General features: G+C 40.5%; 3 protein-coding genes and 1 pseudogene across 3 annotated transcripts; 2 read left to right on the forward strand and 2 right to left on the reverse strand.

The window, feature by feature from the left end:
- The first annotated feature begins 565 nt into the window (after window positions 1-565).
- LOC114551271 (methyltransferase N6AMT1-like) lies at window positions 566-3,583 on the forward strand (annotated as a pseudogene).
- Window positions 3,584-7,128: 3,545 nt separating this feature from the next.
- Window positions 7,129-85,359, reverse strand: mgat5 (alpha-1,6-mannosylglycoprotein 6-beta-N-acetylglucosaminyltransferase). The gene is given in 18 exon segments (XM_028572245.1): window positions 7,129-7,807; window positions 8,200-8,357; window positions 9,322-9,396; window positions 10,351-10,467; window positions 10,599-10,706; window positions 10,708-10,746; window positions 16,184-16,333; window positions 27,902-28,035; window positions 34,839-34,972; window positions 40,467-40,601; window positions 41,796-41,965; window positions 43,514-43,675; window positions 46,183-46,254; window positions 49,789-49,878; window positions 51,710-51,786; window positions 65,555-65,719; window positions 70,592-71,070; window positions 85,214-85,359. Coding segments are annotated over 17 exon segments (2,226 nt in total). The 5' UTR covers window positions 70,833-71,070; window positions 85,214-85,359; the 3' UTR covers window positions 7,129-7,608.
- A 3,784-nt stretch (window positions 85,360-89,143) lies between these two features.
- clic5a (chloride intracellular channel 5a) lies at window positions 89,144-93,803 on the reverse strand. The gene is made up of 6 exons (XM_028571960.1): window positions 93,551-93,803; window positions 91,459-91,568; window positions 90,864-90,989; window positions 90,673-90,779; window positions 90,381-90,562; window positions 89,144-90,293 (listed from the first exon to the last, which is right to left on the reverse strand). Exons 1-6 carry the CDS (start codon window positions 93,605-93,607, stop codon window positions 90,129-90,131), a joined length of 747 nt encoding a protein of 248 aa, XP_028427761.1. The 5' UTR covers window positions 93,608-93,803; the 3' UTR covers window positions 89,144-90,128.
- Window positions 93,804-99,018: 5,215 nt separating this feature from the next.
- enpp4 (ectonucleotide pyrophosphatase/phosphodiesterase 4) lies at window positions 99,019-108,948 on the forward strand. The gene is made up of 8 exons (XM_028572386.1): window positions 99,019-99,165; window positions 101,139-101,376; window positions 101,669-101,968; window positions 102,193-102,297; window positions 106,082-106,280; window positions 106,434-106,604; window positions 106,721-106,990; window positions 108,138-108,948. The coding sequence occupies exons 1-8, from the start codon at window positions 99,050-99,052 to the stop codon at window positions 108,242-108,244; spliced, it is 1,506 nt and encodes a 501-aa protein (XP_028428187.1). The 5' UTR covers window positions 99,019-99,049; the 3' UTR covers window positions 108,245-108,948.
- Window positions 108,949-115,159: the final 6,211 nt, after the last annotated feature.

The following is a 115,159-nucleotide window of genomic DNA, read 5'->3' on the forward strand; positions in this document are numbered from 1 at the left end:
AACACTTAGATAGGACACACATAGGAATAGACAAATACAAAGTGTGAACAACAAATAACAGTACCAACAGCTGATATGTCAGCTTCAGGAATAGCTCACTGAGATAAGCTATGGACTTCAACTCTGAAATATGAACAATAAATACAACTTCCAACCAGAATAGAGTATCAGATCAGATAGCTCAGTGTGATAGAATGCTGCTTGGAAGAACACAGTGGTTGTGGGTTCAATACTTGTGAGGAGCACACCTTATGATGAGGTTTAACACCCAGGAATATGAGGTCCTTCACCCAGGAGACTGGGGTTTGTGTCCCATGTGTCATGGAAAAGTACTTTCCAAAACCCAACTGTCTGAGGCTCCATAAAGAGGCTGAGGACAGTTGGGATTAGGAAAGTACTTAACTGTGACATGTGGGACACAAACCCTGGTTTCCTGGGTGAAAGGCCAGAGATGTCCTTATGACACTTAGAGAAAAAAATTCATTGTTCCAGTTGGCAAAAGGTAAGGTGCGTTGCAACCCCTTCGGGGTTGCAACGCACCGTTTATGACAGTTGGGAAGCCCCAATGCCGCCCCTTCGGGGCGGCATTGGGGCTTCCCCCTCTGGGGTGGTATTGGGGTTGTTGGTGGGCACTGCCCCCTTGGGCACCACCCTCTTTGGTAGGCACCACCCCAGGGGGGTGGTGCCTACCTAGCTTTGTGTGCATCCCGCTGGGGCATGCCAGGTGTGAACCTGGGTCTCCTGGGTGAAGGGCTGATGCACATTCGACTCTGCCACCACCTCTGCCACCACCTCCAGTGGTTACAGTGCACAGTTAAGACGAACTCTTGGGTTTAGGAAAGAAAGAAATTTTCTGTGAAATACAGGATACAAACCCAGGTCTGTCAGGGTGATTGAACCCAAGACCCACATGTCCTCTAGCCAGTGTCCTATCACACTGAGCTATCTGATCTGATACTTTACACTGGTTGGAAGTTGTATTTATTGTTCACATTTCAGAGGAGAGAAGTTGAAAAGCTGTGAGGACAAATGTGGGATTTGATCCTTCAACCTCAGATGGTGGAGTCAGTAGCTTATCTCAGTGAGCTATTCCTGAAAGTAACATCTCTAATTTCCATTCTATTATTTGTTGTTCACACTTTGTCCTTTGTACTAATTGATTTCATGTGACAAATAAAATTGATTGATTAATTGGTTGATTGATTGATCTGCTAATTGAGCTGTTAATTGGTTGATTAATGTATTAATTGATTGGTTAATTTGTTGATTACTGAATTGATTAACTAGGAATAGCTCACTGAGATAAATTACTGACTCAACAATCTGAGATTGAAGGATTCAATCCCACTTAGAAGAACACAATGGCTTTTTTCACTTTTTTTCGACATACTATACTATGACCAGGGTTTGTGTCCTATGTATCACAAAATGCAATAATAGTCGTTGTCAGGTTCAAGACCTGCTCGCTGCCAGCGTATTTGCAAACACTTAGATAGGACACTTAGAATAGGAAAGAGGTTAGGAAAGGTAGTGCAGAGTAGAAGAGATTAGTAGAGTAATATGACAGGTGAAGTTCAGAGAAAAGTAGAAACTAGAGTAGACGAAAAAAATGTTTTAAATCCACTTTTATGGCATGCACAGTGTAGAGAGTACATAATACATACTACCACTATTACTTTTTTATTTAAAAAAAATCATGACATACAATACTCTGCACTCTGCACTCATCTGGGGAGAAAAAGAGTTTATTGGCTTATTCTGGTTCAGTAAATTTCTTTTTCTTAAGGAGGAATAAAAGACCAGCTGACACAAAGTGCATAACAAATGACATGTGTGATACATATTAATATTAGGGTGATACATATTAATATTAGGTTGAAAGAAGGCTGGTGTGCTGCGATACTGTGGATTGGTTACTCTGCTTAGAAAAGTGCTTTAAAAAAGCGTAAAGCTCTTATAAATATAATATGGTACAATAAACATACACATTCTGCCTGCATGACTACTTTTACTACTGTACATTTAGCAGCATATAAAACATCTTAAAAAGCAGTCAAATATAATGTTTGAAGAAGATTATGCATAGACTATTATAGTTACTATGAGTTATTGTAATCTAATAATATATAATAAAATAACTGATGTGGGCCATTCTACTGCATAATCAGTACTTGTACCTTTGATGGTTCCTCCTTCTTTTATTAGTTTGACTGATTAAATTAATTTACATTTTTCTGCATTTAATTTGAATACGTCAAATACCTTTTCCTGATTGTACATACTTTTATTGAGGTAACATTTCCAATGCCAGACCTTTATCTGTAACTGAGTATTTCTACAGTATGGTATTATAGTTTTGCTAAATAAAGGATCTGAATACTTCTTCCACCTCTGGTTTTAGTCTTTATTTCACTATGTAGCCAAATATGTGTAACTTATATTAATTAAGTCATCTTCTTTTCAACAGCAGAGGAAACTGATGTGGTTTTGTTTCATTTCACACCAACAAGGCAGGTTGAACAGTATTAAAATCCCTCTGTGTCCGAGTAGTTCAAAATAAAATATATAAAATGATACAATAACAGATATAACAAAACAAATGTTAAATAATCAAATTAACAATATAATATAAATGGACTTCAATTAAAATTATATTCAAACAATTAATTAATTTGTATTTAACAGTATTTACCGGCTCAAGCGTTTAAACGGCAACACCATGTAAAAGTCTAACTTTACCAACAACAAGTTTACTCCCATCCAGGAAGAGGAGACCTCCCAGAAGTTTACGAGCCGGCGGAGGCCTCTTTCCTATTGGTTGACCCCCTGGAGAAAGACGCCGACAGGCTGCAGCTGATGACGTCAGGCACAGCTGACAGCGTCGTACATCTCCTTTAGTTCACCTGAACATCACTTCTAGATGTTTAAATGTGCTCTGCTGTTTGTAGCCCGTGTGTGTGTGTGTCTGGAGAAGGCCAGCGGCTCAGGAAGGAGTGGTGTCAGCTTTTCTGGCATCAGTGGTTGGACCTTCAGCTCTATATCTGCGAGTTTGAAGAAAATTGTCACGCCCAGCCAATACAACTTACAGCTTACTTGTTGTAAATGCATGGGAGGAAACAAATCTTAAATAGAAGCATGATTGTCTCTCTCAGTTGCAGTGATGTGAGTCCTGCAGCAGCACAGCAAAGACAGCTCCCTGCAACAATGTTTCACTGCAGCCTGTCAACACATCACTGCTGAGACTTTTACATTCACACGTCAGGTATTCACATGCTTCGAGGTCAAGTTTCTGAATGGAATGGGTTGTTTTCCTTTCCTTCGTTGTTTTCTTTTCCTTTGAGTGTCTCCTGTCCCGCTTAAGTGGAAAAGTGGATGTCCTTCTCTTCAACCCTCCCTATGTGGTCAGACCTTCAGATGAGGGGGCACCATCTTCAGTTCAGAGACGAGGAGCATTTGATCAATGTGTGCTTTTCTTTCAGGTGGGCAGCACGGGTATAGAGGCCGCCTGGGCCGAGGGCGAGAGGTGACCGACAGGTTTCTGCCTGTGGTAGCACAGTTGCAAGTGTTCATGCCCAAAACTTGAAATCAAATCAAATAAATACAAATATAAAATAAAAAGACATAAAATAAATGTACGCGATGCCTGGTGGTTGTTACCACTGAACACCGTGTTGGCTCCACATCAGTGAAACTGGTTCCAACACACACACTGCAGTGATGGTTTTGGACAACAGACAAGTCAACATTGATCTTGATATTGTGTCAAAAGTCAATATGTGTCCTCTCTTATCTTGACCTTTGTTTGTTTTGGAATTTATAAGGGAACTCTATTTTTCTGGTGAATTAAGTTTGTTGACTTGTGGAGTAATAACAGTAGTAATGCTGGTTGATGGTAATCATTTACTAAACATTGGATGACTTGTTAGACGTGTATCTGCTCACAGTGGGGCTCAAGCTGCCCCCTTGGCCTGCGCTGCTGTACTTTCTCGTGCCGATGAAAATACTGAATCTGTATCGCTGTGATGTAAAACAAATATTAAACCAGAGTCTGAGCCTTTTGTCACAGAAAAAAAGTTTATTTAAAAATAAAGTTATATCCCTCTTACTCGTCAAGGACTGTGAAAACAAAACAAAAATGTTGTCATTGCGTTTTTCACCTATCGCCGCTTGGACCATAATCATCACCACTCTAGTGATTCAAACACAGGATGCTAACTGACAGATTAAAACACAAAGATTGATACATGTTTGCATGACTAAGTAGCTGGTCTAGTTTTCTTTTCTTTTTTTTACAATGGAGACATTCAATGCTGAGGTTAACAAAAACAGATATGGTGAAGAAACCATTTTATTCTTTTGAAACCAAACAGTTGATAATCTGATGGGCAGCATGCTCAGAATAAGCCTGACTAACAGAAGGTTACATTATGCAACAGAACAGGTTTGAGTTTCACTGCTGTACACATGTTTGACGTGTACAAGGATAAGAGGTAATATTCTATATTTTTGTTATTGTCAGCAAATCCCACAGACAGGTAGGGAAGTTAAAGTATTGAGAGACGGCCTAACACATTGTTGGTTTTGGTCCAAACATGGGGCGTTTTGAAAATAACACCACTATAAAATATCATAAGCCTTATGATGTAAATGAAAGGATAACACCACTGTTTCTTTCTTACTATATCACTGCTGCGTAGAGTCAGAACTCATCGCAGGAAGTCACTGCTGTGAGTAATCAGTTTAAGGTAATAAAATCAGTTGCATTAATCGGATTACTCACCAGTTTATTCATGGTTTTAGTCATGTAGAAAACTCACTTCTAATTGATTAACTGGGGAAAAAAAGGTTCCCAAATGAAGTGTTTACATGGATGTTTCTGAAATCAAATTACTGCTGGAAGGTAATGGTAATCCAATTACTATAAACATGTACATCCACTGATAGGCTACTGGCATTTTCAAAAATGTAAGGTAAACATTCGCTGAAGTCAACAAACACTGGTATCATCCTTTCTTATAGTTCTGTGAATGGCCAATCAGTTTACTTTTCCAGACCTAAGCAACTCAACCAAATGGAACAAATCACAAGGTTTGGAGCAATTCAATGAACCGATTTTAATTGTAATAAATTAAAGATAGATACATAATTAAAATTAAGATTTCATTTTAAGCAAAAGATAAATCTGATTCAGAAAAGAAAATGGTTAAATTTGGGAGTGAAAGCTGTATCATGAGTGCTAAGCTGCGTTTGATCAGGTCCCAAGTGATGCTGACCTGAAGCTGATCTCTGACACACCACAGCCGACTGTCAGGCTCAAACAGCTCGCCCATAATTAAACACACGCAGAACCCAAAGTTGAACCATGAAAAAGGCACATCATGTTTTTTGAAAAGCTAAATTGGCAGCAGATCACTGGACCTGTTTACAAAAGTAAAATAAAAACATAAAAACAGTCTGAGGCGACACTGACAAAGTACAGGTGGTGTACTGTAGCTGGACGGTGCCGTTCAGTCTGAATTTACACGAGTGCAAACAGAAAAACTGAGATTGGAAATAAAAGCAGAGTGTATGAGGCTCCTGCTGGCTTTCACAATGAAATGAGGCATGTTGGTCCACTGCTGTCCATCTTTAACCACACAGTGATGATGAAAAGATTTAGACAAGTCTTATTCTACAGTTAAAGTTTAAAAAAAAACATCTAAAGATATCAACCAATCCTGATGCAAGTTTTTAGCTTTTTAAAGAAATGAAATTCTATAAAAATGCTAAGTCAATGATGAAATAACCAGCGAGACTCAAATCTATGAGGTCTTTTCACATCACTGCTGAGAGCTGAACAGAGCCAGACAACACCTCCCTCCTCCCGGTCATACACTCACAGACAAACAAGCTTATTTTTTTATTTTTTATAAATTACTATCCATAAATAAAAATCTATAAAAAGGAGAGACAAAAAAAGAGACAGCCCTCCTATAAATTAAAAACAAAGATTTCCAGCAAACACAGAGATAAAGATCTGTATAGTAAATAAATACAAAAGAAAACCTTTAAAACCCATATGAACAATATACAGTGTTACTAATATCTTGTTAAACCTCTGCAAATGGATTACCGTAGTGCATTTCTTTTCACCAAAAGAACTACGAATTTTACTTTTATCTTGATTTTTTTTCTTCGCAAATCTGCAGGCAAATTAAGATCCTAATAATTATCGAAATAAATGAGGAGATGCGAGGTTTTGCGTTGCAGGAACGCTTCGTTGGCATGTTTTTGTTGCTTACAGTTAGCTTGAAAGGATTTACAGCTTTTGTCTGGCAAGATGTTAGAGGAGTGTGGATCTGTGTTTCTGTATTGTAAAAGTTTGTGTAGACACAGACAAACCAAGCGTGTTGTAGAGGCTTCCTCGCCTGGCCTGCGGTGTATCTAGGTGTTGCTACTGACGACGGTTTATCATCTACGACGAAAATGTCACAACATCCTACGACGCGGCCACTCCCTACACGACAGCTTTAGCCCCTCCCTGATCCGCGCCTCTCAATGTGTGCGTAGTATCGGATGGCATGCTGCTGCAACAGTCGGAACGAGAAAAATATGTAAGCTCCCCTACTGGCCTTTAGTAGAAACACACACACCTTTTTGATAAAAGTCATTTAAAACAAAGTGTGCAATTTAAAAGTGAATGTATGAAAATCAAGAGGCGGACCATGCCGGTGACTGATCCACAACTGGACTTTTCAGTCTTTTAAGAGGGAATGAGGACTGCCTTTAAGTCTGGGGTACGTGTCTGGAAATGCTAAAACTTCCAGAATAAAAATCTAGATCTCTACGTTACATACGTCCGCTCTCATCGTGCTGGTCCAGAAGAGAGGAACGAGTTGGTTACAGTGTAAAACTGGGTTCTTCTTTAGCCGCCATCTGTTAGCCTGTGTGTGTGTGTGTGTGTGTGTGTGTGTGTGTGTGTGTGTGTGTGTGTGTGTGTGTGTGTGTGTGTGTGTGTGTGTGTGTGTGTGTGTGTGTGTGTGTGTGTGCGTCTCTCTGCCTTCAGGCATGTCAGTCCAGTGCAAACCTACCTAAAGAATGAATAAACAGCTTCAGATTTGACCAGGGGTGGTGGATGGAGGGGTTGGAGTGGAGGGGGGGGGGGGGGGGAGGTGGCTGTCAGTAAGGGTGGTTGAGTCTCCTTGGTGCCTTGCTGCCGTGATGAACCTGAAGACAAACAGGCAGGCAGTCACTGATGTGCAGTCCACCAAGGAGGCTGCAGTTTTAAAGACGACTCCCTTTGTTGATTCAAGTAATTTTACACCGCTTCCGGGACTTGCAGCGCCGCCGCTGGTGAACCAGAGGGTTGACGGATGCTCAGGTTGGGCTGCTTTACCTCCAGCAGCCGGGGAAAACAATAAATATGATGAACATACGCAGTCCTGTGAATGTTTTTCTGCGCAGACAGCTTCCCACAAAAGTCTGGTGTGTGTGTTTGATTGACGGCTGCATGTCTCTCAAACACGCTCATCGAGCTGCTCCGACTTCGTTAAACGGCATCCAGCCACGCCTGAACACCGCCCTATCTCTCTGTCAGCCCCCCCCCTCCCTTCAGCCTGGGTGTTGGTGCTATAGGCAGTCTTTGCACAGCGCCACTTGGCCCTTCATGTAGTCGCGGCAGGGGCAGATGCGTCGCAGCGACTGGTGGGCGCCCGCGCAGCTGAACAGCAGCAGGTCAGACTGGAAGATGCAGTGGTGGCGAGCCTCGCTGTACGCCGGGACCAGCGTGTCTGCGCTCGACTCCACCGTCTGACAGTCCACGCCAAACCTGAATCACATGAAAGAGAGATTTCCTTCAGCTGTTATGCTTAATGACTATTTATTTCTGTTTGAATTAGAGTGAGAAGGGGAGGGGGAGAGAGAGAGGAGATGCTGAACACACACTCAACTAAAGTAATGTTCTTCAGCATCAGTTACGAGCATTGACCCATGTATTCCAGGAAATAAACGGGGCTCTCCAGTGGTTTTAACCTAAAGTCACCCCTGTGTGACATACTGTACACATGAATAACCTGAAGTGTGCTGCCACCTAGAGGACACTGTTAAAATAACAACTAGGACAGGGAGAAAGTGTGTTCCATCTTTCGATGTATATAATATATATTATTTGTGTGTGTGTGTGTGTGTGTGTGTGTGTGTGTGTGTGTGTGTGTGTCCCACCTGGCCAGGTCCTTGTCCTTGTTGAGGTGTTGGAAGAAGGAGGGCTCACAGATGAGCTGCTCCTCCTGACACACCTGCTTACAGGAGTGGCCCGGCTCGGCCAGTTTCACCTGCAGAGCGCTGAGAGGGGGCCACATCACCTGACCGTGGCAGAAGTCCTGGCAACACAACATCACGTCACACAACGGAAATACAACACACACTGCAACACAGGCCAGCTTTGAAACAAAAACGTGGAATTTCTGTCTGAGTAAAGCCATTCCATCCGGTATGACACAGATAATTAAACAACATTGATGTGATACCTATTAACAATTAAGGGCATTGAAATTACCAGTCTTGAGTGTACTAACAATATAAATATGAAATTGTGTTACTGACTGCTGTTGATTGAAATCCTCCAGAACCAAAATACATGATCCTACTAGTTATTACTAAACATAATTGTACTACTACTACTACTACTACTACTACTACTACTACTAATAATAATAATAATAATAATAATAATAGGCAAATTCCTCCCACAAATTTACTTTTAAATATTTACTTTTTTTAAATTATATTTACATTTGGCTATTATCTAGTATTCTTAATGATAATTTTATTTCAATAATATAGTTTCTGGTATTTATTGTATATATTTTGAAAATTGTTCTATATAATTTCCCTATCTCTTATTAATGCTGTGATGTCTTGATTGTTGCACGTTGGTTGCACTCTTGTCCTACAAAAAGTATCTGGAATCTTCATTTTGTTAAGCTATGCAAGTGACTCAACAACAGCTGAAATGTTTGGCTTTCACATCTTTGTGGCCCCTAGTAAACCCCCCCTCCTCCCTTTAAGAACTTTCTGAAAACATGTAAACACACACACACACACATCACATTTTCAACAGTGATGACGATGATGGCAGCAGCAGCGTTACGAGTGAACAGAGAAGAGCTGGAGAGCTGTTGTCAGCAGAGATAAAAGTCATCATTTGCGCTTGTCTTTTGGAAGAGATTTGGATTTTCATTCAGCTATAATCAAGTCTCAGTAGACCAAGATTCGGATATGCTTGTATCCTAAATATGAACATGTAAAAAGAACATGAGGAGGGAATCCATCTAGAGGCAGTACCTGGTTCTCAATGAAGGCGTTGACTCTCTGCAGCATACCCTCGCAGGTGAACTCGTAGGGCAGGTAGGGCTCAATCTGATCACATAAACACAAAACACAGACTGGTCACAGAAGTGCCAGGAGAGGATACTCTGGTCGCACACTTTACAGCACACCTCCAGAGCCAGGCATGAGCTCGTTTCACTGTATGTGTGTGAGCTAAGCCTGGTGAAACGTTAGCCAGCTGTCTGCCCTTTGCACCACTATCAACCTCCACAGACCTGGATTTTGAGGACCAACAACTGAAGCCTTTGTTGTAGCACTAAGTCACTAGCTGCTTTCTCCCGAGCCCAGCCGGAGCCTGGTAGGCTGCAGCTCGCCACGGATCACAAAGCATATGAGGCTCCGCAGGCTCGTCCAGTGAACAAAACCATTGTTCCAACTCGCTCGGCGGAGCACAACACAACACGAGGTCCCTAACCCGACCTTTAAATATGCATGGGCCTGGACGCCAAGACGGAACAGGATCTCACTTTCTTTCTCCCGTGCTTTCACTTATCCTTTGGACAAGTTTCAATCCAAGCATTTCTGTCAATATGGTGTTCAATTTTGATAGTTTATATTTGGATAATTTGTATAGTTGTCCTGCGTATTTGCACTGCATGTTTGTACCGGTTTATGTATCTTGTACTTGCACCGGGGACCATGACAAACACAATTTTGTTCCTCTATGTACTGAACTGTACTGTATAGATCTCTTACCTTATCTCTTAATATTTTGATAATCGATTCATCATTTACCTAACATTTTCTGGTTCCAGCATCTCAACTGGGATGATCTGTTTTTTTTCTTTGTCCTATGGAATTGTTCAAGCTATTTTTCAAGCATGAATGAAAATTATCATTATAATGAATCTATCTATCTATCTATCTATCTATCTATCTATCTATCTATCTATCTATCATGAGACAGTCGTCTCATACGTTTTAAAATCATTTCTGTATCAACGCAGACCTTTCATGAGGAAAATCTATCAAAATGTTCCTTACCTTCTGACTGAGAATGGAGCGAATGGCCTTCTCCACCTCGGCAGAGTTTTCGATATCCACCGTCCACACATGGGGTTGACCGATGTACACCTCAGCATACGGATGTTGAGAGGTCAGCTGCAGACAACAACGAGAGAGTAGAGGTCAGGGAAAACAAACACACCTTTTAAAAGTCGTATCTTGAGCAGAAACGTCTGCGGGGTTAAACCTTTGTGTGGATCCCCACAGACCGGCCCCCCTCCTCTCACCTCTCTCAGCGTGGGTTTGCCTTTGAAGAAGTCGGTGTTCTTGCTGCTCTTTGGAGGGTTGAATTTGGGGTTGAGGAAAGCGCAGCCGTTGGCGATGGCCTCCAGGGGGGGCAGGACCCTCGTAGGGGAAGGACAGACCCACAAACAACTGCAGTGGATAGAAAATATAAAAATATTGAGAAACTGATTAGCCACACATGGATGTTTTATTATTATTTTTTTTTTCTGTAGATGAGGATAGTCATGATTTAAAGTATAACCTTTGCACATATGTGATAACACTGCTGCTAATGTAAGCCAATCAAGAGTCACCAACTTAGTCTGTGCTCACACGTTTTTTAAAGCACGTGTTGAACACTGAAGGCAGGGGGAAGGTGGCATGTGGGAGCTACTGAAATAACCAGAATAACAAGAGGCATGGAGAGGTGCAGAAAGGTTCACTGGCTGTGTTGAGGAGTTTCTGTTGTCTGCTGATAGCAGTAGTTAGCCCTTGTTAAAGCAACCCTCCCATGTTACAGCACTAAATACAGCCGAGGCAGCACATTTTCTCTATGAAACAAGGGAGGAAAAACAACCCGAATAATATGAAGACACTCTAATGTTTATTGCTCCCAAAGGCCACTAGACGTTTGGTGAAGAGGAAGGATATTTTGCAGATGGAAACACACTGTATCTGAGTAGCCTGATGAGCATTTGGAAAACAATTACAGTAAATCACACATATGAATATAAATAGGCATACAAACAACCATTTTACAAAACAAAATACTAATATAAATATTAATACACCACCTGAGATATATCACTCACGCGTGATCTGACCCATTTTAGCTTACTAAGTTTTCTAACAATGACTGAAATCAATGCTTTTCCAAACTTTGTGGCTTGTGACCACTAAAAGCGATGTCTACTTGCAACCCCTTATCGCCAGTTGCACAAGACTTGTGAGCAGTTTAACCAAAAGAGTGATTTTCCTCATTGGACTTGAATAATTGTTAGAATACATAAAACTGAAATGATCCAGTTAGAAAAAAGTGAAAAAAAGAATCATAATGTTGAGTAGAAGAAAGTCTACCTGTCTTACTGTATGATTTAAGAAGCCATCAGTGAGGCCTTCACATCGCATTACAACTGAGTCTACTCCTACTACATATTGTAAGGTAAGTTTATTTGTAGAGCACACATTTTAAATACTTAAAAGGAAATAAAGCATAAGCATTAAAGGATTAACTAAGGATTACTAAAAAGGACTAACTGTGGAGGATACTCTCTTGATTCGATAAACAGACTGCTGAAGCCTTGAAGTGGCTCATATTATAATCCTGCTGTGGATTTGGTCCCCCATCACATACACTAGAAGCATTTTAAGAAGGGATACTTTAATGGCCAGTATGAATGGGATATATAAAAGATCAACAGGGGGCTCTCGCTCTTGGATGGGAATATTTGCAAGGTAGCAGCAGCAGCTTATCCACATGAGCGTGATACAAGTATGCAGAAACAGAGAGAGGAGGGTGGAGGTGGTGGCAATGGGCTAGTGGCTCTTTTACTGGAGAGCCGGAGCTGGCTGGCTACAATGGCTGTCTGTGTATATGTGTGTGTGTGTGTGTGTGTGTGTGTGAGATTGATGACACACTTTCTATAACGCACAATTCAGGGCTGTACCATGTATGTCTGTATAAACATGAATACTCAGACTTAAGCTGAGGCTGAATTATGCTTTAGTTCATGTGTGAACATAACTCAAATGTTTCTTGTCAACACCTACAGCCTTGTTAACAACTGACTTCTGCCAACAGGTGGCAGCAAAGCACACTCCTTTCTGTGTGTGTGTGTGTGTGTGTGTGTGTGTGTGTGTGTGTGTGTGTGTGTGTGTATGCTGTGTGCGCATGAGAGCTCCTTAATGCCGAGAAACAGTCGCCCACTTTTTATAGGGAGCGAGGAGGGGAGGGGATGAAAAGGGGGGGACACAGGGAGAAAGAGAGACAGATTCTATGGTTAAGTGGAGAAGCAGCGATGTAGTACAAATTAATGAATGATGCCTGCATCTCTTATGTGAATCAATAAGAATTTTTGCTTGTACCTGAAAGCTCCTTATTAGTGTGCATTCAACCGGTTTGTGTGTTCATGTGCACTGCAAAGTTCATGCTGTACATGAAGGACATCCTGCTTATAAGATCCAACGCTCCATATCAGAACTGTTGTTCTATTGATTTGTCCTCCTCTGTTCAAACACCCTTGCATGAGTATACAACACCTACAATGAAGATGCTTTAATTTGACAGGCATCACACTGATGGCAATAATACTCCTATGCAGGTGTGGCTCCTTTGTTAGGAGGCTCGTTTAACTTTGAATAAGATCTCTGCGTAGATCTTCCATTAGCCTGAATAAATTTGGAAAAAAAAAGTGTTTTTCATTTTATATTACTTACATCTTACAATTGTCCTATCGTCACACACCATCAGTACTTCAATTCTCAGATACAGTAGCAGCTCACACAAACTTTTGCATTTATGGTTCGGTCAGCTGTGTTCCTGAGGATGAACACGGCAGTCGCTGAGTTTAATGACCCAGAGAGTTAATTCCAGCATCTGCCATGGGATGTGTTTGAATATGGTGACAATAATGATGTGTAAGACAATAGGAAGTCTTGTCTTACATACAAATCTATGGTTCAAATGTAGTGGATGTGTGGAGATGTGCGAAAGAGAAAGAAAATAGGAAACATATCTAAGACTACCAGAGGCAATTAAACCGGTAGTGTTAGACAGACATACAATATAGAGGAGAAGCAACATCAGAAAAACTAAAACCTTTGACTCCATCAGCGTGCAACATGACGCACTAAGGCTTTGCCACACTTCAGCGGTTTGATCATTGACATCATGACACTATTCCCCTGATACAGAACAGCACGTCAGTTTATTTCAGGAAATTTAGTTTGAGAGAAAATGAAATGTCAGACGCCAAAAGCAACACGCTCTTCTTTTCACAGGAGCGCCTCCACACACTCTTTTTTACAGTCCACTCAATAGTTAAAACCCACGAGGCCAATTAGCTCAGGCAGTCTGATTGCAGGTAACAGTAAATTTGTTGTTTAAGAAACACGAGGAAAACTGTGCCGACAACCCCTCCTGTTTTCCTTGCAAGCTCTTAAACAACTATGTGGCTAAAATGTTGGAGTTTTGTGGGATTTAATTGGCCAGTCCCTAAGGGTGTTCCATGCAGAACCACAATGTAATAAGAGGATAATGAAGTATATACTGTATCTCATCACTTGTGAGAGTAGGCTACATGAATTCAGCAAATCTAAATTCACTACATTCTTTGTGCAGCCCTCTCTGGCACCAACGTACAGAGTGTTGCTTCCCTTTAGTCTTTAGCGAGTTCTTTTCAATACTTCAACAATCTGCTCCACTGCTGAATACACCTTTGCTTTTCTCTGTCAGTGCTTCAAACATCCCTGTGTCCTTGGTTTTAGGTGCTCAGTACAGAGCGGGATTTGGCAGCCAAGAATCGTTTTTTTTGGCTGAAGCAATGTCCGGAATCTTTTCAGTACAAAAGGGGTTTAAATCTCAATCCATCTTTTTATTTTCTATAACCGTCTGAATCATGGCCTATGGCTCTTTTGCACTTTGTATCCCTGCCCCAGCTCCTGTCTGATGTCTCTCTCCTCTCTCGGTCGGCCTTTCCTCCCTCTCTTGCTCTGATGGGAAGGCATCTGGTTTCAGAGGCTACAGAAATCGAAGCCCTCTCCCACCTTATCCTTCTGAAAAGGATGCTGACTGGAGCCAAAAAACAGACTCCATCTTTCAATGCCGGCACTAATGATGTGTTTTACCTTCAGCAGACAGGTTTTTTCGAGGACCATGTCAATTTAATTCCAATCCCCCTCTGGCAATGGGCAGCTCCAGAAAATGTAGTGAAAATTCACTCCCTACAGTAGTAACCCAGAGCTACTTCCAAGGCCAAGGCCATATCATAAACTAACTATATTAGTTTGTAGCACTACAGGTCAGGTTCAAAAGGCCCTGTTCATAACTAACACATCCACTGTGCAGTATTTCCTCACTATTTTAAAGCTGGTCTTGGATGCTATCAGAGTTTAAGCTAAAGTTAGCAGCTGTGTCTTACTCTTAATGGGATTTGAGGAACCCCAGCTAATTGTACCCAAGATAGACTTACGTTAGCCAAACACATTGGTTAGTCCTCATCCTAAATGCCTGTTCTCTTGTAACATTAAAAAGTGAAAACTAACCAGCCAGACAGGGTTATTTTGGAACAAAAAAATGTTCTGTTCTCACGGTTTGTTATCTTGTCATACTTATAATACCGGGAGTAACTAGTTCTACACTGCAATACAACAACAATGTTTCTTTATTTCCATGTCTTCACATGGATGGTGAGAATATAGATTTTTTGCCTGGGGCATGCAGCTTTAGCCTCAGTGTTTTTTGCACCGTATCATGTACAGTAGCCATCAAGTTCCCTACAACAGGGTTCTAGTTTTAAAACAAGACAGTGTAAAACATTAAAAAGTCAGCTAGAGACAGCCTTTTCAACCATCTTAAGGAGCTAACTCTGAATTTTGAGTGGTAAATCTGGCACTTTTATTATTGTTAACTGTCAACTGTATGTCCAGAGATACATCTGAATGAAGAGAAGGCTGATCTGCTTCAGGCATTATTAATAACTAAATCTGATTGCGTTTCTTGTTTTTGCTCTGACAGCTTTTACTTTTGTATATAATGCATTTTAATTGAAATTTGAAGTAAAGGATGTCCTACATCAGTTCGAGGTACAGTAACATCCTCTCCACTTCACAGCTTTGAGTACTACCACAAAACAAAGCCATTTGTGTTAAACAGCTCAACACGTTCTGTGAACGTGTGTGTGTGTGTGTGTGTGTGTGTGTGTGTGTGTGTGTGTGTGTGTGTGTGTGTGTGTGTGTGTGTATCGCTTGCTCCACCCGGTACAATCCAGCCTGGCTGCAGTCTCTGTGGCTGTGTCCTTGTCTTTGTGGATGAGAGTGGTTTGAGAAGTGAGAAGAAGAGACAAGTGATGACGTGAATGGAGAAGTGCTTCTGTGTGGATGGCCGGCCGAGGACAGACTCAGACAAACTACAGCCACTCGGGTCAAGGCTATTTCAGAAGAGAGCCTGTGTTAAAACAAAGACTCTTTTCTCCAAACCTTTCACTTCTTTTTTTTTTTAACTCTTTCTTGTCTTTTGAGTTACATTTCAGCACTAAAATGTGATTTATTTTAGGAAACTTCATTCAAAAAAAGCTTTTAAAGTAAGTGTTACACACCAATTTCTATCACAGGAATGTTCACAGCAGGTTTCACACCCTCTGCACATAAAAAAGGCCTTGGTTTGTGAAAAAGACACAATGTGTCCTCAATATTCTGCAGGTTAGCAGGGCCACCTTTTTCTTGGTTATTTAAACAATATGAAAGGGAAAACCGTGGGAGTTGGTTTCTGGCTTTCATAGCCGTCTAATAAGCACCGTACCCTCACACTTTTATTTACCTGAAGGGTCATTTTTTTCATGTGAGATCATTTACAGCTGGGGAGACTCACCCTGGTTTCCCGGAGGAGGAATTGCAAGTCTCGGCCACTCAGGATGCCGTGGTTCTTCACGTAGCTCGGAAGGTGCACAGTGCTGGTACCGTGCACGGTGCCGTGGACGTCCATGTAGCTGTGGATGGTGTCAAGGTATTTCTTTTTGTCCTAGAACAAACAGGGAGATACAATTTAAATTTTTCACTGTTAACTTTTCAATAAAAGAGGTCCACAAACCTTCTGGAAAACAGTGTTTCCAAAGTCAGAAACACTGGTAAAAAAACACCACCTACTCACACAAATTGAAATTAATTTAGTTAGGAAAAATATTTAGGTTATTTAGGTTCAGCTGGCCCAATCCAGAAACAAACATCCTGGAATGAACAATTCTGAATTACATGTTTATGAGAGTGGACCAGGATCATTACTTTGTTATGTGACCTGATGAACTTTTGTCCGAGCTACCTGAGTGCCCATCTGGCCACAAAGGCAGGCAGAGCTAAAAATAGCACTGTATGAGGAGCATCAGTGCGCACAATATCCTGCTATTGTTATTAAGGTCTACCTGATTTGTGATGCCCTTGATCAAAGACACAAAAAAGCATGCCACAAAGCCTGCTTCCTTTATACCAAAAGTCATGTCCAGTCCACTTCCATCACACAGGAATGCTACCCGACTGATTTTATAGTGGACAAGGTCAAACTAAATACATATTCTATTTTCATGTTTTAAAGGGGCACTTCACCAATGTTTAGCTATATTTACTTGTCAAACTAGGGAATGACAATCAGGATATCAAAGCCTTTGCTGACCTTGACCATTCTTTTTTTAATGCAACTTTTGTGAATTTGACAACTTTATTTAAGTATAATACTAAATTGCAGGAGTAACCCTTAACAATTGTATATCCTATCTGAATCAAATCATGATGTGATATAATAATGTTTGTTATAACAGGTGCAATTAATCTGTTTTTATTATATCCACCCAGACGAAGACCTTGTGAGGTCAAAACTGATCATATTTTTAAACCAATTATATGTCCCCAAAATAGACATTTGTATTATTTTTTTCTCTGCCTAAGAGTGGGCTTTTATCTTCAAGGGCACTTTTAATGTTCCCCAGAATGCACTTTGCCTCTGCATTATTTCATGTGTTTGGAGGATTAGGAATTCAGTCCACGTGATAACAGTCCAGCGTGTACTAAAGCAGAATTACATTATATAAATGATGTCATACTAAAAGTAGTCTAGTATAAGAAGTTTCACTTCCGGGATTGTTCAGATGCCGCGGGATATTCCGCCACATGTCCCTCATTCAGCCGGATGTCCGTTTCCTTCCCGCTTTCTTTGTGTTGGAATTTTAAACTCTGGTGGATTTCTGAGGACTATGGTTAACTGCTCCTCAGATGTCTGCAGGGTAAATCCAGACAGCTAGCTAGACTATCTGTCCAATCAGAGTTTTCTCTTGCACGACTAAAACAACCTTTGAACGTACACATGTTCCACCAAAACAAGTTCCCTCCCGAGGCTATTTAGCAGCAGCGCCGTGGCTCCATCCAGTGCTTAGATTGTGATTGGTTTAAAGACATGCCAACAAACCAGAGAATATTTTGCTCCCATCCCTGGAGTGCTGTGTGGACTAGACCTTTCTCCACAGCGTTGTGGCAAATGCGAGACTATACTAAAAGTGATTCAAGGCTATGTGTGAGTTGGGGTTAAGCAGACCGTGCAGCAAAATGTGATATCATAAAATTTCATAATAATGTCTGTTGATGAACTTAAAATATTATTAACAGTTTCTATGATGGGTTTACTTTGAACATTGTTTTATTTTCTTGGCAATCACTGTCAAGTTGGTCATAAAAGACACACAAGAGATAAAAAAATAAATAAAATGAGTCAAGTTAATCAGTTTGGATGGAAACATTACTTCTATAATAATAAGGCCTTTGATGGTCCCCACACTAAAATTTTCACAGCAGGTCTATGATTTTCAAAAACAAGGACTGCCGTATAACCCTGCCAAATGTGCACACAAAATGTCCCTATGTTTCCTGTTGAACTGCAGTGTAAAATGTGTCTTTTTCACCTAGTCCTGCACCATATGGAAGACGAGTACAGTACAGTGGAATGCTCTTAAAGCCCAGCCCTTCAGGGAGGCAGTAAGATGAAAGCCTGCCATTTTTGTAATAATGACAGGATGCCTCAAAGGCACATTCACCAGTAGGTTCACACACACACACACACACACACACACACACACACACACACACACACACACACACACACACTGGAATATTATTGATTACCAATAGTTTCAACACTCATGGGGCAGGAAGGCCATTACTGTTAAAAGCTACCTGTTTCAAATTCACACACAAGCCCTACACATGAGCCTGCCTTTGAAACGGTTCTGCCTCCAGGTCATGTCCCTGCTCTCACTCTCTCTGTGTGTGTGTGTGTGTGTGTGTGTGTGTGTGTGTGTGTGTGTGTGTGTGTGTGTACTTCAGTGCTTCTTTTTTGGGGCTTAAGTTTCAGGTAGCCGCTCGTCAGGGTCCCTGGAGGCAAGGCTATCAGATGCCTCCAGCTAGCCTGCTGTAACTAAAGCAGCCTTGTGTGTGTGTGTGTGTGTGTGTGTGTGTGTGTGTGTGTGTGTGTGTGTGTGTGTGTAGAAGTTCTAATTAGAAGGTGAAATCACAACCCTGTAATCTTTACACTCAGGAGAGCTGAGCTGGGATTTATGTGCGTGGTTGTGTGTGTGAGGGGATTTAAAAATGAACATTGCTGGTAGGCACCTGAAGAAGACACACACACACACACACACACACACACACACACACACACACACACACTTCTATAGAAGTACAAATCTATAGAAGGTGGTGCATGAGGTCAGAAAGAGCCAATGAAAGAAGAAGAGCAGATACATCCACACTTTGTAACAGAAAGAAATGAGTCAAGAAATACTATTAACATTGATACTTTTTTTACATGTTTACCTGTCTAAAAACACAGTAATTCCTATGCAGTCTGGTGGTTCATGTAAATATGCGGAATGGTTAAACTTTAAGATATGCGTTGCACTTTTACATCAGCTAATGGCGCTTTAAATACAAAAGTTGACAGAATCTTAAGGGCATACATACATTTTAGACAAATGTTCTGATTGGGAATGGCTTCTGTGCAGAGTTTTGGAGCCAAAGCAATTGTAAAACACTCTAATGACATAGAAGATTAAACATACAGTTAGTTAGAACATGGATTATAATGAACATTTTAGATGAACATTGTTGGATTTACTGTACATGAGACATGACAGCATGGAGCGGAAAGATGAAGAAAAAAACACTACTGAAGGAAAAACATCACAAAGTTTCTTAAGGCAGGATGTGTGTGATGTGTTTATGGTGACCGCTTGAGTGGCTGTGTGTGTGTGTGTGTGTGTGTGTGTGTGTGTGTGTGTGTGTGTGTGTGTGTGTGTGTGTGTGTGTGTGTGTGGAAGAGGAACATAGATTGCCATGACGCTTCGAGGCAGTCACCACACAAAGCTTCACGGTCAGAGGACATCACTGGCCAGATGCTCTCTGGAGCATGGCTGGACTCTCTCTCACACACAGACACACTTGGCTGGAATAAAGGGAGGGAGCGTGTTCAAAAAGAACAAACGGGTTGAAAGATGTAAAAAAAATAAAAATCCCATCCCTGGCAAAGCGCGACAGGACAACAGAAGTTGGACAACATGGAAGAGAAGCATGTGGTGCATTGCCATTTTTCAGCTCCATTGTGGAATTTCTTTGCTTTCCCTTCATGTAATGATAATATGCCAATTTCAGTTCATAAACCTGTCTTGGCTGTCAGCACATGGTTAAGCAGAAAAACGTTATGACTTTATAACACTAACAGGCGTGAAGACACATCACAAGATAGTTTTTTCCCTCCATGTCCTCAGAAAAGCCCTGGTGGATTTGTGTGCACTGTATGTGGATGTATATATGTCTCCAACCACATGCAATGTGCAATCTGAAACCAGGTAGCAGATCGATTGTGGCAGCCGTGTACGGGAGCATGTGCTTAGGGAGTTATAAAATAACTGCTTTAGCTGGAGAGGTTGATTGAAGCAGGAGAGGAGGAGGCGAGTTTTATGACCTTGTAAATCAGAGGAAATTTGTAAAGCCTGGCTCGGAGAGGAAACAGGAGAGGCGGCGGCTGCTGCTTTCTGTCGGCAGTCTAAGGGGAGTGAGGAAGTAAAGGTAAAAAGGTTTCAGATCCACAGCTAACTTACTATTGTCATTGATCTGTGTTTGTGACGGCTAGCATTACAGCACTCACCAGTTTATAAGTAAGAAATAAGAGAAATTAGACTATTAAAGCTGTCACAGACTTAAAGTGGCCTTAATGAAATTAATTATTTTTAAATTTTCTATTTAGATTTTATTCTATTTAATTGTTTTCTCTTAGGCAATTTTATAGTGGCTGCTAAGTGACACATCCTGGCATCACTTATTATTTCCTGTTAAATGATTTCAAAATGTACCGTTAGGTATGTTTATCAGCTGTTCTACAGAAATGCGGAATCAGCTCTCTGATCTGAGGTTTAGATGGAAATCAAAACACTGGTTATGTGAGTGCACGGCCCTTTTTTTACCATTTATTATTAAACTTCTCCTCCTCCTCCTATATGTTGGTATAGGGGCCGAGCTGCAGGGCTGAGAGCAGATTTTGATGTTTCAGCGCTTTCTCTCATCAGGTACTAGTGTCAAGACAGAAGGGTGGGAGCAGATTAATCTTGCTTTTCAGCACATTTCAACCTAAACAATCAACTTCTGCTTTCACCTGAGACACTGCATTCAATACAAATTCTGTCTTCCTTGTGTTCATTCCTCATGTTCTCAAAAAAAAAAAAAAAAGACAGTGCAAAGAGTTGTTGGCTCTTCAGAATGCAGACAGGTGCACTTGGTTCGACTTACTCGACCCTCAAACTGCCTTCGACATCAAACGCACCTCTGATCGTCTTCCCATCTGAAATAATCTCCTCTCTGGAGGCCCAAAAAATGGAAGCTTGTCAGTCACAACAAAAAAGTCACTCCACCTATTCTTCAGAGAACACCACATAACACACACTCTCTGACAAGCAGAGCCTATTATACACACATCTCTGCAATGATGTCATAATGTTGAGTCAGTCAGAAGTAACAGTGGCAGTAGCAGTGGTTCATTTCAAGTGTGGGGATTTGCACAAGGGTATAAAAGCCTTTATACCTGGGCTATGATTTTTGTTATTGTTCACTGTTGTACTTTTAGTTATTATCAATTCCGTAGACATTAATTGTATTTATATCTCAGCCAGTTCTTTCTGAACACAGATATTTCAAAATGCTCAGTCTTGCATATTGATCAAGTGTACATACATGTATTATACTGAAATGTACAGTTTATGAATGACTGTTACTGTTATACATTACAATGCCCAGTTTATTTATTTATACCCAGCAACTGTAGCAACTGCAACTACAGAAGAACTGCCATTCTGATTTCAAAAAGCTCAGTATTGCAATAAAAAATTATGCCAATCAGCATAAATGCTCACAGCAATCACACACACATTTTCTTCAGAATGTGCAATTGGCATCATTCGAACTGCATGACTTAATGTGTGGTTCTTTTACGTCAAATGGGCTAAAAGAAGACCCACCACTACAGATTACAAAAAAGAACAACAGACAAATGTATGACAAATGTAATTGTAAATAAACATCTTAAAGTGCTCATATTATTCTGTTTGGCTTTTCCCCTTTCCTTTATTGTGTCATATACCTTTTTTTCCCCCAGAGAAAACACTGTTCACAAACTGCTCCAAACAGCCACGGGAACATGGGTGGTAAATAGTATCCAGAAGTGCTTGGAGTGCAGTCAGGAGACGTTATTTACATTAATGCCCTCCCACACCCCATTAGACACAACAGTGTGTAACATATTGGAGTTTGGTGGCTGGCCAGAGCATGTTTTTGAGTCAGATAGTAGAGGAGGTGATAACTGAAAAGTTGAGTCCCTGCTTTGTATATGTGGGCTGCGTTATCATCCAAGTGTCCCAGGCTGAGCCCATGTGTGTTGTATTCCCAGTTCAAGAGAAATAAATAAAAAACCCATGCAGCATCTATATTATTCCTGCAGCGATTGAAACACCTGTAGCGCCGCATGCATCATTGTGTGCAATTAAAAGCTTTGCACCTTGTAAATAGAAGCTAATGGCACCAGGGGAGGATCTTAACACCATTTCCATACATTCAAACTACTACTTAGTGAAGCATGCAGTGAACAATACGTGCCATCAGAAGGTGTCCATATTATTTCAAGTCTAATTATCAATGTGGTATAAGCAGAGTTAGGCTGCCAGCTCAATTTAAACATTTCTATTCTTATATTATTTATTATTGTACTTAGTGTTGCCCTACTGTAGCTATTCAATTTTATGTCACTGTTAAATATATTATTTTTTGTTTTACTCATTTGTTGGTTGCATTCCCCTCATAAATCTGGATTAGCCATTTACGGCTTCTGTGAATGATCACAGAAGCAAACAGTGTCGACAGTTCAATACATTTGTCAGTTTGCTCAATAAAATCAAAAGTAGATTGAACACAACACATTTCAGGTCATTCCGAAAGAGGCAAGGTCAATGTGTTCCCCATGCCAAGAAAAGACACTAATCATGATTAATCATGTCTAGAAATGTAACTACATTTCTAAATGTTCAGCTCATTTGAGATATCTGTGTCTCTCTGATATTGATTTTTAAATATTAAACTTTTTTTGCTGCTTTCAAGTGTTACTCTTTAACTGACATCTCGTATTCTTAAGTGATAAACTGCTTTCAGCGCTTATACATATGTCAATTGACAGTTTCACTGCTTTTATCTTTTATTCCTTAACGGAGTTCATCTGCCTCCAATGACTACACTTTAACGGACACTTTTCTTGCAGTTTATACACATAAAGTGGCTAATTTCTTTTAGGACTTACACTACAACTGACCCATCCTGTTCAATTTACCACCTAAACACCTGGCATTTCAACTCCTTTCAGTGATTGAAGTTCAACTAAATCTTCACCTTCTTTCAGCACTTTTGCTTCAACTAATACTTATGTCAGCACTTACACTTAAATTGACACTTCAACTAAATTCAGCCCTTCCATATTAACTGCCATTTCAACTTATTTTGGTCATCGTATTTCAACTGCCACTTTACCTTCCTTCAGTATTTCAACCAATTCAAATGTGCAAGTTTTCAGCAGTGAGCACAAGTAAATCAGAAAGTGTACAGTTCTTGTTGTAATATACTAAAGATTGAAGTAAAACATAATATTTGACACGACAGATCTGAGTTACAAGGTAAAACAGCAGCAAACAGCACCTTCTGGAAATGGCTTGAGCCTAATTCAATAAAACATCTGTGACAGAAGCGGTCTGTTCAATAACCGCAATAACATTTCCCGCGCCGACCCAGCTCTTTCATAAACGTCAAATTCAGGTTTCCGCCCAGGCACTCACGCCAGTTTAATGGCACAAGAGATTGCTTCATTAGATCGGACAAGCAGTGAAACTAAAGACGGTTTAATGTTGAACTCAACTTGGTTATCCATCATGAAAGGGGGATGAAACACATATAGACTGTGTATAAGGCTGCAAGGCTAAGAGTGTGGGATGGTTGCCCTTCCTGCTCTGCATATGCCAGCTCTGTCTGTGTGTGTGTGTGTGTGTGTGTGTGTGTGTGTGTGTGTGTGTGTGTGTGTGTGTGTGTGTGTGTGTGTCCCTGCCAGCTTAGTGTGATTTGTCTTTCTTCAACATGTCCTCTGATCTGCTGCCAAGGGCCTGCAGCTTTCCCTCTCTGTACATCCTACTCATTCTCACCTTGCTCCATGCTCCCTTCTGCCTCATCAAATGCTTTCTTACACACTGAACGCTAAAAGATAGGGACACTGACCGATTTAGTGGAGACTAGTGCAGTGCCCGTTAAAAACATGCCTGCTCGGAACAGGCTAATTGCTTGGCCTCCTGTATTGTTGCTTGCAGTTTTTTCCATAACAATCGTACCCCGAAATAACTTACAGAGGCACTGTATAATACTGACTTACTACTACTGAAAACAATTTACCTGACAGAGAAATGTTGCTGGTTAAGTTGCAGATTCACATTTTACTCACAAAATATTACAAATAAAATTTCTATACCAGAAGATTAAGATATAAAGAAATGGTGATAATATGAGTGATATATTCCAAATAATGAATACTTAAATATCTAATAGCTAGTAGCTAGTAATAGTTTGTATAGTGTGTGTGTGTGTGTGTGTGTGTGTGTGTGTGTGTGTGTGTGTGTATGGGGGGGGGGAGAGAGAGAGAGAGAGAGAGAGAGAGAGAGAGAGAGAGAGAGAGGACAGTCACTCTTAGCTACCTTGCTCTGCTTTTCTAACTGGGTTGCTATGGAAACAGCTCCCTCAGAGGTGGTCTGGCCATTTTATTTCAGGTCATAGTAATTTATTTCATTTTTCAGCTGCCACTTTTTCTGTATGTTCTCAGCATGTGATATGTTTTTACTACTACACACAGGGTTGACTCCATTAAGTTTTTTTTTTTTTTTTAAAGATAATCCGCCCCAATTTTACATTTTGAAAAATAAGAAGCACAGTATTTTGTTTCAGAAAAGGTAATCCAATGATCAGAAACCCTCTGCAGATGGTTAGACTATTGTTCCTGATAGTATGAGGTTTGAGGTTTAGTCCCATACAACTATATAACATGCTAAGAATATACAAAGCCCCTAAATAGATGATCCAAAAAAAGAAGAAGAAGAAAAAAAAAATGAACTTTGCCCAAATTTCTCATTGGCAAATGAAACTGTTTTGTGCTCGCGGAAATGAGAAACTCATGTGCACTACAAAGCATCTGTCGTGCATCAGAAACAACACTTTGTTCCCCTTTTTTCCTTCCAGTTGTGCTGGTGTTGATAAAAACTTGCAATGAAGACTAGTGAAAAATGTGTGAGAGAATGTGTGTGTGTCTGGGTGATTATTACTCAGTGAGCTTCACACATTGGTTCACTTTGTACACCGGTGGGATGAGTGTGACCTGAGCACCTCTGCATACTGATCAGGCTGAGAGAGTGCCTTTCAATAGGCTGGGTTTTACGTGGACACTATTACTCGCCTAACCTACATTAACCCCTCCAAATTAAGGCCGAGGAAGGAGACAGCATTCAGCTGGAGAATACATCTGCAACAATGCTGGCTCAGGGACTCTAATGTGTCCTGTTTGGTCCACACATTTCCAGTTTCAATGACCAGAGTTTTTCCACATTATTTGGGTTTTATAGCTCAATAAAGCAAATAAATAATAAACAGTCTCAAAAACCTTTCCTGGAAATATTGGAAATACAGTTTCCTGTAAAGTCTTATCTAGCCTAAATGTATTTGTATTTGTTTTATGATGCCTGTAGAGCAGACATTTTAGTTTTATTAAGATGATTTTTTTTTGGCATTTTAGGCCTTTATTTGTATAGGACAGCTTAGACTTGAAAGGGGAGAGAGAGGGAGTATGACATGCAGCAAAGGGCCGCAGGTCGGAGTCGAATCGGAGTTAAACTTGCATTAGCTAAAAGTTACATTAAAATGGAAATCATCTGATCCCCAGATAAACGTAGGGGAAAAGAGTGGAAATGAGGGGCAGGTATAGTAATTAAGGCAAGAGAGAGATTTGATGAGCAACACTGAAGTTTGCCAACGTTATCAGGGCTGAAAAGAGATTTAATTAGATTGCTACATATTAAAAAGATGACCGTACCTCCCTCAAGTATTAGTTGGTGAGTCTTCAGATCATTAATCCCATAACCTGAATATAATTCCATTGTAAATTTTACATTTGTGCAAGAAATAGAATTCTTAAAGTGGGTCCTACTTTCTATTACAAATGGGGGATATATAATTTTGAAATAAAACCTCTCAAGTGTGGAGAAAAAGATCGAAGGACAGCTCGATTTAAAATGAAGAGGGAGGGAAATGGAGTAAGCTAGTCAGCTCGTTATCAGTCGGCTCCAAAATGGCCCTTTAATTAAAAGCAGGAGGTAATGAACACACTTGGGAGTCTGATTGGCAACTAATGCCGCTTGCTGTGAGCTGATGGGCTCCCCCTGTCTGCCCTTTTAAAGCTAGACTGAAAAGCACACTGCTGTGTGAGCTCTGACTCAGTACTAGAAGCCATAAAGCACAGCAGCACGTCTGCTACCTCTGGATTCAAAAACTATAAACACCTTGGGATTTAGAGCCTTACATTGGGGCTTTGAAATTCAAACTGAACAAGTTTTGTTAATAAATACCTTTTAGATTAGGTTTTTAAGTTTGTAAGTTTGTTTTGTTGCTGTTAATATTTTCCCACATGACTTGTATTTTCCAAACACAACTCTTCCTTGTGCCGTTTCAGAGGCCACTGGTCGGATTTTGCTCATTACTCTCTTAGGACAAATCACATCTTTATGTGATCAGATTGCAATAATCCTGGAGGTGACGTTCTCATCCAAACCCTGAAACATACTGTTCAACTGCCTTAACTCCCATCTGCTTCAACAGAAATCCTGTAGTGTGCGGCTCCAAGCGTGAATGTTCTAGGAACTATGGAACCACAGAAATGTATCAATGGATGAACTATTATTACCAGTCAGCTGTATTGACATAAATATAAAGCCAATGAGTTGGTAAAGGTAGGTAAAGCCAAGTGGAACAAACCATGACCGGCTGATGCAACAGTATTTGCAGATCATTAGTCAGTTATGTTCAGCTTATTATTCAATTCTACACATCTTCACCACACAGCCTCCTGATGTGAGAAGGCATTTGCACTACAAGGCATGTTACATGAAGACGATTCTCTCTTGCAGCTTCTATTATCATGCCACCGAGCGACTCTGTCAGACAACTAAAGAGTCAGTAGGATCTGGAGCGACCCACTCTGAAACATACATGGTGTTGGCTGAAAGCTCATCAAGGCGTGGGCAGTAATCCAACCATCCATGGCATGCCAAACAATGTGCAAATCTCTCCAAGTCTCTAAGTCGTTTTTGTCTGGGATACAGTAATCCCTTGGTCCCTGTGCCGCAGTGTGAGCATGTATTTGAATATATTAAACATTTCACGGAGAGAGCGATAAGCTGAATTTGAGCTTCGACTGTTATTAACTTTTCTGTGAAAGTTTTACTCAAGGTTTTTCAAAGAGTTTCACTGCAGAGCTCTCAGGGGTCTGGAAATGGGTTATTCTTGGTCCACTGGCGTTCTTGGCATGCCTAGTCCATCCCTTTCATCTTCAGAAGGCATACGTAGGTATTTATCTACGTGTACGTCTGTGTATGTCAGAGTGTAAGTATTTGAAAAGGTGTGTCTATGTGAATGTGTCTGTAGGTTTATGTGTACAGTATATGGGTTTTTGCTTTGCATCTATTATTTATAGAGACTTTTGAAAAGTCAAAACTACTTCTTTTCTCTGTAGCATGGTTGTGTCAGTCTATAACTATAAACACTTTTGATTTCAGACCTGATCAGACAAACTGTACAAACCACTTCTTTTCTAGTAGAACCCGGCCCTATAGGTGTCCAATTTACATGTTCCAGTAAAGGCGTAAGAAATGTGTACATGGTTTTAGTAATATCGTAAATGTCTCATGCACGAGTGCATAAAAGATTATAATACCTTCCAGAAGTTGTCAACCTTGCCGTAGACTAGTGACTGGTTCTGTCTCTTGATGTCATCGATGTGTCTGATGTCGCTGGCGTTGAGGTGCTGCTCCACGACGAAGCCCAGGAAACTGTTGTCTGGGGTGTGCGCTGCAGCAAAATAAAAATAAAATATAAATACATACAAACACACAAATGAATATCAGTGCTTGCCTATAAAGGATTAAAAGCTCTAAAAAGGCGTCATTTAACCTTTGCTGTGATGCATTTAAGGCATTTTTTTCTCTCCTTAATTTATACATCACTGAGGCAAAAACAAAAATGCCTCAAATAAATCTTACACAAGTGTCTGCATACTATTTAGTTAACTATGACCATTTCAATCCCAGCAATTAGCACTGATCTAAAGAGAGAGACGGAAACAGTTGCACAGAACAACTCGACAAGCACTCTGGGTTTTTGTTCCCTCCGTTCCTTATTGCCTGGTGATGACAAGTTACTATGGGAACAACGAGATGAGCAGGTCAAGTGTGGAGCCCGAATCTGGCAGCGCTTTACCTCACTGCCATCTGCCTTGTAAAACAAATGTGAAGACAAAGGTTTTGAAGTGTGGGCAGATAAGGTTCAGTCAAAAATGAATATGCTTACTAATCTAATTGAGGAATAGTACAACACAGATCTCATCACCCATGGAAGTGAATGAAACCGGCTGTAAGGTGTTTTGGTGCGGAGTTATAGTTTGTGCCAGAGCCCCGGGGAACTACTGTACTGTGGTCAGAGCTCTTTTTTTTTATTACCACAATGCTTTTACTACAGAGGCAAATTAAGGTTAGTCAGTCAGAGGGAGATGGAATCGGCTTCAGTATAGCAGTGTTTCCCCTTGGCATGTGGAAGACTTAGATGCACGTATTTGGCATGGGGTTTAGGGGTCGGCCCTCAAGAAAAAAAGAAATGCAATTTCACATCATGTTGGACAATTATTATTACCATATCTGTGTTTAAAATGCAAAGCTAGCACAGATAATAAACAACTACAATCATTAAATCTGAGAAAAGTAATTTGGTAACATTCATTTGACCTAGATGCCCAAAATAGCATAGGTGCTGTGCCTAATGGTAGGGAAAACCCTTGTATAGAAAATTAAAGGAGGATTGATTGAGAAAATCTCTGCAAAGAATCTTGACACCGCAGGTGCAAACACAGGTATCCTCTGGACTAATCAGGCCTCATGTAATAAGAGGGGATGAATCATCATAAATGATGACATTTAACACATGATGGCAGGGTTACAGCTGCTGTATCCTGATTCAACTGCAGCAGATGACAGCAGAAACAATGACGTACTGTAAAAGTTTGACTATGCTACAGCAGTTTCACAAATACTGTTGACGTGTTTTTATCAGGGTGTTGGCTGGAATGTGACATTTTCTCCCACTTGACAAAAAGCCAATGTTTGTTCACTCGATCTCTTCAGGCAGTTCACATATTGGCTCCGGCTAAATATCTTTGGGCAAACATAAAAAAGAAACAGAGCACTGGATGCAGAGTAAATGAGCCTAGCATCAGACCAAGTAATTATTGAACATCAAACCGACACACTTTCCTCCCAGTGTCCTGACTGGACAGGTTAAGTAAGATGTATGCTGATATAGTGTGCAGTACTTCCTCTGGGCAAAGAGCCAGACAATCAGTGTTAACACTTTCACGGGGAAAACTCTTCTTCACAGGGCATGAGATCACATGTCTCAGGTTTGTAAATTCTATCCAATCCCTTATCTACTTTATTCAAATCCTGCTCCTTTTCTGCACTTCCCAGCATGACAGTGCACAGATGGACCCTTTCACCCGCTGAGAACTGTTAGTTCATGTTGCGTGTGTGTAGGAGAGCACATAAATGTTACGAAGATACCACCAGCTCTGTGAGGTGTCAGTGTGGCACAATGGAGGCGGAGTTGAGCTGGTGTTAACGGTAGAAAAGCAAAAGCACTTTTGAACAACTACACGCCAAAACCTCAGAAGGTCAATAATAACTGAAAGTATTTCTGATGGCGAAGAGGCAGAGATTGTCCTCTGCACTGGGAGGATGCAGCACTAACACTCCTGTACCAAACTAACTGTGTAAACAGGACAGGCTGTTAATTAGTGTTAGGCCCTCTTGATGCATTTGGCAACAGATGCCTCCTCTCCCACTAGAGCCGCCACTCAAAATGTCACTCAACTTGCCACAGCTTCATTTGCTATTAGCTAACAAACAGCCTGGGAGGACAGCGTTGCTGGAGAAGCAGCTGCTTTTGTCGCTCTTGACAAACTTGTGAACGTGAAGTTGCTAAATAAGGAAGCCTGGGTTCACTCTGTTAGATTAGGAGTCAATATTGGTACAACATGGCCGAGCTGGGTGGAGAAACCGGGTGAAAAAATGCCGGTAATACTCTTAAGGGCAGGATATCGTCTCTGACAGGGTGAGAGGGACTGTTCAGGGGCTTCCTTTGTGTCCTTTAAAAAGGAGCAGGAAAGTGTCACTGCATCAGTGTTAGAGGCAGACTACACTACATCATCACACAGTGGTACCTGCACAAGAAAATACACCAGGGAAAAAGTAATCCCAAATCACAGACTAAGGATTATGTGATTAATATTAGCCCAACATTTGAGAATGCAGACTCATTTTTTTTTTTTTTTTAACAGGAAACTAACTTCTATTTTGCTGGCCACACAGAAAAAAAAAAGATTTTCAACTGCAAAGATGCATCATCAGCACTAAAATCTCCAGCACTCTGAAAACTCAACATCAAAGACTTTTTTGGTTAGACAACTTCTGAATGGGCCTGAAGGGTGAGAATAAAATAAAAATGCACATGTAACGCTTTCACACAAGCAACTTTGAGATTGAGTGACTGCCAGGCAGTCCTACAGTGCTGCAAACATCATAAGAATGAAAATGAAATGTTTTTAATCTGAAAGTAATTCACGGTTAGTTTGGAATATCACAACACAAGTCTGAAAAATGATCCACAAGACCAATGAATAACTCATTCAACAGATGTTTTGTAATCATTAGTACGTTATTGATGTTCATTAATTTATGCTAATGTTGGCCATATTTCATACAGTCTGAGGACAAACAATGAAATGCACTTGGCCCTATTCTGTGCACCCACACAACCATGGTACTGTATGTGCAATTCGTAGGTCCAATATATTTACCTTGGTTTGCAAGCTATTAAGCTATCACCAGACCAAGCTCTATCTTTTAAGATTGAACATTAGTCTGGGGAGTCTGCTCTGTATTTTCTACTGCACAAGAGGCGTGATCAGCGCGCATAGTTCAAATGACTCTGTACGCAATTGGATAGTCCTTCAACCAATCAGACCAACGATCCGGGTGACGTAGCAGTGACAGCAGCATCAACGGGTTTCTGTCATGGAGTGCTGCGCTTTGGTGGCCGGCTTGTTCGTGGCCTGCTTGGTCGCTTCTCTATCGTCATCGTGTTAAACCCACCAATAGCGCGCCAAGTGGATAAGCCAGTTTCTGATTGGTTCCCGCAAAATTGTAACGGAAGCAGGATAGAAAGATGTACAGGTTTCCAGCCTGAGCTGCTGGGCGAAATCAAACTGCCGGCAGATCGGGCTGGGTTTACCCAGTCTACGGTAAATCAGCTTTGGAAAGCGTGTGACTGTCTCTATGTTATCTAATGCTAATTGGTGTCTATGTGTCTCTATAGTATTTCTGGACTTCAGTGTTGGAACTTTCCATTATGCTAATCCACTGCAATCAATCAAAGAAAGCATCTAAAAAGGTTTAAAATGTAAAGAAACAGTGACAGTAACAGCCCCTGTTCTTGTCTTGCACCAATGTTTCATTAGAAAACTCTGTAAATCCAATAACCAGATACGTAGAGTACAGGCAGGGCGACATCTTGAAAGCCTGCATTTAATTACGTTTTGATTGAATGAAATAAAAATGATCTCATTCTCAACAAATGTGTTCTTTCTGTCCGTTTTTCTAATGCTATGGATTACAAGAACACATTTCTTTCTTATTTAAGGTGTTGTAAAAAGTTTATTTGTGCTCTGGACAGTGAGTAAGGCGTATGAGAGACAACAGCCTATTGATCCCACACGAATAAAGAACAAAAACAGATAACCTTTTGTGAGTGGGTGTGCCAGCGACATTATCAATCAAAGCTTTACAGGCACTATCAGCTTGGCAGATCTCAGGGTCAGTTACGTAGTTGACAGTGCCTCAAAGATAAATACTATCTGCTGCCATGTTCGACCTATGACCAGTATTAATCATCATTTCCGGGAAGGGATTAAGCATTCAGCTGCACGGATACACACAGGAAAACTGTGGCAAGGGTTTAAGAGAAACCTGGTTGACAAAGCTGATTTCTTGGGCCATGTGCATGCTTCAAGTTTCTAAATGTTTTTTTATAAGAGTGCATGTGCATGACAAAGACGTTTGACAGGGAAAGTATCTCTGTGACAGTAGTGCAGAGAGATTAAAGGAAGGATCATTATTCATAGTCATTCTTGTTTCCAAAATAAATAGATAAAAAGTATATCTGTTTGTAGTCCGGTTTATATCCCACACCAAAGTCTTTGTAACAAACCTGTCTTTTAACCTGATAGTGTATAGTAAATAAATTTACAGGACTTCAATCCTTACGTGTCGTCCTGACCTACAGGAAAGGTTAATTTTATTTGCAAGTATTCAGCTCCCCTGATTGTTAATGACTATGAAACACAGCCAACTTAACTAAGACGTGCAGCCCATTCTAACACAAACTGTACAGCAGAAAACACTCCCTGCTATCCTGACTCTGAACCAGATTAATGGGGTCAATTTGGCCTTGTCTTGTCTTATTGGCCAGAGGCCACAAACTCCCAATTCCCCCAACCAATGATTTATAGAGCACAGAGCCTAATCGTAACAAATAGACCAATCCAAATCTAGGATAGATTACCTACTAGCACCTGATTTTTCCATTGTTAGATCTCCATTCAATAGGTGAATTTTAATACAAATGAATGACCGAGGAATCCAAATATAACATTTAATGTATGGTTTAAGAAAGTAAATATAAAGTTTTTATTGTATTTACTTTCTATCTGGAACTACACTGTACACAGTATTTGCAAATAGTTTTTAAAATGCTTTTATATTTCTTTGACAGCGTGCTTGCGGGACCAGATTGATGGGGTAAATATGAGACAACTAAATTTATTTCTGCAGATCCTGACACCAAGTAAAATGTTCTCAAGAAGAAAACACCACCCAAGGTAAATCCAAGCTGACAGAAGCACCTGCTCAGAAATACACACTACCCCGTACAATTTCATGTGATTCAGTCAGGAACACTCTCTCGTCATAGATTCAACCATTTATTGCAATTAATGGAAAAACAGTTATGCTTGGCGCTGATGGCTGCGCTCTTGATAATGCTCCCAGGGACCAGCCAAGCAGCATGCTAAGCTGAAACAGGGAGCACCTTGCAGAAACCACCCTGGGTAATAAAAGAGCGAGCCAAAAGGAAGATATTGAAATCCATTTTAAACTTTGAGTCATGTTAAGACTCTGAACTAGGAAGGTGGAGGCTGGGGTGGTGGAGGCAAAGCGTTGCCAGCAGCAGCAGGGAGTGAAGCAGCGTCAGTGTAGCAGGGACCAGTGAGGAAGGAGTCATATACAGTATAAAAGGACCACCTTGATGTGAGAATGGCTGTGATTGGTATGTCTGATAGGAATGACTATTCATTCAGCAGGCATATGACTTCCGTGTCCTGCATGATCTAACGGCAAGCTTAACCAAATAGCAATGATCGATTGATGTGCAAATATTATTTGTGGACGGCCTGATAACAATACCATACCTGAGATATCTACTTCATCATCCTTGGAGGTGTTAATGTAATACTGTTTACATGGTACGCATGTTATTCTTTAGCCTGGACCTAAGGTGTTGTGCGGCACAATGCAGAGATGAATGCCTGGGAGTGATGCCATTTTGTGGTTTTAACACGCTACCAAACCACTGTGCACTTGTTTCACCAGCGATATCATCTAACCTAGTGACTCTTAACTGGATTTTGTGCAAAGGCCCCAGTGTGTTATGAGAAAGACATACCCTGTTCAGGGGACAAAGGGCCTATTCAGGTGCAGTGGCATTCTGGATAGCTCCAGGCCTCACCTCGCAAACGGGGACTGCAGGGGTAACATTTCACTTTCTCTTAGCCATGGGGAAAAGGTCAATAACCCAGGGGGCTGGCTCCCCTCTCTCTTCTGCTGCAACGCCACCACTCATCCACCTCAGCAAATGTGGTTGACTCCAGTTACAGACTGAGCTCACAGTGATGTACACACACAGAGCAATAAAACCCCTACGTCCTACATTATAATCACAATAAAATGGAGTGTGTCTGACCTTTTATTTTCCTTTAATCTGCTTGATGATATTAACAATGTGCTGGATTTTCTTTTATGCCTCTTTTCCAAGCAAAACATCTCATTCACGCTCAACTTAAACTGTGGACATAGGAGACAGCCTAGGGTGTAATGATCACAAAAACTGATTCATACTGCAAGTAGCCATGTTTGGCAACTTGGCCTTATTTAAACAGAGTGGGGAACGTTAACTCTGTGAGAGTCATGTGGAGAAGAAGGCCAGTGTCCAGCATGACATGCTTTTGTACTTTGGACGGATCAGGGATCTTTTTGCATTCTTAACTTGTTGAGTCAGAGGATGAATCAACCAGCTAAGTTCTCTGTTATGTTTTTCATTTCATAAACTGTGGTGAACAGATTTAACATCCTGCACTCACGCCATAATTGAGCCAAATGGTCTGTTTTTGTTGTTGTTTATTTGAAACTACCAGAGCTAAAGCTTACTGATGGTTGACAAATGCACTTTCGGTAAGAGAGTGTTTTGTGTGTGTTGGCGTCCTGCCGACTTACGGAACATGGTGTTGAACTGCTGCGGGTTGAGATTCCACTTCCCCCAGGGCGTCTTGTGACCCTTGGACTGGGCGTAGTGGGCGTGGTTGAACTCTGGTTCCGTCCCGAACGAATCCAGCACCCGCAACATGCACCTATGACATCACACAAGGACAAGAGTGTTAAGGGCTGCTCCGTGCCAGAAGCACATGCTTGTATGATGAGTTGCTTAACATTAACATCATGCTGTATATTTCAATTAAGTTTGCTTTGAATCGTGTTGAATCCATGAAACCTACAAACCCTATTATAAATCATCTCTGCACACATCTCTGCTCAGTGTTGTTATTATATGCTAGAAGAAAAACTCTTCACACCTTGTGCACCCAATTACAGTGTAGCTGAAGTGAACCACCACACAATGCTTTTTCCCCAGTAATCTCCCAATTACCTTCACAGTAGTACAAGAAAAAAGCCTTAGGTTACTTAATTTTATACCCATTTAAACCCAACTAGTAAGCCTGGAGATCTAGAAAATGAACTAACCTGTTCATAGTTGGATAGTACTTTATGGCAGCTCCAAGCTACATTAACATTGAGGTGTTTTATCTAAACCGTTGGATGCCGTTGGATTGGAACCGTTGGAACAGCTAAAGATGACATACACATGTATTTTAAAGCTGCAGCATATGTGCTATTTGTGTTATCAACTACTGGAATTCTTTATTTATATGAGGTATTATGTGTCATGAATTCCCATGTGGAATGGAGCTTTTTAATGGTATGAAACAAAAACAACATTAACTAATTTATATTTAGCATTTTTGTAGTATTAACTTTGAAGAAATGTATTCTAAGATATGACTAAATGTATTTAATAATGTTTTTCATAATGTATGCAGTGACACAAAAAATGACACACAAAATAAAAACAACTCGATACGGGATGATGAAACCACAACAACGATGGCTTCACTCTCAGACAGAGAGACGGTGAAATTCTGTCCTGTGGAGGTGTGAGACCGTGAATGAACATCACGGCTGACTCAAAGGTCACAGCACAGGATTAATTAAACCACAACCAGGAGAGGGACTGGTGTATATGCAGAGAACAGCTGACCTTAAACTCCATGCTCTGCATTCACTAACTCGCTTATTGTTACTCACTTCTCTTTTCTAGATTCTGTTTTGATTACGTCTGGTCTGCCCTGTCCTTCGCTATCAACAATTAGGAAGGCAAAGACCCAATGAGCGAAAGGAAAGCCAATATCGATCTGTCAACTTGGCCACAAATTACGATCTCTCCCTCTCATGCTATTAATCAAAACTTTTTCACTGATAGGTTTCTTCTACAACATCCTAAAATGAAACTTTTATTTGCAATCATTAGCCCAAAAACGGTTATTTTTTTTACAATTAAGTGACTCCCACTTTAAAGTAAAATACTCAGCATTATTTATGAAGTGATAGGAAGAAGCCAGGGGCAAACAGACATGCATGCATCTACACACTCAGGGCCAGATGTACTAACGCTTTTGCGCCCATTTCAGGCGTATTGGTTTCGCAACGTGCGCGTAAAAGCATGGCGAGGTATGTACAAACAGGCCGCACTGAGGTAAAAGCGCAGACTGCCTGTCGGGGAACGGAAAATGGCAAATTGCACTTTTCCGTGTCATGCATATGCATTCACGAGAGGGTCAAGGGGAAAGTGGGAGTTTCCCATAAAGAGATGGGAGGGGAAGCGTAAAGTACTTTTTGTCACAAGGATCGCACTTTTTCAGTTGAGTGAACACAAAATCATTAAGTGTTACAGATTAAGCAGCCATGCAATATTACTGGAAGAAATCAAAGATGACACTGAATCTCTGACTCAGCATTCACATTCCATTCCAGCAATTGTTAAACTCCTCGCTACATTACAAATATTGGCATCAGGATCATTTCAAACAGTCATAGCATCAGCAGTGGGAATATCGCAGTCGGCACTCAGCCATATCATAGAAAAAGTACTTAACGCACTGCTACAGCGCAATTTACGGTATCGTGGGCGGAGAGAAAGGCGCTGATTACCAGATGAACTGCAGGTTTGGTAACTACGACGTAAGCTGAAGTATCACAGCGTGCGCTTTCTGCGGGTTGGACATGGCGCTGTAACGCTACATTTGCAAATGTACGTACATCTCTCTCTCTCTCTCTCTCTCTCTCTCACTCTCTCTCTCTTTCTCTCTCATCGTTTTTCCGCCCAGGCAGATGCTGTGCAGCTGGCTGTGTGAACAGTGAAAGGCCCTGGGAGAGTAGAGAGCTGGGAAACATTCACCATGAGGAAACTTGAGACTGAAAGCAGAACAACAAAAACAATAACACGGCCACATGTCATCTCCACTTGCTCCAGAGAAAAACAACCCTCATCTGTCCCCAGTAGATCCATCCTCAACAGATGGGGAAGTGCTGCTGGAACCATAGCATGATGGAGATATGGGCTGCAGTGAGGCTTTCAGCACATATTCAGAGTCCAGTGAGTTGACAGTGGGCGTCGTAATGTGGCAGGAGTTGAGGCTGTTCAGCTCAACAAGTATGCACTTAGTAACACTTGCTGCAATATCACAATCGAGGTGGATTGAGTGAGGATGTTGATGCCAAAGTAGATATGCAATTTCACAATAATGCAATCCACCTAAAGTAATCCCAAATGGATATTGTATAACAAAAGCTGTTGTAAAAGATAGCTTTATGTCCTGCCATGATTATCGCTCATAAAATAAGCCATAAATTAATTGGTCCCATATGGGTCATTAGGAAACAGGAGATATCAAATGGGAATTTCTGCTTTATATGAATCTACCTAAGGGCTTGTTAAATGTCTTAACAACCCTGAGGCTAAACACAACAGCTGCATGATAAACAGACATATGAGTTAATAATGTGTCTTATAAAAAACTGCCCAACGTCAGGGTTTAGTTAAAAAAAAACAGGCACCATTGAGCTTGGAAAGATATACTGTAATTTGTTACTTATTATCTTACCCTGATTGTCATCCAGCTATATAATAAATAATAAAATCTACTCATATTATTATCATCATCATCATCATCATCATTATTATTATTATTATTATTATTATTTATTATTATTATTATTATTATTATTATTATTATTATTATTATTATGTGGTGGGACAGGTTGTTAGAAAAAGTCCTTTCAGGATTAAAACATTTACTGAGTTAGTTAGTTAGCTAGCTAGCTAAAGCTAATAAAATCTACGCGGGACAGTTGTCATTTCAGCCGGAAAGGAATTCACCGTGGCCGACTAGAAGTGAGAAGTTTGCTTTTTTCTACTTCTGTTTTCACTTTAAGACCAACTGTTTTAATAATTAACACACATTATGAGGGGTTAATCTGCCACATATCATTATAACCTGCATATGTGCCGTGCTAGAATGGGAAACTTGACAGCCGTAGCAAAAGTAACTACGGGCAGCCAGGCTTAGTGAAGGATCAATTAAAACAATTTTTAATTTTCTCCAAAACTTTCTAAAAACATTGTCTTTTACGTGTTACCACTATATGATTTGCGACTTACCCAATCTCCAAAGCAAGTTATTGTTTTGACAGAACTACAGACACTTCAACAACTGACACTGTGGATGAGCGGGAGACAGTGGCATGAAATCACGCCCCTGCAATACATGTGTTGTGTCAAAACAAAGTTTCTGGAAAAAGAATGTGAGGAAGTATCAAATGGAAATAGGAGCCAGACGAAAAATGATGAAATCAAACTTGTGGACACGCGCAGCTAACGCCTCACTTGTCATTTGTCCAGTTTCATTTCTGCATTGTTTCCTTCAACATCAAATGTAGAACTGGTATACACTGGCACATGTTCTGCAGCCTCGCTGATGCAGATGAAAGCGCATTGCCCGATTCAGTTATTGGATGAAAGGATTAAATGAAACAGAACAATAGGGCAACCTTGGCTCTAGTATATACCCAGAAAACAATAGCTCTGAGCATTCCCATTCCTCCGGAGTAGTATGAAACACAGTGATACAGCACTGTAAGGCAGATAGCCAGAAGACTGGGGCAGTAACAAAACACATTAATCACAAACAGGCCTGACAGACATGGTTGCTTTGTCCCCAAACACAAAGAATAAACCAGAAAAAAAGGGAACAATAATGACACAGTTTATTGCTCGGGGTCTGATATGCAAAGAAATCTGGCATGTTCTGTGCTTAGGATATCCTTCTCCCTGCCTTCCTGTATGAGAAATACAGTCAAGGGAAAATGGTTTCACAAAGGGATTCTCAGGCCACAAAGGCAAAGAATATAATTCACTAACAGGAGACGGCAAAGTAAAAGACACTTTGGCAGAAAGGTGATGCAGGGAAACTGACTAGGTTACTTATTTAGTGAGAGAGTACAGAAAAATGTCTCCAACCTGCAGTGTATGTCCTCTTTCACAAAGCACAGTGACACTAAGTGCTTTGCGATAAGTGTTCAATTATGGTAGGACTAATAATGCAGAAAACAGCATCCGGACCTTACATGACGCCTGAGGCTGAATCAATTTCCTCAGGGCACAAAGGGAGCGGATGTGGTATAAGGTGTTATGTCGCAGACTAAAAAAACCTGGTGACAAGCAGGAGGAACCAGCGGGGCCATTAGTGCCCCCAGACTCATTGTTTCTTCTCTTTTCCTGTCAGTCGGCAAGGATGAGAGCTTTTTCAAAACAAACCAGGAAGGCCTCGTCTACAGTCCTCAGCGGAGCAATCGGAGAGAGAATAGACTTGAAACATCGCAAACAACAGACGCTACTGCGGCCTTTTGGGAAATTGTGGTAATGTTTGAGCAGAAAATAGACTCATTGTCCAAGCAAGTTCCAGACAAGCCTCAACCCAATGCCCTTTGCATATGTGAGAGAAGCTGTTAAACCACAGTTGGCAGTTGACAACAAGATAAATGTACAAATTGCAGAAGTCATCAAAACAGGGGAAACAAACAGTTACAGTTCAATATAATTTACCGTCAACGGCTCAATCAGAGCCACGCAAAAGCCACCTGTAGAAAACTGGTGGTACTGGAAAGCTGGCCAGTGCAAAAGTGTTTGAAACAGACAATGCATGCTCAGCAAAACTACTCCCTAGATACAATTAAAGATAAACATTAAATACAATGATAGCAGCCACCAATCTGCAATTGTGTTGATGCGACAGGGCCTACAGCCGTCTCTTAAGTTTCTATAACATTAAAAAGTCACAACTAAATACGCAACAATTACATTTAAAGTTAAAGTCGATATTGTTTTTTAAGAGTTTAACACTAAAAAACGAAGCTAAAAAGGCTTCCTCAGGACTGTGTGGGTGTGATTTGATCAGATTTCATTGACAGTGTTGGTAACTTAAGCAATCAATCACACAACTGTCATCATATTGTGGTTCAAATGTTGCTAAATCCTGATTGGTGCTTGGAAGATTGTGACATCACATTTTCCGCCCACTCCAAACCAGTGAGAATGCAGACAAGAACACAAATACAGCAATCTCTTATGTTCAATACCCCAAACTGTTCAAACTGCAGAGAACTGTGTGGCCATGTAGGGAACGCATCACTCATAGTCAGAAGCTGGTTGGTGGATGTAAATGGACTTACTGGTAGTGGACCCAGGAAGGTCCCAGCGTCTTCTTAAACTGGGTGAGGCCCACGATGTCAATGTAGATGAGCTCGACCACCTTGTCACCCTGCGTCGGGCAACTGGACTTGTTCCCCATGACCTTGCGCATGATCCTGTGGAGAAAAGTTTGAAATTAACTTTCTCATAGCCAGATACATAAAAACATTAAACATGCAAGCCTGCTGCTGCTGGTTATTTGTTTCTACATTCTATTCCATGGTATTAACATGGTCAGATTTAACAGTAACAGATACCTTTTACTTATCTACCCCTCTGGTAATAAACCTGGGAGAGACGCTTTGGAAAGATACTTTTATTCACTCCAGTAATGCATGAAAATTGTAGACTTTTGGATATAAATATTTAAAAACTAAACAATGCATTCAGATAAAAATCCCAAGTTCAGTGGTATCTTTTTTGTCTAATGCACTAACATCGGCATATTTGATAGAGGTACCTACATCTAAACCATACAATCTACAAAGCTAAAAAGCTGTGGAAAAATATTGTTACAGAAGATTATTTAATAGCATTTGTATTTATAATTTCTGTTGATAATAAAACTAAACCATGGCCTCTGAACATAAAAATGTATTAACTAGGTACTTACTAATGTATTTTTTTCTTAACATGGAGCAAACAACAAAAATCATCCCTGACATGGTGAGGATGGGAGGCTAGACGGCCAGATTACTTTTAGGCAGCACAGCAGCTCACACTATACTATGTCCATGTCAAATAGTACGCACCCACTACACAAGTTACGTCAGGGTGCCAGTTTCAATTTAAACAAAGTGGCCCAACAGTCCTTTTTCTACCTGGAAAAACCAACAAATATTTCACAAATAACACGGTAGCTACATTTGTTTAACCTCAGTCAATTAACAAATATACAATAATATATAACTAAATACTAAGAGCTAATTGGTTAACCTAAATGTAAAAAAAAAAAAAAGCTGATAAATAAAATGTGCTTTGAATTTAGGCCTTGTTCACCAGGGGTTGCATTGAAGGTATACCGCACCAATGCAGTAAAAATTATGCAAACCTATTGTTTGGAATCTAGCGTTTCTTCCCTCTCAAACAATTTCTATACCTGACCTAAAGCATCAGGATACACAACAATCATTATTTTTATTGGCTCAGGGCTGTTTGGCTTAAAGTCTACTCTGACTAAAGCAAACACTAAAGAAAGTTGGATCTTTTCTCTTGTTGGATCTCCTGAAGTCTAACTCAGAATAAGTATCTTCTTACAATACTGTATTCACTAAAGGAATATCATAGTACTTAGTGTGTTTGGTACTGACTCTTTGAGCTCCGCCAGGGAGGCTGAGATGCGAACATCATGGCCCAGCAGGTACAGCGTGGTTATGAGATCACTCCATTGGACCAACTCTCCCAATGGGCCACCGCTGAAGGCGTTTTCTGCTATTTTAAAGCCTGACTCTTTGGTCAACAGGCCCAAGTGCACCAGGATCTAATGAAAGGGAAAAAGGTATGGAATGTAATAAGTGACACTCTAAATCATGTAGTGTAGAATTTAATTTAGCATTCAAAAGAGATTTTTTTGGGGGGTCTTTTTGGTTTGTTTTTAGGAATATCCACAATTTACAGTCAGTCCTTCTGTAGACTGCTGCAAGTGCAATAGTGCAATAATGCCATCAGTGTGATGCCTGTCAAATTAAAGAATCTTCATTGTAGGTGTTGTATACTCATGCAAGGGTGTTTGAACAGAGGAGGACAAATCAATAGAACAACAGTTCTGATATGGAGCGTTGGATCTTATAAGCAGGATGTCCTTCATGTACAGCATGAACTTTGCAGTGCACATGAACACACAAACCGGTTGAATGCACACTAATAAGGAGCTTTCAGGTACAAGCAAAAATTCTTATTGATTCACATAAGAGATGCAGGCATCATTCAATAATTTGTACTACATCACTGCTTCTCCACTTAACCATAGAATCTGTCTCTCTTTCTCCCTGTGTCCCCCCCTTTTCATCCCCTCCCCTCCTCGCTCCCTATAAAAAGTGGGCGACTGTTTCTCGGCATTAAGGAGCTCTCATGCTCACACAGCACACACACACAGCACACACACAGCACACACACAGCACACACAGCACACACAGCACACAGCACACACACACACACACACACACACACACACACACACACACACACACACACACACACACACACACACACACACACACACACACACACACACACACGGGGAACACAGTGTTCCACAGCAGGAGTAGGAAGTAATAGCAGCCAACCCCAGTCCCAGAGCACACTAGTCAAGGATTAATATGTGTGGATTAATATCCAAAAGAGATTAGCGGCTGAAATAAAGACCTGGCTTTGAAAGTATCTGGAGAGAACAACACTCTTTGTTTAATTATAGATTAAATGGATTAAACTGACACACAGAACAGTAAGGTAGGATAGGTGAGATACCATAGATAGATGGATAGATCTCTTTTCTTGAACTCTACGCTTTGTTAAGGGGATGCTGCTTTGCATCAGCACTAAGGTATCACGGGAATGTGATGTGAATTATTTACAAGGCCAGTGGAAAGTGTGGAGTACATTATTCAGTGTTAGGAGCTGCCACCAACTTTGGACACAATGGAATATCCTTGTCAGTCCGCTCCCACCACCATTTCTTCCCTAAACAAAAGTGGGGCGGTTTACAAGTGTCACCTTATTTTACCAGTTGTGATATCTTTTTGTGAGAGTAGGAGATCACCCAAATAAGTAATCTAAATTTGGAATTACACTCATTATATCTGCTTGCACCTGTTTCTGTGGGTGTCTGGTGGCTGTGACAATTGTATACGGTATTCTGTCTCCAACTGATGCGTTAATTACATCTAGAGTATATCCAGCTCACAAAATCTTTTCAGTCAAAATTGTAAACACTGTTTCTAATAGGTCTTTGCTTTGCCTGCTTATCCCTTTACCCGACTGAGCGCAAATCTCACTTCTCCAGTGTACTACGACGCCCTGTACGTCATACCTTCTTCCTCCGACGCCTGGCCAAGTTCTGCTTGGCAGCCAGCGAGCGGATGGCGCTGACCCACGGCTCAGCCATGCGTTTGATCCTCAGCATCATCCAGCGGAACTCCTCGCGTTGTGACATCACGCGGTAAAGCTCCTCGAAACTGGTCCGGACCTCCGCCTGCACATGGAGACACGTGAAAACGTGAAACAGTGTATGTATGTATGTATGTATGTATGCTACTACTGTACTGTACTGTTCCTCCACCTGAACACCAGATAATGTTACTGATAATGGAGTAAGCTATTCATTTCAAAGCTGTAAATCTAATCTAATCTAAAAACACTGTAACTCTAAGTATGTTCAATTTGTTATCCTGTTGCTTGCTTTGTTATCTGAAATTGTTTCAAGTGCTTTCATCCTTCTTCTGCTGCTGCCATGATGTAACCCAATGGGGGATCTTTAAAAATGTATATAATCAAATTTATAATTGCAATATTGACAACTGCACTTTCCAAATGGCTAAAGGGAACTTTTTCTTGGAGGGAGACCCTTCTAGAATGAAACTAAGAGCCCCAGCTCAAAGGCAAACACTGCATGTTAAAGGATAAAAGGTTTGTACAAACTGCCTAAATCTTAAATTATACCACCTTAGATTGGCAGATGGAAGCATGGATGGTTTATAGATAAATGGGTGGATGAGTGAATGTTGAATATGTTGCATTTGCCTAACTGTGCCCTATTTGTCCAAGAAACCTCTATAATCACTGAAGCTAGTAATTCTGTTGAGGTGATAATAACCATCATAAACTGTCAGAGAGACATCTGCAGAGGAAATCATTTATTGGGGGCACACAAAATGTGCTTACGCGAGCTCTGGCTGTGTAGTCCGAAAGAAGTGAATACATCAGTCACACCTTTTATAGCTCAGTTGTACGAAGGCTTTAGAGAGGAGAGGAGAGGAGAGGAGAGGAGAGGAGAGGAGAGGAGAGGAGAGGAGAGGACTTCTTATCAGCAACAGTAGGATACATTCATGGACATTATGTCCAAAAACAAATCCAGCTGTAAAACACCTAACAGTGTGTTGCACCAAGCGCATCCTGTGTTTTAGGAGTGGTGACTGAAACTGCGGCTACTGAATCACACTACATTGTATTATAACTCATCTGAATGCCACACAGAGCATTATACAGGGGAAAATATGAAGACATGGAAATCAAAGAACAGCCTGAAAAGAAGGAAGAAAAGCAGTGAATGAGACAGGGGGAACAAACCTCAAACCACAGTGCCATTACCAGCTGCTAAGGTGGCTGAAACAAGGCTGTTGCAGGGCATTAGCATCCCTCATCACGACAGGAAATCACTTCCGCGGACTGAACCTATTAAAAAACCTGGGCCTGAATTAAAATCTCCAAAGCCTGTCAAATGACATCTCCCCACCACAGAGGGCTCTGTTGATGCATCCAGAGAGGGGATAAAGAGTGCTTATAATATTGATTCACCCACAGCAGAGGGAAGGGGTGGAGGGATGTTTTTCGAGGAGCGTTGATACTGTGGACTGTGGACTGTGCACAAGGCTGACGGCCCGGAGAGGCGCTCTAAGTGGGATTTGAGTGAGCTGGTGCATTGGCAGGGATAGAAGATCATTATTCCAGATTTGTCCCAAGGTCCCGTCACTCCGGATTTGGTCTATGAAAGCTGCTCGACTCCTTTATGCCATCGAGGCATGTTGATGCTGTGGATCAGCTTCAGCCTGCTTGTTCATTTGCTGCCTTGTTTAAAAATATGATCATGATACACACTGCAGTACAAATGACCTCTCACACTTTACTGCCATTTTGGGACATTTAAAACAATTATATATTTTGTTGTATAGCGTTTCTTTTTTTGAAGATTCTTTTTCGGGGCTTTTCCCTTTATTCGATAGTGACAGTGGATGGACAGGAAAGGGGGAGAGAAAGAGAGGGGATGACACGCAGCGCAGGTTGGATTCGAACCCGGGCCGCTACCAAGGACTCAGCCTACATGGGGCGCACGCTCTTACTGGGTGAGCAACAGCCACCCTGAGCAAGTGTTTCTTAAAATTAAACAGCCCATTAAATGGTGTCGAATGTCATTTTCTTCTGTAGTGTCAGGATGAGGGAGTGGGACTTAATGTCGAGAAAGACTCGGTTTAAAAATGTATGCTAATGGAAAAACTCGCTGTCACAAAGTCTGGAGTTGTCACACACACGTGCAAGCCTCTTTAAAATAAATACATTCAAGCCATTTGGACCACAACCCGGACACTGAAATGTGACGCCCAAATATAGTACATCCCCATTTTTTTCTAGTTAGTTAGTTAGTTAGTTATATTTCATTTCTGTGTCATGCCAAACATCTTGGCCCATCCCACATGGGATTACAGGACACCACAAATTCACTTATTCAAGAAACATCTTCCCGTTGCATATACAAATCCTTCGAACAAATACATGAATACAAATATATAGACATACACATACATACATGTATATACACGTACACACATACCACACACAAACAACTAGTTCTCATCTACACTTGAGTCTTGCGATGAGAGCCCTCAAAAGGCTCATCTCCAAAGAGCAGAAGCAGTAGTTGAAGTGTCCTTTTTTTGTTTGTTTTTTGTTTTACAGTGAACAGGAGCTGTTTGCTGTGTTTCTCACCTGTCCCCTCCGGTCTAAATCTTCGTTCAGGTTCTTTATCCTCCAAGGCAGGCGAGGACACCAGTTCTCCACCTATCAAATCAAAAACACTGTTTTACTTTACTGGAACATTTTCAGTTTCTGAAAAGTTTCTCACTGTTAACCGGACACAAACACAACTAAGAGGTGTGCACTTAAGAAAACATACCAGACATTTAGTGACACAGAAGCGTACGCACACATAAGTCAGCTAATCCATGTTTAGGAACTGATATAGGGGGATATTAACTAAATATTATGTTTTAATGAAGTTTTACAATTTAGCAGGGTATCTTCTAAGACTACATATGTGTAAATGAGCAGCACTTCCCCTGATTTGCATAAAGAGCAGCTAAATTAGATCTGATTCCATGTTGCACATGTCTGGAGAGCAATTGAGCGCAAACTAATTTGTTTTCTGCTGCTGAACTTGGAATATGGGTTCGAAAAAAACTCCTGGAACTGCAAATGTGTATTCATCCTGCAATGAAAAGCTATATGTGAGGAAATATTAGTTATATAGCACAATGCTCAACAGAAGTCTCACTTTCTACAGTGTGTGTGTGTGTGTGTGTGTGTGTGTGGTGCCGTTGTAAATGCCCATACGAGACAAAAAAGTGGGATATTGGCCCATCTTAGTAGGATTATATCTGAGGTTAGTTACGTGTCCCTTTGTCCCCCTGGAGTATGTGTGTGTCTTGCCTATCTCAGCAACAGCAGTCTAAATACTGCTCTGTAAACGCTACAGCTTAAAGATAAGGTAGGTGTGTTTATCCTCCTTCTCAAACAACACACACACACACACACACACACACACACAAACAAACAAACACACAAACATACACACACAGTTGAGCCCTGACCTTCTGCAATCGACATCCATCATATGTTGCCTTCTCTGATTTGACTCTTCGCAAGGTTAATGTGGTGGTTGACTGATATGAATTATACATGGTAAAGGGCGTGTATTTGTGTGTCTGTGTGTGTTTATAACAGACGAGACCCACACATGGCAGATTCTAAATGAAAATACATGCAAATTGTCATGGCAACTGTGAGTGGAAGCTGAGGGCTGTTCGATTAGCAGGATCGAGACTTGCAGAGAGAAGATGCATCCGTTTCCAATCTTTGCAGGTATTAATAGCAAATATGTTTCCTGTAAAGCATCCCTGTTTCATAAACACTGAATGAATATGAACAGAGAGCAAGCAAGAAAAAGTTCCTCTCCCCTAATGGATTCTGCTGTTGTCCATCTAACTTCTATTTCCATACAGAGCAGGCCGGGCTTTCTGTGTGCCTTCTTAGTTTCATTGCCATGCTTTCAGCTTACATACAATATTCATAACAGGCTACTGACCTTCCCGGAGCTGAAGCTATGACTAAAACTTTACTTTTTAGAAAATAAAATATCCTGCCATTAGACAAGGAGAATCATGATTCTCACTTGAATCAGCGCTTGATCAAACAACTTATTAACATGAACACTTTCCCCAGTAGAGAAGAGGGAGAGACACACTTAAAGAATTTAAATCAAACAGAATGGTAATCATGGCTATGATCTATGAAGGATCTTTGAAATGATGAATCACGTATCATGGGAAGCAGAGCTGCTTTCTGGATCTGATAGTATGAGTGTTTAAAGAGTGTCAAACAGTTTATCATGAGCACATGATTTGGATTCACATGGTGATGGGGAACATGTTAAAAATGAAATCATTATCGGAACGAATTTGAGCTTGGTTTCAGGGGTGAATGACAGAGTTTAATTAGAATCAACGACAATAAATGAATGAATTCTAGCCATGTTGACTGGTCTGGCAAAGGCGAGTCATGCAAAATTAAGAGTCTCCAAGTGTCCCTTGAAGGAACACAGTCTTCTATACGTTAGTGCTCGTCAATAATGCATGACTCGTCCATGCCGGTCTGATGTCTTTTTCCTGTTTGCCAAGGATATGTAGACTATGCAGGGTAGCAAAGTCATTCCACGTCTTCCCTCGGAGGCTGAAAACTCATCTCTTCAAGAAGTACCTCGCACCACTCCTCCTCTCCCTCCTTTCCCACTGAATCACCTCCTCTTTCTCCCACACCGTCCTTTTTAACACACTGTAATTTGCTCTCATTAAAAATAAAATCCCGTCAGCCTCTCTCCTTTGCTCTTATTTTTTGCGCTTCATTGTTATATGATCGTTCTCAGGTGACAGAGTGTTCTCAGGGCTCTGAACCTCCCATTATGTGCTAGTGTGTTGCAGCAATCCCAGCTTACTCTGCTCTTGTCTCACTGTATGTTACTAAGACTAACAGGAAGCTAAATTATTAAAATGTTATATGCAAATGTTCCCATCACAGTTCCAGCAATATGGCATTCATGAAAGTTGGTAGAGACATCTTAGACTGAAGTTTGAGGATAATGTTTTTCTTTCTGTCAACAAATCTCATGAAAAGACCCAAACCAGCACACACTGCATGTATCCTACTGTGTATTAAAGCCTGATATATCTTAATCCTCTGTGCCATAGGGCTCCACTGATGCAAAAAATATTGGATGTCATTCATGCCTGTGGCCATCAAACTATATAACTCCTCCCTCTGAGTGTCACACGCTTAGATTTAAAACTGGTCTCACAGCACGCATCCCCACATCACATCTCAATATTCTTGGACAATTATGTAGAATAATTCCTGCAATAGTTATCAGCTACATGAACAAAAGTGTATTTATTCACTGCTACTACTTGTATTCATACTGTACACTGCACTACAATAGAATTTGTACAATCCATTGAAACTATCTTTTTAACCTAATCTGACTTGTAACCTAATCTCACTTCAATTTAACGTTTTTATTTATGTCTGTAAATACTTAACATTTAGATATGTTACTTATTTACTCTGTACACTTATTGACTTGCTCTTTTCCCTTATTTTCCCTTGAATGTGACTGTGAGCAACTTCAACTAAATCATTTCCCTGGGGAGCAATAAAGTATTCGGATTCTGATTCAAACTGTTGGTTTTGGTCTTTTCATTGGATTTATTGACAATACGCAAAAATATACAATATCGCCAGGCTTATCATTTAGGTTTAACAGATTGTTTTTATGTCAGAAAATATTTATTTTTTTCTGTTTCCCTTTGAATTTTAGTTTTTAAAACCTTTTGAGTGTTTGGCATTAGTGCATTCATTTGCATTTCCTTTTGCGTATCTTATGGAAATTCTGTTGCATTTTGCATTACATTTGAATAGAAACTTGACTGGTCTTCTTTGACCATTCCTCTCTTGCATTATGTCAAAAAAAAACAACCCTGAAAAGTCCATATAATGATATAGCTAGACCAATTTAATAATGTAATGGTCACATGCACAATACACGCGTGTTACTATTACACACATGTATGCAGTCCATGTTGATTTTGTTCTGTGTACGAGGTGCGTATTGATGCTGTGATTAGTCAAAAATGTCCCCAGCCCAGTGGGAGAAAAAAATGAAAAAATGTGAGAAACACAGACACTTTAGTATTTAGACACCTAGTTAGACTTCTTCATCAATTTCAAATACACGCACACACACACACCTCACACATGGCTCACCTCGCTGAGGTAGATGAAGAAGGAGCATGTGGATCCATCCACACCGTAGTTGCCATAGCAGGAGTCTGAGCGCCACATCTCCTTCATCCACTGAGGAAGAGGAGGAAAAGGAAGGATTAAATCTGAACCCCACATGCATTCTCACCCAAATCATCCTCTCCACAGACTACTTTAATATCTGTAAAATATATGAGCCTATGCGAGCTAATAGCAGTCAAATGTATTTTATCAGCGGCTGTTAAGTAACCCTTCTCTGCCATTCACATTGACAGCCAAACAGCTGTCATGTGGAGCTTTTTTCATTCTAATAAAGCTCTTTAGATGGATATAAAAAAGTCAGGTTGATGTTTACCAGTGACTGTGGTGTGTGGGCGGGTTGTGATGCTCACAGAATACATAATGCACAGTTGCAAAATCTATAGCACCAGCTGCTAGTTATCACTATCCTCATGGAAATAGTCTAGGCTGTCTTTTAAGGCTCTGAGGTTAGAGAAGCAGGATTGAGACCTAAAAGTCACTGGCTTTAATCCCTGGAATCGTATGGAAAATCTGGGGTTTGAAAATAAAAGAGACACTATTTCCCTTTCATCAAATACATGTGCAAGTCATCCAGCGGAACTGCTCAGCTGCCAACATGAAAAGAGGGAGGTTGATCTGGGGTAGCTCTCATGTGTGAATGTGTGGAAAATAAATCAATGTGAAAATGTTTTAACAAAGACGGAAGAACATGCTTTTTATAAGTCTTCCAAAAATAAATAATACTAAAACAATAAAAGGCAGAGGTAGAAGGTGCTGCAGTATTTCCCCCCTTCCCTCTCCTGATTTGAACCCTAGCAGGCAGTTTTTTTGGCATTGTTGTGAATGACATGCTGGGATACATGCGAAGTGGAAGGGCTGTTGAGCCTAGATGTGGACTGAGCTATCCTGCTTAGTTCATAGGCTGGAGTGCATCATGCATGCTGACTAACAGTAACCTAAGGGAGAAGCTCACAGGGTGATATAAAATCAAGTTTTGAAAGCTGTTCACAGAGGGGAGACCTGGCAGATGGGCTTGGATCAGAGTTGCTTGGATTGTGAAGGGAGGCATGAAGATTGTACTAGATTTGTTTAAAAGGCAACCTAAGGGCTCTGTAAAGTGGTCAAAAATGGATTTGTCAGATGTTACTAACTGTGTGCTGATACTGTTGTAAAACTGCTGTGGAATAACAGTTCAGTGAATTTTGATGCCTTTCTGAAATGCTGCAAAGCATTGTGTACAATGTATGTGTACATGCGTGTGCGTGCGTACGTGCATGTGTGTTTACAGCAGGCTTTGGCATCGCCTGGTGCCCAGTTGGAAATGCTGACAGTATCGGTGGAGGATTGGGACTGGTGGAGCAGATGGTGTGTATGATAGGGCCATATCAGCTCCAGGGAGACCAGCACACACACACACACACACACACACACACACACACACACACACACACACACACACACACACACACACACACACACACACACACACACACACACACACACACACACACACACACACACACACACAAAATTGTTATTTGTGTGTAGGCACCTGTGTCAGTGTGTGGGCTCGCTCGGCCTCATTGCCTCTAAAAGTGAAATGAAACCTGTCTGAAGTGTAATATTCCCGCACATGGACTGTTGGTGGGAATACAATTTGATTATTGTTGTTGTGGTGTTTTTGCTCTGCTCTTCCCAGAAGAGCTTTTGTCATCAACAAAGTGTGGGCATGTGAGTCTGATGCCATCTTTTCGGTTTATGTAGCTGACATTTCTGTAGCTGGTGCTCTCTGTTTTTCTAGCTACCCATTTCTTCTTGTACTGATTTCAGAATGACCTATTCATAGACATAAACAGACACAGGGAGTTGGGTGGAAAGTCCATCTGTGTGATGTGTGATTTACCTTAACCTTGTCCTCACAGTGAGGGAAACCCTCCAAAGGCGGCAGATCGCACCTCTCCTGGGCTCCGTTTAGGAGGTCTGGAGGAAGAGAGAGGGAGGGAGGGAGAGAGAAAATCAATAAGGTCAAGTCCGTCACTGTCTGTAGCTTTAGCAGGATGTATGATCCTCACACTGGAGACAATGCAGATGTAAACTTTAAAGCTTTACAAACACACTTCTAGTCTGCAGTTCACAATACTTTTCCCTTCAGAGGCAAACTTGTTTATTTTTGTTGTCATTTTCAAGATATATCGTTAAACACGGTGGTCCAAACTGTATGACATTTCTGCTGTACTTATTTTTAGTACTAGGTTGCTTTGCTAGCGTGTTTGTTAAACCAAATCTAGTGTTACAAAGAACAACGCTGCACTACCGGTCAAACAAACTGCTAGTTTGGGTGGTGTCATTTTCTTTAGTCTGTGGCCCAACAAGTGAATTAGGTCACCACCCCAATGTTGGTGAAAGTGTTGAAATATGAAAGCATCAAACATAAATGAGATGAGAGTATATCCAGTTCCCTGTTTGCTCAGTGCTGTTAAATTGTATGTACGGGTCGCAGGGGTTATTGTGAACAAACATTGTGATTGGGTGACATAGATGACATGGCATTTTAAAGTTGTTTTTGTAAGTGATAGCATCTGCTCGATGACAATACATACAAACACATGACATAGAAAAGGAGAAGAAACCCATGGCTATGTGCTCCAAGGGGCGGCTTCTCTCTCTCGCTCTCTCAGGAGATTCGTGCCAAGGAGTCGAGGAAGAGACTCGAGGAGAGAGGAGTCGAGGCAACAGGCATGTAACAAACATAAGACATCTTTGCCTCGGAGCAGTCGTTTAAAAGCAACATCAATTAAATATGACATGCGGAACAACTGCATCAGCTGCTCATTGTTTTGTCATACGCTGTATTTTATGATCTCTGTCAGAGGAGCAGAACAGTGTTCATGACAACTTCTATATTTACTTTGAATTCAATTCACAGCGTGGCGTAATGTGATAAGACTGTACGAATGCCGTACATTTTATTTGTTGTATTTAACAGACATATATTTCTATATGTATAATATACATACACAGTATGTACAGTATATAGGCTATATTTTGCCTTATAGGCTATTTTGGTGTAAAACACTACAAATGTTTGTATGAAGAACAATGCAAGTATATACAGTATATTATGTACACGAGAATGGAGTTGGAGTTGAGAGACTGTGTCTGAATAAACAGATATCTGTATATGAATGCAGATAAGTTCTTCAAAAAAAAGAAAAGAAAAGAAAAAGGCTAGTAAAACGATAAATCGTCGTCAGATTATAAAACACTTCCGATACCAAAAACTTGTCTCGTTTATAGTGATTACAGTCTGTGGTACATTCCCAGCACTTCAGACCAGTTGCATCTTAGAATGACAGCTGGAGACTGCCCATTACTCTGTGGTCAGAGATGACTGTCAGCCAACTGGATCACCTTTGCCTTAGGAATCTCAACTCCACAACAACAGAAACCACTAAGAGCTGAGAGCGGGGCCAGTCGAGCCTACAATGATGCAAACCGGTCGAGAGGCATTTAAGACATTTGTTTGACAACAGTTTGCTTCCTGCAATAAACAAAATGAATGCAACTGCAGTGGGGGAGGGAGTCACTATGATATTTTTCCTGCATTGCTCTTAATATCCCAGCAAGACAATATCATCGTAGGATTAACATTCACGCAGGCTTCCCTCCTATATAATCACCTTTTTGATATCCCCATTTAGAGACGTACACGTCATCGCCACTGACCTTTACAGCCAGAGTATAAATAATGCATTATGATAGGCTGTGCGGTGAATAGATAAAAGCTTGGAAGCCAACAGCAGACTGATGTAATGAGTTTGTGGGTGGTGTTTTCGGAGAAGGACGTGTGCGTTTATGGAAATTTGTGTATGAAGCTAATCAGCGGCCCCAGCACTGGGTCAAGCTTCAGTCGTGGAGCAGAGGCCCCCACATCATGTTCATCGTTGATTCAGTTTATTTACACTGACAAGTTACTACAGTAAACAGATATTCTTGCGAAAATTTGTTCTCTCTCCCCCTCTTTCAGTGCTGCTCTATCGCCTACATTAGTGTTAGAAACATGTTTCGCTGACACTCTTTGGCTCGCTCCCTCAGTGGTGTATATCACGAAGAATGAGGGATAAAAGAGAGGTGATGACATGCCACACAGTATGTACAGTACTACGACTAAAAACATCACCGGTTAGATGGGAAGCCATGGGCATGAGTTCCCATTCACTGCTCTAGTCACCATCTAGGGAAGGAGAAGGGGGGATATTGAGTCTATGTGTGGTTGTATTAGCATCTGAACCATATTGCATTCATTACAGGAATGAGCCCTTGAACATGGCCTCTCTGCGTCCATACAATCTAGGACAGGATCAATGCTGCTTGCAAGCTTGTCATGTTTAGATTTTATCATCTGTAATCAATTAACGTGTTTTTTTTTTCATGAGTTAGCTAGTCTGTATCCACGACATTCCACATCCGGGATTGGTCCGTTGCCTTCGGAAATTCTGCCGATTTCACTCATTTAAGGCCTTGGACTTTCTTTGAGTTGGCATTTTAAACTCTGGTCGATTTATGAGGACTATGGTTAACCTTTTCTCAGATCTCTGCAGGGTAAATCCAGACAGCTAGCTAGACTATCTGTCCAATCTGACAGATAGTCAAAAACAACAGAACATTACGTTGCAACATAGTCACCACTAAATATACTTTTGAATGTAGTGATTTATTCTGAGAATAATAATAATAATAATAATAATAATAATAAGTAAGATTGCACTTAACCGGTATACATTTTTCACAGTATTGTGTTTTGCCCTCCTTGGATGCATCTCTACTCCCCTAATGGGCTCATTGGACTCCTTTGCAGACAATCCTGGCTCAAACACTTTAATATGCTGTGTATTATAATAAGTGTCTAAGGTAACAATCAATTGTGTATATAAATCTTTATTCTTGGTTACTGTAGTATGTGCATTCCTGGCTGTAAGAAAGAGGAAATGGCAGGAAAGTGGAAGTACTCCCACTCCTTTGATTTTTATCAAAAAGATGACAAGTATATTGGACGTCAACACTGCTTGGCTTCTATTACTGTCCACAATAAAGGGAAATGAGTTAACCCCATTAGCCAAGTTTAGCCAAATGGACCCAGCTCTCAGCAAAAAGCTGTAATAAGCCAACTAATAACATAAATCTAATATTGTGAAGTACCAGACCAAACACTCCTTGTGATAAATGTGAGGAAAGAGGTGCGAGGCCAGTGAGCCCTTCCTGGTGGAGTCAGTCGGTCACAAGATTAACACAACACACAATAAAGGCTTCTTATTGTTTCCAAGAGTTGCAGGAGTCCAGCAACAACCGGGGAGGATTAAAGCTTTTTTCTAGAGAGGTCTTGAGCAGCGTTTCTGTAGTCACTCCAGCAGAGTGACACCTCATCTCATCCGCGGATCGCGGGAGTGTCAGTAGTTTTATTTTATTCATATCAATAATTTAAGCCGGCTTAATATTTTTTGAACCAGGACGATCAGTGTTTGGATCAAGTAGCTCGTGAAAAATTAGGTTGGGAGAATTTAGAAAGCTACAGCTGTTATTTCAATGTGTCAGATACATATTTAATCATTTAGGTAAATATATGTATCACATTGGACTCTGTATGGTAGATGCCCAATGATAGAGGACTTGGCTAAGAGAGACATTTCAAGCGTGTATCATACTTGTGTCCTTGACTGTGTCCCTTCTTGTTGCTTTTTTCATCCTTTGTTTATATTGCCTTTGTGTCCTCGATTTCCGAAACTGAAAGTGCCACCTTAAGAAACCTGATTTGTGATTTGTTGTTTGGTAAAGTGGCTGTCTTGTGCAGCATTCAAGAGCCAACAGTGCAGAGTGAGTTCCTGTTATCTCATCTTTCAGATGCCCAGTCATCTAGTCAGTCTGCCAAACAACCAACCAACCAACCAACCAACCAAACAGGCAGCCTGTCATTCATTCTGTCGTTCAGCCAGTCAGCCAGCGCGCGCCAAAGCCACCAGGCAAATCTTCTCCTAGCTTTAATCAAGCAGAAGAAGCCGCTGCCAAGGAGCAGCTAAATATAGCCCCCTTCATAATCAAACACAGCAGAGGTGGTGCTGTTTCAAAGGGAGCCCATTCCTTGTCGTTCATCTCAACAAGGGTGGATATCAATCCAGCCAAACCCTATACCTGCCTTTTCCACTTCATATCCATTTATGTCCAATTCACTTTAGGCACAGTCCAATCACTAGCTGCTATGCATTAAAGCTGAGGAGAATGCGGTTTAAATAACACATCCTGGCAGAGCGTCATGGAGCTTTAGCAAATCTTTTACTGACCAGGAAAATTCACAGGGAGGCGTGGGCACACTGAAGCAGCTACGTATTTGCTGTCAAACATACAGTGTGGCAACGAGGCAGCGATGATGTGGGGCGATGAGCCAAGCACCAAACCACACCTCTGTTGTGCAAGCAGTAACAAAGAAACCAAGGCAGAGGGACACAAACAGTAAAGTTACAATGCCAAACCTTCTTTAAATAATATTCTAACAGCAGTTCAAGCAAAGTTCTTTGACAATCAAATAAAGGCAAACACGAACAGTTCATTTTTAACCAAGATACCACCACAAGGTAAAATGATATAGAGGCATATTAAAAGTAAAAAATAATGGAGGTAAAAAAGACGCATTAAGAAGTGTTCTGAAATGTAATGTTCAGAGAAAAACAGATGAGATCATTCAAAGGGCCTCTCGCAGCACTGAGGTCACCATTAGCCAGTTCCTAGCACACAGTGTTGGCCATCCGATAGCCCTTAAATATAGTATCATCTCTGAACAATAAGTGATATTACACACAAGGTTATTTTCCCTCTCCCTCCCTGAGTGTGTATGTCCAAGTCTATGAGGTAATGTGAAATTTGACAACTCCAGAATTGGATTGAGGACATCTGGTTTATGTTATTCTTTCTCTCGTGTACTTCTCTCGCTCTCTTTTTCCTCATCTCTCTCACACTCATTGATTTCGTTCTCAGGCACACTTAACTAAAAACATTCCCTCAAATAACAGGAAATCTGCCAAGGCTAAGCTTCAATGACACAGTTTGGTTAGTGGACACCGAAAAGGTATGACACTAACTAAATCTATTGGCATACAAGAGAAAGGTTATCACAGTTTTGTGACAATTATGTAAGTACTCTACAGTACGGTTTTCTAAAGACACCTCAGCAATGAACCAACGTGGTTTTAAAGTAAATTATGTGTTAAGTGTCACCATGACGATTCTGTGAAGTTGAAAGCTTGAAAAATATAAATAAAAAGGGGTGAAAAGTGCAGCTTTCCTCATCTCTGTGTTCTCTGATCCACTGGCTTAGAAGCACTAATTTTAGATGCACTTTTGTAAGAAGAAGCAGAAGCATCAGTGTGTGAGTTTGTGTGTGTTTAGTTTGTGTGTGAATCTCTGCAGCAGCTCATCAATTAGACAGTAGGCAGGCTGGCTGATGGACGGTGTCCTCTTCGCCACAGAGCATCAACAGCTGTGCAGGTGGAGAGAAGTTAGGCCTGTATCACAAAGAAAGTTCTACTAATTCTGAGTCTCTTGGGTTGAACCGCCTTAACGAGTCCAACACTGGCAATCCTGCATAACTGGTATCACAAAGCTGTGATTTTCCTATCCTATAAGTTCATGTGAACATATTCAGTATTATTTTCCATAGTGACATTTTGGTGCTTTTTATTACATAATTATTCTGAATAAAAGCAGTTAAAAGTAAGTTTGTTCCTGCTAACAAAGCAGAAAGGAATGTAGAGTTTGAATTACTGTAGAATCCATTAGTAATATTTTATAACTACAGGGGGGATGTAAACAGGAAATGTGTCACCATGTAGTCAGTGAGTTATGCTATGGGCTGTAACTTGAGCCAGTTATATTTAGCCTATATTTGTTTTGGCAGCATTAAAAGTTTGCTGAGTTCACTAACAAAACGTGCTGTTTGCAGTGTATCCATGGATGTACAGTGAACTATCACTGGATTACTTTGATAATGAAGAAAACCTAAAAACCTGATGATTATAAGGAAAGTTCTGGAGTTATACGGAGCGTCTTATTTCTATGATTTCTAAACCACACAGTTTGAAACCCTCTGCTCTGAGCTGAACCTGCTCCGGAGCAGGTTATAGCCGGAAACTGAGTTAATTCCACAGATACGATACAATACGATAGTTAAGACCAACTATTCTCACTTTGTCATACAGACCCCAGGTGCAGAGATTGTTTCTGTTTATCCCATGCCCTTTAGAAACATTCTCAATAACTTCCTTGTCACTTTTAGCAGCTCATCTGAGGGGAGTAGAGGTGAAGAACATAAAAATAGCTCATGAAAAGAAGAGGAAATTGTATGTCATCATATTGGAGAAGTCAGGAGATAAAATGACACATGGTCAAATGTAAACTCAGCAAAAATTAACAAACAATACATGCAATATTCCAGTCCAACTGTTTCTCTTATACTACATGAGTGTGTGTGTGTTGTGAGATTTTACTGTACATTTGTCTAGGCCCTGCCACCTGAAGGCACACAGCAGGGTAACGCACACCAAAGGGGCTTCCCAGTGCGAGGGGCACGTGTTTGAGGCTGGTCAAAACACATGCCTCGCACTGTCTCTGGTCTACACAAGCGTTCCACAGTGAAGTCCTTCAGGCAAAAAAACAAATCCAAATTTCCCCCATGTAACCCCGCTCTCCAGCTCACGTCGAGTTTCCTCTCTCTCTCCCTTCCTCTGCTGCAAAGAGCACAGCGTCTGGCTATAATCAGTCCCTCTTTTGTGCTTGGGCAATCTGATCGGCCCACTGTTCTCTCCGAAAATATCCAAGAGGAAGATTCAGATTTTGCAGCAAGGACAAAAGGCAGCCAGAAAACCTTGAGTAGCTTCCATCCATGCAGAGCTATGACTATCGTTCCACTGTTGACTTGGACAAATGGTGGAAATCTACAGCTTTAGGCTGTTGTTGTGATGAGAGGGACTTTAAATGAAACCGAGAATTGTCGACATTGTCTCTAAACTAAAAACAGCTACATACAGGTTTAATGAAAATGTTCCATTTCCTCTGAAAGAAAACTTCAGAAACAGACATATGTATATCCTGTCAACAGCGAAGTGAGAAAATGTGCTTTAGTTTGAATCATGGGCACGGCGGTGGTGTGTTGTCATGAGCGAAGCAGCTTGAGAACCAAAGAGCTGCAACAATTAAAATGTTTAGCTCCATGTAAAGTGTGAATGCATGGGAGATTAGAATACATGTATGAACATGTATGTAAGATTATACACTTGTGAGTCACTGTGTGCATGTGCATCTTTGCATCTCTACTCTCAGTTCAAGTGTGCCTGCATCTGCTGCTCTTTCCTCAGATGTGGATCCTGCTACTCTTGCCTGAAGAAAAATTAGCTGAATGAAAGTAAGATGCAGGAGGATGTTTGTGTATATTATATGCACAGTGTGTGTGCATGTGGATTCCAAAAAAAAGCCTGGGGAAACGGCTGATATTTGGTAGAAGCAGGCAATGCAGAATATACAGGGCCAGGGCTGTGGCTTTAATCAGCACAACAACAATGCTGGCACAGAGGAAGAGGAGACAATGGAGGATATAGGATTCAGAGGGAAATGGAGTGCAGCATACAAAGAGAAGCCATACAGTATGCAGAGACGCAGAAAACCTGCAAGAGGGAAAGGATAGCATATATTCTTATTTCCTTTGCTTTGGCAACACTGTGGATTTAATTGCTGGGCTCCCGACCATAGCTCTAATGTATAACCCTTACGTTCATGTTCAAAGCACACCCAAGAATTGGATCTTAGAAATTCCATGATCAGCGGAGTCCCTGCAAAACAGCCACTGAATCGAACTAAAGGAGGGAGGGAAAACAAAAGACGGATAGAGTCTCTGAAAAAGTGGGGTGCATGTGTCCCAGCCAATGGTGTGTTAGACCCAGATGTTCCTCCCAACCCACCCCTACCTCCTCAAGGCATAGGCTTCAACTCACTTCTGATTTGACCGATTCAAATTGATTTACAGATGATTGGCAAAACGCTTTCATTTAATTGTTGTTATGCTGCAGCTAGCTCTAACCCTTTGTTTCAGTGAAGAAACACTGCAGTATCAATTGTGATAATTGTTATTTCATACACCACGGAAGAACGGAGGAGTTTAGACCAATGATCGACGAAAAAGACACCTTCAAAAATCACTCCCTTTTAAAAGACAGAAGGGCCAGTGTCACTTTTTACAGACTACAACCTTTGGACCTTAAACATTATAGCTATTGAATAATTAATTCTAAAGAAAGAAATTACTTGGAAAATGCTCTTCCACCCGACTCTCCTTGGAACAGACAATGACTATGTTGATGTATTATTTTACTGCAAGATAAAATAGAATTCCTTAACTGTCATTGCACAACATTTTAAAATGATATTAAATAGCAAGATGCATTCCTTTCCATTTTTTAATGTACATTTTTGGTTTCCCCATGTAAAAAAAGAAACGAGGCAGCAATTAAATGAACTACATTTTTAGATTTTCAAACAATAAAATAAATAAGCAATAAACTGAAATAACTATATTAAAAATGCACAGAAACAACACAACACAAACCTAGTTCAAGACATTCAACAATTGAACTTGATTGTACATTCCTTCCTCAGTAACCACTAAAATGCCTTAAATCCAAAAATCTGCTAAATTTTTAAATTTAACATGTAAAATCACACTGCTTCTCTTTTAATGATTTTTGAATCTCCGAGGCAGCATTTGGAACTCAGTTCATCTCTAAATATAAACAATAAACTGAAATAACTATATTAAAAATGCACAGAAACAACACAACACAAACCTAGTTCAAGACATTCAACAAATGATTGATTGAACAACATACTTCCTCAGTAACCACTAAAATGATATTGCTCTTAGTGTCTTAAAGCTGTTTTGTTTTGTTTTGTTTGCTAACACTGGTATGAACTGTATGATGCAAAGAACTCCATATGGGAGGGATCTGCTACACACACAGGTTCTCAGTTGTTGTCTGTTGGTAAGAAAACAACAGTCCTCTCTACATGGCTATGGAGTTACATTTAAAATATGTTGTACAAGTTTTATCTTGCCAAGAATTCTGGGGGATTTGAGGGAAGATACAGAAAGGTGGAATGATTTGCCGTGCTTCAAACATGATAATGTTTTGAAATAACTAAATTAAAACTCACTGTGTCACAGTACTGTAGTTCAATTCAACAATTGAACACAAACCCTGGTTGGAGGCATTTGAATGGTTTCAGGAAGCATTCCCAACATATCCCACACAATGATTAGGCAGAAAGTTTAATGAAAGTCAAAGTGTCTTTTGTTTTGTTTTTCTAAAATCAAACACTATTTTTATTCATTTAGATCTGTGATAACCTTTTAATGTAGTTTTTTATTGTTGGGAGGGCTAAGACACACACACACACAGAAATTCATGAGTAATTCTGTCAATTCTATCTACTTGGTGACAGGGAGGCTCAGTCCTTTACACTTTGTCAAGCCACCTCTAAATGCAAAGGTAACATTTTAAAAATGCTTTAAATTAAAAACTTGACTCCATCCAGATCCACATTAAAAGGCATCAACAGGAAGGGCATGTATATTTGCCTGTGCTTCAAACATGATGTTTTCATTTTTTATCTCTGTAAATTTTAACTCACTGTGTCACAGTACTGTCATTTACATTAACACAAACCCTGGTTGGAGGCATTTGAATGGTTTCAAACTGCATCAAGCAACATATCCAACACAATGATTACTGTAGCAAGTTAGACATGAACATTGAAGTCAAACTGCTTAACAAAATGCTTTTCTAAAATCAAACCCTATTTTTATTCATTTACATTCAGTGATAACCTTTTATATAGTAGTTTTTATTGTTAGAGAGGGTGGAGTCCACTTTATTAGTATTGATCACACACAGGGGATTCACAGGAAAAGAACATGTATGTAATTCAGACTACAGAGTCTATCTAAATCTGACAGGGTCCCTCAAAACTGTTTTCAGTATTAATGCAAATGTAACATTTCCAACTGCAGCTGCTTTAAATTAAAAATTCACTGATGAAAAGGTTTGGCTTTGATTGTGAAGTCCCACAGTGAAAGGCATGAAATCAACCTTTCCTGAGCTTTTAAGTTAGATACCATGGCCTCAGCTGAATGTTTAAAAAGAAAAATGGATTTCTAATGGACCAATGAAATAATGTATTAACCATTTTTATGTAAAAAAAAAAACCCTGTCCTTGTGTCCTTTCACTTTGAGTTTGTTTGAAAGTGTGTGGGGCAGACACCAACTCTCAACTTATTTGTGAATGGCAAACAGGGATTGTGTGTATTTCAATAGCTGAAAGAGACAAAGCAGTGAAGATGCCCTAAACTGTGAAGAAACAAGAACAAAGCTAATAGAGACTACAGAGTCTGCTCTAAATCTAAGAGGGTCCCACAAAATGTTGGAAAACAAAATAGAGTTCAAGGGAATTCACTGTTTTAGGTTTTCTAAAATGCAAACCCTCAGTTTAAATTGAAATCAACCCTTCCCTACTCCTTTTTTGTAGATGTGTAGGAGGAGATGAATGTTTAAACTGGAAATCAAGTGCATGGACCAATGAAACAATGCTGGCTACTTAATTGAGCAGAAGCCCATGTCCTTGAGACCTTTGTTGACATTGAAACCTTGACTTGCTGTTGGACCAAGTCCCATCTGAATGGCAAACAGCTACGTCAAAACTGAAAGAGACAAAGATTGACTTGTTTTGATCCAATGAAGGCACAGGTGCCTCTTGAAGAAATACTGTAAATGCAACAGGAACAAAATAGAGAAAGAGGGCTATTCCTGAGCATAGACAGAGCTTGACCATTACACCTGGCAAATAGTTTGTGTGGCATGAGGGACACATTTTTTTTTCACACACAATGGAGTGTGACTGTAAAGCAATGAGAGCGGGCCACATTTTTGTGAGATGACCAATCACAAAAAAGAAGCTGTGTTCCACAGTGTGTACACAGCTGTTAGTTTACAACAGCAGGAGGTAGTAGCAGAGGGAAAGTTGGACTCACAGTAGCTGCTACACTGATTACACATCAACATGAGGCACAGTATGAAGCGCTGTTGTGGAGTGTGTGATAAAATGGTGAACCAAAAGATGTAGTGCAAAATGTAATTTCAGCACTGTATGCAGATCATCAGAGGCTTTGGGAAGTGTCCCTAAACATTTGGGGCATCCGTTAATGTTTTTGTTTCAAAATAGCCTTGACCATATTTGTGCAATGTGGGATTTCAGAGAGCTAGCATAGGGAAGAAGGAAAAAGAGAAAGAAACAAATTATACTGTCTAATTACTTCTGTCCACCAACAGTGCAGATAATGTGAACTCTTGTATGCATTTGTGTTTTTCTGTCACATGAGACGACTGAGCCAACGAATATTCAAGTGAATTGACCGGCATTTGTTTCTGAGCAGTCACTGAGCTGAAAAGCCTCTTTGACCTGGGTGGAAAAAACATTTGAATGTTTTAGAATTCCACTGAGGGCCTCAGTTAAAATGCAAAACAAAAGGTTTTTCAGAACAGGTTCATCCTTGTCAGGTAAAAAGGTGTGATGGTATTAGCCACCAAAGGTCACAGCATTCTACTCTACAGTACTCTGAGTTTCCCTCGCCTTGCATGCGTAAGAAACGTAAATTAGTTACAAAAGAGTAAAAGCCAGGAATAAACTGTGAACACTGCAAAGATCCAGGTTTGGTCCAGAAGGTGCCAGAGTCTTTGGCTAAGAAAATGTATACAATCGAGGCGGAAACAGTGCAGTCCCAGGACTGCTGCTCAGCTCCATCTTGATAGAAGCCTCTCTGAAAGCCAGGCGTGTTCCCCTCACTGTCCAGATTCTTATCTCTGTAATTGCCTTCCAGTCAGGGAGGAGCACTAGAGGAGTTGGCAATAGCCCTGGCTGCCACCCACTCCAAGACAGGGGGCATGCTCCAATGGAGACTCTGGAGTGCTGGGCCCTTTAGTTTGTTGCCAAGAGAGATGTAGTCGCCGCTTTGTCAGCTTGACCTGCATTCAGGATCCGAATGTTGTCTCTCAAGGGTACTGCTGGAAGTTTTAAGCAAACATGGCACTGCAGGTTTATTGACATGAGTCACAGGTCCAGGTACTATCGCTCCACAACACAGGAGCTCAAGCGAAGAGCAGCCCAGACAATGGTGTGAGATTAGTGTCTCATCTCTTGAGTCCACAATGGACGGATTGAGACCAGACAGAGGACCAACACCTGTACACACGGCCTGAGGAGACAGTGTGTACAGCAGGCTAGGCTGCCAACATCGGTCTTTTTTTAAACTGGATTTTATACAATTAAACCTACCTATTTAACTTTTTGATTTTTGTATTGTTTTGTTTTTATGTATTCTATTACAACCTTATTTTACAATATTATTTATTTTCATCATGGATTAATGTGCTGATTATGTTAGTTAATCGTTTGGCCTATAAAATGTAAGAAAGTAGTGACACATGTCAATCACAGTTTCTAAGGGGACATCTTCAGAAAACCCAGCTTCCAAAACCCAAAAGATATTCAGTTCTAAGAAGTCATTACTTCACCAGCAGCTCTTTAATTTATCTCAAACATATTACATCAGGATGAAGTAACCCAGACTAAATGACTGTTATAGAGTCACCAAGATTAAACAAGACAGATATGATGCTAGGTGTTGCAGAAAGGATGTGGCATCTGTGGTTTGCCTTTTCATAGAAAAGCATATATACACAGTACCAAGAAAATTCGATTTTTATCAGAGTCATCACGAAAGTCAGAGTGCTGTCTATGACGTCAATTGTTTTGATAATAATCACTTTCATATGATGCTTATGTTCATTAACCAGGCCAACTTATACCCATTCAACTCAAGGTCTTAAAAAGAGAAAAAGTTACAAAGGCGGTGCCCACATTTGATCAAAAATGGCAGTGCAGCAGCTGTCATTTGGTTAGATCTATTCTATACAACTCAATCAGCCTAATATTATTCTGCATAATTTGCCCCAGAGCACAGATTCCACATTCTTACGGTTTAATGCTGTGCAAACAACTGAGAGCAAGTCCCAGGATCCAATAAAAACCAACACCTCGCTCTCTTAACTGGGCTGAATTCATCATCTAAAAGCTGGCAGGAAAATCAATGAAAACAAATAAAAGGGTCATGCAGCGTGAACAGAGGCCTTATTTGAATTATGTCCAAAGATGCGGTCTGGTTCTATAAAGTGCATGGTGTGCACTGTGCAATACTGGCAAAGCTTGGTTGGTTGTATGTCTCGGGAATGTTTTTACCAATGGGATTTTTTTTAAATGAAAACAAGGGTCATAGAAAACAGCCACAATCAGCTTAACCTTATTTCTTTAATTGGTCTTAGCTACTATAAGTTTACTGTGTACTTTCATACCCTGAACAACATGGGTTCTCTGAAAAAAGAAACTGTATAAAACCTGCCGATACATGAGTCACAGTTCATTCGAATATGGCCTTTCTGAGAGATGTTGAGAGAGAGTGAGTTTTCTCTTTGAGCTCCAATCCTCTGGGCTGAAATGTCTGCCTTTATGAAAGACTTAAGACAAATCCTTCCCTTACCACCTCACCTCACCACAACATGCACACAAACACTACGCTACAAAGCGAAAATGGAATACATACCTGCCACGTTGACTTTTTCTGAATTTGTGGCACTGGGCGTGGCAGTGCTGGTGCCGTTGGTCAGGTTGCCCCCTGTGCCGTTGTAGATGTTTTCCACCTTGGACTCTAGCTTGCCAAGCCTCAGCATGATGTTATCCAGCAGCACTGCAAGAGTCTTCTTCAAATCTGCAAGTAAGAATGTGAATCAGATTATTGAAGTAGTTGTGAAATGATTTTTTTTATTTTCCCACAAGAAAACTAGAATAAATTCAGTCAGGTGCCCTGCAGTGCTTTAGGATATAGGGGTAAAACAAGAGTCAGAGGTTTGGCTACATTAATACAGAATATCAGAACTGACCCAAATTCAGCATGACATCCAGAAAAAACATCAATATGGCTGTCAAAAAAAGTGATTTTTGCTTCCCAAGTCACATACCTGCTTCAAGCCAACGACAACATATCCACACATAAATACATGTCTGCCTAATATTCACATTGTATTTAGCAGTTTTGGAAACACTCAAATACTCAATTAAGCAGGCGACGTGTGCGCTGACGGCAAAGTTATCGAAAAGAGCGGTCAACATCAGGCAAGTAATGTTAGGGCTAGCAGCTATTGCTACTTCCAACTGGCCCCTGGCTTCTCCCAGTTGAAGATCTATCTGTATCTGATTAACTGAGCAATAACGCTCCAAATTCTGACAAATGAAAAGCTTCCAATTCTTTTACTATCATCACAGTGAATACATACATGGGGACCCTTGCTCAACCACAATGTGGACTTTTCATCTCCCACTACAAGCATGTGGATTTCAGGCAGTCAGCTTAGGCTCATTTAAATGTAAAACTGGAGCTGCAGCAACTTTGCAAGTAGCCTTGCTGTTTAATTTGAGTCTATGCATTTCTGTGGACATATTATTCGCATAGGACACAGCTAAGGGTAGAACAGGCAGGAGGGACGCCGACCAGTAATGAGAAGGAGAGGGCATACATTCAAAAATGTTAAGGCATGGCATTTGTTGGCCTTATTTCTTGTGGTAATGTCTGATACTGCAACCGGCAGCAATTGCGATGACATTTGCAAAGAAACGTTAAGTTGTTTTGAGCTGCTGTAACCGGTATATAGAGTATAACAACACATATTATGTTCCCAGCAACATGCTATTTGTCTACAGCAAAGAGCTCTGTCATAATCATCAACCTCATAGTATATTATATCATCATGCACTGGCTTATATGTGTGCAGAAGTGATCCAGAGTGCATCAAGCGTGCTTTCATCAGATGATGATAATTGCAGTTTGTCTATCACAAACCGTTGCCACATTTTCCCTTAGCGCGATGCATTTGACACGCCAGTTTTCATCACGTCAGAGAGATTGGCAAGGGCGCAACAAGGCCTGGCAGAGCACACCAGCCTGATTCATGTGAAGAGAAATGCCAGAGCATTTGTCTGATTTTGGACGAGCTGTGTGCTGGGAGGAGCAGAAGCACAGAGAGCAGTGCAGTGAGACCAGAAAGAAACCAAACGGAAAGCTTTGGAGCAACGGCCTTGCCCAGCGATTGGGATGAACATAATTTATAAAAAAGGGGTGAGCCCAGAGTTAATGCCCCCTCTGTTTACCCCTGGCATATAGGACTGTGCCCACTGACTTCAGGCTGTACATCAGACAGATTCTCCAGCAAGGCCTGTTTAATATCTTAGCTCGTACCTTAGCAAATGTCAACTTGCTTTACTATAGCAGAGACAAAGATATGTAAACAGTTATTGGCTTCAGTTCTTTCTTGCACTTGCATTTACAATCAGAAGCAGCACTCTGGATAGAAATAAGAATGTAAAAGAGAATACACATAGTGTAAAAAGATGTGTGCATGTTCTGTATCTGTGTAATAAATTGTTAGGAGAGCAGAAAATGTTCTCAGGTTTTACAATAATTAAATGTGAGGCTTTAAATCAGAGAGCTTCATTAGCCAGTGTGTTAGAAAAACATCCATTGCACTGTGAATAATGCTTTGACTTATCATTCTGTACACCAATACTGCTGCCAGGTAACCAGATGAGTAATAGCACACCTAGGGACACATTTCTGCCTGTCTCAAAATTTCCTAGCGAGGGGATACAGTTGCAAAACAAATCCTGGAGCGGCAAACACACTGAACTTCACTTTGCTTTTAATAATAGTGTCATATAAGATAATATAGATGCACAATGCCCAAGGCATTCATCAGTGATTCCTATTGTGTATTGTCATCCGCTTTAACCCAGCCTATCAGGGGTCTCCATATCTTACAAACGTAATAGAACAGATAGCGGAAGGAGTACACAATGACCGTCCACCATAAAGAGGAGGGAGAGGATTAGACCAGCAATTGGACCACACCCGGTCCTCGCTGTGGGCAGCTTCATTCTCCTGAATTCTGACGGAGCAGGCCGAGGCAGAGACTACAAGTGTGATTATGTGTCCACGCCACAAAAGAAATCCACAATAGCTGCTGAACTGTGCGGTAACATGACACAGTTTTCAGGTGGCTTGTCACGCCCCGGCTGCACGGCTCAGTTTCTGGGGCGGTGGAAAAGGAAAGATCATCTCCGTGTCACAATTGATTTTACTGTGGAGGAAGAAGATGGTATGACAGATCGCCTCGAGACAGGCTTCAGGTGGAGAGACATGGTTTTGGTGACTGACGGGTCAACTCCTGGAATCTCCTCAATATTGAATAGTGCTGCTCTCTCTTGGACTAAAGAACTATAGGAAGATTCTTCCGTCCTCCTTTTAAGAGCAAACAACTAATCCTTTAGCCGAGAGAATTATCAGTAGATCAATCAGCAGTGAAAATGATTGCAGTAAATATTTAAAACTGTACGTAATGAGGAAGATGAAACTTTGTGAGCAAAAAAGCAATTTTTTGTTATTGGGCTATATAAATAAAATTGACTTGACAAATGGGCTTTCAGGAGACACAATATGAAATTCAAATGCATAAAGATTTTATGGCTCATTTATGGGTAGCTAAGGAGGAAACTGTTTCTACAAATTGTATCAGGGCATATCAACGGCCAAGTGAGTGAGCTCAGGAAGCAGGAGTATCCTGCTGCCTCACTATCTAATCAAGGACATGAAATGGATTTGGATGGGATATTGGACGGCGGTCAGCAGACTGCGCTGCAGCTCCGGCAGCACCATGAAAATCAATCCATCATAAAAGGGAACAAAACTGGACAGGACACTGTTCCCTGGGACTGTGGATCATGTTACAGGAAAATCTACAGACTGGATGATAAATGATGAGGATAACTCCTCATATGTAAATGTTGTATCCAGGCATAGTTTCTCTTCATGGATTAAAATAACGATATGTCTGGGGAATTATAGCTGTACAGACTATTCCTTCTTCATCTTAAATTATTAATACCAGGTCATATTGAATTACACATTACAAATTACTTGATTAATTAATCCATAGGTTTGATTTCCTTCAAGCGGCTCAAGCAATACTGTCGAGGTAAACCGAAAGTACAGCCTGCTGAGAGTAGTTTCGGTATGCGCTACCTCATAGTGGGTTGGCGTATAAATAATATCTCGATGTTTTTAGGCTGCCATCATTTTGAAGTAAAATTGGTCAGTGGAAACAGGAAGTTTCTCAATTACACTGAGGTGGTGTACTGTCATAAAGCCACATTGGTCTTTGGAAATGTATTCTTTATTATTTAGACTAATTGGTCACACAATTGAAATTCAAATTTTCTCTGAAATACAGTTTGCAGGCAGTAGTTTTCATTTTGTTTTATTTATGTATTTTTATTTATGCATTCATTCATTCATTATTGACACTTATTGAATGACTGTGAAACTGCCACACAGTTCACAGGAAGATAGCTTTTATTTTGAGGTCAGTTCTTGCACGCTCTTACCGTAAAGCCCAGTACATACACGTACCTCTAAACGCCGTGGGGGCTAGTTTGAGAGTCTTTTTGGAGGTAGACGCTGGCTGGACTGTAATGTTCTGCACTGGGTGGTGTTTTAAGTGATGAAAAGATTTGGGGTAGTGCTACCTTTAGCAGCAATTGTTTTGTGGCATATTTTGCAAAGGATAGTAGTCCGTTCCACATCTGCCCTCTTGAAACTAAACTACCTTTAGATGACTGACGAGCTCTTAAGATTTTCTTCCATTTTGAATTAACGTGAACACAGGACAATGATTGATGTTAAACCGTGGGGGCTGGTAGCAATTTGGCTTTCAGTCTTGCTTGTTGTTGCTGTGTGTAACGGTATGACGTAATAATGTCAACAAGTCGGAATATTGCCATCATTTCTTTTTGAATTTGTTTAATCATATTAAAAATGATTACGGTATTATAGTGAACAATGTGATATGCCACGCCCCTAATGTACAGCACCTTTAAATAAGTTAAGCAAGTATTGCACTTGTTTTTTGCATACTCCAGCATATTCTTTCCATTCTCTGGGAGCTGATTTTAATCTCCTGGAGCTTTACTGTATCCTGTTGTTTCTCTGGGCATTAGAGAACAATCAATTCCAATCTCAGGTTTCTAATGAAGCCTCCCATTGAGCCATACAGGTCTATTAATGGCATGAATAACTTATTGATGGGTCTCCTGGACCTGTGCTATTGCAGTATTATGCTTCGATGCAGCTGCATCAGCGTTAAATCTCCCAGGGAAGTTTTCTTGAATAAAGGCAATGGTGTGCCTACTCAGGAGGTAGACAAGTGGAACCAGTCGCTCCAATTTAAAGAAGATGTAAAAAGAGAAGAGGAGCAAAGACCAGACCTACATACCAACTCTATCAAAGGGTACCTCTCTTGTTGTTTTAGTGTCTGGTAGTGATCTTATGAAAATCAAAAAAGGCTCATACAGCGTCAATTAACATGTTCATTTTGCTTTGCTAATAGCAGGCTAGTCCTGGGAAAGGAACCTGTACACATCACATTTACCAGAGTGTACCACCTACCAAATAGGTCAGGCGTTTTTAATGATTTTCTTGTGAGAACGCCCCCTCTAGAACACATGAACTCGGCTTGAGAGCTGGCCTACTCACCGTAAGCGGTCATGGTACCCACATAGGGCCCATCCATGACACTTTGGTTCTCCTCAGCCAGGGCCTTGATGTAGCGCTTGCTGAGGTCCAGGATCTGCTGCCTCAGCACAGCGCTGTCTTCATGGCTGGCTCGCTGCTGGATGGTGAAATGCAGCAGCATCATGCCCCAGATGAACCCAAAGCTGACCAGGAAGAAGCCCAGCTTCTGGGATGACAGCTTCCACAGGAAGGGTGTAGCCATGCTGACTTTACAGGGAGTTGTTGGGGCTGCTGTGACTCTGATTTGACCGAGGGGAGGTACGGCGGCTGGGGAGGAGATTTAGGAGGGCAGGCGGGGCATGGCTGCGTCAGTCGGTGTAGCTGGGGTGGTTTTTGGGGCGTGGCGCACGGCTCGTTTGCCTCACCGACGGGATTTCCTTCTCTGACCCATCCTCATCGCTCAGTAACATCTCAGTGGACTGAGTCCGACCTGTTGCATCCTGCCGCAGAAAAGACAAGACAGAGAGGAATGAAAGATGAGCACAGACAATGAGGGAGTTCCATCACCTAATTCAAACCCACACGTACATGATTACAATAAAAACACTGATAATTGGAAAATGATACCACAGTGCTAACCATAAAACAGAGGAACTCTGAGAAACTGTAGTATAAAAAGTATAAAAGAAAACAGAAACAAAATGCAGATTGCAAGATCCGAGAGCTCAAAATAACATCGTCATATGGCTTTCTTTCAAGCAGAAGCCTTATGTCCTGCTACATAAGGTAATGCATCACTGAGGTTAAACTGCCATAACAAGGTGTTTGGATTCTGCAGGGTACCAAGGGATTTTCAAAGAGTGAGAAATAACTTCACAGCCAATGACACTAGACAATGACACTAGAGGTGATAAAGCACCGTGCGACATTACATCTGCTAAAAAACAGAGCATGATGAAGTTCATTTGAATAGGTTATAGAGAATGAGGAACTAGCCATGAATGGGTAACCAAACAGGAGGTATTAGACGTGAGTGTTGTACAGATCTCCATCCTGTTACTTTAAGCAGAGCAGCCAATTTATAACTACAGCAGACCACACAGCAACACAGAGGCACACTGTATCTGAACTGGAGGTCGCTGTGTGTGGAAGCTCTTATGGTATGCATGCAGGAAATTGACACACCAAACTGTGTTCATTTGACTGGATAGGAGGTGTTGAATGGAGGCATACAGTATAGTGATCCAGGCTGAGTATGCAGAGAAAACTTGGGGGAAAAAACCTATTAGATATGGCCACATCCAACTAAAATCTTCTCTTTCAAAAGATGACATAAGTATGAAAAGAAAGGTTGTCTAGATTATGTCGGACGTGAAACCAATACAGCTTTAAGCAAGAATACTTGCTGATACTGGCTAAAAACAAGATAAGATCTTCAAAAGTAATTTAAAGTTTAATGCTCCTCTTGAAAGAGAGGCTACACACACAGAACAGCCTTGTCTCTCCAATCGCAGTGATCTTTGTGATGGATGGGGCCGTACGGAATTTATGCAAGAGGGTTTATAGTTCCCTCAATATATAAACATTTGGATAGCCTACCATTTATCTTCCTCACTGACAAGCGAGCATACAAACAAAATATTAAATACATGCATTTTCTGTTATACATTTAAATTTTTTGCTAAATGTTCATCAGGATTTTCTGCTAGACAAATGAAGGAAGCCGTTCTTCCTGTGTGTGTGTGTGTGTGTGTGTGTGTGTGTGTGTGTGTGTGTGTGTGTGTGTGTGTGTTTTGTGGTTAAGCATGTAGGTTTGAACTGTAAAATGTCAAGGTTTTACTCGTTTACTCCGACTAAATGAAAAATCTGTAGGAGGCAAAAGGTCAGAGACAAGATGAATTAGTCAAACTAAATTTCAAGTAAAAGGAGGATTACAATTAACATTTATCTTAAGAAGGCCTATTAATTAATCGGTCAATCATTTAGTCTAGAAAATAGTGTGATATGGCCATGACAAGTTCTGCGAGTCCAAGGCAATGTTGACAAATGGCTTATTTTGTCCAACCAATAGTCCAAAACTGACTTAAAGTGACTATATGTAACTTTTTATTGTTAATGTTTTTTGTCATTTTTCATCTGAGAATCATAAATGACCTGTAACAGCAAACGAGACTTACAGTGAAAAGAATGCTATTTTTAAATAGTTTTTAATAATGCCTTTGCCCAGGTACGATTTTTCCCACCAAGTCACAAAATGATTTAAGGCTAGTAGAACGGCTCTACGGTAACGTATTCCGAAGGGTCACAGATTTCTTTGTAACACCGTAAAAGCCTGTGTTGGCATATCCAGCCAGGTAAAAGGTAGCAGGAGATTACTTTATGTAGGCCTAATGTATTTTTATTTTATAAGTTATCTGTTGTAGTTATGGCTGATACTGGGACAGGGCTATCACTAGGGCTAGAATCAACACAAACTGAAAATTACAAATAGCCACTTTAATTTTTCAATCATATAAAACAGAGAAAAGCTACATATTATAGAATTTTAATATGGAATATTAAGAAGCATTCAAGATGGATTGAATTCTGGAGGTGGTTTAATTTATCTTATGTGGATACAAGACACTTGAAATAAAGGGTAAATAGAGCCACAATTTAACATTCAGTTAGTGATTGCGTCACAAACCACAAGCTCTTCTTTGTTTCCTGTATTTGCAGCTTTCACCTTGTCATGTTGTACCACCTCACTGTTGCATTTCCAGTGTCTCATTTACATCTACAACCCTCTCAGGAATTAACCATGTACCGTTTGTTTCAGACATGTATAACAAAGTTCGTCATCTACAACTTCCCATTTCATCAGTGCAATTGCCACAACACATTTTAATTTCTTGAGGTCGCTTATCACTGCTGTAAATTAACAACTACCAGACGTAACATTTTATTAACAGGTTTTTAATCAGATGGGAGCAAACATATAAATAATTCTAAAAAGCCATGCATATTAAACAAAAATCACATTTCCATTTTCTTTACTGTGTGAGCAGTTTTATAGATGTGTGAGAATAAAGATCACCAGAGTGCCAGTGTCAATGGGGGTCTGGGGCCTTGTTGGTTAATTCATGTAAACATTAAACTGTAATTTGCTATTTTCATGCTTGCAATCTTTATTACCGATTGAATACAACCATGCCAATGATAATAAATTTGGCCAAAAATCATCAAACATTTTTCCCGTAACGCAAAATGACACAGCCCTGAAGCACTTGTTAAGCTGTTAAATGGTTCAACAAGTTTTAACTGACAACCCTGAAGGCAATCTGCACAACTAAACAAATGCCTATGGGTTTATTAAGCAACAACACAAAAAAAAAAAAAAGTCTTTCCAGCATGCAATCAAGCCAAAAGAAAAAGATGTTAGGTGTTCTCTCATCTGCATTCAACCACCGTAGCTGTAAATGAGGCTACGTGTGGGGAGGGGATTTCTGCAGCCTTGCTTTTGAGCTGCGTCTTTCTTATGCTCTTTCAAATGGGCTCTAACCAGGTCAGGACCACAGACGCCTCCATAGATGCATGCAACATTACAAGAATCCCAACAGTACACTGGACACAACCAAAATACCTGCACCGGTCGATATTTGAACCATTGTTTACTATTTTTCTTTTATTTTGAATATTTTTCTCCAATCTAAGGGGCCAGTGTTCAGAATGAGGCACAGCAAAGATGGTTATACAGTGGTGTGAAAAAGTGTTTGCCCCCTTCCTCATTTCCTGTTCCTTTGCATGTTTGTCACACTTAAGTGTTTCGGAACATCAAACCAATTTAAACAATAGTCAAGGACAACACAAGTAAACACAAAATGCAATTTGTAAATGAAGGTGTTTATCATTAAAGGAGAAAAAAAATCCAAACCATCATGGCCCTGTGTGAAAAAGTGATTGCCCCCTAAACCTAATAACTGGTTGGGCCACCCTTAGCAGCAACAACTGCAACCAAGCGTTTGCGATAACGTGCAATGAGGCTTTTACAGCGTCCTGGAGGAATTTTGGCCCACTCATCTTTGCAGAATTGTCCTAATTCAGTTACATTAGAGGGTTTTCGAGCATGAACGGCCTTTTTAAGGTCATACCACAACATCTCAATAGGATTCAGGTCAGGACTTTGGCTAGGCCACTCCAAAGTCTTCATTTTGTTTTTCTTCAGCCATTCGGTGGTGGACTTGCTGGTGTGTTTAGGATCATTGTCCTGCTGCAGAACCCAAGTTCGTTTCAGCTTGAGTACACGAACAGATGGTCGGACATTCTCCTTCAGGATCTCTTGGTAGACAGCAGAATTCATAGTTCCTTTTATCACGGCAAGTCTTCCAGGTCCTGAAGCAGCAAAACAGCCCCAGACCATCACACTGCCACCACCATATTTTACAGTTGGTATAATGTTCTTTTTATGAAATGCAGTGTTCCTTCTACGCCAGATATACTTGGACACACACCTTCCAAAGAGTTCCACTTTTGTCTCATCGGTCCACAGAATGTTGTCCCAAAAGTCTTGGGGATCATCAAGATGTGTTCTGGAGAAATTGAGACGAGCTTTGATGTTCTTTTTGCTCAGCAGTGGTTTTCTCCTTGGAACTCTGCCATGCAGGCCATTTTTGCCCAGTCTTTTCCTGATGGTGGAGGCATGAACGCTGACCTTAACTGAGGCAAGTGAGGCCTGCAGTTCTTTGGACGTTGTTGTGGGGTCTTTTGTGACCTCTTGATGAGTCGCCGCTGCGCTCTTGGGGTAATTTTGGGCGGCCGGCCACTCCTGGGAAGGTTCACCACTGTTCCATGTCTTCGCCATTTGTGGATAATGGCTCTCACTGTGGTTCGCTGGATTCCCAAAGCTTTGGAAATGGCTTTATAACCCTTTCCAGACTGATAGATCTCAATTACTTTCTTTCTCAATTGTTCCTGAATTTCTTTGGGTCTCGGCATGATGTGTAGCTTTTAAGGATCTTCTGGTGGACCTTACTGTGTCAAGCAGCTCCTATTTAAGTGATGCCTTGATTGTGAACAGGTGTGGCAATAATCAGGCCTGGGTGTGGCTAGAGAAATTGAACTCAGGTGTGGACAACCACAGTTATAGTATGTTTTAACAAGGGGGGCAATCACTTTTTCACACAGGGCCATGATGGTTTGGATTTTTTTTCTCCTTTAATAATAAACACCTTCATTTACAAATTGCATTTTGTGTTTACTTGTGTTGTCCTTGACTTTTGTTTAAATTGGTTTGATGTTCCGAAACACTTAAGTGTGACACACATGCAAAGGAACAGGAAATGAGGAAGGGGGCAAACACTTTTTCACACCACTGTATCAGCAGCATCAAACTGTGGGCAGAAAATCATCAGCACCTTCCCAAGAAACACAAAAGGCAGCAACACAAAAGGCTCTTTTCACCTTCCATCCATCAGCTTCATAAATAGGTCAGAGACAGCTGCAAGCAGCCTCCAAAAGGGCTGGAATCTCTCAGCAGGTTATGACACACCATAATTGTTCAGTCATTTAAGACAAAGGCTTATCATTGTTTCCTGCACGGACAGAGATCTTTTTATACATTTTAACAAAGCAGCATGTCTACTATCCACAAATTAAGACAAGGAAAAGAAGGAAAAATGCTAATTCCTGTATCTTTTTTTTCTACATTTAACTCGCTCTAATTTGCTTTGTGATGTGTGCAAAACAAGGCTTTCAGTGGGGGGTGGGTGGGGGGGGGGCGGGGGAATGCCCTGCACTGTGAATTCATGAGACAAGCCCTTGGCAGTAGCGCTGTGCAATCTGCAGTGCTGATAACATCGGATGTCTCTCATTGCTTGGGACTCTGTTGGAGGGGAGGCAGGAAAAGGCTGGCAGCACTCGCTAGTTGGGCGCCGACAAGGATAGGAGGCTTCAGGGCTGTTTATTGGAGAGGAACGCTGCTCAGAATACCCCGTGGTACATCGCTGTAAGGCGCACAAGCCAAAACCTACACAGAACATTGACTCTGCTGCTTCAGTTTCTGAATAGACACATTGTCAGTCAGAGCTGGCTTTCTGTTCGAGCCCGATTTACTGTGTCAATCCATCTTATCCAACACTGAAACTCATCACGCGACATCACTCCTTTGTTAGGAAACTTTCCAATCACAGGCTGCCCCCCCCCCACCAAGCAGAGCATACAGTATATCCTCTCAGTTACCTTCTGGTTGCTAATTCAGATCTTAATTTGTCTGGCAGGGAGCCCTCTGGCTCTCAGCAGCAACAGCCCTGTGAAACTGGGTTGACAGCCAGCAAAGGTTGCAGAATATATGACTCTCGCAACTTGAGATGATAACTTAACAACCTTCTGAATGATTTTTTTTCATTGTTGGACAAAAAGTAGCAGCGCACAATACCCTGAGGCTTCAAGAGGCAGTGAAGACAGAAACAATTAAATCATTCAAGCCTGGGAGGAATCACTGTCCTCTCAAATCTGCTACCAAGGCCTTTTTCCTGTTAGGGACAACAGAGCTGAAATTTCAGCTCTAAAATTGCATTTATTTTTCAGTTGCAAGTACCGACCACACTGTAGTACTGATACGCCCACTACTCCCCTGCAAGGAAATAACAGAAACATTATTTTAAAAGATGGATACGATAACTTACTGACTGAAAAAGAAAATCACACATAAGGAAAAGGAAAAGTATGCACATTTCAAAGTAATTCCATAATTCACATTCTGAAGTTACAGATTTGGTTTCAATAGGTTTCCTGGGTCCTGATTCACAGTTCTCTCACTGTGTTCTTAATGAAAACGGTTTATTTTGTGTTTTAATTGTTTGATTGGAAAGTCTATCTTTACCAAAATAAGAGTGGAAATCTGGGTGATCAACAGGAAAGACTAATTCATGTTAAAGTGAAATGATCTAAATCAAAAACAAATATAAAATATTCAAAAATCTATGACAATGTTACTTTAAAAAGTATAAATCAGGGGACTGATACAAGAACGTCTCCAAGGCACCAAATATCCCTCAGAATACACTAATAGACTCTGCAAAGTGGAAGAACCAAGAAACAAAAATAAATCCAGTTCAGTTGAAAGTTCCAGACAAAGTTCAGTCAAATTTCTTGTTTAAAAGGCAAACAGAGCAACCCCTGACCAAGCATTTACATATCAAAGTAGAACCTTGTTTTTTCTAGTTTCCAGAAATACCTGTTCAGACTAACAAATACCTGCAGGATTCAGTAAGTGGTATTTGACTTTTTGATTGTTGCAATCATGGCTGCTTAGTTTATTTCCCCTGTCTGCACAGATTAAACTGGTTTATGGTAAAGCCGCAGGGCTTTAGAGTAAACAATGATATTGCATCATTGTCAATATAATCATCTCCGGCTTTAATAATTTTCCAGTGGAGTCCTAACCACACAGCCTTTGACCCTGTTCTGTCACATGCTGAATTGTTAAGACCAGGCCAGATGGCTGAGTGAGGTAGAGACTCTGTCCATTTCCTTTGCGTCTGTGATTGGCGCTGAAAATAACTTCCTTAAAAGTGTAGTTAAAGGGGATATTCTATAAAAGGTGAAGCACACTGAAGGAGGTCTAGATTAATTCCAGTGCATTACTCCTGATCTAAAAGAGAAAGAGCATTTTACTGAACTGAAATAACATACACTAAGAGCTTGTTGCATAATGACATAAAGTAGAGAAATATGCTCTAGATGTAGCTTTGACCATCAATTATGGATCAACTTTGAAAAAGTATCCATTTTTCTCCTGAATATAAATAGGCTTTTATAAAGCTTGACTTTCTCACACTCAGGTAACTTCAGAGCTCTCTGGTGGTGACTTACTTTTGAAAGAAGGCTGATGGGCTCACAATGAGCTGCACAGTTACCTAGAGAATATGCTGTTTTTCTTGGTCTTATACAGTAAGTTGAATATTGTCATCAACAAGTTCAAGTTCACACTGGCTTATTACAAACCAAAGGAGCGGAAACTGTGGGCACGAAGTCACACAGACTGACATGTAACCCCAATGTCATCCTGCACCACCACATGGGCAAATCTGACAGTTCATGCTGCACTTTACTGCGTCTTATTTATTTATTCTCTCGTGTCACAATGAGCAAACGAGGAAACAAATAACTGATTAGTCACAACTGCCACTCAACAGCATATGCCTGTAATATGAAGGGGGGATAGTTACTGTACTACATGTACTCATGCCCATACATCAGTGCATGCCGTACAGTAGTTCAGTTTACAATCGTAATAGACTAAGACCAGACACATTTACCTTTGAAGAGCTGTAACCAGTGAACTTTTGCTTAAAAAAATGCCTTAATGATTAATCAATTATCAAAATTGTTACAGATTAACCTTCTGTCCATCCACCAATAGTCTAATAGTTTGAATGAATACTACTCTCTGCCCCATCATCAACATCAAAAAAACAATAAACATGTACAGACATTTTTATAACAAGACACAAGATGGCACTTTTGCCTAGCTCAGCCCACCTTTTTCTCTCACTGATGCTGTGACAGCCCTCCTTTTGGCACTAAATGCTTAGAGGCTCCAGTTTTGGGATTATTTACAAGCATCCTTTCAAAACCTCATCCAGGAAAGTGAAATTCCTCATACCAGTCAGTGTATATCCCCTCCCAGACTAAGACTGTGCTAGTTTGCCTGTTGCCTGGCCAAAGGAGACGTGATCCTGATAATATGGTCCTGCTACCATGGAGACCGGTGTGACTCTGCATCTTAATGGGACTTCTTCACATAAGCCACGCCTGTAAATTATTCATTAGGCCCTCCAGAAAAACAGGCCCTGCTGCAGCTTCAGCACCTCACTGGTGGGAACCCAGTGAGGTAACCAGATATCAAGAGCTGACCCCAGGGTTTGAGATGGGCTTTTCCTGCAGCTAAGTTAAGGAAGTTTATCTAAAACGTGAGTGGCTTCTGTATTGAGTCACTGATGGGCTCAAACAGTTCTTCAAGGGGAACAATTTCAAGGTGTTGTCGTATAAATCTTCACATATTTAGAAGACAAAAAAAATCTTGCTGCACGTTTCATAGTTCTTCATTAATAAAGGAGGATGTTCTGAAAAAATGTATGACCTTTGTGTAGGGTGAAGAGAATGAAAAAAAAATAATGAATTTGGCTGGTCAGTCTTCCAGGTGATAAGCTCAAGGAGGAAGGGGAGTCATGCACTAGAGCGGCCAAGTGACACACCACTATAGAAAGTAACCCTCATTACCCTGAACACAAGCACTCAATCATTAACATGGGACATGAAAAACAATGTCATCTCTAAATGAACACCTGACAAAACCACTGAGCATTCGATTCAAAAGTTGTCACGTCTACTTCTCTCTGTCTTCCTCTCCTTCTCCGTCCGCCTCAGTCTGTCTGATAAGAGTGCCACTGGAAATAAAGATGAATATGTGGACTACTATACAGGAAACTTGATATTTAAGTTCTGTAAGTAAATAAATAAAATTATATGTTAAGCATCAGATAAAAGATTTTTAAAAAAGCAAGTGACGTTCGTCACAGAATCCTATTAAGTAATATCAGGTGATCGCCACAGGAGGGCGGCTCAAGCTTCTCCCCTGGACCCCTTTCACACCGAGGTCTCAACCAGGGTTGAACCTGGGTTGACTGTAGAATTTGGGTGGATTTCCGGTAGGGGTGGGGAAAAAAAAAAAAATCAATACAGCATAGTATCGCAATATTTTCTGTGGCAATACTGTATCGATTCACAGACGCCAAGTATCGATCTTTTATTATATATGTGTTGGTCAGTTTGTCTGCCTGACTATCTGATTTTTGCAGCCATACAATTGAAGTGAGTTGAACAAACAGAGAAATGTATCTTTTTAGATAAAGCAGATGTTGACAAAGTTTCCTTTTGGGGACATAATTTGAAAGTGGGAAAGATTTGAAGTTGGAAAAAAGTTAATGAATTGCAATATATCGCAGAATATTGCAATATGTTTAAAATCGCAGTAATATCGTATCGTGACATAAGTATCGTGACGATATCGTATCGTAAGGATGCAGCCCTACTCCCGGGTTGTTACCCAGGTCGTATCTGTATTGTCACGACCAGGGATCAACTTGTGTTGACTGGCTCGGTTTGAATTGACAAAAGAAGGGGCTGAATGCGGGTCAGATAACCCTGGTGCGACCCGGGTCATTGCCGTGTGAAAGAGGTATCAGTAACACGCTGTGAACCACACAGTTTAAAGCCCGGCACCTGACAACCTTGTCCAGCTCCACCCTGGAACCCTAAATCTAATCAACTGGCACCGCAAGGGGCCTTTCAGGAACATGTTGCTCTGATTGAGAAGAGCCCCTGCTGGAAAGCTTTAACTCCCCCTGCAATTTTTTTAAGACTTTTTAAATTATATTGTGGCTGTAGCTGCTTTTGTGGACAGGCAGTCCATTTTTTTGTTTCTGCGCTGCAAAAATCTCAAAAAAAGGTAAGGCCAAAATATAAAGGAAGCCACAGACAGGACAGCTTGTCGCCAGTCTAAGGGCTTGACACATTTACAAGAAGGGAAGTTATATAATTTCTCGGAGACACTGATGACCAACAACACACAGTGAATACCTCAACACTGACATGTAACAGGAACTACTCTCTACATTTCCCTCAATGCGTGTTGGAGGCTAACAAACACTCAAGCCCTTTGCATACCATAAAACTTGTAACACTGGTTTCATTTGTCCTTTGTTGCTGTAAACAACAAAGGACAAAGCCAAAAAAAAAAAAACACAGATAAGGCATCACTTTCCTCAGACTGGCACTGACAGGTTTAACCTGCCACAACATGCCGAGAGATGGGAGGACCACCCTGAACACGACCTGCATGTCACAAACAAGTGTGGGTAGGAATTGCAGATGAGGTGCTGACAGTAGTCATGGCACTTCCTTTTCCCTGTCAGCACCACAAACAAGCTCTGTTGCTATGCTAACACAAGTTGGTCTCATAACAATACATAGAAGAACATTTAAGTGATAAAAAAAAAAAAAAAGATTCACGTACACACTTCAGAATCATTACCTAAAATACTCTTAAAGCAAAATCAAAATCTGACATAAAAGCAAAGTATTTTCAGAATTAAGTGCAGCATTTAAGGGCAATGAACTGTTACGCAATACAATGTATGCAAAACACACACCCAGTGATATCACCATTCTTGTGAGGGCCTTCTCTGACTACATTAAATCCCAAACCCCTGCACTGTACGCCTATAACACTTTCTCTAACATTGAACTAATCCTAATGCTGGTCTTCACTTTTAATGCAATCCAAATCCTCTAAACCCCTTAAAAGAAGTCAGGAGTGGCAAAATGTCCTCACTTTGTATCCTTGGGACATAAAAATATAGCCAGCCAGACACATTTGCTCCTTTTTTCTGTGCAAATTTCTGAGTCAGACGAGTAATCATTAACCGATACTTAACATAATATATAAAATGTTACGCCGTTCTCAACAATAAACTGTTAAAATAACAAATGATAGCATTACTATTATATTATTAGCTAACATTATTATTAGTGATCATTTCATTGTCTTTTAACAGTAAAATAACTATTAACTTAAGTTTAATTACTGGTTTTACCAGATTCTGTCGGCCGACTGAGGTGGTTTCTGTCACAACACCATTCTATTATTCCAGTATTTCAAGTCTGAATGAATAACTGAAAGAAGCAGCTAACTAGCCAACAGTGGGAATAATTGAAATGTCTCACACCCTCATAGGTAACGGCTTTAACAACAGTTTATAGTTTAATATTCCACCTATGAGGCAAATCTTTTAATAGAAAAAAAAAAAGCCACGCATTAACTTGAGGACGTGATTAATTTTCACGGTTACAGTGAAGGCTTTTTGAAAATCCCTAATATTCCTTTTCCTACCTCTTCAGTTTTTTTGCCCTGGATGTGAAAACAGCTTTTCCAGAGGATTTACTGTAGGCTTTGTGACTTGCCCTACCAATGAACATCGCTCTGCAGCTCAGATGTGCAGCACGAATAAATGAGTGCTTTGCAACTGCAGAGCACCAAACAGTAGACGGACTGTAAGGAAGCGAATGTGTGTTGCGTGATGGGAAAGAGCCTTTTCAGAAAGGAGTGCCAACTAGCTGGAGTGGGGTTTTTTAACTAACGCACATGGCTGAATCTTCTTCCAAAGAGCTGATTTTATCTCTCATTCTGACCTCAAGTATACTTTGGAGATCCAGGAATATCTGGCTTAGTGATGAGAAACCAGACTAACCACATACGTCAGAGAAGACAGGTATATGTAGGACTATAACAATTATTACATAATTGCAGCTTCTTTGATTGATCGCAATTAATTGCTACATTAGCTAAGGTCCTAAGGGGTATGACTATCGATGGTAATTGTTGATTTTGTTTAGATATGCCAAATTGTAATTATGTAAGTGATTACTGGTCGAACTGTTGCGCTAAAGCTATGTAGGTTGTTGGCACTTGACCCATTACATGTTCATCGCAACAAAAATGACGGGGGGGGTGTTACGGTTAGAAAAAATGTTTTATGATAATAAAGAGGCATTTACTTCATAGGCTGTGTATTTATGTTATTACATTATCTGGGTCACATAACAGTGATATAACCAAATAACGAATAAATAAATATTTAAAAATTTGACTGAAAGAGACAATTATATTGTTAAATGGCAATTTTTTTCTGAGACAATTAATTGTACAGCAACATTTGGAATTGTTACAGCTCTAGGTGTATGTGTGTTTGTGTTGAGAGAACAGGAGTCCTTTAAATCACAGAAAGGCCAAGTGTTCCACTTCCCTGCATGGCATCCATCACCACAGCCCAGTTCTCCCCGTTCCTTCTATCTTCAATCGCTCCTTCTTCATCCCTCCACTGGCTCTACTGGCTTTCCACCCTAGACCACCAACACAACCCCCACCCCTCCAACGAAGCAAAGCTCGTTTTCCTCATGATTTATAATCCCAAGAGCTCCAGCAAAAAAAGTGGCTGAAAGAGCGCTTTATAAAGACAGGGGCTCACCTTGGTGGATGGTCACTATACTCAGCATTTGCTTGAGGATCATAAGCAGGGAGGAGGGACGTTTTTGCTGGGTCACATTAAATAACATAGGACATACTTTACTGTCCCGGTAGGGAAATTTGTTGTGTGTTACTAACCACTACCAAAACCAAATCACAAGCATCTTTAAAACCGTTTTAACAAGCTTCTTGTTGAAAGTACACATTTGCAGCCTGTATGATAATGACACAAGAGGCATATCTTATAATCACATCAAATCAGCATGTCATAACCTAATTACATGAGACTGTTCATGGTGCAGACCGAAAATTACTGGACTCCACTGGTGAGATAAGTGCTTCAGCAGTGAGCCACCAGACCAGAAACTAAAACTCATTAATCTCCTTATATCTTTGTCACTGACTGATTTGACTCTCTTTTTCTTTTTTTAGCTTTTACTAATTTGCTGGTCATCAATAAACAGTTGTAAAACATGAAGAATATAATAACCTTGGCATTCAACTCTACCATAATTAAATCTTTCGGTTATAGGAAATAATGTCCCCAAGGCTCATTTCAAAACAGGTAATGCTGGCTAAAAATACAGGTCCTACACATTTTCCAAACAAGTATTTCCAAAGAAGACGCTGTGGGCCTACAATGCATGAATTCACATGATTAACTTCCGCAGCCTGTCGGTGCCACTAAAACGCAACATCATCTCTGGAAGCTGAAAGAAAAACCCCGAGCAAATATATATCTCTGGCTTGCACATAACAAGGTGAAATGCCTGGTTACTGTTTCATCACACTGTGTCTGTTAAAACTGTTGTAAGATACAAGTAAGTGCACCACTGTCAGTAGAAAGACTGTTTCTGTTACTGGCACACTGACAGTGCAGCTGTAAATGGCACCTGATTTCTCCTTGGTGAATATTGTACACATAAGGGTAATAAACGCTAAAAATAGCCAAGAGCACTTCTTGATGCTGTAGAGACAGTAAAGATTCTCATTAGATCATTTAGAGGCACACCATTAACGAAGCACTGCTGTAAATTGGCACTATAACCAAGACAAGTTGAACGTTATTCTTAACAACCTGTTCGAAACATGCTCCCGACACAATGGGGTTATCCTGCCAGAGAGACTGTGCGGGTACGCCATCCGTGTCTACAGTATTACACTGTGTCACTATCACTTCTTTTACAAGCTAGCTGCCGTGTAACGTTAATAACAATAGGACCCCCTGCTCTCTGCGGCGATTTAGTTCCGATTCCCTTAACTGGCTGCAAAAACTCAGCTAGCGTTAGCTTTCCAGCTCTATTACCAACCAGGCTCGCTTTAATGTGGCTAGCCGACTGACAAGCAAGCTACCCCCGTTTTGGGCTATATTAGCTTTGTTTTGAGGCTTGAAGCGGCTAGCTGCTTCAGTCGACCACCACACATTTCACAACAAAACACGCAACGCCGCAATGACAAGTCGCCCACTCCCGAGCACACACAGCTACAACGCTGCGCCTCTTCTTCCAGCATTATTCCCTTAACAGTGAGGCAGAAAACGAGCTTCGGAGGTGCTACGCTCACAGAAAGAAGCTTACCTTTTTAATGGTTTCTGTCGGTAGCCCACGGTGATGATATACGGGTGGTATAAGGACTTAAAATCCAGGGAAAGAGCGAGTGGAGACGTCGCTGCGTTGAGCAGACTGGAATGATTTCAGCCAGCCACAGCGCACGAGCCTCTCTGTTTGCTCTGCCCACTTGCAGAAAGCGAGTAGCAGTTTAGGGAGCGTCTGCATGTTAACACCCCCCCCAGAAAACGTACATCAGACAAGCACATGGGGCAGGCTATAGGCTACTAGTACTTCGCAAAACGTCAAGCCCCCACCCCTTTTGGGGGGATAGAAAACAGAAGATCCTATAGAGCTCAACAGTCCCGACCACAGTGGGTTCCGGAAGTAAAAATACAATGCAATTTCTCCATTGACAATTTGGAGCATAAGCCATAAAATGATAACCGTCGATGGTATACTTAAAATCAGCATGCCGACGTTACTAAGTGATTCTATATAATCATATAGATGCCAAAAATCATGGGGCACCAACCTTGTTTTGAGATAAACGTCTTTTATTCGCGATGTCTTGGATAAGTACTTAATTACCCACAATCCTGAACAATCCCACAGTGATGCCTCTGATTGGTGGAACTCATGCTGGTGAGGAGGGGGAGGAGGGGGAGCTGCTTGCACGAACTGTCACGAGGATTTACGACACTGCACGAATCAGCCGTTAGCCTCCACCGGGAAGCTATTCGTTAGTTTAGCTAACAGCTAATTCGGCTAACCACTAGCTGACTGCTTGATTCAGTCTAAAACAACGTTAACTCAAACTAAACACTGGGGAAAGAAGGCTACAGCTGATGTAACAGCCGTTAAATATGTTAACGGTTATTTTCAGGATTTATTTTGAGGGGCTTTTAAAGTTATTACATGCTGTCTCAGCTAGCGGTTAGCCAAAATAGCTGTTAGCTAAACTAACGTAGCTTCCTTATTCAGTGGTGCGCGGTGATTTATGGGATGAATAGTTCCTTCGCTTTGAAATGACGATATGTACACAGTCTTGTACCTTTGACTTTTTTTTATTTTCTGTTCGTTTTTTCACTCGAAATGGTACGTTGCATTCATATGAGTCACATACCATCTGGTTAGCCTAATGCACAATCTAAAACTCTTTATGTACGGATTTTTCCAGACATCAATGGGAGAAATGAATGGGAAATTTACTTCCGGAACCCAAGGTCTCTCAGACGATGTTGGGACTGTTGAGCTCTATTGATGTCAATGCAATTTGACATGTGTTTGGATGATAATTTTAGACAAATGCGAATGCATTTATTTCTTGTTAAATGTTTGTTTTATAAAGATGTCTAATAATTATTTTGTGACCTTGCCTGAAAATGACCATTTACAATACCTTAATAAATTAAGGTTGATATTCTTGTTCAATTGTGTTTGTATGTTCTTTATGTTTAAAAATAAAAAAAATTATATAAAAAAAAAAATTAAGGTTGATGCAAACAAGCATCTGTCCGCTCAGTCTTCCCCCGGCCCCATCCTAGGTTAGGCTAAGTGTTGTTCAGAAATAATCAACCTGTTATTAATAACCCACTTGATCTATAAATTTAGTTGGAGATGTTGTTGCCATATATGTAGGACGCGGAATTGTTTTCCCACAGAAATTACATTTTGTGACACTTAAATCAATCAATTTAATTTGTCACATGAAATCATACAAGGTACAATTCCAGTGAAATAAACTTCTACTCCACTTCAATACTTCTACACATTATACTTTTTTATACAACATTTATTTGACAGCTTTACTTAATTAATTAAGATTTTACATATTAAAATATATGATGAGCTTATAAAATGTGGTGTTTTGTTTTTATCTCCACTTGACCAGCTACACAGTAAAATGCTGCTAACATTACATCAATACATCTGCATTTAGATCTAATGTAATAGTAGAACACTTACAGGAGCTAATAATCTGCATCAGGTTCTACTACAGTACTGCATTAAGCTATTTAAGTAGCATTATCAGTGCAAGAATTTAACTTGCAAAAGAGTATTTTTTACAGTGTGGTTTGTTACTTTTACTTAAGTAAAGGCTCTGAAACCTTCTTCCACCATTGATTCTATGTGAGGCACGCATTAAATAAAGTTAAAATAAAGTTAAGCCCAGCAAATTCTGTAGTGTTAAGATAAGATACTTCCAGGAAAGCAGCTTTCTAAGAATCTGTCACAACAATTTTAAGAATCTGTCACAGCAATAAGGTCTCAAGACATCAAACAAACATATAACTTATAATTTAAGTTACAACCTATAATTTAATGACATTATTATATTCCATTCTCGCATTCTTCTTTGATGAAGGATAATGGAAACAAGAGACAGTTGTAACAGAGTAGTTAAATATGTTTTGCTTTAAGAACACATTATCTTACTGGCTAGCTGAAGCTTGCTTTAATCTTCAATTACTACCAGGCCTGTAAATGGATATAAATGTGTACCATGGTGGTAGAGATGTTCTGTAACATTTGCCACATTAAACAGAAAGGGAGAAGCAGCGGTAACAAAAACTGTCCTGTCCTGTTAGTAGTGTCCTGAGGAGTGTCCCGGGGCAGTCAGACACTGTCCTGTACACTGTCCTGTGACTCCCAAAAACTGTCCTGTGACTCCATGACTGTCCCGGGACAGTCAGACACTGTCCTGTACACTGTCCTGTGACTCCCAGAAACTGTCCTGTGACTCCATGACTTGCTGCCACTGCTGCTGGAGAAAGGGGAGACAGGATAAAACAGGACGGTCCCTAACTATATGGTCATGCTGCTGTCACAGACCAATAAAAGCTTTGTGTTTACTGCCATCTGCTGGCTGTGAGATGATACAGGCTCCTTAGACCTCACAGCAATGGGCCCCTTGTATTTTTATGCTGTAATCCAGCTATTCAGTTTAGAAGACACATTAGGTTGTACATTTCTTAATAGCGCAAAAATAAACCATTTCTCAAAATTTTAGGGTGCATGGTTATATTGTCTTGCAATGACATGAGACAGCTGGTAATTATTGTGGGAAATAGATCTAAAGTTAGGGAAGCCTGATATTTATACCAGTATTCAGAACATTAAAATAGAAAACTGTGACGTGGAAATAGAATAAACTTTCTGGGGTGAGGCAGGAAAATAGGCTGACGGGGAGATAGGGAACCTACTGTGAGCAGATAACAAACGCTGAAAGCAAAGGGCGAAAAAAAGAAGCTGTGTACACAGCCACGCCTTCAGGGAAAATGTGTGGTCCCTAGGTCCTTGCATTTAAGATTTCCCTTTGTTTATTCCTGCCTATTGATCACGAATGACCTGCAATTGTCAGAGGTCAGAATAAATATTTTTAAATGACTAAATATACGTGGCTCAGCATGAGTTTTCAAAATTCAATAGATTTACCAAACAGCATGACACGCCGATGACTTTGCATGTTTTTACATAAACAAATCAGCAAGAAAGCTTTCTTGTACTATGTAAGACAGGGAGTTACACAGGTTCAGGGAGAGGCACATTCAATATCCATTCTCTTGTGTAAGTGTATACCACACTTATACATCAATGAGACAGGTTCCAGTGGGGGAAAAAAACACAACTCTCAAGCTCAGTCTCTGAGAAAATAGATTTATTATTCAAATAAGCGACATATACACAGTAGGTTCATGGTTCTAATATCAGAAGGAATATGAATACAGTTGAGCTACAGTCATTTACAGAAATATGAAGTTTAAGGATATTATCACACAGCTCCATGGGGCAGGAGAAGTCCTTTGATTAATAATTCACATTCATATTATGTTCAGACATATATAATTCACTGTACATAAAGAGCTTAAGGCAGCAGGAGAGCTTGATTCCCACGAAAGCAATCATGATTAACATTGCATGACAACACAACAGCTGTGGTAAACTTTGCTTTGTTCTGGTGCTTTTTCTTTTCACTACAGGCTGATTTATTAAATTGAAAGTATAGTTTTCATCTGAATTACACTGAGACCAGACAAGGATCAGTCATAAACTGTGGTGTAACACTGTAAAAGTCAATCATTCAACCATTGCCTCTTTGTGAAAAGAAGCGAGACACCATATCTCTAAAATCTACAAAGCTGATGCTGCCTCCAATAAAAGACAAATTACTTTGGCTGAAACACATTCTCAAACAGCTTTCCCAACAACACTTTATTGTCTATGAATTTGACTCTGCAATGTAATACAATATCATCCATTCCACAGAAAAAAGAGGACAGGTAAATCAAAAGCTGCTTTATGCGTACCATTTTTCCTATTACATCTGTAAATTCACAAGGTAAATTATTAGCGTTTAAGAAGCAGAAAGGCTAATACTTTAGTAGAGCTCAAACACTGGCTGACTGGCTCGAGGTCATGGTGCAAAGGACCCTATAGGTGAAATTACTCCGAACCATCCCTTTAATGCAGATAAACATTGTTTAATCCATTCCTTACACTTTGGCTCTTTTGTTACTGCTTTTGGAAAGGCTAAAGAAATAACACCTCCAAACTCTTTACATGCAGAATTTAAATCTCACTTTACAGTAAATTGCTAACTTTTTTCCTCATTAGAAATCATGTCATTTGTTTAGAGAATTATCAGGGGAATAATCACCATAGCCAAACAATTTCAGCCCTTGTTTTATGGTCAGTATTTTTACAGAGGCATAAGACTTGAGATGCTACTTAGCAACTTAAAAAAAAAAAAAAGAAAGACAAATCATTCGTCTTTTCTTTGAGACACCACACCACTGTACTACATTTAACCACATTTCAGCACACTGGTGTTACAAACGACACATGCTTTGTAAAGAGTGTGTATGCTGCGCGTCAGAAGTATGATTTAGTAGATTTTCTAAAAGGAGATAAAGGTACAACAGTGACTGTGTTAGTGACGCATTCACTTTCCCAACCTCTTAGCAACGTCCTTATAGGCTAGCTCGATTTCCACATCTGCTGCGCACGTGTTGGTGAACTCATCTCGGTTGTAGGCGTTGCCGAGGTAACGCCACACCCCTTTGAATTCAGACGGGATGTCATAGTTCCGGTATTTCTTCGCAACCACCTGCAGAAAACCAGTTATTGTAACAGTGCTGTCAAGACACAATTCAGACTCAAATGAGCAACACTAAACCAATCCAAAGCAGGTCACCTTGACAACATGAAGTTTGGGCAGAAGGTTGCAGTCAGCCAGCGTCAGTTCGTCTCCGTCCAGGTATTTGCGTTTGGATTCTCCCTCGCCCCTGTGGTGTCCCGCCTCAACCTCGTCAGGTAGTGCACTCATCAGATACTCATCCAGCTTGGCCAGGGACTTGTTTAGACTCTGCTCTAAAGCTGGAACGCACACATAAAACACATATCCAGGTGAAAAGGTCATCAAAGTTGATAAACCAGTATGTCTATTTGGATTATAATAGATCTGTATCTGTGTACAGCTACCTTACCTCGATTTTTATCCGGTCTTGTGTTTTTAACATAAGCGGAGAACTTGGCAAATATGTCATTTCCTGCTGTGTTTGATTCCCGATTCTTTGCTACAAGTTTGGGATACCTACAAAACAGGAACAAGGTGTAAATAGGATGTGACTCCCCATTTCCTTTATCCTGCGTGTGTTTATCAGTGCGAGAGGCCTACTTTGGTGGAGCCAGCATCTCCTCCAGATACTCCTCTACTTTGTTGACGTCAGTGAGAACCTCCCCCTGGAAGGTGAGGAAGGGCGGGTGTGTCCCTGGGGCCAGGTTGTGCAGGTCAGCCGGTTTCCTAATCAAAGTGGAATCATTTTTACAACCTCTTCTGTAATGAAATGCTATTTCAATATTACACCTAACAGCACATGATCCTTTTTTCTTTGTCTATTCAGCCACGGTTGCTGTTGCTGCTAACACTGGGCCTCATTTCCCCACAACAATTACTCTTTTAAGTGAAATTACCTTAATCTATTTGTCAAAGCAGCACTTAGGGCCAGAACATAATTAAATGCACATCTTAAAGCTATCTGTTAACTGCTTAATAAAAATAGTGAGTTATGGGATGTTGTGTTTATAGGTCCTGCCTCCTAACTGCATATGCTAACAATTGTCACTGTACTTTTGTTTTTTGAATTGCACGTACAGAACGTGAAAGTAACTAAAATTTTTTGCCTCACAATGAAATTACACAACATTGAGATTATTCTTCTACCCCTATGCAAAGACAACATACATACAATACAATATGATATTATTATTACCTCTTGAGGTCAACAGTGGTGACATTGAAGACTACACCTTTCAGCCAGAGGATCATAAAGAGGCGCTGAGAGAAGGGACAGTTTCCGATGCTCTCCCCGTCACTCCCAGCCTGTAAACACACACACACACACACACACACACACACACACACACACACACACACACAGAAACACACACAAACATGGTAAGACACTAATAGGCTACTGCTATAGAAGTGGAGACAAACACGAACTGCCTCATACAGGCCCGCGCTCATTCACAAATTTGTGTGGGTATCCCTACTCACACAAACCAGACACTGGTTCACACACAGATACACAATGCACACACCACTGACAAATCACACACATTAGAGGAGAAGAAGAATCAGTGCCTTTTAGTTTGAAATGGTGGGTTTGGGGGTTGGGTCTGTGTGTATACGTACACACATCTATAATTGGCATATGATCAGTAGTATCAATATGTGCATTTGTGTGTGTGTGTGTGTGTGTGTGTGTGTGTGTGTCCGTGCACAAAGGTGCAATAGGACACTGTAATGTAATGAGACACGAGTCCAACATGAATAATCCACACTGCTTCCATTAGCCGCTTCACTGCCTGTGTGGGCGTGCGTGTCCTACTGTACAATGCTGTAGCAGTGTATTAGCTATGGAAATCAAAAAACAACCCCGTCAATCCAATTTGACACACACTTTCACTGATGAACTTTAAACATAAGCGTGATCTCCTTTTCTTCACCTTGTTTGGACACTGACATTTATTTTCTGAAATTTCTAAGAAAACAAGTCCAGTCATCTAATCTTACATGTTCTGTTTTATACAAAAAACACATTCAGCCCAGTTACTAGAAATCATGTAAATCGTGCTGTTGTGCTTTAAAAATGTGAATGAAGCATACCTTTCTATTCAGCCATTGCTGAATGTGTGCAAGTGAAATTGCAAATTAGTGAATGTTTCATTACCATTAGACATTTTAAATCAGTTGCACTAGAACTGCTTTGTCATGCAACCAAATGTGTATCATGCATTCAAAAATGGTCAGCAAATAAGTGTAAAGACACTCATACTAACTTCTTGCCAAGACTTAGATGAGAAAATGATTACCACTCTTAGGTCTGTATGTTAAATAAGAAGGCAGAGCCAGAAGCCAGTTAGTTTAGCTTAGCATTAAGACTGGAAGCACAGGGAAACAGTTAGCCTGGCTCATTCCAAAGGTCCCAGCTGGTACAGCAATAAAACAAATCAATCCACACTTATATTTCACACTTTGGGTTTATACGGATTAAGCAAACAAGATATAACTTGTTAATTAGTGCTAGATCTTTCCCTATCTTTCTATGCTAAGCTAAGCTTCATATTTAGCATACAGATATAAGAGAGGTATCAGTCTCCTCATCTAACTCTCTGCAAAAAAAATGTGTTCCTTTTAAATATTTTCAGTTTAGTGCAACATTTATTAATTGATTGTTCATTATAAATATGTTGGTAACTTGCCTTACAAGTAAGCAAACATGTAAAAGAGTGCACATACAGTAGACTAGCTGTCACACTCCCATATTTAACACAATATAGACTAGCAATATTCCCTAAATGTCAATAAGAGAGCAATATATCTAGACTGTGTTGGTCAACAAAGGGACATGCTAAAACCTGTGTGCATACAGTTAATACACACAGGCATACCTACACATACATACCAAACACATATTTTATCATAACTTCAGATCATTTAAAGCTGCTGCTCTCAATACTGAAAGGACCCCAGTAATAATTCATTGGGAGAGAGAAAGAGAGAGATTGTCTATGCACGTGGGTGTCAGGTTAACACATGGAAAATCAACACACAACAACAACATGGCATGCACACACTTAAAGGAGCCACCCCCAACATTCACACACACTAACACACTTTACAGATTCTAATCTGCAGTTTTAATTTGACTTGACCTCAACAACAACAAAAAATTATTTTATTACAGGCAGAATGCAAGGTAAGATGGTAAAGTTAGTCCAGAAATGTAATTTAGAGGTGAGAAGAAAACTGATCTAGTGTCAGCTTGTGATCTATACACCAAAACACACATACCCCACCTTGACAAATAGCTCAATATCAGGGTCCTTGTCCTCCTCGGCTGCAGTATCCGTCATGGTCAAGAAAAACCCTCTCTGCTTGTGTGTTTTGTTTCTACAAGTGTGTAGATGTGTGTGTGTGTGTGTGTGTGTGTGTGTGTGTGTGTGTGTGTGCGTGCCGTGTCAGTTTACAGCAGATTCTACTCCAGGTCCATGCGGTGAAGTCCGCTTGGTCCCATAGCCACTCAATAGAGTGTCAGCTGAGGACGAGTGCCAGTGAGAGAGAGAGAGAGAGAGAGAGAGTGTGTGTGTGTGTGTGTGTGTGTGTGTGTGTGTGTGAGAGGGGTTCAATTTGTACCCAAGGCCTCAGCAGTGGGGCGTGACAGTGTCGGGCAAAAATAACCCCCTTGGGTGGGGAGGGATGTCATGGACAGCATTAATGTGGTGAGGGGAGGGGGAGGGCAGAGCAAGTCACCCAAGGGTGCCCTGCCCCTCTCACCTCTTACAGCTCTGATTGACAACACAACCGGGTGACTTTGAATCATGGAGAGTCATCAGCTCCTTCTCAGACTCATCAGCACTCATGGGTCCCATGCTGGGAATTCTCAGCCTGAGTCGGAAGACTAAAACCATTCCTTTATTATGGGAAACATGGGCACTGCAGTTTGTTTTGACTTGATCCCACATACACACCATACTGCTGCTGGAAATACTCGCTAGAGCACCAAATGTATATTATTTCATGGCTGAAAATGGTTCCTAATGTGTTTTCAGTACTCTTTCTAATGAAACCAACATTTATAAAGGGTTAAGGAGCTGTAATTAATGACTTTATAATGGTCAATCAATAATTTACAAATCTTTTCTACATCAGTTATATAAACCATCAATAAGAATAACATTTAGGTTGCCAGGTTATGGGAAATCCTCCTCCAAACTCACACTTGTTGTCCTGTTTTTTTAGCTAGCTCTTTAATTAGCCTACTTAGAAAATCCAAAAGGTTTTCTCAATTTCTAGTAAGCCACCAGCAAAAGTTAGCCATCTTATAAATGTTGATAAACCATTTTTAAAAGGTTGTTACAGTAATCCACCATGTCTGTAGTTGTAAATGTTAATACAGTTGTTTTTAAAGGGATTTTGATCCAGATGCCCTGCCCTTTTCCAGAAGTGGTAGAGAAGTCTATAGGAGGGGTCTAATGAGATAGTAAGTATAACTTTTTGTTGATTATGTTTATTTTGCTGTATTTGTCTTTATACTGAATATGTAAGATACAAAGTATTTAAAGCTAGGCTCCAATATTAACACAATGGTAACACTTCAAGAAAACATTTGTGGTAGTCAGAATTAAAATAGTTTGGAACTGCTGTGCTTTGTCCGGCCAACTCTTATTCTACTGCAATAACCTCAGCATGACATTGCTATTATTTATGCGGTTGTAGTTTCAAAGTGTCAAATTTATGATCTCTGTATACTCCAGTGCAACTGGACTTTAGTGTGGAACGCGCCGATTATGTAATAAATTCATTTAGAGTGTGAGTGTTTGGGTGTGGAGGTACAATGTTCAGCATGCATACATAGATACAGGTAGATAGATAGATAGATAGATAGATAGATAGATAGATAGATAGATAGATAGCCCACCAACCAACACACTTAGCTAAACACACACACACACACACACACACACACACACACACACACACACACACACATGAATTCACAAGGCCATCCGACAACAACCATCCCCAGCTATCCCGGCACTGAGTCAGAACATTCTTGTAAGTTCAACTTGACTTATATTTAGAACCAGAGCAACACACACACACACACACACACACACACACACACACACACACACACACACACACACACACACACACACACACACACACACACACACACACAGGAATGACTAAACATGATGCCCTATAATATAAATAAATAGAAGGGGGAGTGAATGAACAGCACATGGAGGTATAAGGGCCCAAACAATAGCACATTAAGTACAAAAATGTCCAACTCTGGATGCAGCACAATCACATTCCTGTATACACGCCCACACATGCTGTATGACACATGTGCACACACACTTTAGGACATACTCAGTGACCTTACAGACTTGTTCATAAGCAACTGATATGAATGTGATTATGACTGAGCTTAATGAGGCCTACAACTTAGTTCAAAGAAAGGTTGTCCGTTTGAGCATGCAACCTGCACGTCTTTGTGCTTGCAATACATGTGCCCACACCGTTACCATAAAGTGTCACAGAGATTACACTGAATTCAATTTGGAAATTGCCTAATGTAGTAAATCCCCTACCTTAACAAAAAGTTGTACTGTAGGTCCGTCCTTATCAGGCTCTGGCTTCTCCTCAGGTTCCTGCTTCTCAGAGGCTGATGAAGACGATGATGACGAAGAAGAGGACCTGCGTGATGAGTTCCCCCTGTCCGCCTCCGCCTGTGGAGACCCCCTCTCCCAATCCAGCTCTTTGTTGCTCTCCTCCACCATTGTCATCACCTCTTCCTCTTTCTCCTCCTCCCTATTCAAGTCCTCAATCTCCCCTTTCTCTTCATCTCCGGCATGTGAGGAAGATGAGGAAGATGACGAGGATGAGGAAGAGGAGGAACTGCCTCTCCTCTCCGCCGTGGGATGGTGAGGTGGTGGGAGAGAAGGGGGAGTCGGTACTCGTCGAGTCCCAGTGTTCTCGTACTCTGCTGTCAGGTCTGAGGGCTCAGCGTATGGCGCCTCGTACGTCAGGTCATATTCACCTGATGACTGGTTCTCGTTCTCGTACACAGGATCCATTCTGGCTGAAGAGGTCAAGCAGAGACCTGAATGGTTGCACGAGTCAAGGTGCACAGCAGAGTGACTGTGGTGCCAAAAGTGCCTACCTTATCAAAAAGCACCCCAGGACTTTGGACGGGGAAGGCAGAAAAGCAATTAAAAAAGGACAGTGGTGATCCTTAAAGGAGAACACAACTTTAAGAGACATGGCATCAGTGGTGGACGGAGTATTCAGATCCTTTACAATCTAATCTAGTAAAAGTACTAGTACCACACTGTAAAAATACTCTGTTACAAGTGAAAGTCCTGCATTGAAAACTATGTTACTAAAGTATGTAAGTAGCTTCAGGAAAATGTACTTAAAGTATTACAAGTAAAAGTACTCAAACGATCCAAACAGGTCTGGGTTTAATCGTCTCAACGTTTCAGCTGGACTTGTAGTCCGTTATATTGTTGGGTAGTTTCATTTATAATAAAGCATCGTCTTTTATAAACTACATGTGTTTAGTGTGCATAAATCTCAATTTGTAAAGTAACTAGTAACTAAGGCTGTCAGATGAATGTAGTGGAGTGGAAAGTACAATATTTGTCTCTGAAATATAGCGGTGTAAAAGTAGAAAGTGGCATGAAAAGAAAAGACTCAAGCAAAGTACAAGTACCTCAAATTTGTACTTTAGTACAGTACTTGAGTAAATGTACTTAGTTATAATACACCAATCGATGGCATATTATTGCTATTGACGGAGAGAGCAGTAGCTGGCTATAAGGCCACTGTGTATCTTTTAAAGGACCATCTCCAGCAGTTTTAAACAGTATTCGGCCGCAACTTACTGATTTTAATTTAGCATGCAGAGCATTGCAGAGAACTGAAATGGGCTTTTGTTGCCTTTACACCTGTGTGCAGGGACAGCTCTCAAAACGTGTTGGTATGTTCAAACTAGGTTCAACATCTGCAATTTTTGATTGTGTGACAAAAAGGAGTGATCAGCTATCTGTGTTAAATCAAACCTGAAGGAGAAACAATTACCACACAGACTTATTGTTTTTGAATTCCTGGCAAATTGCAATACAATGCTGCAATGCAAGTGTGAGAGGTATTGTGTTGGAGCTGGTCATGCATTTTTAATTTAGACTCATTTAACACAATATCTTCTCATAAAGGTATTTTAGGTGGTGTTACTAAGAGAGAAGGCACAGTATTCTACTATTCTAATTATAATGCAACTATATTTAGATTTTTGGGGGCATTTTAGGCCTTTAATTCAACAGGACAGATGAAGACATGAAAGGGGAGAGAGAAGGGGAATGACACACAGCAAAGGGCCGCAGGTCAGAGTTGAAGCCGCTGCCACCGCGTCGAGGAGTAAACCTCTATGTATATGCGCCTGCTCTACCAACTGAGCTTACCCGGCCATCAGCTATGATATTTAACAATGTCATCATTGGTGGAAGGTAACTAAAGACATTAACTCAAATATTTCACTTGAGTACAAATGTGAAGTAATTGTACTTTACTTGAGTATTTCCATTTTCTGCTACTTTATACTTCTATTCCACTACATCTCAGAGGGAAATATCGTCCTTTTTACTTTATTTGTCTGACAGCTCTAGTTTTTCAGATTTACAGTTTTATACCCCCTTCCTGTCCAGTGGAAACCACATATCTCTAACTGTGTTGATTTTAAATTGTTGTGATACACTGAAGGCTATAGTGTTCCTCTTCCTTCTTCTTAAGCTCAATTCTCTATTTTAACTCTTCTGGATCCGCTGGAAAATGCATCATCACAAAACTGAAACCAGGGCTGTTTTTCTGAGCTCATGAACAGTTGACTTTTTAGAGATATGTGGATCTCACAGGACAGCGATGCTACAAACATATGATGATCTTATAGAATATGATGCAGTGCTGTAGATTAACTCACCCAACAGTATATTTGTTCAAATTAGCACAGCCATAAACATCTACAGCAGTAAAATGCAACATACAAATTAATGCTGCAGTAATATTAATCCAAAAACATCAAATTTAATAGTGAAACACTGGAACGGGGAATATTTTATTGCACAATATATACTTTTACTTTTGATACTCTAAGTAGGATTTTGCTGATAATAGCCTACTTAAATACTTTCACTTAAGTAAAGTTTTGAATGCAGGACTTTTACTTGTGGAGTATTTTTACAGTGTTGTATTAGGCCTTTTTGTACTAAAGTAAAGGATCTGAATACTTTTTCCAACACTATAATACTATATGGATTTCCTATTTTTTTACGAAAGTACAACAGCTATTATAATGTTGCATTTACTGTAACCACATGGTGCATCCAAAAAACCAAAAGTACATCCATGGTCCCGCCCCCCAAATGAGCTGATTCGCTGCTTGAACTGACAATTTAAGCTTAAGGCGTCCGTCAACAGTTACGTCAAGGTTGCCACAACAAGACCAGAGGTGCGCCGTTTTAACGTCAAAACAAAAGTCTTCCGTTTTTAAAACTCATACAAAATTATTTATATATGTCATTGGGTTTGGATTTACTAATAATTACAGGTGAATTGCTATTTTTATAAAAACTATCGTAACTGAAGATGACAAAAACTTCATTATTTTGTATTATATGGTGTGTGGCGTTTCAAAGAAGGATTTATTTTGAAATGCGCAGCCGGAACTTTATGGAAATAATCTTAGCTAGCGCGACAACGTCCCAACGTCTGTGAATTTTGATATAGGTATGAGTTTGAGGAAGTCCAGTGATGATGATGATGTTGCTGCGAAAATAGACCGAAAAGGAAAGTTATTTAACGATACTGTCTGGAGGACAAAGTATACCTGTCAGTCCTGTAACAGGTAACTTAATTTAACAGACTGTTAGCATTATGTTAACGCTGTAACATTAACGTTAGTAAGCTAGCAAACGCTTTGCGGACAGGTAGCGATAACGCTCCTCTGCTAGCTAGTTAATATTGAAAATACATTGTTTGCGCATTATAGCTGACGTTACATCACCCAATCTTCGTTTGACTTCCGCATTGTCTTCAGTATTTTCTAAATGCAATTATTATTGACTTTTCTTTGGTACTTTCCATAAAGAATGGCGACTTCGTGGTTGTGGTTATTAATTTGACATGTCATTGTAATACATCCATGAACGTTTTGGCTGCTCAAGTTTTTCATCTGGAAGTCCGTTAACGTTACAAACGTCAGTGCCTTATTTGCACGAGGTGTATGAGCGCGTGTGTTACATTTTGTGAGATAGTGGGAAAAGCTCACAATTTTGCTCTTAAGCAGTGCAGAAGAACATGTTGCCTGAAGAGTGTGTGTACAAACTTAGAAATCAATATAATTTGTGTGTGTGCGCGCGCGTGCATGCGTGTGTGAATCTAATTTTGTAGCATTTACTTCAATTTCATGCGTCTTTGAGATTACAGCTTGAGGTCTTTGCTTTCGGAATTACTTAACTCCCTGAATTCACTTAGTAAATAAGAAAATGTGATTGAAAGAAGCGATAAGGATAAGGAAGAAAGTGTTGGCAGAATTACTGCACAGGGCAAATTTTGGGTGAATGTACAGTAAAATAAGCTATTTGCAGTCCTGCAGTCGTGTTTGATTTTCACTATTAATTTCTCTATTTGTCCATTAAAATGCACTTTTGATTGGTATTCACGTAACCGTAACACGTATAACTGTGATGGATTGTCTTGCTTCGTGGAAATATTGTTTTTATTCTTCCTTACTGAAGTGTCCTCCAAGAATGGAAATTGACTGAGTTTTATAGCAGCTTCTAGGTGCTCTTTGTAGCTGACCTCAGAGGATGTGTATGGAAAAAAAAGTTTTTAGTCTTCTGTAACCGTGTTGTTATAGTCACAACAGTATCTGTTTGTTTTGTAATTGGATGCATATGAAACAGGATGTTGTATGAGAGAACAGGCAGAGGAGGTATACACACTTTCTTTTTTAAACAGTATAGATCACTGTGGGCATTCATTATAGCCAGTTCCTCCACTACTCAGATCTACTATCATCAGTTGACCCAGTTTTTGCCGTTGTTCACACAGGAAGTAAATTGACCCCACAAACTCTCAGAAAACCCCTTTCCCATGACAGACGTTAAAGCAAGACATGACACGCACTAACAATTGGGGAATAACCTGTCATTCATACATCTATAGTAGATTTGTTGTAATTTTCATTTTGCCTACTGGAGCAGTGTGAAGTAACCACTATAAGTTTCACTTCCTACAAGTAAAACTCAAGCGCCAAAGAATATATCACAATATATCACTTACTCTCTAAGTGCATTTGTATGTGAGAATGATGATTGGCAAATGGTATGGAAATGTTTATTGCTGTCTGTCTAACCAGACATTTGTTCTCGGTTCCCTTTTTTGTAGCTTTGCCCTGGAAAGCTTGACTGATGGTTTGGACTCTTGCCTAGTGGTATTCAACCAAACAACAGTCCTGTAATGGCGGTTTAGCCACGTGACATTGAAAGTGCAATTTCCACAGCTTGGGTTTCTTGGAAGGGCCGATTCAGTTACAGATTTTTATTGTTTTGTCTCTTCAGAATTTGTATAGTGCTATCAATCAAAAGTTATAATGGACAAAAGGGTGATAATTAATGGACTGATCAAAAATAATACTTGCTAAACATCATTGTTTGCACTGTGAGTATGTTATCATCCTGGCATTAGCATTTAGCTCAAAGACTCAATGTACAGCCTCATATAGCCACTAGCATGACTGTATACTCGGTCTTGTTTTAAGCACACCATGTCTAGTCACATGAAATTGTAGATAACAATTTTCTTTGTTTATCTCAGTATGTTAGTTCAAATACTGCTGGGCTTCCTGTGTGGTGTCCGAGCTCTAGCCACAGAAAACAACACAGCTCAACAGGGTCCTCCGCCACTGCTGCTGGTGTCATTCGATGGTTTCCGAGCAGACTATTTGAAGAGGTTCCCCATGCCGAACCTGAAGCTCCTGTACAGTCAAGGGGTCCTGGTGGAGCAGCTCACCAACGTCTTCATCACCAAGACGTTTCCCAACCACTACAGCCTGGTAACCCTGCTGCTTGTGCTTTTTGTGTTGTCGAAGATGATCTGTCAAATAGCAGTACGTGATGCATATCCATCCAGCTGTTTGTCTGATAATGTAAACATGTAATAATGCGCTTTCATATGTGGTTCATCAGTCAAGTAAACATGAAAAGGCTGTATAAACTGCTTGGGTCAACTACATTTTACAAAACGGAACCAATTAAGTCTCATAATATAGTAGATAATAGAAGATGATAGAATAAACAAACAAAGAGTTACAGTGATCATAACTAGCCATTGTTTTTCCTCTCCAGGTAACAGGGCTGTACGCTGAGTCTCACGGTATTCTGTCCAACAACATGTACGACCCCGTCAGCCACAAGAGCTTCCACGTTGGCGATCGCAATGACACCGACCCGGCGTGGTGGAGTGAGGCGCAGCCCCTCTGGCTCACCGCGCTGGACTCCGGCTATAAGACTGCAGCCATTATGTGGCCCGGCTGTAATGTGGCCATCCGCAACCGCACAGCGTCACACTTCCTTCCATACGACTCTCATGTGACATTCCAGCAACGACTGGAGGTCGTGACGAAGTTGATGTTGGGAGACGAAAAGGTAGAACAGTTACTTTAGTAAGCTCAGTATTTAGTGTATTGTACGTCTCTTTAGTAACAGAGATATTTCACTGTATTTCCACTTGTTTCCACTCCCATTTTGCTCTATCACTGGACTAACTGCTTGTTTATGGCACTTTATTGCACAAAGCAGTAACATTTGAGAAGTCTGGAAGGGTTAGTAGCCATTGTCTGACATCTCTACCATCCCCGCTATTCCACCAGGAGCAAGCGGTGATGTTTGCAGCTCTCTACTGGGAAGAGCCAGACCGGTCAGGTCACACATTCGGCCCGGACAACGTCACTGCCATGAGCCGTGCGCTGAAGGAGGTACATCAATTTGGTTATACTTAAAATCTCAGAGCTCACTAGATCCTGGCACAAAAGGTTCCTGAAATCTTCGGCTCTGAAGACAAATACATTTGCTGGAAGCAAGCAATGTTTCCATTAGTCTATCACGCGTATAATGTGCTTATGCTATGGTCACTTACCACAGAAAGAAAGTATCCAGTTCATTTGTAGACCGTTTAACCTGAAGCTAGGTCATTTTCACTAGTGGGCTAGCAGGTTATATAGTGGAAATTACCTGCAGGTAAATAAAGCCTGTGCAGTGGTTTAACTGTTGGCCAGAAATTCCTGTGGGTTGTCCTGTTTTACAATTTTTAACTGACACCTAGAAGAGAGGATCAGAAACGTTTTTGGTTTTTAATGAGCAGAAGTGAGCCAGCATTCATAATGCCATGGCTGGTTACTATTTACACCTGAGCTTTTCCTGCTTGTGACAAGTATGACTCTCCCCAAGTTTTTGAGAAAACTTTATGGATGTTGTATTGTATTGTTCCCTTAATTAATCATTGTTCGTATTCCTTTTAGGTATTCACATTTTTGAAAACTAGAATCATCAACGTTTTGACAAATTATGAATAGAAATGGATCTTGGCACAGGACTCTTGGAGCCTGCTCTAACAAAAAAAAATAACCACACATCATACGTGTACGTTTTAATATCCACTCATCTAGTTAACTCTGAGTAACATGTTAGAGAATAATGAGTTGACCTCTGTATACGTTTTCCTGCAGTAGAGTTTCCATCCACATATTTTTATTAAATAACATTATTGAAATTGAAAAGCTTGATGGAAACAGGAGGTTTTGGTAATATCTCTTCAGTGCAGTTAAGTCTGTGTTCTTGCTTGGCAGATGTTTATTTTTATAAAGATGCAATAAATATGTAAATTCAGGGCTCCAGACTGCGCATTTTGCGACCAAAATTTGAGAGTGTGCGACTGAATTTTACATCCAGTCGCACATCTGCGACCAGTAAATTTGTCCCCTTTTTTTTTTTACACGTTAAATGTTGAAATTTTGGTACCTGAGAGCACGCAAGCTTATCTGTCCTCTCTGAAAATTGACAGAGCTGAGCTCTGACACAAACTCGCACGCGCAGAGCTGCAGACGATGCAAACTACGTCGGCTCTGCAGTTTTGTTGAAGTCCCAGTGAGTCACGGAAATGCAGATTAAAGCGGTTTCAAGTGTGGTTACAGTTTTTCATAACATCACGCAGACAGCGTTTGCTGCGATATGATATTAATGGCGAGCCGAAAGCGGTCACGGTGCTGTTGACGTTACACTTCCTCGGAGACGAGCACAACAGTGGTTTCTATGCCCTGGTGACTGACTGACAGGCTGAGGTTGTAAGGCAAGGCAACTTTATTTCTACAGCACCTTTCAGCAACAAGGAAATTCAAAGAGCTTTACATCAAACACTAAAGAGCAATTAAAAACGGTCATGATGAAAATAAAACAGGCTAAAAAATAATATACAAATACAATAATAAAAAGAATTATATATTTCAGTGTTTCCTCTATGTTGATTGGCAAGTGGCGGTCCGCCATGGTTAGATTTCTCCGCCCACGGTATCAGAAAAAAGCCGTCTATCAGCCGTGATTGTTAGAGTCGCAGAATAGCGCGGACACGCGCTTCACAACGCGAGTGGGCACACGTGCCACTCTGAGAAAAGGGAGAAAGAAAAAAGAGACAGGCTGTCCGGAGGACCCGGTTGAGACGGCATGTGTGCATCCTTGAGAACTGTAAGTCTTATAACTAATATTGTCAGTCCATTTAAGCCTGTATTAGTCTATAGTTCTTACACATTTTTAGTTTCACCTTCACCTGCTAGCTAAATTGCACGTGGCTGTTGATTGAATACAACGCCCTTGGTATCATATCATGGCATAGTAGGCTAAACCGTGATTATTTCATACATTCATGAAACATATTGGGGGAAATTCATTCAACATAATTCACAGCCAAATAACAATTAAAAGTAGGCTATGTTATTTGAACATTTATAATCTAACCTAACTGGCACTGCCTCCGTTTTGGTGTCTGCTGCGGTGTGCAGCGCTGCTCGCACCGTGCGCCGCTGCGTTACCGACTCTGGCTTTGCCTTCGGCCCATCGGTGATGCCCACTAGAGTCCGGATCGGACCGAATTTTTCTGTACGAGCCGGCCCGCGTCCGACAGAGCCGTGACTGAACCCGGCCCGAGCCCCACAGGCGTTAAGAAATTTGTGTCCGAGCCCGACACAATTAAAATCTCATTTTTTTCCCTCATACTAATGACACATGTAGGCTAGGTTTGGTTGTGTGGAAAGCCCTTTTTTATTGAGCAACTGTAGGAAGGCATTCGGAAATGTCAACAGATGTGCGCATCAGCGCACACGGGGCAACAAGCTAATCAGCTGTTAAAATCAATTCAATGGGTTAACCTCATCGCTTCGTTTCCGACCGTGATCAGAAAACCAGGGGAGACTCGTTACCTCCAGGACCCACGGTATAACCTGAATAACCACTAACTCTGCTCCGGTTGCATCTACAACACGTCTGCTTCCTCTTTCTCTATCTCTCTTCTGCCCACTTAGGCTACCACCTTAATGCCCTTAATGCCCACACTTGTTACTCGAGACCGCTAGTTACATTTCTCTGACAGAGACTATGATTATTACTAAGCAAGCAAGATGCATCTTCAACCACGCAAAAGATTAAAAACAAAACCGCGAAAATGGCCAAAATAGGTAAAAGTGATTGTATTTTCTTTGCCTTTTGTGTAATGTATATAGCCTAAAAACTATTTTAAATGAAAATACAGACTATTTTAGGAAAAGTCAGGTATGCAGGATTGTATTTTTTTATTTAGCAAAGTTATTACACATATAAATTTCAAAACGTTCAAAATGACCGTCCAGGCCACAGGGGGACCATCTAGCAGCATGTATGCTACTCAGCATTAATGGGCCACCTCTTTCTGAATTCCCCTATAACCTTGGAGTTATTTTTCCAAAAGCCAAGAAAAATCAGATGAACACAGCAAGGCTGCCAACTTTGCCACTGAGGCAAATATGCAATTAGTTTCATTATGAATGGTTTCCTACTATATATAGCCTAATTTGGTATTTGGTTTCCCTATGAAGAATTTCTTTTAAAATTCATGTTGTAGACCTACAGTTCCTCAAAAATACAGTTCAATCAAAACGAAATGAAAATATGCCTCATTGTGTGTGAATAGAGGTGAATAAATATATTTGTTTGTGTTGCTGCGAAGTGTCCGTTCAGTTTAATACGTAAAACATTTGCCGCCGGGGGGGGGTCCGACAGATCTGCCCCCACTGCTAAAAAAAATCCTAGAGGAAACTCTGTATTTCTTTTACTGACATGACAGCGATGGGGCTGTCATTTTACCTTCTATGTTGCATCTTCAAAAGTGACACTGAATTTGAAACGGCACATTGTAATTTCTGCATCTATTATGAAAGTATTTATTAGTAATACAGTGGAAATTAGTAGAAATGTGAATATTTGGTTAGCATGTTAATTTACGGTGTGTGCCCCTAAATTTTCTGGTAGTGCTCCTAAAATTTTCAGTTGGGGGCCACTGTGCTCCTAGTGAAAAAGTTAGTCTAGAGCCCTGAAATTCATTGTAAAAATGGCCCACGCTTGGCATGATCTAATGTCTCATTTGAGGGTTAATTATATTTGGATAGAACTCCTTTCACTTCACATTTGCTTGATGTAAACCGTTATTGATGGCCGTGTCACTTTGTATGTGCACAGGTTGACGACAACATAGGTCTGCTGATTTCCGAGCTGAAGCGGACCGGCCTCTGGGGTCGCGTCAACATCCTGCTAACCAGTGACCACGGCATGGCTCAGTGCTCGGCCGAACGCCTCATACGGCTGGACGACTGCCTCCACCCCGACAGCTACACACTGGTGGACCTCTCACCTGTCACAGCCCTCATCCCACATAAAGGTAACCAGGTTTACTTCAGCTAACATGAGATAAAAGACCCTGCATACAAATATAACCACAATGAGTACATCCGTCAAAATTTGAAACTCTTTTCTCTAGTGTGTTTTTTCTCTATTGCTCACACATGCCTATTTCTGTGCATGTGCTTTGTAGACCCAGAGGCCATCTTCACCCTGCTGAATAAGTGCCACGCCCATATGACAGCCTATTTGAAATCAGCCATCCCTGATAGGCTGCACTACCGGAACAATGAGCGCATCCAGCCAATCCTACTGATTGCTGACGAAGGCTGGACTATAGTGCAGCGAGGGAAGCTGCCGAGATGTACGTCTCTTAATTGTTTTCTCTATACTGTGATAGCCAGACATTTGGTTAACTACAAAGTCATCTGTAATCGCCTCCACCCACTAGCTCTCATTCTCCCTCCCTCCCTCCCTCAGTGGGCGATCACGGCTACGACAACTCCCTGTCCAGCATGCACCCCTTCATGGCAGCGTCGGGGCCCAGCTTTCGTCAGGGTTATCAAATCAGCAGTTTAGAGAGCGTGGACATTTACCCACTCATGTGCCGCCTGCTGTCGGTGCCCCCACAGCCCAACAACGGCACGCTGATCCAGGCTAGGTGCCTGCTGGCTGCTGAGACCTGCTGGGATGCCCCTCTGGTGATCGGCCTGGTGGTGAGCGTCTTACTGGTACTCAGTGCAATTACTGGTAAGTCTGAATGATTGCAACAGTATATTAATATGTGTTAGGTCCATGCAATATATGCCCCAGGGGGTAGCATGTTAGATAGAGAATAACAATTTTGGAATTTTGGAATGTTACAAACACAAAACTTTTGTTTTAATGCTTAAAGGTCCCATGACTTGGTGCTCTTTGGATGCTTTTATATAGACCTTAGTGGTCCCCTAATACTGTATCTGAAGTCTCTTTTATATAGACCTTAGTGGTCCCCTAATACTGTATCTGAAGTCTCTTTTATATAGACCTTAGTGGTCCCCTAATACTGTATCTGAAGTCTCTTTTATATAGACCTTAGTGGTCCCCTAATACTGTATCTGAAGTCTCTTTTATATAGACCTTAGTGGTCCCCTAATACTGTATCTGAAGTCTCTTTTATATAGACCTTAGTGGTCCCCTAATACTGTATCTGAAGTCTCTTTCCCGAAATTCAGCTTTGGTGCAGAATTACAGCCACTAGAGCCAGTCCTACAATGAGCTTTCCTTAGGATGTGCCATTTCTGTTCTCATGTGTTGTCCAAAATCTCTGGGCGGGCAAAGCAGAGAAAGGGGAGGTAACCTTGCTTGTTATGACCTCATAACAAGTAGATTCCAAAACGGCTCATCTGAGCTTTTATTTTCTCAAAGGCAGAGCAGGATACCCAGGGCTCGGTTTACACCTATCCCCATTTCTAGCCACTGGGGGACCATAGACAGGCTGGGGGAACTCATATTAATGTTAAAAAACATCATAAAGTGAAATTTTCATGCCATGGGACCTTTTTAAAGCAATGATTTAATAAATTAGAAACTTTCAACATAATGGACAGTAACAGATATTCAGATAGTGTTGTGGGCGGGAAATTAAGTCAGACTCAGTGGTGAGTGAAAACAAAGCAGAGGGACAGACACAGAGCTGTAGCCAAGCCAAAGTAGCGCACTTTTTAATTCATTAACTTTATTGGTTATCAGTCAAATAAAACGGTGATGCAGATAATCTGCAAACTGCTAAAAAAAAAAAAAAAAAAAAAAGTACTGATAATCGCTCTATCCCTAGTTTTCAGGATTTTTAGCTAAATCCGTGACATGCACTGTGTCTCCAACCGATCAACAAACTACAGTACTTGTTTCTCTTCAGTTCTGTTCAGGTTGCTGGGCCGACGCCGCTCGTCAGGCCCCCGGCCCTTCCAGAGGCTACAGGTTGACTACGATGACGATGACGATGACGACCCCCTGTTGGAGTAGACCAGTCCGAGCCAGTTACTCCACACTAATCTGTGTCACCTGTTTGTGCTCAAAGAGTTACTTTAGATGTTGCACTTTACTCACAGAGGCCGCTGCCCTAGCTTTTACTCTGGTCTGTGTGTGCGCTGTATGTGTGTTGTTCACGTACACACACGCAATACAGAGACCTTTGAGACCTACTGTCAAACGTCTATTAATAGTGAATACTATTGTTGTCACTGACTTGCCCTAATGCTTCTGTTTTAAAAAAAAAAAAAAAAAAAAAAAAAAAAAAATCCTGTTACAATAGACTTGAACATGTGACAAGAAGCCAGTGGTGTTTTGAATGTAACTTGTTGTGAGGAAATATTTAAGTCTATTTTAGATTAATAATTTCATTCTGGGAAATCTTCTGACTTGAAAGATTTATTTTGTATTTTTCTGCAGGAATTGTGTTTATAGAATACTTTACTTTATTTTGTCTGTATTCTATTTATTTTTTCTGTATTTGTAGTGTTACATTTTGTCAGAAGAGGGAGCCAGTAGCTCATTTAAGATTCATATGTATTTCACTGAGATCTTTTCCTGTCTTGAACAGGAAAGCTTTTAAGATTTTGGAATTCTCTTGATTGTCTTCTTGTGTGTACTGTTACTGTTTCGGTTTGTTTGTTACACTGATATCCGAGTCTGAAGTAAACAATGCTTTAAATGTCCTTTTATCCATACTTGCATGCTGAAAAATTGAAATTTGACATCTGAATTGATAAGTTTTTACTGTTGAATTATAGTGGGATAGGTTAAAATAACTATAAAAGCAACAGTAATGTGAAATAGTGTTTTGAAGAGGTTGATTTCTATGCAAATGATTCAGTAAGTGAAGGTGTGTAAGGTATCCCTTCTGTACTTTATACTATAGCATGTGTATAAATGATACCAAAGACTATTATTAAGATGCACCAAATGCTCCAAGGAGATATTTAAGATACATTTCTTTACAGAGGGATTTGTATCATAAAATTAAAGCAATATAATGTTTATTATTAGCATCGGGTAGGACAGTAACTTACTGGATCACCTAGTTTTTGAAAATATAAGAAATTTTAGGAGTAGCTTTTTATTGATGCCTTCTGTGTGTGTGTGTGCGTGCGCGTGTGTGTATAAAAGCCTGATATATCTTATTCCTCTGCGCCAGAGCTCCATTGTTAAAAAGTTATTAAATTATTAAAAACACATCAGTAAGCCACACTGGTGCACTGGGTGACATGTTCCTTCATTATAAGTAATATGGGCACTGTAGTTGGTATTGACTCATCCACCATACACTGTCCTGCTGCCCCAAATGCTCACTAGAGCACAAGAGCACCAAATGTGTATTCATCCACAGCTAAAAGTAGTCCCCAGCAAATGCAAATTTCCTCCTTTTTGAGTAATGTTTGCTAAAAAAGTTTTTTCAGGAAATGATTTAGTATTTCCTGGGGTTTAATGACTTTTTATTTTTTATTCTAAATAAAGTTGTTTGAAAATCTGAGTTTTCATGTTGTGATTCAAAAGAATGTAAAAAAAAAAAAAAACTCATTAAGTGTTTTTTTTAAGGAAAAGCGACACACATTTGAAAAAAATTAATTTATATTCCTTTATAATTTTTTTTTTCTCCATCGCAGTCACAACATTACAATGTAATAAAATGGTAAATATATAAAATCAAACTCAATACTGACGCATATACATTTCTGTATTGTGTTCAAAACCAAATGAACTGTACATGTTTTCATTTATATTTCTTTTACATCATTTAAAATCTGTCATAATTTCTATGTAGTCATCTGTATTGTAAATCTCTGTCTCTTCACAGATAAATAGATTTTATTTTCAGAAGGTATTGTAACAAAAATAACACATTTCCTAACGCTGGCCTCGTAGAGCCATTGAAAATATCATTCAACTCTTCCCCAGAATGCTTTAACACTACTGTAGACACAGAATACACAGACAAACAAGAGATACACAATGTTTCGTCTTGTTTCTCTCCCATTTCTTTTGTGGTTGGTCAGAAACATTCGGTGAGAATTTGGAAATCCCCCAAAGACCAGAAGATTCCTGAATGGCGTTTTTATGAACTGACGCAGGAGCGGTTTGAACACGGTCGATGACAGCAGCCATCATTTCTACAGCAAAGACGGGAGACGTTAGCCAGACAGCCCCTGTTTTTATTAGATTCAAAACTTGTGTTCCTCTTTGAACATTTTCTTCCTCAAGTTTGAAATATGTGCTTATGTATTGAACTGTTTGACAATGACATGTAGCTGCACGCTGCAAATATGACCATTGTATCAAGCTATTTAATTCACATTCAAAGGCAAAAATGTCCATTTTAACAAACACAACTCCTACATTGCTCTTTTACTTGTTTTTCCTTAAAGGGTTGGTTTCCAAAAATGACAATATCAGATTTCTCACATATCTAGTGGTATCATAGATAGTGGTATGTAGATAGGTTTGGTTTTATTTGTCAAGGTTTTGAGATATTTGTCTCTGAGATTTCTGCCTCCACCCGATACAGGAGGTCAATGGAATTTCATCTGTGGAGCTCACGGCATTACAAATCACACATTCTAATTAAGAAAAGTCAGACGAATTTGGAAAAAAACACTTATTTGCTTTCTTGCCGAGAGTTAGGTGAGAAGATTGATACCACTGTCAATAATGTACACTAAATTGGAAGCTAGAGACGGTTATCTTAGCTTAGCATAAAGACTGGAAGTAGGGGGAAATGGCTAGCTTGGCTCTGTCCAAAGGTCTAACTTTGGCTAAGTTGGCTCTGTCCAACTTTTTAAACTTTGGACTAGCTTTTTTTCAGTGCTTCTACTCTTTCTGCTAAGGTAAGCAAACGGGCTGGTGGCTCATATTTAGCAAACAGATTTGGGAGTGGTGAATATTCTTGAGCACTTATCTCATTCCATTAGCATTTTTTAACACAAAATATGAGGGGTCAAAATGGACATTTTTGTACTCTAAAGAAATAAATAAAATGATTTCTTCACTAATCATTGCTTGTATTGATTGTCTTTCTATGCAGAACAATAAAAAAAAAAATGTTTGTGTTTATCAGGAATGTGAGAGGCAAATATAACAACAACCTATCATTATTCATGAGTTTGTCTAATGCTTGGCTGTGGCTGTCTGGCAAATCATTCCCAAAACTTTATCCTGCCTACAGATCTAATATCAGTGTGCTTATAGTCGAGACAACACGATGGCACAGACTCTTACGAAAACACAGTCTCAGTGAAGCCGTATTTTTCTTCTCTCGTCTTACATTCTGGATATTTATAAAGAACATTTACTATCAGTACATTTGTAAGAGCCATCTAACCAACTCATCAAACATAGATCCAACAGAGGAGGATTACCAGAAAAAGGTATTTACAATCAAAATGCCAACCACGAGAAAATAAAAGGTACTTTTGCACATCGAAATCTCTAGAGCTACTTTTTTTTTTTCCAAGCTGAAGAACACAGTAGAAAAGCATGACCCCGACAAAATAAAAGCTCACGGTACATCTTATAGATACTTCCACATTAACATTTAGTTTGACCCTGCCCTGTGCACCTGAGTCAAACCACTGAAATCCCTCCGACTTAAATTTAAACATTTGTGACAAAATAAAAAATAAAAACTCTTCGCTTCTAAAAGAAAAGGATTTGAATTTCAATTTGTTGGACTCAGATCTGGTAGAAACTGGTCTGAGATCAGAAACAGCTTAGCGTCTGGCCTCTAGTTCTACGAAACCATGACGAGTAATGATAATTTCACAGCTCTGTACCAAGCAAGTAAAACTTTGGCTAAAAAAAGTATATGAAGCATTACTGACACATACACACACACACACACACACACACACACACACACACACACACACACACACGGCCTAACCACAGGCCTCATATGCTTTGCAGACCCTGATAGTGGAACATTTATGTGTTTATTCCAAAGAATAAAAAGATAACTTTCTGGTTTTACTTTTCACAATCAGATCCACATTCCTTTGTAGGGAGGTTGCATCCATCTCGATTAGTCCCTAAAGGCGCATTCCACCCCCACACCCTCTCCCTGACCAATTTGAACCCACCAACAGACAAACATGATAGCGGAAAATGTAAATTAAGTCCATAGAAATGACATGCACGATTACGAAATTATTATAAACAATTGCAAAAAGTAAACAAATGAAAAAAGTTTGCATTGTTGCACATTAACACTTTGTGGTTTCGGCTTTCTTCACCTCAACAGAAAAAAAGGCAATGAAATAACAACAAGCAACACATTAGAACAGTGATGTGGTATTTTTTTTTTTTGTAAAGGTTATCCAAGCCCAGAACCTTTCTGTCTGTAACCTTGCATAGCTGTGAATGTGTAGCCATACAATAACACTGACTGGATTTGTCTTACAGAGTGGGCCTGGCTAAGGCTATGGGTTTTTGGGTGAAGGAAGAAGTTACATTTGTAGCATGCGGACTCAACTGTAGAGTGTGGATCCAAATATGAAGGGTAGTCTGAATTAAAAAAAACGAAATGGAGATGGTAAGAAGGTATGATACCTGCAGTTGGATAATGAGGCTACAGCCGAGTCTGAGTGCCACACATGAACACTTCCGTACAAAGAAGGAACTGTATTTTTTTTGGTTGTGTCAGACCTGATTTGTGTTAAACCTGATCTCTGGTTGGCTGGAGCGCTAGGTGCAAAGGGACCATGGTTTGGGTCAAAAGGTCAGAGGTTAGCACAAGGGAGAAGCTAGTGGGACAGCTGCTCTGGAGCTCAACATAAATCTCCCTTTAACAACCCAGAAGCACATACGAAGCGGTGACTCGTTTTAAGCCTCTGCAGTAACCACTTATTTTCCTTAGCACGTGTGCCATCAAATCTAAAACATTCATGCAAGAAATTCACGAGCACGATCAGAACAGAAAATGTTTGACTGTATTCTTTAAATGTCACATATTCAGTTTTTTTTGTGCTAACACAGTATGCTGTTCTCCTTCGATTTCTGTGCTCTGACACGCTCTAACCCATGCTTAATGTACAGTGAATGTTCACATCCACATCAGAGTGGACCAACAAAAATTCCTAAAGTCCTAAAGTTTAACTTTAACCATGACTCGGATATCTAAAAAAATAAATAATAGTCCACCTCCAGTTCTGTCGAGCGGATAAGGCATTGTTGCTTTTATGTGTCGCTCTCAGAGACAGAAGGTGTTGCTGTTTTTATGTTCACTCTCTACGTGAGGAAACCCAGGTTGATTGAATTACACGATTCAATCAATCTGAGCGTGAAACACTCTAAACATATTTGGCTAAATTCTTCATACCACTGTCACCACAACAATACAAAACCCATCCAGCATTACTCAATAGCACCATATGAATATTGTTCCCAAATTATAAAGGGGTAAGGGATTATTGGACATTAGTGTGTGTGTGTGTGTGTGTGTGTGTGTGTGTGTGTGTGTGTGTGTGTGTGTGTGTGTGTGTGTGTGTGTGTGTGTGTGTGTTTAAGCGGTGAGGTAGGGACACAACCCATATTGTTAGACTACTTTTTACTATGTGTACTAAGCATATCTCCCTGCTGTGGAGGAAAACCATGTGTGTGTGTGTGTGTGTTGTGAGCATGTACACTAAGCACATCTCCTTGCGTTGGAGACTTGCATAGCTTCTGCAGGACAGGAAGAGCAGTTGCCCATTTGGACGGAGCCTTTGGCACAGCCTTGGCCGGCAACTGAAGGCAGTACTCAAGATGCACCATAGAATTTAAAGAGACAATCTGCCCTTATTGCACCATAAGTACATGTTTGTTTCATATTTGCACCATATGAAGTAGGATTAGCAACCAATTGACTCCGTAGGTTGAGCGCGTTGCACCATATGAACACCAACGCTGCTGCTTCTGTTGCGCGTTTGCACCTACTGAATCTAGCTTGCAGCAAAGTAACAGATGTTCTATTTTTTGTTTTTAATCGGCTAGCACCACGGAAAAGTAATGTAAGCTTACTCTTTGTTCACGTTGGTCAAACTTTAAGGGATACGTCAACATTTTTGGTGTTGTAGGCTCCTTTTTCACCTGCCACATTTGGCTGAATTTTCATGATTATTTAATCAGTTGATCATTTTTTAGATCAATTGATTCATTATTTAGTCTATTACAGTGGTTCCCAACCAGGGGTAGAGACGCCAATAAGGGTTACAAGATAAATCTTAGGGGTCGCAAGAAAAGGAAAGCAGGAAAAAAGTAGACTTTGCTTTGTTTTAAAGAGGACATTCAATGATTTTACAATCTAACTCTCTTTAAAGGTCTTAGGGAGTACTACTGATAAATTGCCACAAGTCAGTGTCAGTTGGGGCTGAAGACTACAAGTTTGAAAATAAAAATAGTTTGGGGGGTGTGAAGTCTAGCACCTTGAGGCAATTAGCCACCATTAGCCACAACACACTTAATTCTCTGACCAAACAGTTGGTGGTCGAGTTGCATTGTGGGTAACGTAGGCGCCAGGATTTTGATAAGGAAGAAGAATACGTGTAATAAAATAGACAATATGTCTTTAGATATTTAACTGTCTATTGTGAGTCCGACAATGTTAAAAGAGTGCAAAGCTAAAGTGGTAGAGAGTACTCTTTTAGGGGATCACAAGCCAAAAAGACAACCACTGGTCTATAACAGTTCAAAAACCCCCAAAAAAGGATTCAACATATTGGTAATGATAGAAAACAACATATCTCTCTCTCCCTCTTCTCCAGCCACATTCCCTTTTCCTCAGGCCTCTTCATCCATCACCAGATGCCCTTTAGACTTCCCCTCCTTTCCCCATCACCTGACTGCCTCAGCCATCTACACACCTGTTCCCACTTCCCTCATCAGCCTCTCAGTTTATATACTGGCCCA

This window comes from Perca flavescens, chromosome 24 (assembly GCF_004354835.1).
Source record: "Perca flavescens isolate YP-PL-M2 chromosome 24, PFLA_1.0, whole genome shotgun sequence".
NCBI classification, from domain to species: domain Eukaryota; kingdom Metazoa; phylum Chordata; class Actinopteri; order Perciformes; family Percidae; genus Perca; species Perca flavescens.

Coding starts and splice junctions, on each gene's coding strand:
- clic5a (XM_028571960.1), bottom strand. CDS start 93,607: ATGACGGATACTGCAGCCGAGGAGGACAAGGACCCTGATATTGAGCTA. Junction 90,990..91,458: donor ACCACTGTTGACCTCAAGAG/GTAATAATAATA, acceptor CACTTTGATTAG/GAAACCGGCTGACCTGCACA. Junction 90,780..90,863: donor GAGATGCTGGCTCCACCAAA/GTAGGCCTCTCG, acceptor CCTGTTTTGTAG/GTATCCCAAACTTGTAGCAA.
- enpp4 (XM_028572386.1), top strand. CDS start 99,050: ATGAGTTTGAGGAAGTCCAGTGATGATGATGATGTTGCTGCGAAAATA. Junction 106,605..106,720: donor GCGAGGGAAGCTGCCGAGAT/GTACGTCTCTTA, acceptor TCCCTCCCTCAG/TGGGCGATCACGGCTACGAC. Junction 106,991..108,137: donor GGTACTCAGTGCAATTACTG/GTAAGTCTGAAT, acceptor GTTTCTCTTCAG/TTCTGTTCAGGTTGCTGGGC.